The sequence below is a fragment of the Anabas testudineus genome, chromosome 21 (genome assembly GCF_900324465.2).
Source record: "Anabas testudineus chromosome 21, fAnaTes1.2, whole genome shotgun sequence".
Classification (NCBI taxonomy): Eukaryota; Metazoa; Chordata; class Actinopteri; order Anabantiformes; family Anabantidae; genus Anabas; species Anabas testudineus.
The window spans coordinates 14,845,545-14,989,723 of record NC_046629.1 but is presented as its reverse complement, the minus strand read 5'-3'; the positions used below and the strand labels follow the sequence as shown (position 1 = coordinate 14,989,723).

General features: G+C 39.3%; 3 protein-coding genes across 4 annotated transcripts; 1 reads left to right on the top strand and 2 right to left on the bottom strand.

Moving 5' to 3' along the window:
* The first annotated feature begins 46,043 nt into the window (after positions 1-46,043).
* On the top strand, positions 46,044-65,648 carry vwc2l (von Willebrand factor C domain containing 2 like). Its single transcript, XM_026376908.1, has 4 exons — positions 46,044-46,256; positions 47,109-47,615; positions 58,467-58,596; positions 63,298-65,648. The coding sequence occupies exons 2-4, from the start codon at positions 47,202-47,204 to the stop codon at positions 63,447-63,449; spliced, it is 696 nt and encodes a 231-aa protein (XP_026232693.1). The 5' UTR covers positions 46,044-46,256; positions 47,109-47,201; the 3' UTR covers positions 63,450-65,648.
* A 5,007-nt stretch (positions 65,649-70,655) lies between these two features.
* On the bottom strand, positions 70,656-87,759 carry bard1 (BRCA1 associated RING domain 1). Its single transcript, XM_026377431.2, has 11 exons — positions 87,585-87,759; positions 86,725-86,781; positions 86,142-86,290; positions 84,903-85,981; positions 84,199-84,279; positions 82,620-82,792; positions 78,503-78,629; positions 78,224-78,356; positions 76,769-76,861; positions 72,952-73,049; positions 70,656-71,184 (listed from the first exon to the last, which is right to left on the bottom strand). Exons 1-11 carry the CDS (start codon positions 87,674-87,676, stop codon positions 70,837-70,839), a joined length of 2,430 nt encoding a protein of 809 aa, XP_026233216.1. The 5' UTR covers positions 87,677-87,759; the 3' UTR covers positions 70,656-70,836.
* Positions 87,760-88,171: 412 nt separating this feature from the next.
* abca12 (ATP-binding cassette, sub-family A (ABC1), member 12) lies at positions 88,172-143,500 on the bottom strand. 2 transcript variants are annotated; one of them, XM_026377055.1, is made up of 71 exons: positions 143,276-143,500; positions 143,085-143,162; positions 142,901-142,994; positions 140,587-140,725; positions 139,616-139,746; positions 139,202-139,272; positions 138,375-138,545; positions 138,011-138,201; positions 137,540-137,658; positions 137,134-137,234; positions 136,430-136,576; positions 135,493-135,659; positions 134,695-134,828; positions 133,840-133,970; positions 133,537-133,701; positions 133,011-133,219; positions 132,572-132,705; positions 132,356-132,467; positions 129,635-132,181; positions 128,755-128,867; positions 128,490-128,557; positions 128,049-128,200; positions 127,748-127,878; positions 127,336-127,460; positions 126,129-126,296; positions 125,720-125,937; positions 123,795-124,970; positions 123,239-123,345; positions 121,979-122,085; positions 121,269-121,468; positions 120,734-120,813; positions 120,409-120,539; positions 119,934-120,104; positions 118,687-118,851; positions 118,277-118,469; positions 117,502-117,641; positions 116,930-117,049; positions 116,681-116,771; positions 116,206-116,385; positions 115,524-115,857; positions 114,662-114,776; positions 114,046-114,375; positions 113,454-113,523; positions 113,233-113,367; positions 112,496-112,657; positions 112,109-112,292; positions 111,295-111,513; positions 110,439-110,635; positions 108,808-108,965; positions 108,273-108,509; positions 107,910-108,051; positions 107,334-107,580; positions 105,592-105,681; positions 104,515-104,602; positions 104,260-104,387; positions 103,734-103,821; positions 103,228-103,336; positions 101,397-101,451; positions 98,706-98,883; positions 98,467-98,582; positions 96,761-96,923; positions 96,225-96,478; positions 95,581-95,785; positions 95,003-95,112; positions 94,616-94,766; positions 92,170-92,304; positions 91,470-91,573; positions 91,036-91,128; positions 90,732-90,837; positions 89,479-89,616; positions 88,172-89,015 (listed from the first exon to the last, which is right to left on the bottom strand). In XM_026377055.1, the coding sequence occupies exons 2-71, from the start codon at positions 143,148-143,150 to the stop codon at positions 88,911-88,913; spliced, it is 13,611 nt and encodes a 4,536-aa protein (XP_026232840.1). In that variant the 5' UTR covers positions 143,151-143,162; positions 143,276-143,500; the 3' UTR covers positions 88,172-88,910. The 2 variants fall into 2 exon arrangements, with proteins under 2 accessions (XP_026232840.1, XP_026232841.1); XM_026377056.1 differs by having other exon boundaries at positions 143,085-143,152.
* Positions 143,501-144,179: the final 679 nt, after the last annotated feature.

Below are 144,179 nucleotides of genomic sequence, written 5' to 3'. Positions count from 1 at the left end.
TAAGTGATGCAAAACATTTTTACAATATAGATTCCATTAATACAAAAAGCATCACTGAAGCATAAAATACAGTAACACATAAAACCCACATTTTTTTTTTTTTTTTTTGGATATCAGTCACATATTCAGAATCGCTCATATCCTGCTCTTTGAGGAAGTGAAAATTATTTCCTATAGTGTTTTTCAGATTTTGTCTTTTTGAGTTCATCGTGTGTAACAGTTGTAATTCTTAGTTGTTTGAATAATGGTTTATTTCTGCAGTTAATGTGCTGGGAGATGCTTAAAAACATAATTTATTTACCTTTACCACGGGAGAAAAACACAGTATATCAGAACCCTAACATATTAAACTTAAAGAAAACATGCAGGGCTGACTTTCATAAAAGACAATATGACCACAGACACTAAAGTGCTAACTAGCCTAGCAACATTAAAGGTACAAGCCATTTAACATATATTATCTGCTGTCACCACATAATTATCTTTTTCTCAAATATAACACAAAACCCATTTTCCCTACATATAAATTCCAGAAGTAGATCTAGAAATTCACAGCATGCCAGGTGCAAATTGGAAAGAGAGAGGTTCCACGAGGCCAGGAAGAGCAGGTTGAATTAAGATTAGTCTTTGACATTTCATGACACAGTGACTGTCTTCTCTCTCCACCCTATGTCACAGAAATATATTGCTCCTCAAAATTTGATATTCTATCAGTCAATCAAATACAGGGACGAAGGAAGCGCTTCCCCCGTGTTGTAATGCTAAATGTGTCTTTAGTGTCATAATCGGTGGGTGAACGACAGTCACCTTGCTACGGCAGAGACTAGTGAACCAGCACTCAGAATGAGAATGTCTATCAAGGGCCTAATTAGCAAAGGGCAGATGAAAACTCTGAAGGAGAGGTCACATTGGTTGATAAACGTACTGAATACGTGGTTATACAGGAAGGACAAAGATCAGATTCCTTTCCATTATTCAAAGACATTTCTGTACTGACCTTTGACCTACTATGTGCAGTGATTTCAGAAACTATTAGGACCCCATCCATTTTGTGCAAGGTGTTTTTACACCATTTCACTTTCATTCAGAGACAAAAACTGAAATCTCTCATTTTCAAAAGTATACATTACACCTGCTTTTGTGCAACCCCTCTCAAACTTCAACACACTATTTGGGAAGCTACCCTGAGAAGCACTGACACAGCACATAGTTGCCATCGCCGTGCTTCATCGTATCTGACGCAGTTCCTGGTGCCAGACACTGTGCTTGGAGTTCTGCCCAAAACGTTCCCATTTGTCTCATTCGACATGAGAAACTTTTTGTCTCACAGTTCTTTATCTGGTGTTTGGCAAATCCAAGCAGGTCCTCCCATGTCTGCAGAGGACTTGTAAAGATTTATTAGAGTAACAATTTGGTTCTTAACCAAGCTTCTTTTTGCCAAGTTAATAAGGTCCTGTTGGTTCAGACTTCTTCTATTCCAATATTACTGGGATCAAGTTTTACAATTTTGTGCAAAATGATCTGTTCCTGATCACAAAATTTAAAACAGGAAACATGAAAATACTTAGCTACGGGTCTCAAATACGTTGGTATTTCACTTTCACTTTTGATTTGTGAATGGGTCCAAATATTTTCTGAAGCCTTTGTATATCTAAATCTTCCAATTGCCAATAAAATAATATGACACAGCATTAAAAACATCTTTTGACTATTGCATGAATCTGACATAACAACACTTTATTAGTGTTATGTTGTGAAAGAACATATTCTTCGGAGAATAACATCATAAAACATTTGAAGTCAAAGCACTTATACCATGCAAAAACAGTCAGACAACACCTTCATCATTATCATTTTTGTATGCACCTTTATCAACATTAAAATAAATATCGGAGACACGTCTTCGTCAACTAAATTTCCATTTGGAGTCTCTTACTGCTTATTCTCTGCACAGGTACGACCCTTTGAGATCTCAGAAAAGATGAGTGGAGACTCTCACTCTAAAGAAACATCAGCATCAGCACAGCAGGTAGGGACTGCCACGGGGCAGAGTCTGACAAGAGAAACAAGCCCCAGAGCTTGAGGGATGAAAGAGAATAGCAGTTAATGAGAAGATAGCTGGCTTTCCTGCAAATACTAAGCTCACACAAATTGAGTGTTTTGTTTGTGCACCCCAAACCTCACTAACTTATGAAAAGAAGTTTGAGAATGACCGAGAAGGTTCACAGGTTTACTTGTAACATCATACCTAGGGTTTTAACATTGGATATTAGAAATGTACATCATTGTTTATGATTAACAACACCGTATCACTATATTTCTCTTACAGTAAGTGCAGCCTTGAATGCCAAACCTTTGCTCTTTCCACATGACTCTGCATAGCCTCTCTGTGTTTTTCCAAAAATGAAATGATGTTCAAATCCAGCTATATGTCACCCTATCTTTTGGAAAACAAGGGGGCTATAAATGACTGGAAACAGTGGCAGAAGGAAAAATGAAGGGGCTTTGTAATTATGCCTGGAGATTCCAGTACGCTTGAAGATAATTACATAATTAATCCTCCATCGCTGTCAAGTGAGCGCCACTCGCCTCTCTCTGTCACTGCCTCACACTTCCAGGGAAGTTTTCAGAAAGACATTAGCACTGCATGAAAAAGAAATGCAGACACTCCGTTCATTTTTTACCGAGGGCTGATGGAGGCAAACAATTAATAAAAAAATAAAGTTGCAAGGCTAGTGTGAGAAAAAGGTTAAGCATCTAAAGGGGGGGGGGGGGGGGGGGGGTGATGCAGCAGGCAGTAAGTGATGTACTGTCCAGTTCCATGCAAATGCAAGCACACGTGTCCAGTAGATTCATTTTTAAATGAATAATGCTCTACGCTTTCCCTGTGATGACAGATCTTATCCATGCTGTCTTGGCATCTTAAGTCTTTACACACAGGCAGCTCCTCAAACCAATGTTCAAACCACAATCATATTTCATCATCTGATCGGTACTGACAACAATTCAGAGGCATCAGTCACTAAAACTACTGCGTATTTCTAATGCAGAATGTGTTACATATAAACATAGACTCAGCTGTAAGAGAAGAAGACAAATTGCACCACTTAATGTATTATCCTGCCAAGGTTTAAACCATAATTTAAGTTCCCTACTGACATTTTGCGAGAAAGAATAGCAGCAGATAGTGTTCCAATATAAGTTGCTAGTAGAAAGCCTGGAGGAAGTGTGCAGAGGAAATTCGTGTGTATTGTAATAGACAATAAAATCTATAACAAGAGTCTCTGAGAAGCAACAGTTAAAGACAGCTTTGTTTGCTCAAATGACTGGAATAGGTTTTAATGACAGTGTGACGTATGTTAGACTGGATACAGCAGCTACATTTTTACAGTGAAGGGTTGTGTACACAATTACTAGCTTCTAAATCTAAATGTAACATAAAAATAAGAAATGCTCAGTTCAACTAAATCACTGCATGAAAGTTATGATAAGTTAGTGATAGATTTAATTATATGCTGGATAACGCTGGATTCTGATTTCTGGTTACCCTGTTTAACCTGTCGTCAGCTTGATGTTTAGTTTCTTTCTGGTTGTGACTTCTCACTCTGGATCAGACACCACAAACTTAAATGTGACGACTGACTGTGTGGCTGGTCCCCTACTGATGGTTACTGTAAGAAGGCACTGCAGGGAGGACCAGGGCCAATTTAAAAAATTTAATGGAACTACAGTTTAATTAGCCTGTTTCACATGGGAACAATGAACAAACAGGTATTCAGCAAGGCCATCAATTGGGTTAGGTTGTCAGGCCATAAACAATATGCCTCTCTGAGATGAACTCAGAGAGGTTCATTGTGGACCTTTGCAACAGATATTACGAAATAAAAAAATGGAATATGCATCATGTTGCATCAGTAAAATACCATTTAGTTTGGCTCTTTAGTTGCTAACTTCCCCACTTTAATGCTTGATTGGCAAAGGTTACCGTTTACAAAGAGGCTATGACAAGAAAACTGGCCCTGGGGATAAAATGTTAAACTGACATCAGCCAAAACAGATTCACTGATACCATCTGTGATAGAGAAAACTGTGAGCCATAACTTTATTTTGGTCACACTAACAGATACAACATGTGAAGAACATAATGTATCACATAATGATTTTAATAAACATGTAAAATCATTCATCTGGGCTTGTAGACAAATTAAGAGTCAACTGTTACATGTGGATGCTACGGGGCGTTGATGTGTGTGTGTGGCCATGAAAAAAAGAAAAAAGAAAAATTATAAAACAAAGTTATATTTATTTATCAGCATAGGTGAGGTAAAGTTCAGTGTGACTCATTTGTGGCTTATGATAAACTAGCCGTGTTGCACATCAGTTTAAGGACTTTGTCATATGAATGTGTTCTTATATGGTAATAGCCACATTGGTCTTGAAGTTCTTGTTATTATTAATGTACATGTGATAAATCACATATACATGAGGAAAAACATTGAGACTGGTGTTTGAATCATGTCAAAAAAGAAACACACAAGAGAACTCCAGTGATTTTACTCAGATATATCGCAATGGGTATTCATCAGGCTTTATCTCAGCTTGGGCTGGAATCCATATTTTTATCACACAAACCATTGTAGAAAATGGAACTGTGAATTTTAGAAAAGAAATGCAGTTACAGCTATGGAGAGTCATACACAAAGCAAAGCAGGAGCCAGTGGTTCTTGAGTACAACCTATACAAGAGATTGAAATTCAGCTCTTCTCTTATGGCTGGTTTAACAGTTCTAAACCTGGATTTGGCAGTTTAACCATGTACCTTACACGTGCAGATTAAATTAATGCACTCTTTGGTGGTGCCTGCTGTTTCTTAGTGAACTTAAACAAACCATATTCTGATCCCAGCAGACAGTTATTCAGGTCAAGGAGCAGTGAACGGTTTTAAGGTGTAGATTTTGGATGTTAGACATGATGTAGAGTACTAGTTATCCTTCTTATTCTTCCAATTGAGCTCTTAAGAAGATAATACCATGTAGACATTATATAATACTTAACTTCGAGCTAGTGGTCAGTTTTCATTGTTCCAATTAAGCTGAATCGAAAATCACAATTTAGAATATTTCCTTCCTTAAATTAACAAAAAAAAAAAAAAAAAAATGTTTTTTTGTTGGCTCGTTAGCTGCCTAGTTATTATAAGCTACCATAAACCCACTGGCATGTACATAGGTTCCAGTGGGTGCCAGCCACAAGTAGCTGGCTGACAACTGTTGCTCTTTAGCCAACTGTTTTGTCTTTTTCTTTGTAAGTAACATAATAACAAATTTCTTTCTTTTTTTATTTTTTTATTTCTTAAACAAAAAAGATGAAGCGGCCAGGTTTTATTTGGATGAGTCGATAACAACTTCTCTAAACACTTAAACCTAAAACAGCAAAAGAAATAAATAAGAAATTCAGAAAGCAATGTTTTCTGTCACTAAACGTGTTGTACATGCTTCTAAAATACGTCTGAGATGGAGAAGAAATCAGGTTGCATTCAGAAATGGTTTCTCTTGAAGTATTGTGATGCAATTTTGAGACTACATCGATCACCTCTAGGTATGGCTAATTAGAGAGAAACTTCAGGCATAAAATCGGAGTCAAACTTTGTGTACAGGTATGAAATTCCTGCTGTCTACATGTCCACCACTCCACCCAAATCACTTAGTTAGTTCTCCCTTCTCATTCATTTTATTGTGCAATGTAAGATATCCAACAGTCACCTATGGTTTTTACAAAATGTGTTTGCAATTGCAGTTGCACAGTTGGATAGGAACATAACTGGGGGGCACAGGCTGCAATAGTTGTAATACATACTCACACTCAAGTACATGCAGAGATAATTAATTTTTCCAGTATGGTGTAAGCACAATCCTGATGCAACAGTACAGTACGTAGAAAAGAGCAGAAACAATGCACAATGTGTGGGAGGATTACAATATCAGCAGGCTCTCTGGGTGACTCCAATAATGTCAGATTATATCTGCTGCTAGTATCTGTTTTAAACAGCTTAATGACAGTTTAATGGATTCAGGAATATATAAGCTTACATAGATTAATGCACAGCATCATGCATACAGTATGCATTATGTACAAACTGATGACATTTCAGGAGCCACAGAGTGTGTCAAAAGCCTTTTTTAAACAGAGGTCCCAGAATACCACTGCTAAGTTGACCTTTCTTTATGATAGTTTTGCCTAAACTTTTTACACAGATGCATGTATTAGGGGTGATGTTCAATGTGACATTTGGCAAAATGTCTCACATAGAGAATCATAATGTTTAATAGTGTTGCTTTCAAAACAATAATGTCAGATAAACAGAGTATGGATGTGCAGTTATAGTCTTGCACAACGTACGGCATGATTTAGATTTAAGCAAACTAATAATTATGACCATGGGTTTGATTACCTGTGAGCAAGGCGTGTGTGGAATAGGACATTTGTTGAAGCAGAAACTCTCAGCTTAAAAGTAGGCAATAGTAACTTTTATGCACTAGTCAGAGATAGCGCAGGAAAGGTTGAGGAGAATCCACAACAGTTAAAGGAGCTTCACACATCTAAGAACTAGAACTAGACAATGTAAAATATTGCAGTGACTAAAAGCTCATGTCCCATTATAGGTCATTTCATAACCAAATAATACATGCACAATAGCACATTGTCTAGAAATTTATTTGGGGTGTAACAAATCACAAAAGTCATGGTTCAGCTCGTATTATAGATACAACACCATTTATAAATGGAAACATTTTCCACAATGTTGTAGGAGGCTTCATTTATATTTTAAAATAATATTATTTGTAAACAAGAATAACTGAAAACTATTATACTGTATTTTTATGTCACAAATAAACTCGGTTGATTATTTGATGCTCCTACTGATCTACTCATGTCATTCACTACTGAGCAGGTAGCTCCTACTTTCACGAGTACTGTAGCAACTCAGGTATAACAAACTAAAGTATCAGCTCACCTGGACTCCTTCTGTTGTCCTGCTGGCTGTCTGCTCTGTGTGGAGGAGCGGAGCCCTGCCCCCAATCAAAGAGACATAGACACAGCCAACCAGTGATAACTATAACATTACATGCTAAATATTTCCCCATTGTGGGATAAATAAAGTCTTTATTCATCTTCTCAAGTTTAAATGACAGTTTAAAACTATAGTTTGGTTCGCAGGGTTTGATTCAAATGTGGATTTCTGACATCAGGACAGGCTCAAAAATACACATACAGCACTCCTACAATTTGGTTTGGTTCTTAGCAATTAACTCCTTGGCATCCAAACGGTTACAGCACATGCTACATAACTGCAGCGTCCCTGGGAAAATCCAGCTGGGGACCTTTACTACATGTTATTCCCCCATCTGTTGAAAATGTCTGTGCTCATGTTTACTGTCTGGCCCCTTACTATCAAATAAAGGCAAAAATCCCAAGAGACAAATAAAACATCCCTTTGGAAGTTCACCTTTTTACGCTTTTGGCAGCCATCAATAAGTTTCTGGCAGAGACCTCTTCTTGGCACAATGGATAAAATACATGGAAATGTGTTGTTTCTCTGGCACAGACCTGACTTCTGAGCAGGGCTCACATATTGGTTGATTCGGGTTCAGATCAGGACTTTTTAAAGGCCATTCCAAGAGCTTGTTTTATCCACTCCACATCCAGCTCTGATGTGTGCTTGGGGTCACTGTCCTCTTGGCGCATGCAACGTTTCAACCATCTAGCTGATGATTTGAGATTATGAAGAATTCTACGTGTAACCCAGTTTGAACATGCACGGTTAAAACAGAAATCAATTTCATGTCAGTGTAACTTGTTTTGCCGTAGAGTTGATGTAAGCAGTCAAATTATTTTGTTAAAAAAAGGCCTGAGAGAGGTTTTACAGTGTAGCAGCAGAGGTTTTACAGCGCAGCGGGGGGTGCGTTTAGCAGTCCCAGAGGAGAGAATGAGGGAGAGGACGAGCACTGCTGTGTGTTCCCATGTGGAGCATGAGAAGCACAGATAAAATTGTTGTCAGAGCTACACCGGAGCAGGGAAAACCAACAAAAAGTAAGAGAAAGCTCCACACAGAACACGAGGAGTGCTAAATGTCAGTCGGATGAGATTGTGCCAGTCACCCCAGCAGTGCATCTGAGATCAGACTTGATTAGTTGGTGCAGCACTCCACCTCTTTTACTGTACCATTCAATGCACAGCCCTGATCCAGAAGGATTATCCAGGTTTTGCAGAATTCGGTACATGTCAGATGGACTCTCGTGCCAAGATGTATATCACAATTGCACCAAAGCATCTCATCTTTATAAACTAACAACTGCTGCATCATGTTTTTCTCTCTGCTGCTATAATAAAGCAAACAAGGCTCATGACAGATATCTTAACACCCACAATTCTGTACTGTTAGCAAAGACTTTGCCTTGGCCTCCATTAAATAATACATGACTGAATGAATGATTTGGCCATTAGAGTCTATGTCAGACTCTACTACTCCTGTTTTACTTAATTTATTAGGCTACCAAAATAATGTTCATGTGACCATTTTATCAGCACAAGTCAGGGCATTAAAAGGTATAGCTAAAAACACTATGTGTGAAAGAAATATTATCATTCCCCAAGCATGGAACGGGCATCACAAACACAGGTATCCAGTTAGTAGTAGGTGTTACAGGTAAAAAAAAAAAGTACAAAGAAGTTACACACTTTCAGTACAACTACTGCTATCTATGTTTCCTGAGTTGTATTGTGCTTACGATGTGGATATTCTTGCCTTGAATTTGTTTTCAAATCAAAACAAATTACTACTGTTGCAAAGTGAGCTTTTTTAATGCATTACACAAGCAGTCATTGGTTTTTGGAGCCCACTGGCAAATATTATTTGTAAGTCTTGCTCCATTATACACTCACCGATCTGGACAATTCTACTGTTGGTCACCTTATAAACCCTGGATAAATGATGGAGGGAAAACATTAAAATAAAGCACTAGAAGTGTTTCCGCTGGCGACATAAATCTTGGCTGCCATGACAAAAGGTCTGTGTGTGGGCTTTACTGACCAGACCAATCAATCTTCTTATCAAACATGTTACCTGCCGGGGAACAACAAGAACAGCTCTGTTAATACACAGTCTAACTGAAGACGTTCCCCTCTGAAGATAACAAGACGCAGCTTGAACACTGTTTCCACTTTTACAGTGGAACCACAGTGGCTAATGTGCAACATGTGGACGTGAGGAGCAAATTTAGGCAAAGAGAGGTCACACAACAGCTGGTGTTACACTGTTGTCCTTCACAGCTGGGTCCTACAGTGCGGCATTTAATTTGGGCACAATAAGTGATCAAGTTCTGAAACTGATATTGGCACAATACAATAAACTCAGACACTATTATGTTTAGTGAATGCAGTGTGGACTACTGACCATCCAGCAAGAAGTTTCTGATTTTACTTATTGTTAACGTTGTTGTGATGTAGCCAATACTGTACTCAACCAAAGAGAGAGGGAAGACGCTCCACTCTGTACACAACATATACAATATACAGTATCATAATATTAATGGCAAGATCGCCCAGCACTAAACACAGGTATTTTGTTTGACAGTTAACTTTTTTTTTTTTTGTGCACTAAGGAAGATTCCCACCCCCCACACCAGAGCTCTTGAGCCACATGATACACTGCATATCAACTCCACTATGCACTTAATCATGGTAAAAACAAAAAGTGAGAAATTATGGCTCTGTAAAAGCAGAATGCAGTTCATACATAATAAAGTGGCAAGTGACTGTAAGTTTACCAATGACTTTTAACAAAAAAAAAAGTTTTTGGCACAGTGGCAAACAAGCTACAAATACTTAATGTATTTGTTATTTTACTTAATGTATTATGTGCTTATGTGCATCATTGATCCAGTGATCAATGCCATGTACCATCTGTGGCCATGCACATGCACTCAACGAATTGTTGAGTGCATGTGTGACTGTTTTGATGATTGATTTTCTGTCCAAAATGCCCTGTGCATTCCTTTAGTGAGCACAAAACGATAGATCCTCCTGTGGATCCAAATTGCAAATTTTTCCAACTCGGTGGTGTTAGAGTAGATATGTTTTTTTCTTCTTGCCTTTGACCCTTCTACATAATGCTCTGTGCTAACTGAGTGTAATGCAGCGTATCAACTAATCATTTGCATGCATCTATGATTTCTAGAATAGCTACTGCCTGAGCTTCTGCTCATGGCCAGCTACACAAATGGATGTCCAGGGGGCATACTGATACTGTTCATTTATGTATTTGTGTCAAAGTCATTTAGACCTTCTAATAACGAATAGATAAAACTTTTCCACTTAGTCGAAGTTGCCAACAGAGATGAGAAGAATAGTAAAAGTGCATGAGTGAATATTTTAAAAGAATTAACTTTTAAAAAATAATGCTGTGACCTCAAAGCTGGACACATGATGAGTGAGTTTCATGTGAGTAAAACAGATTTCTACATAATTTATAATGTAGTGTATTATTTAGTTATAATTGTCTAGTCAGTACATGTTTTTTTTATTATCCATTGGTTCACCATCTCAAGATTAGTTTTCTGTTTGTACTGTACTATTTATGCTGTATGCCCTCTAATATTTGCACTTTGCGGTGTTTTCAGTGTGTAAAACAAACCAGCAACTTGCAACGGCATGGATATAAACAAATTAACCACAGTGCACGATGTATATGCCAAAAACACATTGTGCTATTATTTATAATTAATTAATTATAAATAATAGAAGCAATAAAAATGAAAGTATGACTGTAACGTCGCAATCACTGGCCTTTAAATGCAACGTGCCATGACTGATTTAAAGGCTCTACCACTAGCAACTAGAATTCTTCCCCCCAACCCCATCTTTTTTTATTTTATTTTATTTTCTGCATACACAGCAGAAGCATCCCCAAGGCGCTTGTTCTTAACTCCGCAATGAGGGCAATCCCAAAGTGACTACTTTTTTAAGCACTTTGTGACAGTCCCTAAAGGCTTTAGTCCAGTTTCCAATGAGCATTTTCGAGCACAGAGCAGAGTTAAGTTCAACCAAAGCTGCTGACCTCAGCTCTCTAACCTTCCCCATTAGCAGTCCAGATATCTCTTTGCATTTACAATGCAGCGGCTAGCTCTAGGGTAGGTGCATAAATTTAGTGATGGTGAATGTTTGTTCTAATTAGATTTATGGGTAGGAAATGTTTGGAGAAGCAAGACAGCGCTATTTTATTATTAAGCTCGAAATCAGGTCAGATGAAATGAGCAGCAATGAAGTACACTTTGATATTAATGAGATCTAAAAGCGACACATGGTACCCAGCTGTTAAAAGTTGGACGCACAGTCATTTTTCAGGGTGAATTTAAAAGAATTGTTTATAAAATTCCCAGGACAAAACATACAGAACTGATTCATAACCACATCACAATCGCATATTCACATTACTCAAACTAAACAAATAGAAAAATATCCCGGACACACACTTCCAACCCTAGATTTATTTATGTATACTTTAAAAAAGGGTTGTTTTTGTATGTGTGTGTGTGTCTTCGTTGGAATTCTTCAAATCACTGTTGTACTCATGTTTGTCATGAATCTTATGCTAATGAAGCTTCCCGACATCAACATGTCTTTTTCTTAGCTACTGTAGATTAGAAATTCTTAGATTAGAAAACAATCACACCTAGCCACTAGAAATAGATAGCCTGTCATGCTTTGTTGCTTTGTATTATAAATAAAAAAGAAACTATAGGAAACAATTATTTTAAGTAGTCATCACATTGTTATCTTTCACAATCCTACAGAATTGTCTGCATATAAAATCTAAGTTTAATTGGCCTCATGACCTTTTATTTAAGCTGTACTTCTACATTGCCATGAACGCCTCACACATTACAATATTCACGGCTACTGTAGTCATCAAAAGACTGAACTGCATTAAATAATACAAATGATGTAATCATTACTGCTTTCGAATAACACATGGGCATTTTTGCTATTGTAATGAAATTGCCTGAAGTATGGTTTGTCATAGTAGACAACAAGAGAATTACAAGAGTCTCACCTGGTTGTTGTGAGACTCGGAGGAGTCACATAATTGAATGAGCCAAACACTCCACTCGAGTCTTTCAGTGTGACCTTGTACAGTCCATGGCACATCCATTTAAATTCCATCTGCTCTGAATTAAGGATGTGCACAGTCTCATTTCTGTACCAGCTGCTCCAAGCAAAACAACTACTGTTGATCAGATTCACATAAGCACTGCCAACTGCCTGCATGAGCTGAGAACAGCTGCCAGGGAGTTGCAGGTGGAATCAGACTTACATTCATGAAGTTTCAGATATCAGTGAAATTTTAACAGTGATCTTTAACATCTGCCTTTTCCGAGAGTACAATGCCTTATTTATTAAGAGTTTGTTTATATAAAATCGAGCTATTAGCTGAATTAAGCAAGCATCAAAAGAAAATCATTATAATAATAAGATAAATTCATTTAGGAAGTGGATTGGGCAGCAGAGCCTCAAATTATATCACAATATTTCAAGAAAACCTGAGAAAAAAAATACTGAACATTGTTTTATCAATGTGACGGTGCCAGACCCGTGACATTGGTATTAGGATTTAGTTTCTTCCAATTTTAGCACAAGGTCTCGTGAATTATGAATGATCACAGAGCTCCATATAAAGGCTTAAGTTATCTGTGTACTGTATTATTAAACAAGAAGAGTGTACTGCATGACAGCAAGTGGGTTGCTGATTGTTTAAGGTCTCACCACTGTCGTGGAAACCATGTCCTACACTGTATAGTGTATATAACAACACGGAGGTACCTGAATTTATTTTGGAGTCCTGCATATGCAAAGAGGGGAACTGACATCCATATCATTTGGCTCATAAAACATTTCGCCATTTTGTTATTAATTCTGGCTAAGCATAAAAAAAAAAAAAGCTTAAAAACACAATTTTTGTTTTGTGCACTGTGTTCTTATTTCACATATATTCTTTCTGGTTCCTATATGGAAAACACACACGTTTGTATGATGCAGCGTTGTTTTTAGACAGTGTGCGTGTGCTACCCTTGAGTAAACTGTTATCCCTGCAGGCCAGCACATGAACAAGTTTCAGACACAGCAGTTTAGTTTATTAGTTGTGTCCTGCCGAGCACACTTAAGGCTGCTAGCCCAATTAGGCACATTTGCTACCCTTCCAGCCTCACTGCAAGATCATTTGTGTAATTTTTCATGCCCCTCCAAATAAAAAGGACATTTTCATGCTTAAGCTGTACTTATAGTTAACAAATTACTTAACATTTAATTAACAGCACAAGGTCTCTCCCAAGGATATCTGAAAGCAACATTCGCAGAGCCCAGTATCACTTTAAGAAACCGAGCAAGCCGAGCTAGAGATATATTTTCAGCTCTATTTGTTTAGATTTAGTAAAAAGTAAGAAAGAGTCTGATATGAACAGTCTCTCTGAATAGCTTGTCGAAGTAATTATGCTGAAAGTCACTTGGGAATTTTCTAAGCTGCTGCACGCCTTGACCTTTTTTTTAGGTTGGTTTTCACTTTATCAGACTCTTTAAATATATCTATGGACTTCTGGAAAAGCCCTTATGATGTGCAGAGAGTCTGCACAACAAATAAAGGCATCAGAAAGATAGTGGAGACATAAAGTAGGCTGGAGTTGTCGGACCGCGCAGAATGCAGTTCTACGCCACAGAAACCATTAACCCATCCACTTTCCTATTTTATAATTGGCAGCAGAGGGGGTGAGAACTGCAGGCCTGATGTTCAGAGACCCTAAGTTCTGTGGACCAATAGGCATAGACGAGGGGCCCCAGGTGTGAGGCATGTCGCTTCTTTTTCATGACACAAATATAAAAGCAAATATACGCCACTACTACGAATGCGGCCACTATGTTGATGTTTAATTTTAGTTCTTTATAGGAGAGGGTAACTATGTTGTGAAAATGTCACAGTTCAAATATCTGGACTAAGAGCAGACTAGAGAGGACTGAATGCTGCAGATGGTTTCAGGCAGCACATATTACAGCACTGAACTAACGACTTTATGACAGAGCACTGGTGAGTTTAATGTATGTGGATGAAGCTATGTTACAGCATTAAGCTCCCACTCTGTCGCTCTCAGCAGCTCCACCAGACACATCCCACCGGTGTTCACAGCAGAGAGTACTGCTAATTTTTTCATGATTTAAATTTCTCATGATCTAATTTTAAACTTGCACATTCATTTAATCATTTAAATTTGTCTGGGTGGTTAATAATATATATTTCCCTGTGATGTAACAAATATTATTATATGTAATATATTACATATATTTATATTTATTACTGCTTTCCTCGGATCAATGAACGCAAAGTGACATTTGCCGAGCACAGCTGTAAAGTGCGATGTAAAAATTTTGAGGACAGCCAGTTTGTGCTTTCCAGTATTGTGCACTGACAAGTATCTGCTAATAGCTGCATGAGCAGAGGTGCTGATTTTACATGAAAGCACCTCATGGATCCTAGGAACCAACTGAATTTTATGCATTTGTTGTTTTATTCTTCACCTGTGGTTGATGCCGCACAAAAACAAAGTCCTGCTTGTTGTATGCAGGGGTGTGGAGAGCGGCACCTCTGAGCCTCGTGGCCACCCAGTTGCCTGCTTTACACCTGAGCCTCCTGTCGTATGTGCCACGATGCTCCCCGTGTACAGGGGACAGGTTTCCCCTTTGTCCACTTTAGTTTTGTGGAAACTATGACATTAAAATAACATTAGATATTTCTCGTGCATCACTAATGATGATTTTCTGTCGTGTCATATTCTGCAAATGTCACAGGGTCAGGAAGGTGGCAGTCACACCAAGGTCTGCACACTATGATGTAACATATTGTAATAGTGCTTCATTTTTGAGGAAGGCAGGTTCAGATGACAGTGCAGCCTGAGAAATAAGTAGTGCATTCAGGATTAGTGAGTGTGGCCACATGTTAGAAATAGTAATAATGAAAGAGGATAAATGAGGAAGCATTGATGAGCGACTTCACAGACTTATCAACAGTGTATCTTGTTCATAGTTGCATTTGCATTTATTTTGCAACTATTTATTACTATTATTGCACAAATGCTTTTCACTTATCTCTAAAGAGACAATTGAGATCTGTACACTGCTCCGCAAGTTGGGAAGAATGACACTGACATTTGGATTTAAACTTTTGGCTCACACTAGAGCTCTTCAGGTGACAGTTCTCGTGGGCTTTGTAAGAAATTCATTTTTGATCTTGTCTTCACTGTCTTTCCTCTACATCCATCACAGTGTACCAATGTTCTTGTGTTCACAGAGTCCATCATTTCAAGCACTGACATAGCTAAACCTAAGGAATCTTATTTTGTAATGTTAAATGCCTGGTAAATATATATTTGTTGATATGATATAGACAAGAATAGCATTTTTTTAAGCTCAATGTAATTGTAGCAACACAGTTGCGTGCACACAGCGGTCCAACCCCCTTCGCTTGAGCTGAGTGAATGTGTATTTATCCAAAGCTCTTTTCTATTTAGTGACAATTCTGTGTCATTTCACCATTTGCTCCCATGTATTCAGTCTTTATAGTTGCGATCAGTAGACTTCAATTCAGACACTTCTTTGGTGTCTGCAGACATCTCAGAGCCTCAAAACAAGTAGAACAAACAGCAGAATCAGATGGCTGGTGTTTCTGTAGATCTTAAAGGCTGATAAGGAAATGTCAGTGCCGTTTAAAATACGCATGAACTGATAAATAGAGCTGCTTTGTTGACATTTCTGCCTTCTCTTTTATTGATTTTTTTTCCCTCCCTAACTAAAATGCCAACTCGTTTTTGGAGACGTATGCCGGCCACAGCCATAACAATGTATTTCAAGGTTGCAGGATTTTGAAAGCAATCTTGCTAACCGCTATTGGCAACCAGCTGGAATGCATCACTGATTAACTAACTCCCACAGTACATCTCCTTTAGTTACAACAGCCTATGAAAGACAAAAGCAACATTAAAACAGTGGGAGTTTTTCATTTTTACTTCACTTAAAAATGAACAACAACGGCTGTTCTTCACACACTGGCTGTTGATTAACATGATTTACTAAGTCTAACATTAACACACTACCACCCTCGTGAAGACCACCAGCATCATCATAGTCCATTAAACCATAACACACTGACTGAGCATAAGAAAACACAGCACACGAGAGGAATATGTGTGTTTTTAAAGCACATCAACACATTCAGTGCAACCATACAAGTATCCATTCTTCTAACCCAGATTCCCTGTTCATGGTGGAGCCATTGCAGCTGTCATTGGACAAGAGGCCAGGTGCGTCCCACCAGCCGCAATCTCCTGTTTCAAACACATAAATAACAAGATCATAAAACAGATTCACGTACTGCAGTCCTAACTGCAACAGTATACAAGCGAATGCAACTCAGCACGTGTGCAGTACATTTACACACAAAAGTAGTCATGTCATGTCATCTTTGGCTTTGTCTGTTGTCTTCTTCTTCTTCAGCCCTCCTGTGTCACTGTCCACAACAAAGAACAGAGGCGCTCACACACACAGGAACACACTGATTGTTTGGAACAGTGTGCACTCACCAGCACAGTAGTGCGAAATCCTATGAAGGAAACATGGTCGCCTCTTACTTCATGCCAACAAATTTATTCTTCTCGGACAAACAAATCACCAACAGCTTTTTTTTACGTTCCCATTGTACTGTGTGTGTGTACATGGAAAGAAGAGACTGTACGATTTAGGGTAAAATGTAAATAAAAGGTTTTTCACCAACTTGAGATGATGATTTTTTCTCACAATTCTAGAAATAAGTAGTTGTCTTTATGAAGATTAAACAGATAATATGGTCATTGTTGAAATGGGACTAACATAACAAACCTACAGTATCAGTACTATGGCTCTAGCAGCACAGCTGATGTCATCAACCTGTGTTCAACACAGAGACAAGAGACTAAAACATAAAATAGACCCAAAGTGGAATCAAGAGACTCAGTGCTCCAGCTAAAATCAAGCAGTAGTATGGGGGGCGGATTGCAAAGCACATTTGTCTGATGGAAAGGACACTCCAAACAGGTTGCTTAAAATGAAGAAGTAAAGTAACCTGGCTGATTAACCACGATCAGAGGCACAATCACTGTCTTCAACCACTCAAGCTGATCGCCAATCTGTACAAGCCTTGTCTGGCACCTCAGCACAGCTGATCAAGGTGTGAGTCAATGTTTCAGGAAGATTTCTAAAATGATTGGCACAGACACCTGTAGAAATGTTCTCTTTAAGATAATAGAATTCAGGAAGAAAACAGGTCAGACGACAATGACAGTTTTTTTTAAGTTTACTGCATTTACTGGTTCAAATGAAAGCAAATGTTAATTCTTTGAGTAACTTGGTTTAGTTAAAATGGGCTTTGAAGCTGGTGAATGTACTCAGTCGAAGACTGTTTGTGATGCTTCATTTTGTAACTGTACACTTGTACAACTGGAAGAGGACTACATAGTAACACAGTAAAACATTCATAAGCTTATAAAACTGTCATTCACTTATGACAGGTGGTAAAGTCTTCTCCAGAACCCTGCAAAGGAGTCCCGACTAATAATGAGAATAATTATTTGTTTTATTCTGATTTCCATAGGAAGCACTGGCAAATGATGATGATGATGACGACAACAACAACTGTGATCATGATTGTAAGAATAATGATGATGGTGATGAGTTTGTGGTTTCAGCTGTAACTCCCAGTAATCCTAAATGCAATTTGAAAGTGATTACATGATGTACAGTTGGGATATGGCGCACAGTGGTTTTCCTGCTCTGCTGAGTTGTATTTGACTTAATGCGGCTGCTACCCAGCAGAGATTCTTCAGACCAAACAGCATGTGCTTAATAGCATATTTACGAAAAAGGAAATTAATAGATAAACAAAACACTGTGCTTTCATAAAAAAACGGAATTTTTACTGAACTACACAAAATCCATTAATACAAGATGAACTACTGTTTGTCAAAGACAGTTCCTGATGTCTTTATACTAAAGGTTTATAACTAAGGTGCATCTGATACTGCTATTTTAGAGAACATGCCATATGAAACAAAACACCTTAGAACCTAGACCCATCCCAGAAACAGTATATCTGAAGAATGACATTCCGTGTTTAAAGGAGGGTCAGCGGTCCATGGCATCTCCTTGTAAGTAGGTTGTCGGCGGCCTTGAGCATAATGGAGACGATTTAGCTAGTTTGACAAGTCATTTTTGAGGGGTATTTCCTTTAAAACATACTTTAACTCATGTTTTTGACAGCTTATGATCACGACAGAATTTCCCTAAGGACCCTGAAGGTTTTCATGACATTCTGAAGAGTTTTGTCCTTTTTTTTGTCAGGAAATGCTTTTCACTGCACCAAGAAAGCTGTATTCTGCACCATTAAGCCTACAAACAACTAGAGAACTATTACAGCGAAGCAAAAATGAAATACAATCATTTATAGAATTCTAATCTTAATACTTATTATTACATTGTTATAAAATATTATAAAGTTTATATGTACTATGTATATTTGCTTCCCTGGTTTTCTGCATATATTGGTCATGAAATCTGATCTAATCTTCACCAAGGTCACAAATATCACAAAACACAATATTTCTAAGCTGATAAGACACAAACATTCACAATATTCACAGCCGCTCGTGAATAGCACATTGACACCGTTGTTGTTGTTCTGATGTTGTATGCTATTCTCGTTTTATTACTTGGACTCTAGATTTGCAAACACCTGATTCCAGTTGGAGTTTAGTGACATCGGAAGCCTAGTGCTACACTTTCTTTTTCCACACAAAGAACATCACAGTTTGGGTTTTATCAGCTTCAAAGTATTTGGTTTGTTGATATTTATGACTTTGGTGAAGGTCAGATCACATTTCATCACCAACTTATGCAGGATTGCCAGACTTTTCATTGTTACAGTGCTCTTCCTTTTCCAAGGAGTGTGCGTCATTTAGTTTTACATTGCATTCACCAACGTTACTATTGAAACACAGAGGATCACCTTTAGTATGATTATGGTACGTGTAATGGACCTCAGGGAAAAAAAAAAAACAGGTTTCCCTGGTCTGCGTAATGTCAAAACTTCAATAATGAGAGAAAATAAATACAGCTGGCCACTGCTGTGCTGGGGTGAACACTGACGTGACCAGAACAGACTGTGCCGACGGCTTGTGTCTGTGAGATAAAACTCCTGCCAGAGAAGAATGGGAGCATTTACAAATCCCTCACATTTGAGCACACACACACACACACACCCATAAAAGAGGGGTAATGGACAGAGTCTGCCCTCTTGTTGCTGCAGAAACTGAGGCACTGAGGACAGCAGGGGGTGACAGCTACTTGATGGGAGACATAACCTCAACTCCTGAAATATAATGGAAGAATACAAATGCAACACATCCACGGATCTACAGTACACAGGCGTTAGGAGGATTCTACTCATATTAGCCTCTGCATATTTTACAGGAACGATTTCCCCAAACAGGGGAAACATGTTGGATACACATTTTGACAACATCGAAACATAATAACAAAAATGTAATGTAGACACTAGAGATGTAAGCTTTGGAACAAACTTAATGTTGTTTGGTTTTGGTTTTGTTGTTGTTGTTTTGGGTTTTATTTATTTATTTATTTGTCTGTCTATGCCCTTCGAACACATAAAGGTCTTTTAATCTGATGAAAAGATTCTGATGAAAAAACAATGTCTGACATTGTTCGTCAGTGCCTTTCCTAAAAATAAAAACAATAATGTGACTAAGGTTAATTAAAATGTAGGCACAAAAACAACTTAGTTTAGTCAAAGAAAATGTCATGTTTTGTGTTTAAAGAAAGATTTTGTTAAAGATGCAGTATGTGATTCTTTTGTAAACGTATGTATTATTTACAAGGAGTAAAGCTGACAAACACCACACATCAGACCCACTCGTAAATGAGCTGTCACTGTTGGTTTTACTAATGTTGATTAAAAAAAATATTTGGTTCAGTTTTTAACCAGTGAGCTTCTCAAACCAGAATGTATTCCTTAATACACAGTATAATCATATTTTTGTAAACAGAAAAGTCATATAGGTCAATATGGAAAGCTAAGAAACTACTAATGAATAAAACACTTTGGGTTTTATATTGTCAATACATTTAAAAGCTCACAAAAACTTTAAAGACCTTATTTATTAAGGACTGTTCCATAAAAAAGTCTCTCTCTCTCTCTCTCTCTCTCTCTCTCTCTATATATATATATATATATATATATATATATATATATATACATATATTTCTCTCACTTCACTGAAGAGAAACTACAAATCTCTCTGTAATAATTAATTTAACATAGTATAAAAAATAACAACGTCATCCGACACACAGCACGATTCCAGTGCAGCACCTGTGACAATGAAAGTGAAGAAGATGCATGTAACAAACTGCAGGTAATTGATTGATGAGAACAGCGCTGTGTTTCTTTGATGTTTATCACTGCTGGCGTGTTGTACAAGATTCACACGTTCAGAATCTGCACAGCCTTCGAATCGCCCCACTTGAGTTCAAACCTTTTTCTCCCACTCATTATATTTTTTTCAGTATTTCACAGGAACTGAAGGATGAAAGAGAGCTCCAACATGGAAATAGCTAAAGAAACTCCATCGCTGATGGATCGTCTACTGAGTAACATTTGTTTTGTGGATGTGGAATGGGACGGAAGCAGCAAAAGGTGTTGTGTTTGGATCCTGCAATAGGACAAACTAGACAGTTTTGCTTTATTAGACAGGTACAATGCAGTGAGACAGGACACATTTGGAAACAATCGGAAAAAAGTGATTCAAGAAAAGGCAAAGTCAGAGTGTTCATACTGGTTTTAATATGACAGCAGACTCCAACTAAATTAAGCAATTAAAAGAAAAACATCCAAAGACTTTTTTTTCACATTATATTGTTTTAGTTGACCAGTCAATGACAGGCCTCCATGCCGACACTAGAGGTCTGTCAGTTGAGTCAATTAGCTGCGACTGATCAATCAAAAGTTGCTTTATGCAAACCTGATGATGCTTTAAGCTCACATTAAATTTAAAAAAAAATGTTTGTTGTTTTTCTAAATCATCTCCATGCACATATTTCATATCCTACTTTTAATCACACGGGCTCCTGTTTAAAATGAACAGAGCTTTTCCTCATTAATAACACAGGGGAAGCAATTTGCACAGCACCTGTCTCAAGCAGGAGGCTATTAAGATCCTCAGCGAGGAGAAAAACATAGACTAAATTGTTTGAGGAGTAAAGCTCGTTTACAAAATATTGCTTTCTTCGGACTGTTTGACGAGCGAGCTCAGCTGCAGAGCAGTTTTCTTCCGGGAGTCCACACCCAGTCAGCCAGTCCTCGAGAAACGCTGTTCTCAGGCGAATGTTTGCTTAGTCGAGGCACACTCGTTGTAATTAATGTTTGTTTCACTTCTTTTCCATTGCCTCAAAGTCTTCATTGGTACAAGACAGGATTCCACTTCTGTTTGACTAAATCGGGGTCTAATATTAGCAAATCCATGTTTTCATTAAGTTAAGTATTTCAGTCCACCAAACCTTCAGCTTTGCACATCAGACAAGTCTCAGTATAGCATCTTTACATTCCCAGCCACATCGCTGCAGTCTCAACAACGACTGCCAAGTTTGAGGATCAAAGTAATGCATTCAGGATTATGACGCTGTGAAAAACTGTCCAAAGTGTGTTTTCACTGGTCGGAGTACATAAGCACTGTACTCGCTATGGTCCCTCTGGGCTATTCCCTGTCTGTCCTTCACTGTTTGAGCTGTGAGCCTTTGAGTAGTAATCATAATGGCAAGAACTGTAGCAGCACCAAGGCATCCTCCAGACATCCAGTCATTGTAGTCAGTAGATCATAAAATAGGACTCGACTCCCAAGAGACCACTGCACTGACATGGTCAAGGCACAATCAGTGGAGGGGATGTGTCACATGTACAGTACACATGTTGTATTATATTGTATTACAAACAAAGAAAATAGAAGAAAAAAAACATTTACTTCTGATCATTAGTTCAAATCTGATCACTTTTCAACCAGGACATGTGTTTTAGACAACGGGCTTCATGATCAGCATTCTGATTTGAATTGTCTGGGACATGTTCTATATCATACAGTCATTTGAATTTGTAAAAAATGAATTCTTGTATTAAGGACATAATTGACTGTGACTTGTCTGTGACTGATGTGTCTGAAGTCAATGTAGTTTTTGACATTGACTTCCAGAACCTGATTATTCTCGCACAGTAAAGGGCAAGAAGAAAACCATTTAGGAGTTATTATTCCACACAATTTCAGGCTTTACAGCAACAAGAGATGTTCTGAGTACAGTTATCAGACATGGTTACTGGACAATAAATATGGACAAAGACTTCAAAAGACTGAGTAGCCCATGAAAGGATTCTGTACGGCTCCATATTATCTATCTATCTATCTATCTATCTATCTATCTATCTATCTATCTATCTATCTATCTATCTATCTATCTATCTATCTATCTATAATATTACTCACACAAATAAAAAACTAATTTGACAAGGCATGTCATGACAAGACCAATTAAACACAGTTTTGTTGATATTTAGGAATAATGTCACTAATACCTTTTGCTTGGTGTCACATTTTCAGGGATGTCCCTGTCTGCAGAGTTGGAACTATCATCTCTGTGGCAGACAGGAGCCGGACAGAGCCCAGAGGAAAGGGAATACTAATTCACCAGCAAATGCTCTGCCAAGCTGTCATTAATCTCCAAGTAGCTTAAATGCTTTAGCATAAAACTTTTACAGTATTCCATTTGCATACAAATAAGAATCCCAGAGAAATCTAACGTCAACACCAAAGATTCCTCTAAAAAAAAAAAATCCTCCATGACAATATCCATGTAGGACTGATGTGTGGCTCATCACTGAGCTCAGGCAGTGGCTGGGAATGAGGTCAGTGCCTTCTCTTCTTTTCAGCAGTCAACAGATAATGGCTCAAACCTATTAACACACTTTACATTTGGTGTTGTGTTTTATAAATGGGCTTCATGGTGTACTGGAGATTTAGATAAATATTAATATGGCTTTTGTGCTTAATTAATATTAGTATTACAGTAAATGACACGTGAAGCAGTCATGGCAGTATGGCTGTGGCTTCAGGGTCCCTGCAACCTCCACAGGTCTCTTAGGTGTGTTCACAGTTCAGGTCAAATGTAGGCTTCCCTAGAGGGCAGACTGTACGCAGTGGCCTGACCAAAGGAGATAAGGGCGACAAACACAGAGGACAAAATGGGAGGAAAATTGCACAAACACAGCAGGCCAAACAGAGGGCAAAAAGGCTGTGATATTCCTGTTCTGTCCTGAAATGCAAGGGCAGTGACCCTTATGAATTGGATATGCTGCTCTCCAAGGCTTTAAGAAAAAAAGTTCTTTTGGCTGGGTGAGCAGGTAAAACGCTGAAAAGTATTTGTTTGCCTCAAGCCCCTTAGCAACGTTGCAGTTACCATTTAAACAAATTAATAGTAATAATTAGTAGGTTTAAACCAGCATGCCAAACAAATAATAATAATAATAATAATAATAATAATAATATTTTAAATTTAAACATATAATATTTGGTTCTAAAAGACAAATTAGACATTAGGAACACATAAATGATCAAAATAACACAGACACCCAGAAGAAATTAAAATAAGGTATATATTTTCTTTTGACACTCCCTAATCCAATCTCTCGCAAGCAAAATGCAGCTGTGTCTATGAGGAATAAGAAGAAATAAAAATCTATATACATCTAACCCTACAGCTGTTATCACCAATCTTTAGCACACACCACACATCCACTCTAACACACACAAAGGGGGAAAGGTTACAATACTTGTTACTGATTGGCTAACACACAACACAGTTAACACAGTTATAGCTTAATTGTGCAATGGCTGGATACATTTTATGTCTATAAGCTTCACTTTATTCACAATTAAAGTACAATCAGTGTAACATATTTGCCAAGTCTAGGCTTGATTTAGATGAAATATTTTATTAGACAACATAAAAATACCCCCAAAAAAACATACTGATTTTCAATTGATCCACTTCAGAATATCTCTTTATCATATTTATGGTGAGATGCAGATGACACACTGTAGTACATTGTTCTCAAGGCTTCAACAAAAACAGACCCAAAGCACTAAATGGTGCATACAGTATGTCAACATGACCCCAAAATAGAAAAAAAGAAATCCTACTTAAAAATAAAATACACTTCTCATCACTTACACCACAAATAAGCTGAACTGAAATAGAGCAGCAATACAGACCCAGTGTAGATGATTGACTCTCATAGGCGTAATTTTCTTTAAAAATAACATAACAAATAATAATCGCTTTTTGTTTACTTACCTTTCACTTGAAAAGCAATCCATTTAAAAAGTGAATGCTAAAATCACATGCTTCTTTAAGTAGTTTTTAACTATTTGCATCAATGTCTACTGGTTAGGCTTTATTCTTTATATAAAGAATGAGTCAGATAATAATATTAGAATTTTTAGAGCTATAAAAAACAGAAATGAATAGGAGCTCATCCTTAGCTTTCTCTCATTAGTGTTTTAATCCAGACGTAATAACGAACGGAGTAGAAGACATCTAAAGGTTATAGGCTTGGAAGGGGCTTGGGTGATCACATTTGTGAAATAACACATTTAGAAAATCCATTCAGCAAATAAAAGTCTTTTTTTTTTACTAAAAAAAGGACAATACTATAAGTTGTTGTATATATGTGGCATCATAACAGTGAATTTCACTTTTTTCAGGTGTTGCAGATCTTTTGGTTCTTTCTTGGTGGTTTAGCAAATCAATCTTGAAGAAAACAGCTTTGGAGAATGACCTAGGACTTTGTGAATTTTATATAATTTGAACTAGTTTAATTCTCAGTTGTACAGACGACGCCATATGGCAATACATGAAAATGTTAGTATTTGTTGATCCTTTTTAACTTTGCTATTATAAATGCACCTGGCTTTATGAATTCATAAATCTGAAGCACTCTTCTTGATGATAAATTATAAAATTATAAGACAGACTAGAGCATTTTGAATAATCTCATGCTGAGAATATTATTAATTCAAATATGCATTCCTGCAATGCGTGTTTGCATGATGTTCTCTGGCAGGACCAAAATACAAAATATTGGAATACTTGAAACACAAGGATCTTCAGTGAAGCAGGATGAAGCAGTTGAAGACACACAGTAATGAGACTTCTAATAATAAGGGCTGAAGTCAGCTGCTCACTCTGCTGAGATGTTGCACGATAAGACAAAGTGGCTTTGAAACTAAGTAAATAGGCTAAATTTCTCCATTTTTGTGTTTATATAATTTATCTTTAAATTGGGTCTGAATTGTGGTCTTGAGTAAACGTGCTCTACATCATTCAGTTGAAGCTGCACTTAACAGAGTTGGGCTTTTCAGTAAACTGGGTAAAGAGCTCCCTCCTCACAGCCAGCAGAGATTGTAGCTGATTGGAGCTGGGCCCTGCTACTCTTTCCACTTGGCTATCACAGTCTAGAAGCATTATGATAATCCAATTGCTTCACAAAGTGCAACATACGCCTGTTAGACATGGAGGCAGCAGCCATTGGTTTCACTGTTGCTCCTGCTCACAAGGAGGCTTTAGAACATTTAAAGCGAGAGCGGGTAACTTCCCAAACGTATCTTACTGTAAAGAGGAGCCGTCAACGCCTCCTGTGAAGTCCAGTTCCCAGAACAGCACGGTCAGTGGTGCAGAGAGTCACTACCAGTGTGACAACTTCAACAACTTCTGCTTAATTAATACATTTTGCAGCTTTTTATGTATTGTAACTTGACAATGACTAATTAGGGCAGTGTTGAATTGGATGGAAGATGGAAGTCAGAAAAGCACACGTATTTACATCAAGTTGAAAAACTTAGTGGTAGGAATGTTTGCAGTGAATATTTTACACTGCAACTAGAAGAATAACATAATAAAATATGTGTAAGCAGCCCTGTATTTCGCAAAAAGCATTATGCCGGCAGCCAAACCAATGGGTCAGAGAACATAAGTGGAGCTCTGAATGATTTTGTTTTCAATGCACTAGAAAAGAAAAATGATTTGATACATTTTAAACATTCACATTATACATTATTCCTGTATTATATTACACACTACACCACACTCATATGGTCTGCATATGGTGCAATGACATCCCATGTACTATATAATTATAACTTAGGCTTGGTATAAAGAGGGCTTTGTGCACCATCTATTCATAGCTGGGCAGTCCTGCTGACAGAATTGCAGGACTGTGATTGGCATCTATTCATTTCCTCTGAACAGGGAACAGGCTAAATCAGAGTCAATCATTGACCCTTTCAGACGGACACCAAGGACTGAATGATGCAGGGGATTAGCTGTCTCTGCTATTCCCTTGTTTACTTCCTGTATTTGTAAGACTGAAAATGGCTGCATAAATTGCACAAAACTATTAATCACAGCATACAATTTTCTCTTCCACTGTAACCTATTCCCATACAAAAGCTTTCATTTCCTGTTCATTCTCTTGACAGAAATCCAATCAACAGTGGATCATAATTTATTCACACTTAGAGAGAGAATCCACTCCACAAGTAAATGAAGACATCTCATTATTTTAACATAATTACACGCACATACACACACACACACACACACACACACAGTAAAGTAGGCTTTGTCTCTGTGTGTGTGTGTGTGTGTGTGTTTGTCTACAAATTCCCCTCTCTCCCCTGTGGGTGGTAAGTGTGGGACTGTGAGGGTTCTGTGCAGTATCTTAGCTGTACCTACTGTGCTCATCTGGACAGAGAGTTCCAATGTTGCTCCTGGGATCTGTTGGAGACACCCTTCCAGCTCATAAAATAGAATAAGGTGACTTTATTTACACCCGTAGGTAAACTTGTTTTACAATAGGGAGAAGGCATCCACATTGCACACGGATATTTAAGATACCAAAGAAATACAAAAGACAAAGCAGGAAACAAAGTCCTTTCAGAAAGTATTCACACACACATTTTGTTATGTTACAGTTCCCATTTACACATGATGGAGGCCACTGTGCTCAATGGGACCTTCAATGCTGCAGAAATATTTCTGTCCCCTTCGCCAGATCTCTACCTCGACACAATCCAGTCTCTGTGGTCTACAGACTATTCCTTTGACTTCATACCTTGGTTTGCGCTCTGACATACACTGGTAACTGTGGGACCGTATATAGATAGATGTCTGCCTTTCCAGATCATATTCAATCTAATGGATTTCCCACAGTTGGACTCCAGTCAAGTTGTAGAAACATCTCAAGGACGATCAGTGAAAACAGGATGCACCAGAGCTCAATTTGCAGGCAAAGGCTGTGAATACATATGATACATACAAGTTTAATCCGTTTTGGAATAAGGCTGTAACCTTTTTCTTAAAAAGAAAAGGCGAAAACTTTCTGGATGCGATGTACAGGTACTAGCATGGCTTACTGATTATGTGAGATTAAATACAAGCAGAAGATAGAGGATGAAGTCTACTGGAGGCCAAAAAAGTGCAAATTTTCTGCTAAGACTTAAAAGAGCAATAACAGCTGGAACAACATTGTTCTTTAAGCGCTTAGTCTTAGACCTCAGGGCTACAAGTTTAAGTACATTTATAGTTTACTGGCTAAAGGATGGGAGTTATCATTACAGATGGGGCTGGATATCAGCTACACCTGTCTCTCATACAACGAATCTAAACTCAGACTGATCCAGTGAGTACTCTCCTCCTTCTTGATGTTGCTGCCACTTGGAACTACTGTCTATCACCACTGCCTCCCGTTGTCTACTCCCACCATATCTTGGTTAGCCAGAACCTTCCTGTCCATTTGGATCTAAAGTCCTCTAGAGTAGTGGGTATTTAGCAGCAACAGCCTCAAGCAAAGCAGTGAAGAAATGATTTGCAAGGTAGCCTGCCAGGCAGCCAATTATAATTCATGTTCCTTCACTGTTTAACAATGCCAGCTGTCTGATAAAAGCAAAATATGCTAGGGTTAATCAGCTTGCAAATCTGTTGTCACATTATCATTTTTAAACAAGAAATGCATAAACTTGATTTAATAAACTGCTTTTTTTTAAAAACACGTGTATTTTCAGTTACTACAGATGATTGATATGATGTATTCAGTGTTTTTTGTTTGCTTTTTTGTTTTTGTCTTTTTTGTCTTTTTAAGAAAGTAGTAATAAAGCGCTACTGCTCCTTTTCATATCACTGGCTCACAAGCACCGAGAGATTTATTTGTGGCTTTGCTTCAGGGGTGAAGGTTAGCTATGAGTTATATTTGGAGACCAGAGGTATAGGCTAGAGACAAAACCCCAGGAATAACACTGTATGTTTCCATTCCACTTGACTTTCTCACACCTAGAAAGATTTTTCAACTTTTTTAAAAACTTTTTTTTAGCATAATTACAACAATAACAATCAAACAAACAATTATACATTTGCAAACATATAATGGATATATACGTATATATATCTTTCTCTCCCTTCACTGAAGAGAAACTACAAATCTCTCTGTAATAATTCATTAAACATAGTATAAAAAATAACGTCATCCGACACACAGCACGATTTCAGTGCAGCACCTGTGACAATGAAAATGAAGAAGTTGCATGTAACAAACTGCAGGTAATTGATTGATTTGAACAGCGCTGTGTTTCTTTGATGTTTATCATTGCTGGCCTGTTGTACAAGATTCCCACAAATGTAGTACACAATTGAAATTAACTCTTTTTTCTTATTATTTTGACTTTTGTTTTATTACCCAGTCCTAGTATGTACTAAGAAAAAGTATCTTAATTAAAAAAAGATGTGAAGTACAAAAAAAAAAAAAAGTTCATAATAAGGCTAAACATTAAAAAGGCTTGAAGGGATTAACCAAAGGTAATTGAAATATTCAAGCATTGACAAGATTGTGCGACAATTAAAGGTGGTATTGTGGAACTTACTTTGATCAAAGTGAAAGTTTTGTGCTGAAAGAGCTGAAAGCTAGATGGATACCTTATGTGTCCAACATCATGATTCCAAGAGTGTGAGCTAAGAAAGTCGTTTTCTTTTTCTTTTTTTATTTCTTTCTACCCTCTGGCTGCAGTCTGGGTTGTTTATCAGCATGAGTAAGTGTATTTACGGCACCTTTGGAATTAAAAAATCAACCGATGCATGAAATAAACAAAAGACAGACTATGATGTGGCTTCTCTTTTCTAGCAATTACCAGGCAATTAAATGCAGCATTAATAATCACACAGATGCGAACACACATTTTTAATTTTCCCTGGTTTAAACTCCCTGCAACTTGTCGGGGGGTTCTAGATGATTAAGGAGTGAGGACTTTGATCAAGTGTGTTAGATAGACACCAATGATTTTCGGTTCAGCTTTATTTACTGTGGTAAATACTATAAATATTTCTCAAGTACATCAAAACTACATTACTCTAAATCTGTATTTTTATCAGTTTGAAAAATATGCATCATGACCATTTTAGCATTTACTCATTTTTATTCAAGGAGGTAGTCTTATTGAGACTGAGACCTTTCCCAAAAAGACCTGAGAACAAGAAACATTCATAGGCAGAGAACCACTTACCACCACAGAAAAGCAACACAAATAAAGCCAGACAACAATATGAATCTCTAATGTGAGTTGTCTGTCAAGTCACATTCCATTATCTGCATGACTCCATTTACCATTTAAAAATTTTAACAGTATGATAGTCGGAGCCAGTGGAGTAGATAGGAAAGAGCACACAATTGGCTTTATCTGCATTTAAATACAGATAAATTCTATGAATTTGAATTGATAATTGGAAAGCATCAGAGATAGATTCTGAAGTGAGAAAGCGTCCAGGACTTATAATATTTTTAGATCTGCATAAAAATTGACGTCCAGACACTGATTTGGGAGAATAAGGATATTTATGCACAACATAATACGTGTAATATAATAATGGATCAAGAATAGAACCCTGTGGTACTCCATGTCTGGCAGGAGAGCTTGACTCAACACTTTTCCCACAACAGTTTTTCTGGTAACATGGGCATGGAGCCAGTTGAGTGCAACCTCATCTAGTTCACAAGACTGCAGTTTGTTAAGTAGGATTTGGTGTCTGATTGTATCAAATACTTTTCAAAGATCAATAAAGGCAGTGGTGCAGTTTGGATAATGTAATTCATTATAGAAATGGCAACTGTTATGTGATCTGGGTCAAAACCAGACTACAGTGACTGTTGCTGTAATAAATTTGGTGAGTCAGTAAAAGTCAGTGATTGTAAATTAACCACAAATTCTGGAATTCGTCCCAGAAAGGAAGTTTAAATATTGGACAGTAGTTGTTAAAATCATAGACATTACCACTACAGTCTGTAACGGTGCAATTACTGCACTTTTCCATGAAAATAGAACTGAAATATGCTTATTAGCAATTAATTGTACACTAAGATAATAATAAGCATAAATGAAGCGTAATGCTCATCAGCGTAATGCTCTGCCTTTTCTTAACAGGAGAAATATGCATGCGAGTCTCACTGTTTGCAATATATGTCAGTGAATTGTGATCCACTTAATTTAATAATTAACGCCTTCCCAATCACCTCAGAAATGTGAACTTTTTATGCTGCCATTTTATGCACAAGGAGGATATACAGTACTGCATCTCATCGCACTGCAAACAATATAGGTTTATTGTACGATGTGCAGCAGTGCCTCCACAATTGAATTGTGTCTCTCCTTTGAGCTATGACACAAAGAGAAAGGAGAGTGAAAACAGTTTAAACTCACACCTCTATTGATTTATCCTTTATTGCTTGAGATTTATGAATTATTGTAAATCTGATGGTGTCTCTCATAATACTGCCACAGGCTTTTTAAATCAAGCTGACAGGCTTATTATTGAGCTCCGGCAAAGGAGGCAGCACAGCATGGAGCAATGTACCATCCCTGATCCTGGAGCAGAAAACATGGCCACATATTCCCTAGTGGTAAAAAGATGTTGCATCCGAACTACGTCCCCAAACAATTGCCAGGACAATCTCCATCACTTATACAAATGAAATAGCATCAGCCTAACAATAATAGAATCTAGAGCCACTCACACCGTAGATCAGCCCCACCAGTTTAGTTGATTTAACATGACTCTTGAACACATAAATATTATAACAGCACTGTCACACTTTCCAGAAGGTCATGAATGCTTGGGAATGTGCCTGATGATGATCTATATGGATAAGTACTGCATTAACAGTGGATGCAAGCTATAGGGGAAACAAAGTTAAAGGCAGTGTGCAGGCTGTGTCACTTTTCAGTCTGCTAAAATAACAAACTGAAATTGCCTCCTAAACAGTAGCGTCATAAAATAGAAAACTGTGCTGGCTGGGATAGTTCAAATGAGCATCTGGAATTGAACTGTTATCACACAAAACAAAAACCCCTGGAATGAGAGGGATGCGAATAGGAATGAACGCTGTAAGAAATGAACAAGGAGAGAATCTGAAAAGTGACTCTTACATAGCCCATTGCATTACACTTGAAAAAGCCCTATGCAATCTAAGTGCTCCTCTTAACTCAGAGGAACAGCATAAGCTGCACGCCTCATGAATAAAACGTCAGTCTCTAAAATGTCCTTCTATCACCATGCTCTGTCCTTCCACTCTGTATTTTATGAAGTAGTTTTAAAACTGCCACTACACTGATGCAGATAGAGTATGGCTTGGTTTCTAATGCACCAAGTCTACCTGATACACAGTGTGGCTCTGTTTTATATCTGTCACCGCAAAAGAAAAATGAAAATGTATCGGCATTATTGTGAGCTGTCATTCAGCTTTATCAGAACCACTCATGCTGACCTGACAACACTTCACGCCGTCCATGCTGTGTGGCAATAAAATCCTTTTTTTCTTTTTATCAATTCTAATTTATGAGCTCAGACTGAGATTAAACAGATTCAAATTACCCAAGAGTCATATTCCAATTTGGGAAACACGGCAGATAAGGTACAGCAGTAGAGAATAACATTTAACTATTTGGACAGCGTTGAGAATCTTTATTTCCTTTTTTCCCCGTGAGTTGGTACTGCCCAACATTGCCGGTGATTTTTCAATCTACTCCTAACAAAATAAAATAAACATCAATAGTCGAAACTGTGACAGAAAAATGACAAGTTCTTGCTGTTGGAAGTATTTATCTGCTATGAGATAGAGGTAAGTGTGGCAGTTTGATTAATGCTGAGGTGCATTCGCTTCTGTGGTGTCGGTGCTTTGTACTGCGGCTTGAACTATTAGTAGATTAGGTTACAACTGTATATCTGCAAAGGGTCACTGTTGCACCACCTACATGACAGGCCACAAAACTGTCAGACAGAGGAACTCGGAAGGCCGCTGTGGTTTCCAGTAAACAAACAGGCATCCAAATCAATCATCTCACGCTGATAATATCACTGATGAGATTTCTGTCCTGCCTTTGTCATTTAATTTTACTGGAACAAACACATGGTCTAGTAACTATTTCAGCTGGGTGAGTTGCAAAAATATCCCTTTTCATTGCAGTGTCTCTATTAGCTGTTTTTGACCGATGCCGGGTTCACCCTTTAGCACTTTTTGCCACATTTTGCCTCCAAGGACGACAACGTCAGACTGTCAGCTGATCTACTACTCGGCTTCAGCCTGAATATCTCAACAACTACGGGATGGGGTGCCATGAAATTTAGCACAGACATTCCCGGTCCTCGTAAGAGCTCTACAGATTTTGGAGATGCCGTGGCTTTACCTGTAGAGTCACCTCTAGAGCAATTCCTTAACACTGTAGGATGGATCGCTACTTGCAGTGCACACATTCATGTCCCCCTGAGGATTAATTATAATCCCTTTGGTGATTATCCAGCATCACCAAGTTTTAATTTATCTCATGGTCCTTGGTTAATGACCCACCAGCCTCAGCAACACTTTAGCTAAGATGATTAGCAAAAGCAAGCTGGTTGGATGGTGAACATTATAAACATTAAACCTACAGCATTTTTGTACTTGTCATTATATGCATTTAACAGCCGAGTTCAGCCTCAAAGGGCTGTAGACTCTTGGTCTTGTTTTCTTTACTGGCAGGTTAAGTAACACTTCACAGTGATCACAATAATTCAACATGCCATATGTGTGCTTACTGCAGAACTATTTTAAACAGCATAAATTATTCCCTGTGGTAACTATAGCTGCGCTGATTTATATACACAGTGACAGAGGTACAGTGATAGAGCAGGTTCTTATTTAACTCATGATGATAAATACATTTACCCAGAAAACTCAGTGAGTCACACGCTATACTAAAGCGCAACAAATGTACGAGTGCATTTTTAATGGGATGTAACTGTGTTGACATTTAGAAAAAGGCTGTGGTGAAATATTCAGATGGGTTGATTGTGCTGCCTTCCTCCTTTCTCACAGAGGAAAATTACATAAGGAACACATACAGTCTCTGCTTGTGGTGATCGTTCCTTTGTCTTCCTAGATCGGCCACGTTGTTGGGGCTTTAGAGGCTAAATGCTGATGGGACCAAAACTCCGTCCACAATCCCGTCTGAGTAGTCACCAGTACTTTTCCTTAAATGCTCTGCTGGAGATCACATCAGGCAGCTCCTTCTTATCGACCCATCTAAAGAGTTTATGTCTTCATCTAATTAAGGGCCGCGCTTCCTTAATAGCTCAATGCTTAGGTTGAGTTGTTTCACACGTATAACGCTATGTGCTTCTCCTCTTTCAGCACAACGTGATATTTTAATATGTTATTTTAATATTACCCAGATCTGTCTCGTGCCACATCTATGATAAAAAAAAGATAATTACCATTATTATGATTTTGGTCGTTATTTGATTTTTCACAGGGTATTTTTAACAATTGCATCCATGTGAGTTTTCAGTAATTCCATCCTGGACTCTCTCCATATGCACTGTTGACTTACAGCAGGGAGTGTCAGCTTCTTGATATATTATATCCCCTGCCCGAGAGACTTAGTGAAGTTGACAGGATCACAGTTCAGGCAGATGTGAGACGGGACCAAGGTGTCTACTGCCAAGGCCTGCCAGCGCCGCCTGTTTCCATGCTGCTCTGTGTGTCATGAGGGCAGGCCTCCTATTTAGACAAGGGAATGAAAGATGAGGCTAAGATGTATTATGCATGTGAATGCAGGGGAGCCAGGCATCTGCTCAAACAAGGCAAGTCACTTTCACCGGGCAATACACCGACCTGTCTTCCCTCTTCGCAAATATAGACTGAACTACTGTGGGCAACAAATTTGATAGCCACAACACTGCGAGGAACCCTTCCTAATATGTTGAGAAATGCTGTAGATATTATAATATTACCTGTATTTAATTCATTATATGCTAATTTCCTTACATCATGATGTTTTTCTGTTACTTTTGCTTATTCAATTTGACTAATCACTTGAAGTTGAACTGCATTTACTTGTTTTTATTGCTCCAAATGAATGATTAAGCTAAAGGTCTATAGAGAGAAGCTAAGAACTGAAGGCCAATGCTCATAATCCTGAAAAAAGCTTTATGTAGAATACTAGATGTTTCACTGGTGGCTGGTTGGCAGGGTTTTCAGTTAACGAGTGATTATCTCATCTAAAGGACATTAAAGAGATCTGTCATCCGTGTATACTGTCCTTGCAGCAGTTCCTTCTTTTACTGCCCTATTGACACCGAGGTTGAAGTGCTTGCAACTTTAACATTAAAACTGATTTGACGAGATCATTTCCGCCAAGTATCTCACATATTAATACGAGAAATCAACGTCATTCTCACTGTCACTCGTACCTGCTCTTGGTCGGCTTCCATCAATAAACAACTTCTGAAATCTTTCCAATTGGACTCTTTTGTAATGTCGAGGGCAGAAAGCGTACGCTCAGCAGTTTTCCCTCAAATGAATTAGAGGAGCGTCTGCAGTCAGCCAGTCAGTCCACTGCTGTGACTGTTCTGCATGAGGACTTGGTTGGTCATCACATTTATATAATAAATAGTCTTTCATTCACTTGCACAATGGGCCACGTCCCAAAGAGGGTTGTCGAGAATAAAAGCAGCCAAAATTCAGCCAGTCTGTCATTAAGGGAACGTTCTGAAGAGGAGCCAATCGTCTCTTTTTCTGTTTGTTGTTTTCAGAAGCCTGTTGCGTGTGTTTTGGGCCCACTCCGCGGCTGCGACTGCAGATGAGCTTCAGTCGAGCCACGCTCTCATTTTTGCTTATCTTACTCCTGTTTCATCTATATGTTTTATCTGTGTCAGTAAAAACAGCAGAAAGCTGCTCCGCTGGGATGTGAGACGATGTTTCTAAAATCCACCTCAAATAACGAGGCATTCTCGTCGGGAAAGAAAGCAAATCATCTTTAATCTTCCAGTTGTCATTCATCCAGAGGTCCCTGATATTACTGAACTTTCGGAAAACATTGTTTTTCCCACATTATTTATAGCTGACTGCTGTGCCGCCTCACTGCATCCTTTGGTGTTCAAATTCTCATAAACAAATATTAAAGAGAAAGAACAAAGCGTTTATTATCAACTATTCACATACATTTTTACCAAACGTTGCACATTACTGGCTGTGATACGAATATGATGAATCAACTTTAAATAAGAAAGAAAAGACAGTATTTAATCCCATGACACCACTTTGTAGGCACATACGTGTGAGCATCATGCGTTTCTCTAGGAGCAGCTCATTTTAAGGGCCTGCACATTAAACTGTTTAATCATTATTTATTGCATTTAATTTAATACCTGCTCCTGTACATGCATTAACATACAATATTTTTACTTATGTTTTTGACTTAGACAGTTTTTTCTGTTGATAGTACTCCTAAAATGTTTCTAAAGAGAAAAATGTATTGATTTCATTTCATTACCACTGTAATGAAGGGGCACTGAGCCCTTTATTTCATTAGGGTGATAAATTTGTGAATAATTAAGCAGCCAGTCTGGCCTTTACAACATTCAGGCTCATTTCAATTGACTTCAAAACATTAGACTGGCCCTATTCACAGGCAGACCTCATATTAGAACCCTGTTAATGTTCTGCATCAAATTATTCAGAACAAACACAGGAGCTGTGGAATGCCAAAATAGGAATTAAGAATTAATTTGTAGAGTAATTGTGATGCAAATTAAGGCCGATGTCTACCCCAAAACGAAATTCACATTTGCTATTCTTGTGATCTTCGGGCACTATCCCAATTGCCAAGAGTGTTATAGTTTTGAACTGATAGCAACATAATAGGCTCTCTGGCTGTACCAGTGGTGATTATTAGGGGTATTTGTGAGCATTTTGTGGAATGGATTGGATCCAGACTAGGGGATGTAGCTCTGCACAGTACACTGTATATAAGCAGCCTTGGAGATTCCTTAGAGATGTGATAACTACAAAAAAAAGATAAAATATAGGTGGGCTCAATTGATATTCTTGATTTGAAAGAAGGTTTTTCTAACATGGTGTTAGTATTCATGTCACGCGTAAAAAAAATACACCACAGGAGACTGCATTAGGAGCACCACGTACAGCTAAGTGAAAAATGTAATTCAACGTCCACTCTATGAGCTGTTACACTGTATTAATGGGTGCACACACACATTTGCCGAACAAACAACATCCATCGTGTTTTTGTGTTGCGTGGTAAGATTTTGTAAACTCTATATGGATCATTAGGAGTGGCTGCTGCTTAGCAGCCACATTGGGAACCAGCAAGAAGACGTCTTGCAGAAATTATATTGATTTTAAATGTGAAAATCAATCTCCTAATCTCCTAAGGTGCCTATGTGCGGCACGTGGAATCAAAACTGTCAAGAGTAGAAGGAGAACACAGCTGTAATACTGTATCTAGTAATATTTACACAGTGTGTAGTGTCTTCATCATATGATAATATGTGGGGATTAGTTTACTCGAAAGATAGCTTAGCATTAAGCTCTGGTTAGTACTGCATATTTTAATAGCTGTTTTCATTTAATTCAATTTTATTCTAATATATTTCAGCGTTAACACAAATGTAAACTGTTTGATTTTGATTTGGTCTTAGACTTGTCTAACAAAACTGTTCTTTATAGAACAGTGGCAAAAAATGAAAAGCTTAAAAAAAGGCATTGAAAGTATATTACATTTCACACAGTAGTGAAAGAAAATGTACTGAGTTCGTCATGACAGCGATACAACAACAAAAAGGTTGCAATCAGTATAAAGATGAAGACATTCCAGCCTGTAAGAAACCTCTGGTAGGATTTTGATATTTCTGGACACAATAGATTGATCTAAATGTGAATATACCTGGAAATGAAGAGGGCTGTGTAGTAGAAGGAATCAGTGTGACCTCCTAGAGGTAATGTCAATTCTCATTTTTCAGCTGGAGGGACACAGATAGATAAAAGTACATTGTCACAGGGTACACTGAAGAGTATTTTTAGTCAAGGTTGTGTGATGAGTCAAGGCCACGTCAACATCCTTTGTGTAATAGTAGGATTAGAAATTATTCACTGCTCTTAGCTGATAGTACATTCAGAAATACATATTTTTTAGTTAATGACCATTGTAAGGTTTACATGCTTCATCATAATTCACTTAAAAATGCTTTCCAGTACCTTCAGTTCCATGCTACAGGTAAGTGGTTGTAGTAGTATTATCAATTATTCGTTTTCTAGCAGGTTAAAGTGGTAGGTAATAATGGGAAGATTTGTCTGACATTTAAAATAAAAAATAAAAAAATTAAAAGCTGTGGACTGTGGAGACATCCATTACCGGGCAGAACACAGACTCGTGTCGTGGAGCGGAGTTCAGTGCAGAAAGCAAAAAAAAAAAAAAGCTGAACATGGGCTTACTGTTGGGTTAAATGTGCAAAAACAACCCTGACGCCGCACTGATGGATGACGTACTGTATGTTGACACGGTGGCACAGTGACAGCAGCAGGTTGTTCTGTTTGTATTATGTGATAATGTACAGCAGTGAAAACCAGTCCACCATTAACTCTCCTTATAAATCAGGATGACTGTTGCCCTTATTCATTATGTAGATAGAGTGTGCTGCCTCTGGGGAAAATGTATTTGTCACAGTTTGCTCTCTAGTTCTTGTCATTGCTCTACTCGCTGACCAATTAGTCAACAAGTCAGCAGGCAGTGGGAGTGTATGTTTGGAAAATACATTCATAAATGCATAAATGTGTGAATATTACAAATATCCGAGATGCTGGGCTTGCTGCCTACCTTATGTGCACTTTACGGTTAAATGCATTTGCATTTCATTTGCAGGCCTATTTAAAATGCAATGTCTCTCGTGGTGGAACACCTGGTCTTATTAGTATAGTGCATAAATCCACATTCTTCCATTTGCAACAGTGATGTCAGCACCTCGGTGGGTAACTATTCCCACATCTACATCTCTCAGAATCAGTGATGTTATATGGAAGAAAAAGAGCTGATGAAGAAGCGGAATGAGGAATGGAGCTGATGAAAATCCCTGCAGCGAGAGGGGTTGGAGTCTGCTGGAAGCCAGAGCTCCCACGAGAAACAGTCTGTAGAGCAGCAGAAATGGAGACTATGCAGAGGGGCCATGTGCAGCAACTCTTCTTTACGCTACCGGCTAATTATCAACCCAACAAGGAACAACCAGCTGTTCATGTCCACGACACACCATTAGACTAAAATCACGCTTTAGCATGAGGATTATTTGGCAAACAGAAGAATAAATAACACAGGATGGGTAAATTTATTCTACACACCGACATGAGCCTGTGGTGAGATACTTTTACTTATCAAAATAAATGAAAGTACCATGCTGGACATACAGTACTTATCTGTGATCCCCATATGCTGGACAGTACACCTGTCGTCATACCTTGCAGGTACTTTGCAAATGCATCAAATAATAAATATTTGCTCATACTAATCCTGTATTTTATATTCCACAAACATGAGCCTTAATTAAACTTGTTGTGGGTGACGCTTTAATAATCGCTGTGAATTGCAAATGTTATTTTGCATCTCTGGCAACATGAAGTTAGAACTTGTGTTATTTACAAACCAAAGGGACCATTTTTCAGAACTGCTGGTAGGATGGCTGTCTAGTTTTGGAAAGACCAGCCCCCCTGCACCTGTCCAATATATGTAGGGCTGAAAGAACTGGCTCCCTTATCCCCATGTATAAACAATATCACATCTCTTCTCTGTTTATTTACAGCCTGGTTTACATTCTGCATTCGAATGTCATGAGCTACTGTATAAAATATGTTCATTCTGTTCATTCCCTGTCAGCTCAGGTTCACGCCTGGAATTTCCAAACACACATACATTAAATCAAGGAGAGAGGCTTCTTTACATGATGGCTACAGCTCCATAGGTATAGAAAGAAAACTGAATACCAGTGGAATTGATGGTCTTTGACTGAACTCATCGGAGGACAAATTTAATGCAACATTCATCAGATACTCTAAATGTTTTTATATTGCTTGATTATGTCTGTGTGCAGCTTATTTCACTAAAGAACATGTGCACATCCATAGACAAGTCATATGGAATTGGAAATTGATCAGATGTCAGTTTACTGGCAGGTTCACACCAAACTAACCAAACATTAAACTGGGCACGACTTTTTCTTATTGTAGTCACACCATTCAAACAAAACAGATTAGAAGAGGATGACTGATAATTGGCAATTAACTAAGATAATAAATTCTTCAAGGTCTTCATTGAAATTCAGGCTAAATTAAGTCAAAATTCATTCGACAACAAGATAGAAACTTCACAATTCATTTTTGCACTTATTACATTCTGTTTATGTGTAAAGTTAGTTTTTTGTTGGTTTTTTTTTTTTTCATTTCTACTCTGTTTTCACCATAGCGACAGCTTTAAATAAAATAAAACAATTCAATTTATAATTTTATATCTTTGCATATTTACTGTGAAATAAAATCCAGCTGTGAGCATTTTGAGTATTGTCAAATTTGAAAAAGTTTGTGCTATAGCACAGAATATCATGTCACATCTCTGTAAGGATGTCTAAAACTCTAACTACTCAGTAGTGGTTTTTATTACGACTTATTTCTAAGCAACGGGGGTGCTAAACTGAGGATAGGGATGTCATCTGTGCAAATTAATTTAAACCACAAATATTCTGAATGGCGCTACACTCACACTGATAATTAAAATATTTTGATGAAAGCTGCACAAAGTGAAGCGGTGCTGTGAGGTTTTGTCACCTCAGCTGTGCAAATTCAAAAATAGACAAATATTTCACAATAAAATCCCTCCATTGAAGTAATGGTAGAAATTTTTATAATGATTGGAGTTCCTTTAAATTATAACCACTTGTTCCACGTGCTGTTAAACTATTTAGCATGCACATGGATTGTTTTTGTTGTTTTATTATTTAGCTAAAGGATCACATTAAAAGAGACCCCTATCCAATGGACTGTTTACACGGGGCATTGATAAATGGTTTTCACACTAAAAACGCAGGCTAGTGTTCGTTCCACTATGGTGTCAAACTGTTGTAATATACTGCATTGGGTTTAGCTTGCACCAATAAACTGCAAACTACAGTGCACATTTTAGCATTTCCCATTATCCTTAAAAGACTTCAACATGTTAGTGAAAGTTTTTTTGCATTCCAGGGAAGAAAAAGATGAAAATGTTGTTACATCTCTTTCATGTACGTGCTTTGAGTATGAAGCAAAAATTGGAGGCTTTAGCATAGCATAAATAATTGAACATACAGCATGGACATATTATGAGTTAATGTGTGAGCTTTAGAGGTGGTGGTAGACATTTTATTTCACTTTGGACAGAGCCAGCCTTGCTGCTTCCTCTGCTTTCAATCATCATGCTAAGTTAAGCTAAAGCTCAGCTCCGCTCAGGCTCGAGCCTCAAATTTACTAGACAGATATGACACGGGTATCAATCTAATCATCTCACTCCTGCCAAAATAAGCAAAAAGTCCATGTGCCAACTAAAGTGTATTAAGTCTTGATTTAGTAGGGTCCATTTTTAATTAATCTTTTGGCTTGGGAATGTAAGAAAATTTGCAGTAACAAACAAATTTAGAATTTTGTGGCCAAGAAAACTGGTGTTGTTGGGCATTCAGTTCATTCATTCATACAACTTAGTGACATATTACACAGTAAAATCCAGTATACTGCATTTGATTCATATGCCAAATTGTCCCTCCAGGCTTTCTCTCCACTTCAGCTCCATTTGCATGTCTAAAGCAGCCGAGTCATTAAGAGGCAACCAACCACAGCGACGCAGTCTCAGTGCTCAGTACCTCACCGGAGCTGCTGAAGCATCATCAGCCTTTGGAGAAAGCGAATCAGAGAGTTTCTACAGGTCCCCTATGGGAGGGGAAGAGAGCTCTTATTCTAACTTGGTGGAAAATGCCAGCACCCACAGGGCCAACGTTACACACAGCTGGGATAATAAGTATCACAGGGAGACCCATGATCCACCAGCAAACTGAGAGCGGTGCATGGATTTCTTTCCCATTCACTGTTGCCACCAAGCTGACGCATTCCCAAAAGTCAATGGATCTCCTTCCTCTTGCTTTAGAAGGTCTATTTCTGAATCAGTGTGCCATGTAATACAGGATGTGGTTTATAGGACAATAGGGGAAAGTGGATGAGGTGAAACACTGCGAGGCTATAAGATGCACTCTCTGGAAGGCAGGCTTGGAGCACTTAGACACACAATTCGCACAGTGCACAGACTGCAAAATGCTTCCAGTTGGAAGTTAATACACTGTTTCATACTTTTCTTAACAATTTAACACACCCAGTTTCCCCCTCTCTTTCCTATTATGTAGTTTTAGGATTATGTAGCAAAGAAACCCTATGTCCTGTTCATCAGTTCATATATATATATATACTTTCTACAAATTCTGACTCACCGAAAAGTGAAGTCAAAGAAAACAAATAGCTGTAAATATCACATTTTTAATCATGCAGTGCTGTACAGGCAATACTTCATGTACCACGTGTAAAAGAGTGTGGGAAGTTAAAATATTTATAAAAATCAAGATGATTTAAGTGCTGATACATTCATCATGATAAGAGGACTAAATTACTTTACTGGCTCAAAGCAGAATCCGCAAGAAATTCTTTAAAGTAGTGTGTGGATCAGCCGGAGAGACACGAATTCACATTGTTACGCAGTTAAATCAGGAGGGGATTGCAGAAGCTCAAGCCAAGGATTAAATTTGTCACAGTAAAATTGTACTAGTACTCTAGTGTTAATTTAAAGGCATGAACAGAATACTTAGCAAGTGCTGCGTCGTTAAAACGGGAAATTCCCTGCTAAACACGAGGCCTTCACTTTATGAAGCATAACCTCTGTTTCCATGCGAGAGGGAAAATCTATGCTTCGCTTATACAAAATTCCTTTTTTTAACATGAGCCCCCACCCCTCACCCCCCAACTCTCTCTTTCTCTCTCCCTCCCACATGCACACACCAGCGCACTCTGCTTTATCTGTCCCTGGTTTGGTCTAGTTAGCATGAATAGCTGTGACCAAACATAATGCCTCAGACCTGCTAGCAGGCTATAAATGTAGCCCTAATGGCTAAACCATTATAACGTTTGGTACATGCTCTGCTTTAGTGAATGTATTGTTGCAGGAAAACGGAGGTGGTTGAAGGCAGGAGTAGGCGGAGGGGAAGGTGGGGTGGGGTGGGGTGAAAAGCTCCCTTTCCATTAGCTGATTGAATTGGAACCCAGTCATGTGGGCTGGGAATATTTCGCCTCACATCAAACACAACTGAAATGGAAACATCTCTGTTAGCGGGCTCAGGGAAATGTCATGCGAGAGCACCGTGCCACCAACCAGCGATAAGACACGGGTAGTCCGTTAATAGAAGTGGTTGCTCTAGTGCATTTCTCAGCACCGCTGTTGTTTCGTATCTTCCACTCCATGTTTTTCATGACCCAGAGTGAAGGCCTAATGGACCATAGCACGCTGAAGTAGCTGGCCGGCCGTCTTAGACAACACACCTCACATTAGGATCCAGCATTTACTCAAGTGCGATGTCAGATTTAATAAATGATGTACTTGTTCTGGCTCTATTGTGGAAGGCGGTGTTAGAAACGGGAGGAAGATGACAGGCTTTAAAAAAAAACCACACGAGTGCACCTTTTCTTTGGAAATCAGGTCAACGGCCGAGATGTTTTCCTATAAGGAGAGTGGAGGACGGGGGCAGTGCGATGATGAGTTTGTGGGAAACAAAGTCAGAAAGAGAAGAGAGGTTTTGTTGGAGTGACGTGGGAAATGCTGCCCACGCGCGCAACTTGATTAAGTCAAACGTAGATTTGAAACTAACAGAGAAAGGCAGTCAGCGTTGAGGTGATTAGGAGAAACGCAAAGACAGTATGACAACCTTATGAAAATATGCCTTCTGTAATTTCGCATTCAGCCAAGAAGATAAGTTAACAATGTCACCCCGGTTTGCCCCCGTGTCTTTGCCTCTTAAATGTTCCAGCTGACACGGTAATTAGGCAGTTTGCGCTTGCTACCAGGAGTTTGACAAACCCCCCCGTTTGCCACAGGTTTTGTTGTGATTGCAGCTTTGCCAGCATCTGCATTTCAAACACCTGCCATCTTTTAGAGATAACTAACCCCCGCGTGATCCCTGTCAGTGGCACTGGCTGCACTGTCTCGCAGCCTGAATGACTTAGCAGTGCACTGAGATGCTGCATTATTTACTCTAATAATACACATCATATACACATCATAGATCTGATTTTGGAACTTTTACATTTTCTGGGATTAGAAATATAATTAGCGGAGAGCAGCTGACAGGAGCTAGCTGCTTTTTTAGAGTGTGTTGTGGAGGTTGAATGTCATCAAGCCTGGGTGGAATCCTGAATTTAGTTGACATTTTTTTAACCAGGGAGCAGATTTGCTATTTGCAGCTTGGAATCATATTCGGAGGAGGAGAGTCCCAAGATGTTTGCATGCATTAATGGGCACACACACTTTTTTTAATGTTAAGCTGCAGCCATTCTTATACAGTCCACATCTCATCTGTCTCAAACCTTCAAAGCCCTTCACGTTCTCTTTATAGTCATTTTAAGGGTTGGGACCATCGGTTTTATATCAGTTCGCCTCATCAGTGCATGGAAAGCCTCTCCAGTGTTTTACCCCGTGTGTACATACACAGATTGACATGAGGTTGATAGCCCTGTTCACGCCTGAAGCTCTACCTGCATTGCAAAAAAAATGTTCTGAATACTGATTTGCCTGTACTTTCTATGACACTGTAATTGGGCATCTTCATAAATCTTTTATAGGTTATTTTTCATTCAGGTGGAAAATGTGCAGGAAAGTCCCAGGAGGCTCTGGTCTTCCATAAAATGTCAACAATGGCATGTACTCACAGTAAATATATACTTTAATTAAATGAATAGGGGCGAGGGCTGAGTCACCCTGAGGACTGACAGGTGTTTTAAGCAAAAGTGTTTCTATAAAATAGCAGCTTTTAATCATTCCTCAGATTGAGGCCATGGACACGTTGCTGTATTTGAACCAGAGGGTCGACGCTGATAAGATGTGTGTGATTCCTCATGGGAATAATTAGTTAAATGAAGGTCTTTTGGGTCTCAGTCATCTGTGCTCGGGCTGAATGTAGTCAGGCAGTGGCCCCTACGGGCTACCATCTGTAAAACAAATGTGATGCTGCTCTGCAAAAGCCGTCCTGTGTTTTTCCTGTTGGCGTAGAGGGCTGAGAAGTCAGACTCCCCTCTTGCGATGCTCTATAGCATACAAATGGCTCCTCCGTAAGCCGTGCTGCAAAATAAATAAATAAATAAATAAATAACGAGTGACTCAGGGAAACGGGGCTGCAGGTCATGTGTGAAGACACTCCGGCACGCACAGGCACGCGTGTGCACGCAGGCAGACACACGCACGGCACGGGGGAGAGGGTGTGTGTGTGTGGGGGGGGGGGGGGGGGTTTGCGATGACACAAATGTGCACACAGGCGAAGCCGCTGACAAACAGCAGAAAGCACTCCCACACATCCGACAGATCCGACCCACCTCCTCAATTCACCCGCCGCTCCCGCGGGGACCTCTCCGACCACTCACCGCCGGACTTGATTTGAGCTTGGAACTCTTGAAGGAGCCGCTTCTGAAACGCAGCCGGAGCTGTGTGTTGTCTGTGGGTGACAGAGGTGGTGGTGGTGGTGGTGGGGGGGGGGGGGGGTGGGCTCTGCTCTGCTCTACTGTGATCTGCTCTGCTCTACTCTGCTCTGCTCTGCTCTACTCTACTGTGCTCTGCTCTCCTCAGTGCAGGACGCAGGAGACAGTCGCTCTCCAAGGTGCTGAAAGTCGGAGCGCTCCCTCTTCAGTCTCGCCTTCAGACGACAAACGCGACTGATCTGATTTTAAAAATAACAAATAAATAAGGAAAATCAAATAATGACTCGCTTCAATCTGTAGCGGCTGAATTTTTCCACGCTGCTTAACTTCTACCCTCCTGGATTTCCATCCTTCGTGCAGCCTCTGGATGTAAAGCAGCCCGTGTTGTGCAACAAGACTGGCTGCTCGTGAGATTCACCTGCATCGTTGGGAAATACTGAATTGAATTCTCAGGGAATACTGTGCACGATTTCTTTTTTTGGAGCTGTTTGTTTTTCTCGGTCTGTGTTTCTTTCTCTCTCTCTCTCTCTCTCTCTTTCTCTGCATTGCACGCCTGGACGTGAACTGTCATATTGTCTCCAAAAAAAAAAAAAAAAAGGTGAGTCTGACGAGCAGGATCATGAAGCAGACCTACTTTTACGTGGATATCACTTCACTTGCTCTGGAAACGGGGGACCGTGTCTCCAAAAGGCTGCTGCTAAATTGTTTTTGATCCCGTCGTCGCGACTGGAGAGGGTGGAGGGAAGGATTTATTCCATCTCGTGTGTGGAGCCTGGTGAATTTACCCTGTGGATAAAGTGAAGTTTCCCAAAAGGCTAAGCGACTATCTGCGATCTGCCCTAGCCCCCTCGATGTGTTGTGGCTCTCTGGCTTCCACTGAGTAGACATCAAGCCATTTCGATGCGGTGAGTTTGTCCTATCCTCTTCATTCTCGGCATGTCAATGAATCCGTCAGGACACGCAGCACTTTGAAACCAAACCGAGCCAAGACGAAATGATCCGTCTCCAGCTGTGTGATGTCTACTTGCCTGGGTTTGTGCTCGGCTGTTTTCCTCTCCGAGTGGCTCAATCGTTGCGCACTTAACCACTCCGGGCATTTGCATGTTGCATGTGTGATTTAGTAAGAACGTGCTCCTGTAAATCCAGCGTTTCAGGTCGTGATTTTGCATGATTATTGGCTTCAAGGGAACGTGACACACACCACAGCTACCTGTTGTCTCTGCTCGCTCTGCTAGAGTTTGACATTGCAGCCGCAAAAATTGCAAACCCCCCCCCCCCCCCCCCAAAAAAAAAAAATTGTGTCACCAAATCTGTCGGTGTGTTTGATTCAACAGAGATAAATGGTGCGATGAGCTCAGTCCAACCACTTCACATAATGAAGGCTTTAACCTTTTCCTCCTGTTGGTGGACGTTTAGCTGTTGCTGTGATTTTCAACACCCCCTGCAGAACAACCACACACACACACACACACACACACACATATATATGTATATAACCTAACATCCACATTGTTTGGCTTCAGCAATAATGGGACCAGCCTGTTAAGTCAGCTAAATGAGAGAATCCTAAATTCTCTTGAGATAAAACAGTAAGAAAGGATTGGAGGAGACAGATGGATGCACCAGTGATTGAACACAGGCCGTATTGGGGAGGTGATGTTGACAGGTTTATGATAATGTGCCAAACAACACAACACTACAATTATCATCCAACATGTCGCCTCTCATTTTTTATTTATTTTTTTTTCCCACTGCAGCCCGTTCCCTTAAGTGGTGAGTACGATGAAGTGGAGGACGGATCCGGAGAGGACACCAGGAGCTTAGGGATGACATCCACACAATCTTGTTGAATGTGGATTTGGATATCGCGGCGAAGGATGGGCCCTCTCCTCTCGCTCGCCCTCATCTTCTTCTTGGCCCTGAGCACCGCGGCTCCGGCCTCGGTGGGCAACCCCGAGGATTACGCAGCAGACGAGTCGGAGCGAACCGCCGGGGAGAACATCGTCTTCGACGACTACCGGGGGAAAGGATGCGTGGATGACAGTGGCTTCGTCTACAAACTCGGGGAGCGCTTCTACCCGGGACACTCGAACTGCCCGTGCGTGTGCACGGAGGACGGGCCTGTGTGCGACCAACCCGAGTGCCCGAAACTTCATCCCAAGTGCACCAAAGTGGAACACAATGGATGCTGCCCCGAGTGCAAGGAGGTTAAAAATTTTTGCGAGTACCGGGGCAAAACCTATAAAATCCTGGAAGAATTCAAGGTAGGAGCCACTTTTTTGAGATGAGATCTCGAACAGACCTGTGCTTTATTTGAACATGATTCAGGTTATTTTATAAAAAAATCAGCTGGTTGAGATGCGCACGGCAAAGCTCCAGCATTTCCTACAATGTGCCATCAACTTTTCAGCACCTTACTCAAGGCACTTATGATACAGTGTTCAGTCTAATTGCTGGTACATTTAGTCACTGTCTATATGTGATGAAACACATTTGCACTTGGCCCAACTGTTGCTCATGGGTTGGTTTTTACCTCCAAAGGTAGATTCGGTGAATTACAACCAATGAGTCATCATATGGACACTCCTAATTGGGCAAACACAATAACAAATCTAATGTGATGATGGTCTCATTTTAGTTGCAGCCATTATGTTGCACAGAAACCAAGACCAGAAACATTTAAGTAACCCAAAACACCTGCACACAGCTTCAGGTGATGGAACCTGCTCATAGTAATTACCTTTGTGGTATTTATTGTTTAAAAAACAAGCCAAATACAATAGCACAGTAGCAGTGATCTGGGTTGGGATGCTGTTAAGGTTTGGCTCAGGGAGGCCAGTGTGCTGTCCTTGGTTTACTGTAAAAGTTTCATGAAGATGTGTTTATTGGCTAGGGATAAAAAAGATGGCTGATTTACACTGTGACCATCAACTGAACATTCACCCAGTGTTACCAAACTGACACATGCTATGACATGATATTAACGCTCTGATTTGTGGACACTGAGTAAACGCTGGCAGATCTGGGTTCCCCATGCCTCTTGCGAAGGGAGCACTGCTCCTACCCGTCAGACCAGCGTCTCCACGGTTGTTATAGAGCACGACAGTACTGCCTGATTAGAAATGACACTATGAGCATGACAACTACAGTCTGTGTTTAAACTGTTGCTGCCCATGAGGAAACCTCCTCATTCAAATTCCTCACAAGTGGATTGGGGCTGTAAGTGATTGAAATATAACACGACACAATGCAGCCAAAACAACAGCATGGTTCTACTGCTCACCATGGCATTTGTCCGTGTCTGTGTAGATATCCAGTTTCACTAAGCAGCTAAGATGAGTGCATCTATAGTTGTGTTAGCCAAATGCTGCAAACCTATGATGGGAAAGTGAATTATGTTTTGAATCCACAAGTTTAGATTGTTTTTCACAGACACTGAACTTGCATCTTGCTTTACATTTAACAAGCACATGCAACACATAAGGTCAGATGTAGCAAACCTTCATCCATTGTGCTCATTATTTGCAAGGAGAAATAAGCCAGCCAACCGTTTATGTGATTGCACGGCCAATTTCCCCTGCAGTTTCCAATTTGAAAACTCTGTTGCACATACAAAACAAAGACTTCCTCGCAATCTTGCTGTCTTCTTCTTTGTATAGGCGGCTTGTCACAAACAACCACAAATTGTTTTCAGATTATAGAGAAAATACATGTTAAGTAGCATCTTTGCTACGTTGTTGCTGCAGTGATGGAAGCCGAAATTGATAGCAATTTCTTTTTAACTAGTACCGTCAGCAACAGCTATATAGAAACTGGAGATTTAACATGTTGCATTTGTTCAGGAAACCTCTTTCCCATACAAACCAATATTCAAATATTCAAGCATTGCATTAAAACACAGCACCAAACTAGTTTGTGCTATAAAAAGTATTAGACTAACTGACCCACTGTTGTTAAGCTGCTCTGTCTGCTGTTTGGTTTTGCACAGGTAGTACACAGCTGGTAAACAGAGGATCTTTGCTAAATAGTGTTGGTTGGTGCAGTTTGAGATGATGCTGATGGAATCTTGGACAGCAAACTTAAACAATAAAGTTGCCTACTGTAAATTCAAAAACAACTCGCTGAAAGATGCTAAAATGAGCAGCGAAGCTGAGGATAGCATCAGTAGTAATCCTCTCAGTATGTCATTGCAAGACACACATATTGTAGTTATTTAACCCATTATGCAAAGTAAATATTGATCAGTATCATAATTATGGCTAAGAGGATCATGAACTTCGGTCGTGTGATTGTGGACAGTAAGTGCTGATAATGCTCATTTACGAACTAGTGCAGAGTAGCTCATTTGAACATATTTTGCAGTAAAAGCCATGGACTGAACCTTAAATTGGAAACCTCATTATAGTTTTGACTTTAGATTCGTATTGTCATCGGTCCTGTCAGTTTGTATTGGCAGGTTGTCGTGTATAAGGCTGCGTAAGAATGGCAAGAATCTGGCAATACGATACATATCCTCATTAGGGGTTACGATTCAGTATACTGTGATGTATTGCAGTACTGATTTTTTAGAACTGTCATAGTATTGCATAAGGAAACATTAGCGTTTTTACATTGGAGTGTAAGAGTCAAGTTGTTGACCATAGATACCAACACTAATATGTGATGTTAAGGGGTCTAACACAAAATGAACCACTGTCTGCCCCAAATCTTTACATGCAAACAAGTGATTAAACATTTTATTTTTTTAAATTGATACAGTATCACAAAACAATGATGTACTCAAGTGTAGTGACTTTTTTTTTTTTTTTTTACACCTCTTGTCATGTAATTTATTTACAAGGCAAAGAAACATCTGCTGGGAGATGTTTGAACATGTCGCAGCTGTGAATATTAGCATGTCATGTCACTTAAGCAAATTGGAGTAGGCAGGGGGCAACACAGTGCGTTGACTGCGATGTAGACAAGTATCACTACAAAACATTCTGCTACAGTTCATCTGTGGAAGTAGATTATTTGAAATAAAATGGCAAACACGACAAAGACAATGTTAGTGTAAAACATTTGAACTAATGCTCATTTTCACTTGCATATTTCTGCCTCTGTTACATTTAGCTACATGAAGGAAGCCATGCTCTAACTTTCTGCTTTCTCAAGGTTAGAGATTCATAGAAAATAATTGTTTAGTTAAAGCCCTGCATTTTGCATATGCACATCAGTATTACCACAAAGGTAATAAGGGGCGCTTGGGATCAGCCCATATAAAACCTATGTACGTAATCTGTACTGATTGGTGTACTTGCATGTCAGACAGCATCAAGCTCAGTCCTGCATTGAGATACAAGACCACAGATTTTGTAAGGGCCAGCGTGTGTGCAAAATCCTCACAGTTTGATGTGAGATCAAGTTCATCAATAGCGTAACTCAATGTCATGCTAAACTTGAAAAGAGGCCGTGCATGGGGGAGGACATTTCTTCATAAGTAGGAACGAAACACCCATTCCTTCCTTTTTGATGATCTGGGAAAAGACTATGTGACAGAAATAAGAGGGAGGAAGTGTTTTGTACAATATGATCAGCCTTTGCCACCAAGTAACTTTCAGTGAGGCCACGACCGCCTCAGAGCCCCGCAGTGTTCACGGAAATTAAAGGCCATCAGCATCTGGGCAGATGACCCCCGTTTAGAGATGCCGACAGGTAACCTTTGGTGTGGGCCTCACTGGCATTTCCTCTGCAGTAATCATGCTACAATGGGAAAATGTTTGCATTTTTTTTTTTTTTTTGCAGTGGCAGATGATGGAACAAGAACAAGAAAGATGCAGTTTATTTGAAGCTTCTGGCAAGCTGGAGTGTTGGAGTTTGAATGGTGAATTGATGCAGGTGTCCATAGTTATGTGGAGCACTAGGCTAATTTTTACACATTCATTACCCCAAAGTGCAACAGTTCCCATCATGCAACAGGCAAATCATTAAGTCCTGTGTAACCAGAGTTTACAGCCTGTCATTTGTTGGAACCAGTGCCTGTATAACTTGTGCAACAGCAGCCAGAAAGAGTCAAAAGGGCATTTCCCAGTAGCAACCTGTCAACTTGGGTATTTACTATTAGCAACATAGTATTTAATACTGGCATGGGTTTTGCAGTGTATTTTTTCACTAATTTGTTTTGTTGCCGTGTAAGAGAGTCCTGCCACTCAACCTCAGTAGGTGTTTCACCTACAGGGTTCCCCGTCAGATGAGGAAGGGACCAGTCCCCCCAGCACGGCTGCCGGCGTGCCTCTGGCCTCAGCTCAGCTGCAATCAAGAACCAGGACATATAGGGTGAGTTCAGATCCCAGATCGTCAGGCCAGGGCTGGGATGTGAACTCAAATGTGAACAATCCCGTCCGTGCTTCCTGCGATCCGCTTAAGCAAAGGGATGCAGAGTTGACACAGGGGGCAAGGCTCCAACGACATTCAGTGCTAAATGTGCACACAATAAATGCCAACCGTCACTGAATCAACTCGAATAATTCACTATTTGAAAGCAAATCATGCGTATTGATCAATTTGCAATTAATATGGCTGCTAAAACATCATGAGGCTATTTCATTTTCCTCAAATAGATGCAACTGATAGAAGTTTTTTGTGTGATTTATCTGTGTTTTTGCAACAGTTTGAGAACAGTGGTAAAAGTATTCGCACGGACACATAATGTTTCATATGAGAAACATGCTGTGTGTGCAGACATTAATAACAACGACTTAAAAACATTACACACAGACACACACACAGAGCTGCCTACACATCACACATAACAGTAATTAGTGACTCAACATTTCAGTACTGACACCTATGAGACAAAACAGCCATAAAAGCTATAAAAATGATTGCTCAAATTGATTTTCCTATCCAATTTGCCAGAAGCAACAAGGGTCCTAGTTAGAATAAATTAGCAAGTGCTAACAATTAGGCCACTAAGAAAATTGTAAGTTCAAGTTATTTTCTGCTTTAAATTTGCACCTAAAGTACCCCAGTATAAATATCAACAGTGTTTTTAGCCTCCTGCTCCTCTCATCCTCTGTCTCTGTACTCCCTGACCACCAGTAAAATATTACTTTGACTCAGACGACAGCAACATGCAGTTTTCCTGTCAACCCATTTCGTCACTTCTATTATCCGCATGGGTGAGTTTCCAGTGACCCTGTTGTCCAGCCTCAAAGTATTTTACATTACCATTTGCCCCTGAGGGTCATTTGACTGTTCTTTGCTTCCGTGCCCCATCTCCACTCGGTCTCAAAGTCAGACTGAAAAGCATGATAACCAATTCCCTTTAATACTTCTCCTATGAGATAGAAACAACAGAAAAAAGTTTTCTTTGCCGAAACATGTGTTCGCACGTCTAAAATTGGATGCCGGTGCACCATTCTGTTTTGTTAGTCTGTGCTAGAGCATGTGTGATCTTTGTCATTGTAGACCTTGTACTTAAAGATGCACATTAAGTACAAGAAGCTGCTGAATAAGTTCCAGGAAATACCTAATGTGCTGTAGGTAGACAGAGAAGTTATTTCTGTAAAGACATTTTTAAGGTCTATAAAGCATCTGCGGTGACAGGCTCCTATTTAAACAGCTTCACAGGTCAGTTTGTGAGATTAACCTAGAAAGAGACTTGACTTCAGCTTTGAAATGATTTATTCTTTAATGACATATTTTGACACCACTGTCTCTCACAGCCACAGTCCATGTGCCTGTACCATCGCTGCCACATGAATCCATTGGTACCTGTGAAATCAAGAAACGTGTCCAGATAAGAAAGCTCTCAGCGCCGCTTCCCACTTTTACAAAATGAATGGGAGCCAGAAACAACAAAAACTAACTCTCACTTTTGTTGTTTCTGGCGTACAGTAGGGTCTGCATCGCTTCGAACCAAATGAATAATACATGTTAAGTCTTGCGTTTGTGTTCCTGCAATTTATCAGCAGCCACTTCTGGAGACTGAGCGTTTGAAAAGAAAAATAAAGGAAAGATTTAGCAGATTTATCCGTGTATTGCCACTGTGGCACCTTAAGGACCACTACATAGTGTCTATCTGTGTCCTTATTTATCCTCTAAAGATAGTAATATGCCTTATGGGGGGAAAGGGAAACTGTATCTGTGCCAGATGGAGACTCTGGTGAGACTGTGTGTAATTGTTCCCATTGTTGTGTTTTATAGTAATTTCCTTGCTGTATGTTTGGCAGCTGATCAAATATTAATCAAAACTGGCGTAAGCTGGATCCTTACCATCCACTCAACTAATTCTCCTGCTCCTGCAGTAAATTTGTGTTTGTGCTGTGCTTTTACCCATAATTAGATACTTCTAACTGGTATTTAATCAACCATCTACTGCTAAGTGAAGGACCTGGAGAAGAAAAAGGAGCACTGTGTTAGCCTGTTGCTCTCGCTACCAGAAGAAGCAATAGTAACGCTGCACTCAATAAATGTTGGATGCACGATGCGGATTGATTCTGTTCTCAGCTCCTTCTCCAGCCTCGTGAGAGGTTTTTTTATGCCACTGAGCTTCCGCAGCGTTGAAGCCAGTTTTGTTTCTGGTTGCTAGGACTCTGCTACACCCTGGTTTAAGTCTCTCAAAGACAAGAGCAACAATACAGCTCACCTTCTGCACTCATGAAACATTCATGAAACGTGAGGCAGTTTGCAGACGTTCTGACAGGGGTTGCACTCCTTGTGTATTTAAAATCTGAACTCATAACTTTTTCAGTGTGGAGTATGTGCACAGTTAATGCAGTTAACGTGTAAGTGCTTTTCAACTACCAGCACAAAAAAAAAAAAAAAAGATCCAGGATAAATGCTGCATAAGAAACATTTTCACTATTCTTCTTCTTCCTTTTTAAAATGATTACTGAAGTATATTTAATACACTGAGAAATCTGCGTGTTGAAATACAGAAGTAGAACGTCACCTGTTTTTACATAAAATGAAAATTTTTTTTAATATCACTTGAAATATATACACTTTATACAGAATGGAGCCTGTGATAGAGAAATTCAGCAAACCTACTCTAATAGATGTGTTTGCCTCTACTTGTGTAAAAGTCTGTGCTCTTTAGCCAGCACACTGCCAAAACTTTTCATCCTTTTTTTTGTTTTTTGTTTTTGTATTTTTACATACCTTTGGAATTTCATGATTTTCTGCATTAATTTGTCAGATAACATGATCTGATCTTCATCTCAGTCAAGACTATTATACAATTTAATGTGCCTAAAACAATAACACATAAACAATTCAGATCTTTCGTGTCTTTATTGACGTCCAAGATTTAATTCACATACTTTTACCACTAGCACTATGAGGTTTTTATGGTTGTTCTCAATAAAGATGAGAATTTCTTATTTTGTGTTGTTATGTTAAGCACATTATATTTGTCAATACTCTTGATTTAGATAAAGATCAGATCACATTTTATGACGAATACATGCAGAAAGCCATGAAATTCCAAAGGGTTCATATACTTTTTCTTGTATTTATATACACTGCCCGTCCAAAATTAAAGTCACACACTACTATTTTGATGGACCGCCTTTAGCTTTGATTCAAGTACACATTCACAGTGGCATCATTTCATCAAGATTCTGTGAGCGTTACAATTATTCCCGTCCAGAGTTGCATTCATTTTTTTGTCAAAATCTTGTATTGATGATGATAATGATGATTGGAGAGTCGGACCACTGCACAAAGTCTTCTCCAGCACATCCCAAAGATTCTCAATGGGGTTAAGGTCTGGACTCTATGGAGGCCAATCCATGTGTGAAAATGATGTGTCATGCTCCCTGAACTACTCTGTTACAATTTGAGCCCAATTAATCCTGACATTGTCATCTTGGAACATGCCCGTATAATCAGGGAAGAAAAAATCCATTGATGGAATAACCTGGTCATTCAGTATATTCAGGTAGTCAGCTGACCTTCTTAGGACACATTCTTAGGACACATAACGTTACTGAACCTTGACCTTACAAACTGCAGCAACCCCAGATCATATCACTGCCCCCACACGCATGGTCTTCTTCCATTGGACACTTCCTAACCCTGTTTAGTAGTTTCATCAATCTCCTTAGATGTTTTCTTTGCGTGACGCATGTCAATAATTTGACAGCAGCGATAGGCTCCAGCACTCCGGTCACCTTTGAGTGGACAAGCGGTTAAGAAAACAGATGGATGGATGAAACTGATTTTTTTCCACAACCATAGGATGTGTCTTCCTGTGTTTAAGAAATGACTAAATATATCTGTGTATATATATATATATATATATATATATATGTGTGTGTGTGTGTGTATACAAGTGTGCTCTGTACTTTCGTCTTCATCTGATTTGATTCCAAGTCATGAACAAGCAGATCTTGATGCAGGCTCGAGTGTGATCTCATTAGCTCGTTGGCTTTGTAGAACGTCTTCACTCTGATCCAGTTATCATTTTATTCAGACGCACAGGCTTTTTGCAATAAGTGCAAGTGTTTTTTCCTTTGCCACCTTTATGAAATAGCCTTCAGGATGCTAATGGGCATATAAACACACAGACTTAGTTTGGACCTCCTTTCAAACACTGTGATAAACACAGTATGCAGCTCATTATTGCCAATTACCGTTGCATGAGCTTCCTGATGAGACTTATTTATTACCACAAAACATAATCTTGACTTAACTGAGTTTCTGCTGCTGGTACTGTCATGTTAAGGCAAGGTAAACCCCATTTTCATAATAAAAGCTACTGTACAGTATATTTACTGTTCTCAAGACCAGCTCTCACCGTGAAATGCAGCAAATACATCCCAAATCCTCCTTGTATTGTATGCGAAAGACAAAGCCCCACTGCTGGCCCTGAATCCCACTTTATCAGCCCCCACAGATTAAGCCTCTCATGCTGACAAAACGTATATTTGTATGTATGAGATAATATTTTGCTATTTATTTGGTACATTTGTGTGCGAGAGCGCCATTTGACAGATGGGTGGATAATTGTAACTCTGTGAAAGAAAAATATTTTGTGGTTTCAGTGGTTTGTCTGTGTTGGAGGAGTGATGTCGGCTACTTGTGTGGGTGACACATGAGAGGAATTTCTGACAGGAGTGTCTAATGAGAGGAGGATGCAGTTATGGAGGTTGGGGTAGAATTGATGTGGGTCTTTCTTAAAGGTGTTATTCAATAAGTGTAGTGAAAGGCTTTCAGATGCACTCTTTTTTGGAAGCTAAACTAAAATATGCAACAGACACAACGAGCGAGCTGAAGGAATCAATCATAATTAACTTGACTGAGAGTTGATGTCTTTTAAAGTGCTGATACAGAGCACAGATTTGTTTTTCTACCAGATTACATACATTTCCAAAATAGAGAGAGATAAAGGTAGCTGCTGTTCCTGCACTTATTTATTTCGTAGCAACATAATATTTGATCTTTAACAAAATACAATGATAGTTTTATAGATGTCAGGTCTGATAACCCTCCTCACATTTGAATCGACTACTGTTCCTTTTTTTTTTTCTATGTAAAGATTGTTTTACAATCATGCATTTCTACTTTCCTCTATGCTGTTTACCCATTCTCCTCTCTAATGTTGCTCATATTCAATTTGCTACTGCAGTGCATCCAGGCAGCCAGAAATTTCGAATAAAGATACAAGCCTGTCCAATTCCAATTTTGTGTCACTGAAAGCATCCTGGCAAAACTGGCTGATCAAAGTCATGTCGAGGCATCGAACATTACCACAGCCTTTTTTCACTTACCTCCACACAAAACTGCCTTATGAATCATGCAATTGTTGTTGAATAATCTTGCTGGAACTAATACAGAGGGAATAGCTGGAGAACAAATAAATCATTAAATCTAGTACAGTACAGTGTTCAGCGTTTGACGTTTTGAGAAATAGAATTAGTTGCTTAGCTTAGCATAAAAAAACTAGAAACAGGGGGAAACAGCTAGATAAGTGCATACAAGCACCAGGACATCTCAGTTCCACAGAAAAAACTAAGTGTAAAAACAGCAATTTGCTCTTTTATGTTGTGTGCTGGACTGTTTTGTTTTTTTGTTTTTTGTTTTTTTGTCTATTTCTTTTTTTTAACTCCATTGAGAGTCGGGCGCATTACATAGCAACTAAACAAACAAGATATATGTTAATAATTGAACGTTAGTGTTGCTGGCAAAGTCAGGCCAGCTGTTTCTCCCTCGTTTCCACCCTTTATGATAAGCTCAGGTATGAGATGCATTTACATTAAAATACCAGCTGTTCCAATTTGACAATGTTTTGGATGTCAGATATTTCAAATTGATGTCTCAATTTATTATGACTCATCTGAACAATTGTGTTGCGGTTGCTGCTTGCCACAATACATTGACCCCTCTACCAAAAAATAAAAACAGTCTCTATTTTATTAAATGGAAACTGCAAGGAAGTTATCAGACATGGAACATTTGTATTCTTTAAGGTTAGCACAGATTACTGAGCTGCAAAAAAGAGCATCTCCAGTGCAGAGAGGCTCTCAAAAGACAGTTTACTGTGATGAACATGAAGAAAATCTAATGTGATGAACAGCTGACCTTTTTGTAATTTGGAAACAGTTTGTATTTTTCCACTCTATGTAATTGCATTACAGTTCATTTTCCGGTCAAGAGACTTTGAAAAGATAGAGTCAAGTAAGAGGCAGCAGCAAAGAGAGCTGCATAGCACTGATTTACATGTTGCAGAGGTGGTAAGATAAGCCTCGCAACTGTTTCCTGAGGCAGGCCGCAGCAGAATGCAGCAAAATGTAAAATATCACAAACACCACAGTATAGACACTCTTATTAGTTATTTCTAGTAACTTTATTCAAATTCAGCTACATGCCTGGTTTGTTAAGCATGAAAGTAGCCTAATAAAACAGGGTTTGTGAATAATTTATGAAGTTTTCTTTGTTTATAAAGACGGCCTGAGATGCATGTAATGGGAACATTTCCTAATTAGAAAATATCAGTGAATAGGCGTAGAGAAACAAGCTGTTTCTTCAGCTGACCCGCATGAGTCACGGAGAGCACACACTCATAAACGTGAAGCCTGCTGAATGTTCTAACCCATCCCCTGTTTCTCTTCGTTCCTTTCTGTCCACAGCCGTCACCCTGTGAATGGTGCCGCTGCGAACCAAATAACGAGGTGCACTGTGTGGTGTCCGACTGCGCCGTCCCCGAGTGCGTGAACCCAGTGTACGAGCCGGAGCAGTGCTGCCCCATCTGTAAAAACGGTAAACTCCTCTGGAATTCAACACACACTCCTCAGAAGTCATTAAATTTTCATTAAACCGATGACGGCAAGTTTATCTGTGGCATCACCATTTGATGGCTGCGTCTTTAGAGGATGAGGATGTAATTGATGTTTTATGAATTAAAATTATTACCTTGGGCCCGTTGGACACTAATGAGCAGTACTAGTTTTAATTATAAATGACACACTAAGCAGAGTAAACATTAGCCCATTGATTAAAGGCATGGTATGAGGGACTAATGGGTCCTCGGAGAGCCTTTTATCTCCCACTGCCCTGATGCCCTTGTCACAAGCAGCCAATCCCTAAATTAGAATTATAGGATTTCAGTGGTTCATTGGCTATTTACAGGGCGAGGTGGGAGATTTCCCTTTGCCAGCACCAGCCCGGAGGGACAGATGGAGCTTTATGAGTGAAATACAGTTACTGCTCATCTGCATTGTGATCCTGGCTGGAATGATCCACACCAAGGGTGCCGGTGGGATAATATTAAGAGTACAAACAAAAGAGAAAGTTGCATTGTCTGGCTTTTAATTCGGTTGTTTTTAATACACACCGCTAAGCTTCAGATAATTAGAGAGCTCAAAGAGCTGGCAAAGAAAGTTTTCCTGAACCCAAATGAGAACCTGATAAACAATAGGATTGTACTCTCATGATTAAACGTCTTGTTATTGCATGCAGTCTTCTCATTATGTAGAGTCCCACACCAAAAACTATTTATGACTATTTCCATTGGAAGGAAACTAAATACATTTCTTAAAAAATCTTTCTTTTTCTGTCAAGCAGCAGTTGACCTATAAATATATAGAGAGGGGTTTAATTAGACGCAGATACTTCCCACATTTGCTTTTCTCTCTCTCTCTCTCTCTCTCTCTCTCTCTCTCTCTCTCTCACTAATTTTCTTCCCCATCCCCTTTGCTTTCTTTATTTGATTTCAACACATGCACATGGAACACACCCACACTAACAAGGCTGCAGAAGCTGCTAGGAGAGCACTAATCCAGGCTGACAGGACATGGTGACACCCTTGGCATTTCAGGGTAGGCCTGCTGTTTCTGGGATCCCCAAGGGCGCCTGGTCAAGATTTGGCAGCCAGATACAGTAAATCTCTATGGGAGTGGATGGCTGAGGGCTGTGGGGGGAGGACAATGAAGGAATGTTGTTAGCTCTCATTTTTAGCTAAAGGACACAGGGCTGTGAATTCATAAGTGGCTCACTTAGACATGCAATCAATGCGAGACAGACATTTTGTTTTGTTTTTTTACATGCTGCTGCATTTGGCTTCAAATAATTGTGTCAAATGAGCACTTTTAAAATATTCTGTTGGTAAATGTGAACATCAGCAAGGTTAGAATTCTCACAGTAACACATGCTGGCATTTTGCAGGTGTAACATTTGCAGTGTTCACCATCTTTGTTTATTGTAGTAGTAGTAGTAGTAGTAGTAATGTTTGCTCATCATCACCCAACACAAAGGAACTCTGCTGCAAACTGGATGAAGAGAACGTCTTTTTAATTGTCCAGATAGCAAAATAATTGTAACGTAGACCACGTGCACTACTGTCTATGAAGATCATCAGCAGTAGGACTCACACACTGATTTTTCACTATTCCAGCCACAGACACTGTGGTTCCAGCACGTGCATTCATTCTGAGGCCGTTTAAGAAAAGCATTTGAGCTTTTTACATTTTGAAATCAATGACAACAATCAAAGGCAGGCCTGATTTGCTGAGAGCTGAAACATTACTTAGGAATGTTTTGCACGTGGCTAATTAGCACAGATTAATTGTTGATTTTTGTGATTTGGAGGTTAAAGTATGCCTGGAAAAAAAATAAGGTTGAACGTGATTGGGGATTATTTATTATAAATGACTGTATTTCAATAAAGCACAAAAAAAAAAAAAGCCTGGTTGGAATGTTGATGTGTCTTTTAACCTTCAGATCACCAAATCAATGCGTGTTGCTGCCAACCTTTTGTCACAGCTGTCAATTATAATGACGTAGCTTTCTAGCTCATCTGGTTCTTGGTGCTTCTCCCCTGAAAACAGAAACACAGAGCAGAAGGCAGCACAATGGCATAGTCAGCCAGTGGGAGCGCTTATCTCTGAGCTCCACATTCACTGAGTCCGACTGATTCAGCTGTAATCGTTATCATGAATTATATACTGTAAATGCATCAGGGGATGTATGTAATTATATAATTATCATGAAGAAAACGATAATAAGATGTGGTCGGAAAGTGGGTAGTGTCTTCTCTTCACAATAGGATTAAACCATTTATAGATCTGCCACGTCTTATCGGTCTGAAGGCTGTCACTGTGATTTTTTGACAGACGTATCATCGAGTAGCAGTGCCATCGAGCTGACTACAGTCGGGTAACATATCCAGATTGACATGTTCTGTGGATAAGTCGTACTTTTTGAATAACAGGTTTTTGGCAGGTGAATTTGTATGAAAGCATTTCTTACCTTCAGGCAAAACTCGTACTTGAGCCAAATAGACTGTAATGAATCCTAATTTGCATTCGCTCCTTAATCTGAAGACACCGAGAGTGTGATGTGCTGAGACAGTCTGACAGAGGACAAACATTTTCTGCCTTCTCGAAATGTTATTGGCTATATATTGATCACGGACAGGTAACCGCGTGTCCTTAGAGTGCTGATAGGTAGCTGAAACTGTGTCCTTCTGGCAACATATCTATCTGGCTATAAACAATTACACTTGGCAGCAGCGCTGGTCACACTCTTCCCTCATCAACCTTTACTGAGTTTGTCCTGTAACCTGTGCCAGCTGTCCAGAGGCAGATCAATGAGAGTTAAGACTTGGCAAGCGCTCTCAATGTCTCCTCTAAGCTCAGATCAAAGGGCTTTTATCAGGTCCGAATAAAGCCTGGGACTCATCTATGCTGAGGCAATGGGGATAGTAGGTAGCCAACAGCTCCCTTTGTCACTGTCACATGGATATTTATGGCCACAGGCATCTAATATTCACTTATTAGCACTGCAGAGAATTGAACCAAATCACTTAGGTATGATGCAAAGCCTGTGAAACGTTGGACATATTGACAACCATATTTACCTGTCTGTGAAAACACGTGGTTAAGGTTAGGTAAGAGTCATACTGATACACGCTGAAACATCTGCATGTTGGTATGCCTTTCAATTTTTAACAACTGCTTTAAGAATAACATAAAACACATTAACAGGCCTGTTACACAACAGACATTTAGATATGTATTAACAGAAAAAAGCATTTACACATTAACAATAGCTCTGTTCTATTCAGGTATTTCATGAAGCCGTGACAATGTGAGCCAGCATGCACTGACACTAAGCTGCTAAGTGAAATTCAGCCATCTTTAATTTGATTACTTACACCTGAGCTTTTTCTACTGTGATATGTCAAAATGTGTTGCAGTGGAAAAGGCCTGCGCTGTGCTCAAGTTGAGTCATTTAGCCGATTTGCATGCAGCCCGCCCGTGTTCCCAATATATCCTGGGCAACTGACCTCTCTGTCGACGTACCGTGCTGTTTCACATTTACACTACTACCTGTAATAAATCAAATTCACTGGGCCACTAAGATATCAATGCATATTAGCCATGAAAGCTACTGTGTCTTCAAGAGTTACGAGACATATGAGTTTTTTATGACTACTCATAGGCGAGTCTTCAATCTGGCAGGTTTTACAGAGTCGAATGTTGAGAGCAATCCAAAGTCACCGTCACACCAATTGAGCTGCTGATTGCTTCATTTAAATGATTAAAACTGGTGAGAAAAGCCTGGCACCTTCCGGCTCTTCTGTCTAAAGAAGCAGAGGACAAGATATACAGCCTCAAATCACCCCGAGCTAGGCAGAAACAAATGAGATGCAATTATTTCAGGTGGTGTTTACCAATAGTGAATGCATTGCATTTTTACAAAGGTAACAGCATTTTTGGCTTCCTCGAGCCCAGATCCTAAAATGCTCCCAGGCAGGCTCTCTCTTTCTATCTGCTGAGATCAAATACATGTGTATGAGATGTTCCAGTGGTACACAATCAAACATTATTTTAGAATAAAAGCAATCTTATCAACAAAAGGGAATCCATAGAAGTAAATCCTACACTGTTTTAAGGATAAACCAGACATCAGAATTAATCCAAGTTCTTTATTGTTTTGAAAGTCAGTATGGAGCGTGTGTGTGTGTGTGTGTGTATCACAGGGAGAGAGAAACTGTGTAAGGAATTGCTAAGGAGTTCTCTGGCCTTTTCATACAGACTGAAGTGATTAACACCATCCTCCCTGCTGCCTCTCAAAGCAGCTTTCTCTCTCTCTCTCTCTCTCTCTCTCTCTCTCTCTCTCTCTCTCTCTCTCTCTCTCTCTCTCTGTGTACTTCAGCCTCTCTGTACTGCCAAGCCAGCGCCTGGCAGGCTTCTCTGCTCACGGCGCATTAGGATGCAAAGCGCTCCATGTCGAGGGAGAAGGGGAGACTAACTAAAGCGCTTTAGTGTTGCAAAAACAAGCCCATCGGTGCATGCCCGTGAAAAGATCTGTACGTCTGCTCTGACTCCCCTAACTCCCCGCAGCTCTCTGCATCACTCTACCACCCCTCAGAAAAGAGAGGCTCTCAGGAGAGTCACATCCATTTCTTGTTGTTCTCATTCCTTGTTTCCTGTCTTTCTCTCCCTTCCCATGCGGCAGGTCCAAATTGCTTTGCTGGAACAACGATCATCCCAGCCGGAATTGAAGTAAAGGTGGACGACTGCACCATCTGCCGCTGCCACAATGGAGACTGGTGGAAGCCGGCGCAGTGCTTGCGGCGGGAGTGCCTCAATGGCCAGTCGTTGTCATAGAGAGACTCCACCGGGGATGGTGGAAAAGCTCAGGCAAGGCCCTGCCTACTGCACCATTTTGTATGATTGACAGGGCAGGAGCACAATTCCTAAGCAACCTGAGACAGCATAGTATGAAGGAGATGCTCTCACAAGCTTCACACAAATACAAATTGAGCCAGTGAGGAGAAGACAGAACTGGTCTCGCGGCTGTTTCCACCCTCCAGTTTTAATCGTCTATCTATTTTCTGAAGTTGACTGGCTTGACTTGCTGCTCTCACATGAAAAGTTTCTAAGCTCCTTGAACTCTTTCCTAACCATTGGCACTGTTGAATTGATCATGTTGATTTCTGTCTGTACAGTGGCATAAAAAAAATACGTAAACTCTTTGGAATTCCTTATTTTCTGTATAAATCTGACATCAAATGTGATCTGATCTTCATCTAAGTTTACGTTTTTCTGAACCTGCCCACATTAAACATTCACAGTGATGGTGGAGTAAATAAAGTGAGCCCTTGGATCTAATAACTGGTCAAACTTTCTTTGGCAGCAATAAACTCAAACTATCACTCTCTGTAGCTGCATTTTAAGAAATTCAAGAGGAATTTTGGACTATTCTTCAATACAGAAGTATTTAATTTCATCCGTATTATAAGGATGCCTGGTGAGAGGTCGTCTCACAGAATCTCTGTTGGGAAACAGTGTATTTTCTTTGTTTCATTCTGTAGTAGATGTCCTCTACTTCTGCATTTAGGGTCCCGCTGCTTCACCCAACTTCAGCTGAGGTTCAGCTGGCCGACAGCGTTGTTCAAGTGATCGGCCAAAGGGGTTAACATGCTTTTTTTATTCCCCAACACACACTGTGAATGATCAAATTATGTATTAAACATAAACACAAACAATACACTGATTTGTGTCTCGTAAACTGCATTTGATCATGATTGTAACTTAGATTCAGATCAGACTATATTTAATGGTCAAATTTAAACATAAATGCAGATCGTTTCAACACGTTTCCATTTTTTTTTTTCTTCTTTTTTTGGATCCCGTTAGCTGCTCTTCCTGGGGTCCGCTTACTTTTTCGTGCCACTGTATGTCATCTGCTTGTTGTACATGTCTGTCACAATCCTGCAGGTGTTGTAAAGTTCCAACAGCAGGAAAACAAAGTAAGCACACTAACCTGCGCTTTGGTTTGTCATACGAGGATTGCCACCGGTGAACGCACCGTGTTCGAGTTTCACAGTTTCACTCTAAGAGCTTGTTTACAAAATGCACATCACACATAAATGTTTGTGTCTTAAAGACGTCTTATTGCTATGGCAGGAACTCACCATTAACACTTAGATGATGCTACTCTCCGTTTTATAATCCACTATAAAACCCTCAAATGCTGATTTAATTAACTATCACACCACTGATTTGAGTTATGTCTCGATATAGTAACAGCACAGGCAGGTAGAAGTGTAAAATTAACTGAAAGAGAGGAAAAGCGGCAGCCGGAAACTATGAGAAGTAGTTTTTACATCCAGAATAAGAGGTGTAGAAATAAAATTCTGCAGTACTGCATAAAAACAACAACTTTGGAGAGCCCCTTCCAGCCTAATTGTCATTATTGTTTTCTCTCAGAGGTCCGTATCCTCCGAAATATTCCCACTAACTAACTGCTTGAACTTGTTATCAAAGCAATTAGCAAGCCAAGAGCAGCCTGCTTTAATTTTCCTTAATCAAGAAGTATTTTATGATAAATCATCCAGCTGGGTGCTTGGCGCTGCTGCAGCCTGCATGCTGGGCACATTAAACAAGAACCAGCAGACAAAGGAGGAAGAATCCGCATATGTGTGAATGCTTTTAGGCAGCGATCACATGTACGCTGTCTGTGTGAGCCTACACAAGGACACCATTTGTCCACAGTCTCACAGTCGCAGTAGGTTGATCTGCACACAGTGAAGCACCTAAACCTGTAAGGGTTGTTAAAAGACGTTATCCCACCGCTCCCACTAGATTTCCAGTTCCACCCCTTCCACAGTGTTTGAATAGCTTATCCAGTGTGGTGTGGCTACAGCCAGAGCCATAATACAGAGACAGGCTAATGTATTGCCTTGATATTTTCCCAGACCAGAGTGGTCTTCCAGAAGCCCAATCTGAGAGAAAAAGTACCAAATAAGGGCCCAAAACATGATGTTTGTGAAATGATAAATACTAGTCATTAATTCAAAGGTGAATTCCAGTAAGCCAATGCCATTTATCACTAGAATTTTTTCCATTTCCACAAAATCACTTCCTGTTAACCTTTTATACCCTATTCCTGGGTGATGATGGATGGGCTGCTTAATAGCAGCTTCCAGCACTCTGTAATGAGACAGAAATGAACATAGGATAAAGACCAATGACTAAAGAGGTATGTTACCTTAAAAGGCACTAAAACAAATTTTTGGAAGAGTCCCATCGTCTGCTGCATAGTATCAAGCTGCAGCAAATGGTAGCGGAGGAACTGAAAGAAATCTGGGTGGAGTTGAATTTTAGGGGCAACAATGGAGCTGGGATCCATTTCATCATTAAATACTACAGTGATTTAGGGTCTTTCAGTGCGAAACGACATACCTCATCTATCTGAAGTCTGCAGACTCATAAAACAAAGCTGACACCTACGGTTTATCAATCACAGCCTCAGCGCTCCAGACATTTTAGGATTAATAAAGAGGCTGCATTCATCTTAACTACTCTAAATGTCATACAATTATTCAACCTCTACATGTATTCCCAAAAAATATGTTGGAATTATTTCAGTGGGTAGTAACAGAGAAAAAGTGGAGAGAGTGTTGCCAGTTGACAGGGCTCAGAGGCATTGCTGCCACCACTGATGCCTTATTGGTACCGTTCCAGAGAAGATTCACAAAGCATGGCCTTTAGCTTTATGCTGTATAAATGGCCCAGACTGCTTTAAGTGGTATTTTGTTTGCACTCCTCTGTGCAATGGTTTACTGTTATGCATTGCTCAGAACTAGTTATAGTTGTACCCTGACATTCCAGTAACAGCCCGCAGAGAAGGAGAGTTCATAGCTACCAGTGCAGATTTGAATTCACAGATGGTTGGAAAGGTACTGTTGTTTTTTATTTGGTTGTTTTGTTTTGTTTTGTTTTTTGATAGCAAAAAAAAGGAAGCATATACAGGCAACTTTTAATGACTTTACTGGATAGGATTGTGGGGGCAATGTCCCTCCACAAGAATTGTAAGTCAGCCTGCTAGTGGGAAGAAATAATGAAATAAGAAAACAAACGGTAAGAATTACTTTTTTTAAAAAAAATGCTTTTACTGTTTCTGATGAGAAGTAAACTGGATGGGTTTGGATCTATGTGGATTAAGATTTACTTGAGAAAACGGGCTGTATTTTAGAAGCAGGAGGCATTTATGCGGCACACTTCCACTACACGCATCTCAGCGAGAGTCCCTGCCCGGACAAACCAGGGGCAATTACTTTTCTCCTTGCAAGTACGTGAAGCTGCACGGTTTCAAGGACAAATACAGCAGCACAGTCTGTCTTTGTTCATTTTCTGCCAAGAAACTTGAGTCTTCATGTCTGTCTGTGAATGTCGATTCAAATGACCCCATCTGTCCTCCCATCATTCAAACTGCAGGCTTGTACATGGGCATTTTGTAAAGGTAAACCATTCGTCCTTTCCACGAGACACCGACTTACTGTAGCTGGAAACTATGAAAGATTGTTTTTTTTTTCCCTTTATGGTTTTTTTTTCTTTTCCTTTCAGCAACAAAACTGTTACATAAAGTGTGCCTGAAAACCAACACAGAGTACTATCTGGAATAGGGACAGAGAAACACTTATTCTACGACAAATTGTATTAGTTTTTGGGGCACCAAGGGTCTGTTCATGCAGCACTGAAAATAGTTTGCAGCCTGCAACTTAATGTGTAATTAAACAGAATTTACAAGGTACATGTTGTGTAACAATGATGTAACTGTAGAGTGCATATAAATGCATGCTGTAGGTATATGGCAACAAGATATAACAAGCTGAGTAACTACAAAGTATCTAGTTTAACAGTATGTATACTATATACTCCATGCTAAGAAACACTAATGAATTTTGATGGAACATAGAGAGAACCTGCAGTGTAGGTATATTTTAATTGAATTTAAAGGGGTATGTACTCTTGGTACGTGTATGACACATGCTGAGCACCAATTGTGCCAGAATTTGAACTGTAGATATTTTGAATAGAAAAGGTCCCTATTCTATTTTTACAAGAAGTGGAAATCTGTGGAAGATACTTTAATGAGTTTCTGTGATGATTTTATTTTTAAAATCTACTTACGAACATGGTCATCCTCAAACCTGGTGATGCAGGTTGGAAGGGGCTTTGCAGAGTGCCGTGAATCATGCTGAGCCACAGAGACCTCACATAGTCTTAATTAACTTAATCAATCATTTATCAATAAAATAATCATTAACTTCCGCCCACTTTAACTCAGCTAAAACAAACTGCCCAACCACCTTTTGTCAATTTTGAGGGTCCATCACGGACAACATGCTGCAGGGCCTTTACTCTAGCATTTTGTTAAGAAACAGAAGAAGCATTCATGACCATTTACACAACTGCCTCTTCAGCTAACATTAGCAACCACAGCTAAAGGTCAGTAACTACGTGCATAAGGTAGGTAAGGACATACATCGCTTTTAATAGACAGATGAACTTTATTTTATAAATATTGTTTCAAGCCGTCTTCTTTTTAGTATTCTGCAATGCTGCATTGAATGGCATCGCAGATCATGAGGGTGGACTGCAGTGGAAAACAAGGTTACCTTTTCACCTCTGTCCAGGTGACATGCGGATGTGACAAAGTGCAGTTGATTTTGGTTTTCCATATTTGAAGGAAAGATAAAACTATATTAAAAAATACTGCTACATTTGCTTCTGTAACTGCTGTGTAAGTATACTGCCTCGTTCCATGTAATTACAGACCAAATACAACAAATGCAGGCAGTAATCTCAAGTGGTACTTGTTACACCCTATTAGAATAGATACCCTGTTATTAGAAAAGCGTGTTGATGTTTTTTAATTTTAGTTCCCAGCTTGTTATCCCCTCATTTCACCACATACAGAGGTATGTATTGGTTGGTACTTACTGTACATGTCCACAGTTGTTACAAAAAAGGTACCCTGCTAATTCTGTTTGATTACACGTTAAGTCGCGGGCTGTAGAGCATCCACAATTTCTGTAACAAATTTGAAATTTCAGTTTGAAACGTAGAGCATCTTTGATTGTATATGAACACACGCTCACGCGGGTTCACCCCAAGCTGTAGAACAAAGTGTCCACATTTTAACAAGTTAAACAACCCCTGGTGCTCCCCATGTTGTTCATATGTAAATATCTTCAAACCTATAATGTGTATTCTGAAATCTGAGGTGGAGTAAAAAAAAAAAAAATAAGAAAAGAAAAAAAAAGAAGACAAGAAATAAGAAAATGTGTATTATTCATCCAGACAAACACTATTTTGTTAAACAGACTTGAAAAGAAGTGTGATTCTGCAAAAAGTGACTGTGGATTGGTTTTTTTCATACATACTACTACTGAAAAACCACGGTGCAGCTCTTTGCACCTGACTGTATGGAAATTTAACAGGAACTACAGGATGCTGTTGGACAAATCTCAAAGTGAGCTACTGGATGTTCTCTATGTAATAATACTGCACAAGAAAGCGCAAAAGAAAAACACATATATATACACACACACACACACACACACACACACACACACAGAACACAGGACACAGCACAAGTCCAGGTCAATTGGACTCTAAGTAAGCCATTTTGGAATAAATAAAACTACAGTATTTTCGCGGCTTATGACTCTCCGAGAGAGAAAATTAGAATATACTAATGCTTAATGGTTTTGTAATGCTCAGTGAGTTCAAGGGCATTATTCACAGGTTCATTCCTCCATTCTATTTCATTACAAGTCAGTCCGGGCTTCTATCTCGTCCACACCGCTAATTGCCTTCTCCCACCTCCCACAGTGGACAAGGAAAGGGAAGCAATTTTATGCAGCACATAGCAATCAATAGCAATTAGGTGCATCCCTGACTAATCCCATTGAATCCCATCTTGGGAGATGGCCAGTAGAAGACCTCACGAAGCACGCACACACCTGCAATCCAGCATTGTGTGTAAAGAAATGTACACACAGACACACACACACAGAGGCACAAACACATTGTAGACACAAGAGAAAAGTTTTTCTTCACAGTAAGAGCCGCAGCTATGACGGGAACAATTAATTGGTTTGTTTTTCCTATTCTGCACTTTATATTGAACGTCCATTGATCTTTTTTTGAGGACACACTCCCTCCAAATGTATCAAATAGGCCTTTTCAATTAGGTAATAAGATCATTATCTGTTCCTGGTAAACCCACAAAGATTACGGAATGCAATTCTCATCAAAAACTACCTCTTGCATATTGCAGCAGGCCACAAATTGATTCCAATGTGACGCACACACCAAATAAACAAAATCCAAATCCTTATACAGTATGTGCCGATGATTGACAGCCTGTTGCTGCATTGGCGGTGATGTGGATGTTTTACTGGCACGTTGTGCAGGAGACGGGCACGACAGTCAAATTTCAAACAACCAGCTATGGTCATGAGTTTCTATCGCATGGTGGCTGGACTCACACGTAGAGATAGAGATAGGTTTGGGGTAGAACCACTGCTATTTCAAATTAAAATTAATTAGTTAAGGTGGTTCAATATGATTGTGATCATTCCTGGACCAGTCCAACTGGAGTAATCCCCCAATGCAGACCCAGAACATGTTGGAGGGATTATATAAAATATCCCATCTGTCCTAGAAACGCTTTGAGATTCTACAGGAACAGTTGGCGGGCATTGCTGAGGCGAGAGATAACTGGGTTACCTTACTTAGCCCGCTGCTGCTGTGAGCGGAGGGAAAAAACCTTGGTATGACTCAGCAGAATGAAGCTATCAGACGTGTCATCTAACCTAGTTACCTTGTCATTGCCATGTTACACAATATTACACGTGTCGCTGATCCCGAACAGCTTCATTTTGATAATTATAGTGTGAGCTCCAGACCTTTATAGCCTGGAGCCCCTCAGTTTTTTGTTTTTTTTTACCTACCTCTATTTTACCTACCCATACTATATACAGTATGTAGGACACAGTCTTTAAAAACAACAAACTCAGCAGTTTACTACTTTAATTTTAGGTTTTAAGCACAGTATTACAGTTTGAGTTACATTATTGTTTTGTTTGTATGATTCACTGCAACTTAATCACATATTTTAGAAACAAAAACAAGTTATTACAAAGCTGAAGGAAAATCTTTTTCTCAGTATAAAACAACTGAGAATGTAAAAGATGATTTAGACCGATATCTGTGGCTCAGGCACAGGGAGAAGTCGGAAGGCTGCGATACAGTCGATGAGCCAGGTGGAGGGAGCTGACCATACCTTGCCTCGTCTAACCACTGCTGGCTTGTGTGGGCCCTGAGGGTCAAAGATGATGTACTGGGTGCACAGAGCCTGGTCGGAGCCTGGCAGAGCATGGTAAGCAGCAGAGGTTAGGGTTTGTGTCACATCACTGTCGGGCTTGGGCTGCCGGCTCAAAAGCTGACCTCCTCCCGCGCGGAGCAGCATGGTGAGCTCATCTTTGTTAGGTGCCTTAAAGGAGCCCAGGAGGAAGAAGAAACATCCATCGAAGAGTGGTGGGAGCTACAAAATATGAATCATCATCAAAAAAAAAAGAAAAAGAAAAGATAAGCGACAACTTTGGTCTAAACTAATAATTAGTTGTGCATCGAAATTTGGATTGAGGAGAAAAATACATGTTACCAATTATCCTGATCCTCAGTTAAAGTATAGAACTCACTCAGTATCCGCACCATGATAAACCCACAGTCCTAGTGAGAACAGTGGCAGAAGGATTTACGTCTGGCTGTTTGTTTATAGTGAAGTTAAATGCTGAATAATTTCTCTGCCACTAAATCCAGACTCTCATTTTACCAAGGGTCTGTGTGGATGCTTTGTATTACCATCTTTGCTGGAGAGCTAGCAGACTTCTTTTATCAGCACTGTTCTCCTTACAAACTTTGAACCACTGAGTTTTGCCATTTAAAGGCAACAGTGAATTGGGCCACTGGAGACTATTCACAGCATCTGTGAACTGGGCTCTCTCAACATTTTCTTGTAAGAAGGATCTTTGCCTACATTGTGGCGCATTTATGTGCGTGATGATGGTTGATGCTATTGTTTTTATAGACTGAGCATTTTATGCAGCTTATAATGGAAGAGAACTGAGGAAGTCAACAGTAGGGACAACTGAAATCCACTGAAGAACGAGTGTTTATTATAATATCTGCCTGTTCAGGTATGGCACCGCCTGCTAGAAAATGTTCTTCCCTTATTTAAATTGGGAACAAAATGCGTCAAAAACTTATTGACATCATAGGTATTTACTCTTAATTTGGTCTGTTCAGCCATCTATACTGTATATTGCAGTCTGCTAACTCATCTTGGCAGAAAGGCAAAAAATCTGCCTAATTTAATTGCAACTGGTGAGTGAGCTGAAATTTTCAATCCCTACCACAATAACAGACATTGTGTAGCACAAAGTTGCTGTTCTGAAGCCATGCCTGTGTTGCTTTGGCTTTGCTGTCCTGTTGGAAAATAAATCTTCTCCTGAGTCGCTGTTCTCCTACAGACTGCAGCGAGGTTTATCCTCTAGGATATTGCGGCATCCATTTTACACCCTACCCCCACAAACCTTACAGGAAATGCTGCAGATAATCATCCAAACAACATGATCCAGTTAACACCAGGCTTGGTGTTATGGGTGGTATGTTTCTGCTGATGCATGGTGTTTGGATAACACCAAACTTGCCAAAAACCCTTCCTTCTCTAATTGGTACTATTCTGTTTGTTTTTCCATCTCTCTTTGTGTTTTTAAAATTTAGTTCTGAAGAAAAAAACAAAACAAAAAGGACACCCGATCTGAGTGAGACCCACAAACAGCCAGACGAGACCCAAGTAGACCTAAAAAACAATTAGCCCTCAGCGAATTTGTTGTCAACCTGAACTGAGCCAATCAGAGAAAGAACACAAACACCAGCAGCATGATGTCAGTTGATTAGATCAATTACCAAGCAGCTGCAGAGGGATATCAGCAATATAATAACAATAATGACCTCAAAACAAGGAAATTTAAATAATTAATTTATATGCATCAAAGACTAGTTATTTAAATTGAAATCCCCTCATTCTCATACACCAATAAGAAAACATTGTGCAGCCAACTGGGTGGGAAGAAAACCTATTCAATAACCAAGAGTAATTTTAAAGTATAAACAATGACAATTTTCTTAAAATAATAACAAATCTGGTGAACACAGCTGCTGCTGGTCTTGAAAAACAGGACAGAGAGTCTGGACAATCCAATAATATCTTTAGATTTTTGTGTTTGTTAGTTTGTGTCTCATTTACCAAGCTGCATCTGTTGATGCGGCTGCGTTGGGGGCCTTCTCCTGCTTCATGCTCAGTCTCAGACACCCGCTTGCCTGCCTGCAGACATGCTTCCACCCCTGGCATCAAAGAGAAACAGACAGAGAGAGAGAGAAAAAAAAAAAGCTATAACTAATTAAGTTGACTTGAAAGAGTGTGACAAGGCAAATGCGAACAGAGGATGACAAAGCCCATGTCTGTTTTATCATGAGTTGGAAGATTTTAACTATTGGCAAAGCAGCAGTTGTTGACACAGAAAGATGCCCACAGCATGATCGAGTTAATGATGCAACCGTCGTTTTAAGTATCTCGAGCTTAAGCAGAATTTGAGCATCATCGCTTTCTTTCCGTCTCTTGAGGTTTAACAGAGTCAAGTGAGAACTGTGTGACAGCCCACATCCTCACATTTTCGTGAAATATAAAACCTTTACTTCTAAATCCTTAAGAAAAGCATCTCTAAAGACAGAAAAGTTTTTCAAAAAAAGTATAGACGGATATGGAGGGGGGGAGAAAAAAAAATCCCACACATTTTAATGCCCCCTCTCACTGCGACAGATAAAAAAAAAAAAAAAAATCTTTCTAACATAACACAGACCACAGTGGTGCTGTTCACAGTAAGCATCCAATTGCTCATACTGTATGTTGGGCTGTATGAGTCTTACAAGTTGGGGTAGATTTAAAAATACACACAGCTCCCAATTTGAAAGTCTGAACATTACAAAAATACTGTAGTTTGCTTATGAAAAGAAGTAGTACTGACCATTACTATTGACCTGATTAGCAACTAGCTGTGCTGTTGGTATTTCAACACGTGTTCACGTGTACACCTTGTCACAATACAGCCTGTGTGTTGAAACAATGAATTGCGCACGCACACTTCATAGGCACAAACGCACACACTCGTCTTCGCAAGATGGGTTGGAGTGTAATTACATTTCTTCATCCCCCTTAATTACCGCTTTTATTTGTGGGCACCGAGCCAGGCACTCGGGCAGAGAAGAGGCGAGATACTGGGGTTAATCGCTCCGGACGATGGCGCTTAGTGCTGAGGAGTCATTAGCATATTTAATGTTCGCATAGACTGAATTCAGGAAACATCTTAAACCCCTTCCTTCTGAGTCAGTGAACGAGTGAGCTAGATGAACCCACTTCCTTGATTAACCATGACACCAAATGGAACTCTGATCTAATTAAGAGCACAGCCACTGGAGACTAAGGCTGACTGATACATATTCTGAAGGCCAGCGCAACACTTCAGGATCACGACAGAGTACAATAGCTCATCCTTTATTGATAGTCACTATACAGAAAACCAACCACTGTCATGCTACTAATAAGAAAACAAGTATTAAGTGGTGCTTAACGGTAAATCACTGTTATCATGGCTGAGTCGTAGGTTCATGAGTAGTAAAATCTTCAATAAAGCAGGTGTCCAACTGAAGCTTTTTGTTGGCAGCTCGAAAGAAGCAGCTAGAAGTCATGTATCAGGGGGAAACACATTAGTGCACACACCCTGCCCGGACAGACAGTGGGAGTGCAACTGCAACAAGAACAAAAGTGCAGGGAAATTAGCCATTACAAATGGTGTGAAAGGAAGAGAGAAGAGGGAGAAAAGCTGTATTAAAAGAAGTGAGATATTAGAGAGAGGAGAATATCCATCTCACACTTCGTGTCTGTGCATCGAGTGTACTCGAGACGTCCTGAATAAAACATGTCTGAAAACCTCTCTAAAGCCACCTTATCTACACAGCGTGTCTTATTTGTTTAAGGTGGGGAGCACAAATGTGTGTTTCTGCATAGGAACAAGCTTAGTGCCAACCCCGGCAACGTCACTCTGACAAGACAAAGTCTTGCGACTAGATGTTGCGATGCTGTGCGACTAGAAATACACAACTCCTAGAAGACTTCAAAGGCTACTTTTTACATTTTTATTTAGAGATTAAAAACATTTCCACCTGCCTCCAGGCCTTATGCTAAGCTAAGCTGAGCTGAAATATTCGGACCATAGTTTGGATATACATATCAAACAAGTGCATTTCCTACAATGTTGCATAATGGACAAAAGGACTCAATCTGATGTTTAATAAAAGCTTAGTTAAAGTTTTCGACTGGAATGGGGCCCCATTAGCCAGGACGACATGTTTCTCATAACGGGTTTCAATTATAACACTGAAGCCTGAAGCTTTCCCAAGTAAAGTGTGTTGCAATGAAATGCAAGGCCGATAAGCAGGTAAGTCAGGGCTTGGCCTAGCTGACAGATATGGCGCACAAAGACAGGTGACAGCGAGAGGTTGCTGCTCGTGTGTACTCATACACATACACAAGGACAGAGACAGATAGGATGGCACGGTGATTGCCATGAGGGAGACAGGCTGTGTCAAGTGCTCAGCCTGCGTGGAGAGAAGGGAACGGGAGGGGCAAAATACAATCCAAATACACAGGATTTTATCCAGTGACAGAGCCACACATCTAAACACACATTTAAAGTTGAAATGGCATACTGGCAGCGACAGAGACAAGTGTGCATGGCGTATTAGTGTACACGCACACACACGCAGTGGAGAGATGCTACTGACGGATACACCAGTCAAGGACACACCAAGGTAGCAGAAAACTCTTTGACAGCAAGTCTCTTTTTTACTTTCCCTGAAGCAGACTTGCTCTGAATATGTGCTTGTTTGACTTAGTTCAAGGATGCCAGGGAGACTGGCTGAGAATAGCTACATTTTTGCTAAGTATTCATCTTGGCATAAATAAAACAGGAAAAGAGAGTTAAGTATCTTTTCATCGCCGGTGATATTAAATTCTAGCGGTGCAAGATTCCTCACTCCAGTCACCCAACCATGCAACCTAGCTGTCAGACGGAGTACGAGCAGGTGTGTGCACACACACAGCAGCAAACAAACACATTTTACCTGTTGCTGAATGTTTTTATTGTTTCCCAAGGCATTTCATGTGGTGCAGACAAAATAACAAAAAAAAAAAAAAACACGAGTGTATTTTAAAATTCCTATTCCAAACAGAGTTCAACTGAAAGAGGCACAAGATTGAAGATGCACACCTCAGCCTGGTTTGTTTCTTAGAGGGAACAGAAAAGGAAGCCTCAGTAGGACTTTACTGTAAGACCGCAGCAAGTAGACAGTTGTTCCATATCCCTGATTGCAGCCATAGAGAAACATTACACAGCTAAGATGTCCTCTGTGTTTCTAATAAATCGTGGTTATCAAACAAACTCAATATTAACGCAACAGCCCACAGTGGCAAATATTCTTTGGGATTCAGAGAAAAACCATAAAAAATAATGCAAAAATTTGTTCACTACGATGGTTTCATGGATCCAATATTTGCCTATGGATTTTCCATACTTGTTCTCATATATTATGCCGACAGTCACCCAACTGCAGCAAATACTACTTCAAATACAAAAGATGGAGCAATTCTACTGCAAGTGTACCCTTGAATGACATTGAAATACAGGCAATGTAGGTAGTTATTGATGGTAACAATAATGACACATTCAAAAAATGTAAGAGAACAACATCCAGTTCTTTCCCTTTTTGTGGTTTTTATGTTAATGCACAATAAACGTTCAAACAGAACTGTCATTCATCGTCAAGGTGGGCTCTAATCTCTGTTACAGGCCCTGAAAATCTGGGACAGAACACATTTAACATTCGGGATATTTTGGATAAAGTCTGCCTCAATGTCACTGCAGTACAACTTACACTGGTTCCAACAGAAACACTGTCTAACATCCAAGAACAGAACTGCTCCAGCCAACAGCTCACACCATACTTACAGCTGTATCTGACAATCCAGCAGCCAGCAAGAAGACCCAGGAGGGTGGAGTAGGTGGTGGGCATGTGTCCTTCTGGCACTACAACATGGCTCACTAGAGGGGGAAGACAGACACAGACACAAAAGCCAAACTGAAAAGGTACAAACGAGTTGGGCTACACAGGCACAAATAGCTGCTGTCTGCTGAGGTCTTCTTAGTGTGTCTGACTGTCAGACCACACAGCTACACCACTCAGACAGCTAGATAGTCAGAGCACTACAGCTTAACACAGTTGCTTGCATTAAATGCATAAATGCCATTGCTCTGTTGTCTTTTAATTGTTCTTTCTGAACAATTAATGTTAATTAATGGCCATATGAAATGTAGGTAAACTATATATGATCAATTCACGGCAACATGTTATACATTATATTAGAGTATATAACGCTCCACAGATGTAAAACATTAGCGCCTTATTTGCAATGAAATTATTACTTTTGGAATAAAATACTTGGTACTATATAATTCTTCTTAAAAGTAGACAGTGATGATGGTTGTTTATCAGCCTTAAGCCAACTGCAAAAGACGACCAACACATCATGACTTCCTGTCCTGGTTTCTCTCTCTTTAATAATATTTAATAACTACTAACTCCACTTACCTCAGTGGATAAACAGGTAACCTTACTGCAAGACTGTCAAACAGCTCAAAAAAAAAAAAAAAAAAAAAAACGCAACCAAGCAACAGCATATTTCATAAAGAGCTTTAGACAAGGATACATAATTATAGCTTAATTAAAATTTAAATGTGAGCCTATTGCCTCTTCATTCAACAAGTGAGCACAGTTGACAAGTGCAAAATGAACATAATTATATCTCCAGGGCAAAACCTTCTTACATTGTGCATTGACAGTGGATTTGTGGCTTTGAATTCCAAACGTTAAAAAAAAAAAAAAAGACCAATGCCTGAAAGCACCAACTTTCACCCCTCCAGTCAGAGGAGGTAGAGTTGTGAGAAACACTTCTGTTTTTCATTACAGCTTATTCATCATCCTAACAGTACCTCCAAACATTTTATGAGGAATGATTTCAATTACTTTGGCTTTCTGGTGTTCTCGCAGTCATTACTATGCAACAGTGGAGGAGCTGCTGTATCACAATGATGTACACAGCTCTAAAAGCACTTTTTAGTCACTGTTTGAACGTTCGTGAGTGATAATGCTCATACACCTACTGTTGGCTCTTACAATGCGAAAGAGCCAACAGTAGGAGACTTGTGTTAGGAAGGCTTGGCTATGTATGATACTCGGATGAAAGTATACAAGTATATAATCTTCACAACAAAACCTTTTATTTGACCCATGTGTCAAAAATAACAATTAAATAGGAATTAAATATGCAACCAGTCATCTAAGAGGCATCACTTGGACATTTAAGGCCCTTTAAGGAAACTGTATTTGAATCACGCAAACACTACCTGAGGCAGAGAAGCTGTCAGCCAACCTCCCTGCCAGCAGCTCTCCCAGTTTGGCCAGTTGAAGCTGTTCTGGTTGAGACAGCTTGCTTGCCAGAAACACCCCCACTTCATCCCTCCTCACACAGTCACTCACCTTAGAAAGGACATAAGAACACAGTTTAGAAATGTCTACAGCAGTATGATATGATACAAGAATTAGCACTCCAGCGTAAAAGTGTTCAAGGAGGGAAAAAAAGATTTAAAAAAATAAATGGTATTCTCATCCTCATGTAGACGTACCGCAGAGAGACTGGCTGAAGGGCTAAAAGATGTATTAGCATATTGGGTTCCTTCTGAGGCTTCCTGGAAAATCTCCAGCATCTCCAGACTGGCTGCGTAGTCTGCAGGACGCTTTCCATACAGATTTCTGTGAAGGAGCATATTTAAAATATAAAGCGTGTCAGTGAATGTCTCACAGTATGCATACGCTTTATTTATGTATCTGTGGCAACGACCAGACCATCTGGTGACCACAGGGGCAGCCAGCTATGTTTAAACCACTGAGAAATAAATATAAACAAATACTGACAAACAGTTGTGCTTATTTAGATTTGTTTATAAAAAAAGAAAAGTCATATTTCTAGAATATTTCTGGCACCGTGTTACTCTGGCACGATACCAAACTGCACACTGAGTGCTACTATTCTAGACAAACATCTTCTTGCAAAATAAGTACACTTATTTATCACCAGCACTTTTGCTCAGGCCATATTAGAATATTTTCGCAGTATAAGCATGAATTCAGCAGTTTGCAAAGCTTCCTTGTTTTATTCTACAGCAAAATAAGGGCATGCAGGAATATCTGACATTCAATGAGGTGAGAGGGTGAAAAAAACTTGCATTTCAGCATTCTGGTCATTCAGCACTTAAACAATTTTTATAATAAAGATCTTTATATGACATCCTCTTGTTTTAGTCTCTTAGCAACTAGGAAAACTAAATCTAATAGTTTTGTATCCAAAACATTTTTCTTAGTTTTCTTGTGAGTATGTTTCTTTGAGAAAGAGTTGTGTGCAAACCAGACTGAGTTCACCTTGAGGAAAAGTGGGAGAAGAGAAAAGACTGAAGAAAAGTGCAGGAGGAAGAGAGGAGACAGAGAGAAGAAGTGAAACCAGCAGGTTGTCTCAAAAAGATTAGGCGTCAGCAAAGATAACACCTGGGGGACAATTAATAGGTCCACTGGTCCATAAAATATTTCATTTGGATTCACACTCCCAGCCCACACACAAATACAAACAAACATAAAATGTCCCTGACACTTATACATATGCGCGCGCACAAGCTGGTGTATGCAGCGGCACATGAGAAGAATATCTAAACATTAACAATAAAGTGTGGAAAATTGTGCAGGAGGTAAAAATAATAAATAAATAAATTCCGAAATAAATAAATGAAAATAAAAGAAATAAAAAAACGCTCTCCTACAAGCTTGTGCTGAAGTACACAAGTGGGAGGAAGGCGGTGGTGGTTCTAGTGGATGCCCACTGTAACCATGACTCGTACTCCAACTGCAGGGAGGAGAGTCAAATATTCATTTCAAGCTGCACACAAATGCAGAGGAAATGTTGCATGCCACCATCAGCTCGCATCCACCAAACGCCATCGCCTCTCCACCGATAAACAACGTAATAACAATGCATAGTCACGATAACCATGTTTGCACCTGCGTTTGAGGTCATTTCAAAATTCTCTCCAAGCTCATGAACACCCAACTGCCGACAGAGCCTTTGAACTACAGAGTTAGAGCAGCAGCGAGTCTTAAAAAGGGAGTCATGAGTCTAATGATAGAAACACGTGGCAGGCAACTGATGAGGCAGAGGGTGAAGCCTGGATGCATTTTTAATCAAAAGGTTCATTAGTCGCATGTCCTTCTTAAACAATCCACTGTGAATGTGTCCTGATGGTTGGATCATTTGGGTGTCACAGCTTATCCTGATGATACAGTAAATGAATCACCCAAAGCCTCTGTTTGACTCTGTGAAAGTGTTGAGCATTGCACTGCCGTTGCTATGCAGGTAGGTGCCCTTCTCTGATGCCAAACTGCAGAACTCGCAAATAACAACTTTGCATGGTGCTCCTAAAAATAGTCTTATTCAAGGCAGTGACTGTGCTTCACATGCTCCATGATTAGAAAAAAAAAAATGACACACATTCCCTGGAAGGTCAAAGCTTTGTCAAACATTCATTTCTTTCTCCATAAAACAACATTTCCAAAGCTGTTTTTTTGTTTCGTTTTTTTTTTTTTTTTTTTTACATTTTCAAAACCATCCATGTTAATTAATGTGTATCGATTCAGTGCTTCAGGCTGACAGCGGCCATTAGGACTGAGCCAACAGCCAATTAAAATATACTGGGTACTTGTTATCCACATCTCATAAACACAAATTTATTTTCATACTGCACTGACATGAGCATAAATACTGACATCTAACAGCCTTTTTTTACGATCAAGACAACTGTGGTCAATAAAGTTTTCAGTAGGATTCAAGGTACACATATATCACGAGTCTGTGAAGGCAGCATGTGCCACCAACCAGCACCTTGCAGGCCTCATCTTGACAGTACAAATATGCTGCATTGGTAGATATTTATGCTTACATGTCTGAAACGTATATTCAGTAAATTCTCAGAAACTGCTTTAACCAAAGGGGCGGTGGACTAAACAGTGCAACACATACTAGTGTTAAATTTGTGACTTTGAGTCACAGATTTGTGGGGAAAAAAAAAAACAAAACAAGAATTTTATTCATCTTGCACATTTCGCAAAGGAAATGCAAAGAAGACAAAGGCCGAGTCTAAAAAGATGTGGACCCTGATCGGCAACTCTATTGATCACACTGATTAACCAGAATGCTCTCCTTCATTATGGACATTGTGCTATGCATCTCCCCGCCTCCACAGCCCAGAAACGCAGCATCAACTGATTGGCCAACAACTAATCAGCATCGTCGATTTTCTTCTCTCCACCTACTTACTGCACTAATGCACACCCTGTTATAAATTATAAAAAGGGCTGAGTGCCTGGTACAATAACTGGTAAACACGCACTTGATGATTTATTGATGAAGTGGAAAATAAGCACTGGTCTGGAATAACAGAACCACCTCTATGATGTAACACCACGAAATACAATAGCCATGAAATAAATATTAACTTGCTTGGAGGGTTCAGTTTGTGTTTAGAATTCTACTTTTTGTTGTCAAAATCAGCTGAAACAAGTTGGTAATATTTTATCAATCAATCAATAATAGAATTCATTTATTCTTGGAAACATTCAGTCATATTATATCCATCACATAAAGAGGAGGATATTTGTTTGGTCATTCCTCTATGTGGGGTACACCTGTCAAAATGTACACTGCAGGCTATATGACAAACGTAATGCTTCTGTTAATACTCTGCTCACTGTATCATCACCATCATGGTTTTTTGCAATTTATTGACGGATATAGGTGATTTTATTGGCAGATTTCAGCACAGCAGCTACATTTCTGATGTTAACTAAAGTGTTGCCTCTTGTTGCCTCTGGGTTTTAAAGTAGGTCTCTATCCATTATCGGGCTGTTTTTAACACCTGACAGTGTAACATCGCCTACTGCAGCTGGAATATTCTCCACTCTAATATCTCAGTGATCGTCAGCCTGTTGACCGCATCGCATATTCACAATGGGCATCTGTGCTGTAGTGTCTAACTTCATGCAGCCTGAATCATTACCTTTTTTTGTCACTGTACAGCGTCGATCTGTTAACATTTCTGTGTTTTACTGACTGTGTGAAGTTAGTGGCATTTTAGTTTGCCGATTTCTGACAGCAGACTCAAAGCTCTGCTGTGTGAAACTCTACTGCAGGTCCTTATGAACAGGTGCCACAAGTCGGCCTGAAACAAATGATTTACAACAGTTAAACTGCAGTTAGACTCACACACACAGGTGTGGCATAAGGTGATGACAGCAAAAAGTGTGAGGTCCTTCAAAAATGTATTTAGCTCTACAATAACTCAAGATTTACTGTGGCCGGGACCAGAATCTTTTAAGCACCAGATTAAAACTTCAATTTTTCGTGACAACTGATGGAAAATCGCATTTTCAGGTCAGTGCTTGACTGTGAAAGTCAAGTACTGCAAACAGTTTGCAGTTAATCAAGTGTCCTGCACCAAAGAGTGACCCACAAGGAATACAAGGACAGGCTGGACCCTGATCCTGTGACACATCACTTTGTGATTAATTTACCATGGAGCAACTTGTTATAAAAGCAACACTCTGCAAGTACAGTAAACAGTACAATACACAATATACACTTATATGCAAAACAAACTGCATGATGACAGCATTTCCCTGTAAAACCAATAAGCTACTTACAGCACATTCTGTGAGGCTCCATGCTGCAGCAGCAGTTTGGCGACGGCCACGTGTCCGTTCCTCACAGCATCATGGAGTGGAGAATCGTTTTCATAGCCAGGTGTGTTCAGTAGGGCGCCCTTGGAGAGCAACAGCTCCACAACCTCCAGGTGACCCAGGTTACATGCTTCATGCTGCAACAAAAAAGCAGTGACCTGACCTTCACACGTTCTCCCCCAGGTGCATTCACCTAGTTTTTTTCTGTTTTAACCTTAAAAGAAACACTGTAGTTCTTAGCAAAGCTCTAAACTCACTTACTGGATGTTTTCCTAGGATCTTTTGTAACTTCTTGAATAAGTCATCGTCACTCTCTTTGACTCATTTTGGACGGTCTGATCACTTAGTTCAAAGACTCACTATTGTTCCAAGTCTTTGCCGTTGCTAGATTCTATCTTACCAGACTGACTCGTATTACATAACCATTTTGTTTTATAAAATAAGAATTACCTACTTGTCTTAGTATGAGATACACATATAAAAGACAAGAATCAGGATAGGTTCATTATTTTTTAACAGCACTGTACAGCTGTGATCTTTACTAAGTTTGGCATATGGAAATTTTTAATGGGAAAGCAGGTTTTGTTCTATTTCAACTTTATTTGGCTCAGGCAGACTAAACAGCACATGGCGTGCTATTAAGACAAGGGCAATGCAGTTACTGTATTCCCTCATAACAACTGCAAATATTAAGAAGGGGGTTTGTGACAACCGTTTCATATAATCCTGGGATTCTCCCACTGTTCTTTAGTGCCGACTATCTGGAGCAGAGAAATGTTTATTTTTGTTTCTCACAGTTGGAAGCTAAAATCCATGGATTTATACAGTACACATTATCATCATCATCAGGTCTTATACTATAATCTGGCTTTTGATTTAATTTATTATAACTAAACAAATGTCAAAAGTTCCATATAGTTTGTAATGCTAATATTTGCTAGGCAACAAATCAAAACAGGATAGGAACATACAGCATCAGATGATAGTAACATATCCAGTAACAGCTATGCTTTCTGATAGCAGTTTGAAAGATCAGTTGCTAACTGTCCTAAATTGAAGGTTTGAGTTGAGCATCTTGACAGTAAGTAGCCACAAGTGCTGCAACAAGAGAAGTCTCCTATGTTCATGCTTTAAGAAAAAAAAAAAAAAACTGACAGCTGTTAAGGATTTTACAGCTTGTCATGTCAAGGCAACACTAGGCTTAACTGTTTCAAGAGCACAGACCTACAATATATATTTTGAGGAATAGATAGAAAACAGCACAAATTATAGTAAGTTGCATGCAAGACATCAACAGTAAATGGCCAGAAAAGAAAAAACTATCTGAGCATGAAAGTGTCTGTGTGACAAACAAGTAAACAGTGTGTGTAAAATTACACTAGAATGTGTTATTGTCAGCAGAAGATAGGAAAAAAGACAACGATGTAGAAATGCTATTGTAATTTCACAACTGCCAATTTACTGATGTCACCATTTATCACAGGGTTTTTCCACACAACACAAAGAACGCTTTCAGATGTGCCACTTGGTGCATTACTCTTACCAGAGGTGTCCACCCAGCATTGTCCTTCAGGTTAGGGTCAGCCCCTTGGTCCAGCAGTTCCTTGACAGCCTCTACATCTCCCTGCAGGACCCAGAGAGAACAACAAACCTGAGGTCACAATAGCAGACCTGTAAACGCAACCCTTCAAACACAGCAGCTGATCCCAGTGTACCAAAGCCCCACTGTTTATCAATCACACTCCACAGTGGGCCATTGATTACCTTGTCTCGGATCCAGAGGGGGATTACGGCTGTGTTTACAAGGATTACTGCAAGACTGTTTATTCTCAGCAGACCAGAACATAGCTGTCTGATCATCTGAAGACAAATACTTGGATGTTCAACTGGGGGAAGATTTGTGCCTTGAAACAAACTAAAGAAAAATAAGCACCATCAATGGTTTCAGGTCAGCACTTTACTATTTCATCATTTTAAGGGCTAAGAAGCATCCAGAATAAGGCACATGCATTTTAGATGATTTTAATCTAAATTAGTATGACTCAATTTTATTTAATTTTGATCTGTTTCTAATTTAAATATCTTATTCCTTTAGGATGTAGTTAAAAATACTTCACCTCATGTTAAGTTTTGAGTGTTAAATTAAGGAAAAATATGCATTTTATTTTTCAGCCTGCACAAATGTACATATTTAAAACAGAAAACAAATTGAAGCACTGTAGTTGATATATTCAAAATCCTCTCGACCTTTATAGCAGCTAGATGCAGCGGGGTCTCTCCCTTGTGGTTCCTCTTCATAACTGCAGGGCTTCCTGGGCTGGGCCATCCGACAGATGCACCTCGAGCACATGGGGATTTTCTACCACGATTGGCTACGACAGAGGGGCTGTCTCCTTGCTTATCTCTGGAGCTTTTGGGGCTTTTGGGACTACGGGGGCTAGTCACCGATGCAGGGTTAAGGACAGCTGGAGACATCTGACCCAGGGATTTTCTTCTGCGGCCTGGAGAAGTCCTTGGTCTTTTTGGCGTGGTCTCCAAGTCGCCAACTTTCTCCTCCACTCTGGATCTTTTTGAGGAAGGTTTTGTGGGCGAAGCGTTGACCTGTTTTTCAGGTTTGTCAGTTGGATTGAGGTCATTTGCAGGTGGCGTGTTTTTCTGGATGACTCTGACCAACATACTGTGACTGGGTGAGACTTTGTGATTCGTTTCAGTGGTGCTGCCTCCTGAGAGGCTCTCCCTCATGGTGCTCCTGACAGTGCTGAGTTCATTATTATTCCCCTGTGGCACTTCAGGCTGAGGTTTGTCAGAATTGACAGCTGGGCTCACAAACGAAACCCTTTTACTGGATCTCTTTGCCCCTTCAGCACAGGGCTGATCCTTCTGCATAGACACATCTACCTCCTCGATGATCCCCCATTGTTGATTTATAGCCTCCAGTCTCTTCTTCTTCATGTTCTGATTTGTCTGTTTCCTTGTGGTTGTAGTTGCACCTTGCACAAACTTTTTCCTGCTGGCAGTATTTTTCTTAGCTGACCTGTTCTTCCTGCTTCTATTTTCACCGTTTCTTTGAGGAGAAGAAGAGCCAGAGTCTTGGGAGGACGAGGTGAAATTAAAAACTGACAGGTCCTGCTGCCGAGTAGTAATGGCGTCTGGGTGTGTTGCAGCTGTTTCTCCAGTAGACGTACTGACAGTCCCAGTGATTTCTGAAGGCTTCTCCACCATGCAGCGTACCTTGCGGCTGCGTGGGCTAAACCAGATCTTAAAGTTCTTCTTTTGTTTAAAAACAGGGCTCTCGGGCTGTGTTTGCAATTCAGTGACAAAGGAGTCTGCAATAAAAAAAATGCAGGTTTAACAAAGCATCATTTTAATTCTGGGACTAAACTACTGCAACAACCACATAGATTTAAATTTTTATATCAGATTACAATAATTATTTTAGAGGATAACTTAAAGCTTTCAAGCTGCTACAAATTCATGAACATCTACCTGGTTCTTCTACAGGATTCAGCACAGACTCCAGACCACGGAAGATTTGTATGATGCTGCTAAGCTGCCTGTTGATTTGAATGTCTTTCACCCATGCAGGGCTGTGACACACCACGCAGCCGTCTCCTGCACAGGGACCAGCACAGGACCTGAGCCATAAACATATCTTGAATTAGGAGGACATTTCACAGATCAGTGAGAAGAAATAAGAAATGAGCTTGTTAATTCATCCTTTAAAAACGCGTCCGTCATGAAGGCAAAAAATAAGAAATAAACTGAGAGCTATAGTTTATTATATAGACATTCAATGTTTTTATAGTAAACTAAGATCTGCTAAAATATCAATACATGTAATTGCCATTGGTGTGCATAATTGATTAAAGACGAAATTAGCCTCATAATGTAAGGCAAATTACTGATTTGTTTAACTGTATATGAATTTGCTTTTTGATAATTTTGTACTGTAACCAGTCAATTTGAATAAACCTATAAATATAAATATATAAACAAATGTCCACTATGATGCATGTCTGTGGCTAATGAGCATGTGCAAACAGAAAACATGTATTTGATGCTACATTACCTGCACAGCATATGCTCACACACTCCTAAACACACAGGTTCCTCCATTAAATTTGAGCTAGAAAATAAATAAATAAATGTCATTAAGTAAAACAGTGCACTTGTCCATTTACAGCATCCTGGGAAGCAGCTTTACAGTCATGTACTACAACAGTCACCACCACCCCTCACACATTTCACTATTCACAGGAGCATCCCAGCAGCATCAGCAGCATCTTATTCTGTTAGATGTGTGGAAGTCAGTCAGCTCAGCATCCCGCTTCAGCCCAAACACTCACCAGAGCTAAATCAACCCTGTAATTCTGCACATTTAGCCCCGGAAATATTTACATATTTAAAACAATCAGATTTAAACAGCCCAGTTTCTGTCAGGCTTTTGCAAAACATGCCAGCTTGTCCGTCCTCAGGCTGCTCCAGCTGCTGTGTGAACTAGTCCCAACCGTACCTCGTATCTGTTGCTTTACTTTACTGTACAATGATGCACTAAGGGACCTGCACATGCACTGTAGCGCTGTACAGGTTTACAAACCATCGTGTGGACATGCTGTCAGTGAAGATCCACTAACCTTAACGTTACGTCTTGAAGGATCAGACATGTTTTGTAAAGTGTAATTAAACCAATCATTAAACTACATGCAGCTGCTGCTGCTGCTGCTGCTGCTGCTGACATTAGCGTTACTGTGCTAACGTTAGCGCTAACCTGAGCGACCCAAATCAACGTCAAACAGAGCTAGAGTCAGGAGGATAACTTGTGAAAGTCACTGGCTCTGGAGGTTATTTTATATTTTAGTATGAAACATACCCAAACAAAGCATGTCTACCGAGCGCATCACTTCTACAGTCTCTGCGACGTTTACTTACCATTTGGAGCAAAGCAGCAGTCGCCGAAAGTTCGCAAGTGCCGCTTTGGTGTTTGTCCAACCCTCAGTCTGCTCGGAGGCATCTTGATCCATTATTTAAAGAAATGTTGCTTCTGTTGTTATATTTATCAACCACGATTAGAAAACAAGACCAACTTACTTCCTGATTACTTACATATCCCGCCAAGGATTTACGGCTGTGACGTATGAGCGTTGGCATAACAACGTTGATGACGTACGTTTCGGCCCTCCCCCAAACGATCAGGCAGAATTAGAAATTGTATTATTTATTTATTTTAATGATTGTGCACTGTTTTTAATGCGGTTCTAATGTTTTTCTATGCCTGTGTAAGAAATGTGCTACAAATAAAGCTGCCCCCTGATCTATAGCTACACTAAATCCATTTGAAGTCTCTGTGGTTAGCATAGAATTTAGACAGTGATAATAAAAGACAATATGAAGCACATGTTTCTATACTCCAACAATGTAAATGTGAGACGACTGAAATCAGATGGATTGTTAATCTTGAATGTGATCTGATGCTCAAACATAAGACACGCACAGTCAACACACAAAGGAACAGTAGCAGCATTTGAAAAATTGCTTTATTAGGATTATAAAAATAGGCTTGATACATTTGGTCCATAAGAAGGAAAGAGTTCATAAAAAATTTAGTACATTCATTCTAAAAGTTAGATTTGCCCTTACAGGAATGGTTAATAAGTATGAGGAGTGCTGAGGATTGTTATTGTGAGAGTGCATATTTTCTTTTTTCCACTTTCATCCACTAGGCACAATTCCATGCACTTCATCCTTCTTTAGAAATATTCATATATGGCATATATAGTGTGTTATTCTTTAAGATAAAACAACCATGTTTTGCCAAAAAAAGTTCAAATAAGCAACAACAAATTAAATATACTATGGTATAATCCCCTAATAATGAGTCCCAAAGAGTGAAATTAATAATCTCCACCGCCCTTCATAAATAAACTGATCAGAAGAACTAAAGGTAAACATAGTGCAGTCAGTACAGTACAGGATGGGAAAAACATAAACAGAAAAAGATTTCTACTGATCACCTTTCTTCATCTGTGCATGTATGCAAATGTGCAAATATTCTTATGCTTTTCATATATAACCTATTTAGGCAAGAACAGTGATGTAAATGACCCTTCATATCATCAGTCAGGAGACTGTAAAGAAAAAAAAATCACACATTCATGGTTTAAATTAATTTGGCTTAGTTTTCACATCTACATACATTAAAGTCAGATTTACTATGCAAAGACTTAGAAGATGGCAAAGAGAACACGTCAGTCAGCTTTATGTTTCCACTGCCTTAACGGAGCCCAGGTTGTCCAATTCGTCTTCACTGTGGATTGGTATGGTTTCCATGCCAGTATTTTCCATGGCAAAGTTGATAAAGACCTGTGACGATTCGCAATAATGTAAGTGTCATGCCAATATAAAAGACAAGTATTTTTCTCTGGATTTTAGCTGACATGGTGGTCAGTTCCTCTCCCCGACTCCCTTTCTTTACCCAGCCTGTGGTATCTTCCAATCCCAGAGCCCCAGAAGGGCAGAGCGGTTGAAGAATATCAGTACTGGCTGCATATAAAGCTCATGGATTCTCTCCCAAACTCATATTCCATTTATTTTCCCTCAGGCATACCCTCTGTCAGTTTCCCTCTGCCTCTTTTAAACTTTCTCTACTCAGTCTTTCACTCCCACTCAGGTTTTTTCTGTCCCTGCCTCTCCTCCCACCTTCGCTCTTCTTCTCTCATCTCTTGTCCCTTTTTTCAGTCCCTCGCAGCCATCTGCCCACCCCTACAAAACCTCACGCTAGTCCTCCCTCTCTCTCTGTTTATGTCCTGTCTCTTTTTTTGCTCACCTCATCCAGTGTGGTCTGGCTCACAGAAAAGTGTTTGATCTGCAGAGCATTCTTGTTGGACTCCAGCTGGTCAAAGATGTCAGCCACCCCTCCTGGAGCAATTGGTATGTGGTACTCCACCATGTTGGAGTGCTGGTCCTGTGTGTTGGTAAAAAATGCACAATGAGGGGGGGTAAATATTTTGAATATGCTCTCTGACTACCCAAAATAATGTGAAATACAGTGAAAAGCTGTTTGGATCTAAATGATAAACATCATACACATCAAAATAAAACTCTTAGCTTGCTCAATCTTACAGTAAAACAATTCTTTTTTCTTGCCAAGGGGGGAATCTGCATCTCTTTGTAAATCTATCTACTATATATACAGTTTACTGTATATGCTGAATTTCTGGGATGTGTCAGACTAACAGTTGAAACACAGCAGGTCCTTATATTGCGAGTTACATCAAATTATTATTATTATTATTAGTAAAAAAAAATAATTATTATTATTATTATTAGTAAAAATAATAATAATAATTGATACATTATTGATCCCCTTGGGGAAATTCTTTGTGGACAGGCTGCTAACTTGAGGCCCAAAGGGTTCGCCAAGTAGACCAAGTCAGATAGTGTTGATGAAGTCTATATGGGTACTTTTGATTTCTATATAGTCTTTAAATATTTATTAATATATTATAATATTAACACTGAATCAATTGACAATTGAATATGCACAATTGAATGAATACAATCCTGCATTTCCTCTCAGTTCTACATAGCTTTTATTTTTTAGCACACCTTCACTGTTTTGATTCACTCTGACCACTCTCATAAACCTTGTTTCCTGCTGCAGCAGGCAGCTATTTTCAGACCCACTGTGCACAACCTGCCCAAAATCAAACTCAGGAGCTGATAAGGATAAAAACAGAGCTGAAAGACTACTGAATATTGGACTTCTATTCAGTGGGTGGACAGAGACAAAATGACAAATCAATGTCATGTCTGCTGCATAGTTAAATGGTAGTAGTGGCTGATAGGATGTTCACCTTAACAACTTATTAAGATAATAATACTTGTACAATTTGTTTCACTGCCTTCAATTGGCTAAACAATCAGGTTTGATGTCACAGTGTGGCAAGGTTTGTTGATTTTTTATACACATATTAGTCAGGATCATTGTAAGTGAGAAAGGAATAATGCCAAAAAAAGATTATTTTTAAAGCAAAGACCAAATACTCTCAACTACTTTAGATAGCTAGCAAAGCTCACCTTGAGGTAAGTGCTGGGGAATCGGCGCTGCATGAAGCCAGTGATTGCCTCTGCGTCACAGGAACCCTTGGCCAAGTACATCTTCACAGTGAACCCACTGCCAAACCTGCAAAAAGAAGATTTTATGAACAAAGGACACTGTTATTACATGTCTGCAGGGTGTGGGTGAGGGTACACTGTTCTTACAAGTAAAATTGAGCAGTCAGTTGCACAAAGGACCAGAGGAGGGAAGAATAGGAGAGACAGGAGGCAGGGTGGGGAGAGGAGTAATGGCTGGATTGGAGGATGAACAGAGGTCACTAACCTGTTCTTAATGTGCTGCAGGGAGCCCAGGCATTGGAACTGACCTTTCACCATGATGGCAAGACGGCTGCACAGTGCCTCACACTCCTCCATGCTGAGGAACAGAAACAAAGAGAGAAAGATAAGAGGTCACTCTAGGACCCTTGAGCATATAGCAATTAGCAAAGCCTGCTGTCGCACAGAAAGAGAAAATACATGTAATAATAATTTTCTGTGTAGTTATCAATTGTATATTGTGTTAAAAAGCACAAAAGGTGCTAGAATCATGAATGCAATTTTACTTTTTCACCTATATACATAAAATCTTGTAGCACAACAACCTGTGTTATAATGGATATTTATTATTGTCTACTCTACATGTTTCCCTTTTATTGATGGGCAACCAGCTAGTATGATGAGTGTTTAGCAGATGCATGTATGAGATACTTTTCTAACCTGTGGGAGGTGAGGATCACAGCACATTTTCCTTTCACTTCCTCAGAGATGATTTTCCATAGGTGACGCTTCGTGCAAGGGTCCATACCAGAGCTCGGCTCATCCTGTGGCGAGAGGAGGAATGAGAAGAGGCAATGTGTGGAAGAAAGAGAGGAGTGCTGTAATCAAGATAGAGAGATGAAGGGAAAGCAGGGAGCTAACTGAGGAAGGCAGTGTGCACTTCATATGGTAGGAAAAGAGAACAGAAAACAGTGGCTTGGTAAAAGAGAGAGAGCAAATACTAATGCATAATGGCAAAATAGGAAAAAGGAAATGCCTAAAAGCAGAGTTTAAGAAAAGAAACAAAGACAAGCAGCAGAGTTAAAGTTCAAGAGCAGTTGGAGTAATTACGAAGACATACAGAGTATAAGGACAGTAGGTAAGTAAGAGTGTTGAACGCAGGAGAAAAGAGAGAAAAGAAGGAAGGAGATGATTTGATAGAGACATAAAGTAGAAACAAAGTTGAAAGCTAAGGGGAAGGTCACCCTTGGGTAAGCCTGTCAAAGAAGATTAATTAACTATATGAAATCTGTCAGGTCTTGGGGATCAATATTTACTCTTTTCAGGGGGAACAGTGGTGTGCAGTTTAATATCTGTTGACTGTTAGCTAGTCAGGAAATGAAACAGGCAGCTGCAGCGATGTGAACAGGTGTGTCCTCACCAGGAGCAGGATTTGTGGATGCCCAATGAGAGCCAGCGCTGTTGAGAGCTTCCTGCGGGTTCCACAACTGTAACTATCAGTAATGATTTTTCTGTGGTAGTTCAGCTCCAATCTCTTCAGGAGGTAGTTCACCACCTTCAAAGGAAACGTTGAATGGATTATACAGAGGATAAACAAAATGGAATAACACCATCATGTCAGAAATTACTAGAGGGTCAACCTGGCCACAACAATCAAAAGAACACTATTAGTCATAACAAGTCAGCTGACAAATAACCAGAAATCGGCTTTATCTGTGCAACAGAAACACAAGAAACGTCAAACCTGCAGCTTCCAGATAAAGCTGTCGTGTAAAACCACTTCTATGCAAAGCTAAAATGCAAACACATTGTCTGGTGTAAGAAGGGTAATGGTTTCTGCTGCAAACTGCTAATCAATTTAGTAGTTGTTCAGTGGATTAACAGCCATCTACTGCAGTAGGTTTAATGACTGCTCTCAGAGCATCTGGCTGTATGAGCATTAACAGCCATGAGACAAAATACAGACCAGTGTGCTGCTGTGTAGTCTTGTCAACATGAGGATGGAGTGAAACCTTCACTTGATAAGATCTAAACTACAAGAGACCTTTACAGTAAGTTCATCATCCACGTCTTTAATTCATCAAGAGAAGGGCCTCTCTCTGGAGGAACAGTCCAATATCCCACTACACACACAGTTCAATACCTAATCACAGCTGGGATGGATTTGCGAAAAGCTTCTTCTTTTTTTTGGAGGACAAAGGGTCACCCTCTTCCTTGTTTTCTACTTGATATTCATGTTCATTTCTGTATCTAGCTGCTTCACTGCCATGCATATATAATTTTGTTTGTTTAACCAACATGACTTTACTCTGTAACTTTATATAAACTCCACGTTGTCCTGGGGCTGCAACTTTGCAGTGCAGGAACTGACACAGCATAATCTATTTGTTGACTATATGTTTATCCTGTATGTTAAACCACATTGAAAGCAGGGCTGAGTAACTCTTAATGATCCTTAACCATCTCAGTGATTTCAAAATCTCTATGCTTGCCTATTAATCACATGAATTAATATGCTTTACATGCCAAATAGCTAGAGGTGATTTCCCATCAGTAAGCTTAAATACTTTCCACTCTCCATCAAACTGGCAAGTTTGGTAACCAGATCAATTAGGCAAGTCATTGCACTGGACAGCCTCTATGAGATGATTTGCTTTTTGGATTTGCCTTTGGTGTAGATTCTTCTGTGTGACTCTGAGTTCACTGATTCAGATTATCAGAACGCTGTGTAGAGCATTAAATGACCAGAATAGGCTAACTGGCATCATAGCATATTCATGACCAGTTTAGATCAAAATGTGTTTTTTTTTTAAGTTCTCTCATAAAAGCCCTTTTCTATCACCTTTGATGTAACAGCTCATTATGCCTGACAAAACCGTGTCAATGCGAAATGACCCCATTAAAGCTTTTCTCATTATCCTCTGCTGGGGGACTGTCAGAGGGAGACAACATAAGACAAAGACTATATACAGTATAAACTCATCGTTGTGCATTAGTCCACCATTTATGCTATGGCCATTATAGCCATTGATGTCACTCTCCTGACCAGAGATGAGCAAGTGTAACAATAGCAATGGTGACAATTAGAGCCAGACAAATCTATTTCTGTGCCTCACTCTCTGCGTAAGCACTTGTGTGTCTATGTGCATAATTGCTAATGTACTGTATGTGTGCAGTTCTGTTGGAAACATGGTCGAGGTTGTCAGAGAAAAAATCAATGTTTTTGTGCTTTTGTTTCCTGAGGTTGGAAACGATGCGGGGAGAGAAGCACAGACAGATGTTTTACTGCACACAGTTTAGATTTGTCATAATGTTTTCTGCAAAAACACACACCTCTGAGCTGTTTATACTGTGTTTCTTTTTGTATAAAAAAATCAAGATGGAAACTCTGAAATCAGATCACTTGTTGACTGGTTGCTCTGCAGATTTCTCTCAAGTCAGCAGCAGCAACAGCAGCGTAAGACAGGCATACTCCGTAATCACTACAGAAGCAAGATTGATTAGTTCTCAGAAAGATAAATGGGAAGAATGGGGCTAAAGTGACATGTCAAATGAGATTCTCTCATCATCAAAGTATCGTTTAAATGTAAATTGGGCTGCAGCGAAGCACAAAGCATCAGCTTAATTTTGAATGTTGGAATGCACAAACTGACAACAAAAGCTTCTCCATTTTACACCAGCTAGTAAAGCTTTCACCACACCTCACTCAGCACTTCACACCCTCTGGTTCCGTGTGCATGGAAGCATCAACAGTTACTAGTCCTACAGTGGCATCTTTGAATATATATCAGATCCTGAGTCACTTTATGGTGCTGTTGCTACCCAAAGCCTGGAAAAGAAGCACATAGTCTGCAGCTCCTCCTTACCCCCTTTATCTCACTCTTGGAGATGCCTCGAATACGAGCATAGAAGTACATGTGCTCTTCCCCTGTCAGCAGATCGTCCAGTGCATCCACCTGGGGACAGTAGCCAATGTTTATTCCCTTGTCACGGCACTCCATGATGTCTACCAACCGCCTGGGAAAAATAAAAAACACAAAAAGTCAGAACTACCACTGCGGTGTAGGACAGATAAACACGTAGAGTGTTGCAGAGGACCTGCTGTCTGTGTTGTTCTGTGTGGGAAATACCCACCATATAACAACAAAGCATAGTTTGGTGCTTCATATTTTTTATAGAAGAGCGGGAATAACACAGAGCCTGACAAAAAGCATGTCTGCTCATTTGAACAAATAAATTAATGTACATCTTACCCCTCCAAGTCCTTAATCTGAGCTGTGCCATCAGTGGGGCTAACATCTCCAGTTAGCATCTTGAAAGTGGTTGTTTTTCCTGCTCCGTTCACTCCCAGCAGACCAAAGCACTGTAAACAATCACTCATTTCTTAGAAACCCTGAACATTGTACAGCTTTCTCAAAGATTAGGCATATGTACATGTCAATAGCCAGCAATCACACAGAGGTATTTGATTTTAAGTGATATTAGATCTCAATCTTGTTCTCACACAATATATTTTTATTCCTGGCATAACAGTTGTGTGTGTGTGTGTGTGTGTGTGTGTGTGTGTGTGTGTGCAGCCAGTGCTGCAGTGGCAAAGCAGAGCTGAGCACAATTTCCCAGTAGAAGCAGAGAGATTCGAAAATGTATCCGTTACACACTTTGTTATAGCAGCCTGTGGTGCCTTCAAAATTTTAAACCGTAAACTGAGTTCACTATTTCTTCACTAATAGCCATACCAATGTCGGTGATTACATTAGTCATTAACTACATGAATACCCTTTCACTATCCTACTGGCTTAGACTGATTTCATTTGTAAGTGTTAAGAGTTACCTCTCCTGCAGGGATGCCCACAGAGATGCTCCTGACAGCATGGACCTTCTTTTTGAGGTGTTGATAGACCTTAGTGAGCTTGTTGACCTGTAGTATGTCTGAGCTGGCTGCTCCACTGGAGATCCGCAGACGTTCAGTTGCTACATCCTCATCCTCATACTCATTAGGCACCTGGGGTACTGCCTTTCTCCTCCAGAACAGATGCCTTCAAAATAAAAAGTATTTTTTTAATTATATATATTAGGTGCTGAAGTTAATGTGATTAGCTATTATGCCATTCTGCAAATTAGACTGAAACTTTGCAACAGTCTTTCAACTTAATTGGTTTTGGATTCTAACATCTTTAGGGCTTAATATATTTGGCTTTTATTTTTCAAATAAAATCAATGTTATTTCAATTTTAATTGTTTTTACTTTTGCATCAACCACTCATTTGCATCTCTGCTTTTTTTCATATTCTGGGTTGCAAGAAGAAGTCTTCTTGAATCAGAAAAGACTATTTTTAGAAATGCCAGGGCAATACAATTTACATGAAAACCAACTGCAAAGTATTTTATTATGACAGTCTGAGCCTACAGTATATTCCCAATAAATTACAGTTATAAGTGTTTATGATCATTATTGTTGCATCCCTGGCATCTCACCTGATTTTGCGCATGAAAGACTTATTGAGCAGGAGGCGCAGGGTGAACAAGACCAGGCCTTCAATGAAGGAGGAGAGGAACATCCAGCCCAGGGCGTCCATGGAGAATGGATTCTTATAGGCATCAATGCCGTACCCACTGAGGATCTGGACCTCTATGTTTACCCTAGCCAGGTAGTTCAGCCCATTACCAAAGTTGAACTGGGGAAAGATTAGGAAGGCTTGACTCAGCTTGTCGAAGATGCCCTTGATGACCTACAGGAGGAGAAAAACAGAACAGCAGACTTTGTGAAAGGGGAACTGAGGAAGGAGCAACAATATAAAACTGAGTTTAAAGTGAGACATTATCCTGAATTGTAATCTACACTTTCCTGTCACTGAATATGTGAGGTATGTTTGCCCTTCTCACTTCTCTGCAACTCAAAGTTCCCAACAGAGACTGAAAAGGTGTCCATCAACACATAGTGCGTGCATTTAAATACTTCACAACTATTTAGCTGCTAACAAAAGACATCTTGACAGGCAGTTCATACTGACCTCAGTGCTGCCTACTGACAGTTGACTCAGAAAGTAGAGGATTGAGGTGGATAGGATTGTGTTGACACTGACGAATAGATTGATGCACACATATGTGATGAAGGCCATTTCGGCATCCTTGAAGGTGCCTGACAGCAGATACATCCATGGGAAGGTAGCAAACCTAAAGAATTGACAAAGACCAAACACTCTGAATACAGGACCAAGTAAAAAAAAAAAAAAAAACACCTAAAAATAGCTGTTATGTGATATGGCTGGGTTGGTTTCAACAATGAAGTGCACAAAGACAAACACACAAAGTGAAATAAAGGTGCATTTCTCCATTTCTCTTCTAACAAATGCACCATCTAAAACCAAACTGAAGCTAAAAATGGATCTGACTGAAGGTTCAGGCCTTTAATAGACTAAACAGAGCAGCCATGAGTCTGATGAAAATAGGCACCAGAGAATACTGAAAAGGGAAGGAGGAAAAATACCACACCATGAGAAGGGTAAACATTCAGTCATGACGCCAAAAGAGAGGAAGATAAATTACTTCTCCCTTTATTCCCCTGGTGGCAGAACATCCTTTTTCTTTTCGTTTTTTGTTCTCTCTCTTCTCTCACATAATCTGCTTGTTCATTTGATTGGGGTGTTTGGGTCAGCAAGACAGAGAGGAAGGGAAAGAGAAGAGAAAAAAAGTGCAGTGGGAAAAGATAGAGACAGACACAAGCAGATAGAGCCAGACAGAGACAAAGCATCTGTGTGCCATGCCCAAAAAAAAGGTGCTTGGTAGGCAGACTGTGGGTGCCAAGCCATGACAAGGAACAGAAGCAAGAAGGCTGCAGACCAGACCAGGTGGGTGCAGCCTGACAGATGGAGCTCTATGATTACTCATTGCTTGGGAGGGAGGCATCTGTCTGATAAATGAGAAACAGAGTGCTGACTCGGCCTCCTAAGATCTAGGGCTCAGGACGAGAGCTTGCGACAGCAATGGCAAACACAGGGTCCGACACCTCAGCCGCAGCTGGGGGTGGGTGTAAATAATCCCAGTAATCCAAATGCGTGAAAGTTGGCACATCATTGGTTTGACACTGTCAGATTGATTTTAATACTTTGAAAGGTTCAGATGATAGCTAGCCCCTATCTCACATCAAGTCGTATTGTTGTTGTCGTAAGCCCTGTAGATTCCTGATCCCTCCTTCCTGCCTCTCGCTAGCATCTTTGACTTGAATGGAATAAACATGCTGGCAGTGATTTTTCTATCAGCCTTTCAGTCCTACCACCATCTGTCTTCACCAGAAATTCTGAAAAATTAGTTTTGCTTGAACAAAAAGGGCCTCCTTATGCTTTGTGCTGTAAATCCAACCTGGTGGCACACAAAGTAACATTCTGTAGATGTTAGAAAACACAGTGCATTTGTGAGACCAAGCTTTTGAAACTTTAGAAATCACTCATAAATCAAGTGAGTTTGGCAAATCCCGCACAACATGTTGGCTATTACTTCTTCTTGCCACCATTCGCGCCATTCTATGTTTTTTCCCTGAACTACAGCCATTGCCATGGCTGTAGCAGTGTTTTTTAGCTTGAGCAAACTGTTACTACAACCAGAATGGCGGCTGAATATCTGAATGATTTATTGAGATTTTTCAAGCCTCACGACATCTTGACTCATCATCAAACTACTTCTTAATTTAAATAAATTAACCTCTTCCCAGTTCACTGACCCAAAAAGCACCAGAAGCAGAGCAATGGCAGCCAGATTTTGTCGACTTGTGAATGCTTGAATCTGGAAGGCTGCGATCACACCGACGGTCAAAGTCACAGGGATCATATAGATGACCTGTGGAAAAAGACAAAAAGGAGTTACTGAATGATTATTAATCAATCTGCTATACAACAACTCATCTACATTTAACCAACTTAACTAGATGTTCATTATTGTTGACCAATTAGAAGATGTTACCATGTCATAGAAGAAGTTCACAGCCCAGTAGAAAGGCTCGCTGATGCCAGCGATGTGCTGGAGCCTCTTGGAGCCGCTGTGGTGCTCCTTGACTTCATAGATGGCAAAACTGGATGTTGTGATTGAGAACCCTGTCAGCACACACATGGCCACAAGGATCTGGAGCAGTCCCTGAATGCTGTGAGGGGAAAAATTGGATAATTCAAATGACAATGACAAAATTGGCATGATTAATTGTCAGTCACTGTAATTAGTGAATTTTCTTTCTCTCTCTCTCTCTCTCTCTCTCTCTCTATCTATCTATCTATCTATCTATCTATCTATACATATATCTATAGATCTATAGGTCTATCTTTCCATCTATAGATATATCTATAGAAATATCTATAGAAATATCTATCTATCAGATTTATGCTGCTTTAGTTTGAACTTTTCTTTGTCCTTACTATACAAGGCTATAGTGCTACAGTGCTACAGGTTTAGATGCATGGACACCAAAGTGTGCAAACCAATCAATATACTCTGCTGTGCTGAGTCACTCTGAATGAGGCAACCTGGTGTAATTCTCTTCAGAAAACAATGGCCCATTTGGAAGTCCTCCTACAAACTATCATATTATTGCCTGCTGGGACCTGATGCATTTGAACTACTGAAGTGATTCACAATAAAATGAATTCCATTAATAACAAACAGCTTTGTTAAAAGAGATGCTCATGCTTCGCCTCTAACAATATACTGTAAAAGAAACTGATGGCTTCATGTAGAGACCAACTTCATACTGGTTTTGCTGTACAGTAAGTATGAACAGTGGTGCTGCTGTGAGGCTGCAGAGCCTATTGTCCAGACCAGACTCTAGACAACCAATCCAGGCTTTGATCCTCAGGTACTCTTAAAACCAGTGCACTCATTCAAACTTTCTTGATGCCACTATCTCTCCCATGCTCTCTTGTCTGGCCTGCATGCTCCTTTAGCTGGGGCACAAAACCACCAACCAAACAGAATAAGCTGCATAAGGCTGAAAAGGAGGACGGGAAAGAAGCTGGCTGAGTGACCGAGTGGGAGGGGGAGAGAGAATAGCAAATAGGGACATGTGGTGGGTGTTTTAGGGCAGCACTAACTAAGAGGATAGCCAGCAGTGGCAGCCACCGAACAGGCTTGTTATCAGTATGGCTAAGACAGCCTTCAAATTCTTCCCATGAGCAAAGCTATCACAGTGTGAGAATCAAGACATTTGGAGTAATAAGCCTGCTGTATCTTTAACATGGCTCAGGCCAAATCAATACATCAAGTGAGAAAACAGGACATCAACCTAGATGGAGGGGTAATTGTGCACTAGCAGCTGCAGCGGTACCTTGCAGGCTGACAGCCAATAAATTCTATGCAGAAAAATAAATGTGGAGAACGTGGAGAAAGTGGAGGCCAGTAAACACTGGAATGGCCGGTGAGACGGTCGGTGTTAATAAGGCTCTGGAGTGGATGGACCTTCACCAGGCTACGGCTTTTGGCTCAATTCGTTTTAGGTATGATTTCTTTGATGTGATCTGCTGGAGTAAGTATTTATGTTTGTGTTGCACTTCCCTCCTCCAGCCAGTTGAGGCGGTGTCCCCGGAGGTCTCTGTCTCTGTTTCCCTGACTTCCGGGGATAGGCCTTGGCTGATTGGAGTGGCAACAGGTGTGGGTTTTAGCAGGTGTTGTTGTTAATCATTAGTTTGTCTTGTATTTAAGTCCATGTCTGTGTGTTTGTTATTTGCTAGTGTGTCAACCGTCTACCTCGTTTGTTTCCTGCCTCTTCCATTTACCTTTTCCCCGACCTCTAGCTTTGTTCTCCACGGTTTGTAAGTTTTGTTAGTCTAGTCAGTTTGTTTGCTCTGTAGTTTGTTCCAGCATTTTGCTGCGTTTTTTGTTTCTTCTAGGTCCAGCTTTGTATGTGTAGTATTAGGTTTTGTCCCAGCATTTGCTGTGGTTTTGTTTTCGTTTGTTAGTTCCAGCTTCTGCTGTGATTTTGATTTCTTTAGGATCGTGTTTAGCTGTGAGAGTTTTTGTTTATTATATATCCTAGTGAGTTCCTTATTTGCCTGCCTTTTGCAGTGTTCTTTAGTTTGATTCTCCTTTTGAGATTTTGGTTTGTTCTATTGATTTTGTACATCCGCTCTGTTCTGCATTTTTGTTATTATTTCTGTTAATAAATCTTGTGTGGGAAATCACTCTCTGTTGTTTTGCTGTCATTCTGCAACTGGGTCCGCTAGTTAGCTCGTTTGTAACATGTTTGCATGAATCCATGTAAGCACAAACACAAACACTCATTCTGGGACTCCGAAGCAAAATTTTTAGTATTTTAAATAAACTCATTTTGGGAAGTGGGGTAGAATCAATCTGTACCACCTTCAAGGTAAACAATGATTATATTCGGACTCTGATCAACAGTGCAAGCTCAGGCAAATCCATTTAGAAAATCAAATATGGGTAAATACAGCTGTCATGTACCTCCTTGCCCTGGGTCTACACTGACTTTAATGTCCTGAATTGAAAAAGAGAGGATGCATCTATAATTTATGACGGCCTCAGCCAAGCAACAGCCAGTAACATTCATTTTCACTCATTCTGAAATAGTGTGAATTCTAGAGGAGATTATTTCACAAAAACAAATATCAATATCATCAGTTCAGCAGAAGGACGAATTATGCCACTTACACTATATCGTCATCATCCGCCCGACCAAAATAGGGGTGACTGGAAACTGAAATGGCTGTAATAGAAAGGAGCAAAGTATTATGTTAGCAATAGAAAAACAACAGCAAACAGACTATTTTTCATCACAGGACATCAATGAGCAATGATATTCTCTAAGGCTGGGATACAGTCAATTGAAAAATATAGTGCTAGATGATTTCATTTGCCAGCGAACACAAAAGAAATTGAGTTTTCTTGATCATTTTTCAGGGTCTTCCAGATGCTCACAGACATGAATCGCTACATGTTTCTGCTTATATTTGCTGAGATAGGAGAGTTCATTCATAGCACAGTAGCCCAGGAACAGATTGGAGATTCAGTCTTGTCTTGCTCAAGAGCATGCTGGTGGAACTGATGTAATTCTAGCAACTAATCCATCTGTAATCAGTGGCACTAGATCCCTACTGCTCTGAGGTCAAATGTTCCCAGATCAGGGTTGTATCTTTTCCAATGATAATCAGTTATAGCAGCAACTGTCGTTTATTCATTAACAATTCATCTGTGCATTGCTTAACTAATTCATATCACAGACCACAAGGAAATACACTAACTTATATTTGAGAGTTTAGTACTGTTGCATTTCTGTAATTTCTGTAAATTGCTAAAAAAGACAAACAAATAATTGATTATTGTTCTTTTTTCTGATGATATAGATTAAATTATTAAATAAGAATGGACGATGGTTGTTTCCCATTATTTGAACATGTAGTTCCTTTGAGTTATTTTCCTTTATTTTTAACAGCATCAAATAAGGATTTGCTCCAGTTCACATATTCTAAAAGTGTGTGTATGGTATGGGGGTGTGTGGCAGACAGACCCCAATAATGCACATTGTTATAGATGAGTCTGATGGCAATCTCTAGCATGGACAATAGATGGGAGTGTGATGGCACATTCGTAGGCAGCTATGTTCAGAAATCCTGCACAAGTGTCATGACAAAACAGTTTGACGAAGACCTCTGAAGGCTCTCAACCCAGAGCTGACACTGTGAGACACAATCTGACTAATAAAAGATCACCTTGAAACGTAATCTCCCTAGATCTTTACCCCAGACGCTCCCTTCACAGCTGTGAGCTTGCAAGTAACATTTAAACGGTTAAACTCTACCCTCGAGCACTTTGATCACCTCCTCTGTAAGATGTGTGTGTGCTATAGTATGTGCTTATGTGTGCTCCCTATATGTGTGTTTGTGTGTGCGCATGTATGTTTGCGCACTCCTGCCCGCAGGCAGATGGTCAGGGTGATCCTCCTAGCCAAAATTGTGCTCAAAATGTGGGCCTGACTCGTTCTCTTTAGCATTTCTCCCCAGTGTGAGACATTCATCAGTATTCACTGTGCATAGTGATGTGAGTCTGAGGAAACACAGCACCCCCTGGCTTTAATCCAGTGAAATGAATTATAAGTAAACACTGTTCACACATTGCTTCATGTTTACTATTTTCAATCATTGTTCAGTCAGTACCACCTTCATATTACATATTACTGATGTGTGTCATTTTTGCACAATCCCAGCTATGTCTTTTTCAACTCTTTTCCTCAGTTTATCTTTGACAAAAAAACAGCGAGTGTACTGCGGCTGAATGAAAAAAAGGATAAACCCACAAAAAATAAAAAGTAATGCCCTTTTCTATATACGCTAAAATAACAGAAAACAAGATCAATCAAAAAATATCTATATGAATGTCAATATATTTACCTTCACTCTTACTGACTGTGGTCTGTTATCAAACATTTCACATTCTACATTCTACTTTTTACTTGAAACATGTTTCTGCACTGACTCTAGCTTACCATATTTACGTGGATCCTTGTCTGTTGGAAGATTAGAGCGTAGGATTAAGTTGTTGAGGCTGTTCAAGTATGCCGGCATTGTGTGGTAGCCCTCAGGGTTGAACCAGACCTACACCCGTTGAAGCACAAACACAGATAGGTACAAACATGTAGAAACGATCAGTCATACTGCTACAGACCAGGGTAAGCAAGTTTAATACAAATAAACTGTCAAATACTTTCAAACCATGTCAGTAAAAATAAAATAAATGCAGATGATCATCATGATAGTGTGATAGCTTTGTTCATCATCCAGAATTTAAACACTAAAACAGCGGCACAATTGCCGCAGTAAAGCATATTTATGATGACACTGATGGTGTAACAGTGCAAATCCATCTGCAAGCCTTGATCTTGTAGCCAAACAGCTTTTGTTAGGATGTCATGTTTTAACTTTGAACAACACATTGGTTCGGCAATTACAGTGCTAATGAGACAGGCTGCAGAGATGCAGAACTTTTTTTTACCTTGGACAGAGTACGATTTTTGGGCACTCCTCGTAGGTCCAATTGTAAGTCAGAAGGGAGTGGCATCCCAAAATCAAACCCCCCGTACCTGGAAAAACAAATTGACACATATTAGTGAAAACAGCTCTGGGTCTTGCTGAGATGACACACTGTGTTTTTAGTTTGTGTGTGTTTCTTTTAACACAAGTGAATCTGCACCAGCACCTGAGCCCACAATAAAAGTATGACTAACATAATTGACAAGTTATCAGTAGCCGTTCCTTATCAAGCTGGGTAACCAGGAAAACTAGGCTTTTAGGGCTCAATGGAAATTAGCTGTTAGATTTCTGCACACGCTTCCACAGCAAAAACAAGTACTTAAACATCCCCAATTTACTGACATATATTATATCAAAGACTAAAAGGGGAAAAGCGTTTAAAGTGACACTGCATTTTTGTTTGGGTTAGAGAAGTAATTATCTCTCAGTGCAAAGATAAAGAGTAGACTGAATTCCTAACGTAGCAAGAATAGGATGGTTAAATTCACCTGTTCCTGATGAAATCATTGGCTGTGGCTATCAGGTAGGTCTCCACATTGATTCCAGAGATGTTATAAACAATTTGAGATGAAGGAATCTGCTTATGAGGTATCGGTACGTCGCCACTATCACAAACCTGCATAAGCAGAAAGAGACAAAGGATTCACACTAGCCTTTTTTTTAAAATCAGTCATGTGCAAGAAAACAAAAACCACAACCCACTCATCTGCCCACACACACACGCGCACACACAAACACATTACCTGTTCCTGACGTGTACATCTACAGATTTTAAATGGTTTGGAGCTGTTGCCACTTGAGCTCCAGTAGTCACTGCTTCTTTTGCAGACCCTTAAAAAGAAACGTTCACAATGTGAAAGGTGGAAGTCTAAAGCTTGTGATAATGCCACAAGCTTATCTTGAGACTCAAACAACATCTTGTAACTGAGTTGATGTCATGACTGGCACCAATGCTAAAACCAGTATACATAACAATAGCAAAAAAAGAAAGCAATCATTTATGGAGCAGCTGCAAGCTTATGGGATTTTTGTGAGGACAGGACCTAAATATTTCTCCGATATCAGTTCAAAACTATTGAACTATAAAGTAAAGCTGCTTAATATGTGCTGTAATATCATATTATTTATCATTTTTTTCTTTGCCAAATGCTTTCAAGGGCACTTTGTGCAGACCAAAAAGAGATTGTAGCAATAGATGTCTCTGCATGCCCTAATACACACCTGTTACTACAGAAACAAATTAGTCAACAAGAATGACCCAGAAAGGAAAGTCACAGGAGCCTACATCATATTCCACTAAACTACATGTGTGTAACTGTAGCGTTGTCATGTCACGATGATAGGAAATCATGACCAAAACATGAAGCCTCTTTAGAGACATTTTTTGGCAGAATTTTGAAATGCCTCTGAGGTCTGGTTCATGAGTGCCAACATTGATTTGAGTGCCTCTGAGGGGAAAATCTCCCCTATAAACACAGGGTGTTTATGGAATACAAATGATGCTCTCGCATTGCATTGAGTCCTGCTGCAGGCTTTCAGTCACATACATTGAGCTGAGTGGCAGAAAAATAGAGAGAAGGGACATAAGAGAGAGAGAAAGAGTAAGGGGGGGGGCAGAGAGAGAGAGTGTGTGGCAGGAGCTGCACGGACACAGACTAGTAAAATGAAACAAGGTTAAAAAGGAGGCATGAAAAGAATGACAATGAGTGATGTATGAAAAGAGTGGCATGTGGAAAAGTGTGAAATACACAGAGAAAATTAGGACAAACACACATTGCTTTTTTTACCCACAGCTGGCATTTTAAGGTGCAATTACATACGGATTATCAGAGTTGTCAAGGCAGGAGTTATCGATCCCAGGGATTGATGTCATGGTGTCCACAAGCTTGCTAGAGTTGGGATTTAGGTTTCTGTGGAACCAGAAAACAATAAGTCAGCCTTGACTCAAAGGTAATACAGATATATTACAGTAACAACATGAGGTAACTCCAGTAAAAAGTTTGTTTTACAAGGCTCTGACACGTCATCAACTGCCATTTATTCAGACTTTTATTAGTAGAAATCTGACTTAAGAGCAATTTTCTACCTCACATCATTGTCAATAAAGTGTCCATGGGGATGTTATTTGTAACTCTAATATAACATCCTTACTCTGAGGGCCTGCACAGATCAAATAAGAGGATTTGCCACTTTAAAGTGGATTGCTTTTATTCCAACCATCCCATCTTTGAATTCAAACAGGAGTAAACTCATAAATAAACATTCAGATGTAAATTAAAGTCAGAAAGTACAGAGCTTTGACAAACTTCATAAAATGCAATACTCCAGTGACACAATCTATAGTGTAAAACAGAAGAGTGAGGCTTACTTGATTCTCAGGTATCCACTGTATAACCTACCTCAGGACTTGACCCAACACTGTTCTGACTGACTAGAATAAATCACATCATACAATACTACTTTATGGTCCGCTTCCATCCAAGAAGTAGACACAGTTTAAATATATGGTTCCAACACTTATGACACCACACTGATTAAAAGCAACAGTTCAGACATGTATAAAATAATTCTGTAGGTTTAAATTTAGGGACTCTAAATTCGCCTCTCTAAAATCGCCTCTCAAAGAGCAAAGCTGGTATTCTCCATTTAAGATGTGTGAGGAGTCTGAAAATATACTGTTGGCAAGTCTAAGCAAGTTTTTTGCTGTGAGGTTCATAAAGAGGTTTCCAGAGTTCATAGTTTATAATTTATTTTTAACTTTTCCAACCAGACTGCTAAACCAGGCTGTATTACAATGCAGCACAACACACTGAATAACTGACTCAGAAAAACCCAAAAGGAGGTTTGCAGTCAAGCACTGCAGTGCAAAACCAATCGTCAGAGACCTTTCAATCTCCAATCTCTTTCAACCGCTAACGTATATGAAGCTAAAGAGAAGTGGGTGAGACATCAATATAGTATTTTCTCACTTATTACATATCTACTTGATCAAACAACAGCACTTCTCAAGAATGAAGACATCACACAACTTCATGACACACTTAATCTAATCATCGCTTTCCTTCATGTTCTCCACTTGAGGTCCGTCTGCCCTTCAACAAACTACGGGTTCAAATTAATTTTCTAACAAGTGAGATATGGTCCCCCAACCTCCCACCTCCCACCCTCCGTAAATGATTTAGCAACCCAGTTCAAATGATCGACTTGAGATACACCACCCTTTATCAATGTTGGATCAAAATCAGACACAGTTGTTGCAGGCAGTAGTAATGTAATGTCTTGAATGCCAAAACACGACAACACAAATCACCATACGCCCTCAACTGATATGTCTTGCTCATAAGTTCTTCTCAGCTGTAAAACACTTTGATCTACATTTCCATGTACAAAATAAAGTTAGCTTCATTGATTGACTAATTGATCCTGTCAGTTGTGAACAAGACATCACCTGACATACACCTTCTGAATTTATCACATCTACACATTACAGAATGACTTTTTTTTTTATACCTGGCATTGCTTTAACAACTATATATAACATGTTTGCACAATGAGGACTGACCTGAAGAAGGAATAGCTTGGTCCAATGTTGTAGAGAGCAGGACTCAGTTCCATCTCAGGATAGTTATGCAGGTCATTCTTCAGCGAGCCCAGACCCATTGCAAATACGACAAAAAAAACAGGAAGCAGAATCTGCGAGATCAGACCCTTCCAGTCTCTGCGGGAATGGTGGAACCTCTTGATCAGTATGGCTGTCATCTGCTGCCAGGCCAGGGCCATGCCGCGCACCTTTGTAGACCCAGTAAGCTCTAAACGCATGAGGGGAGAAAAATGAAGACTTGGTGTTAAAAGTTAAAAGGGGTAGATAGTATCACAAAAGATGTCAACCCATCTCAAGTGCCGTCTATCAAGGTATAGGTCCCAGTTGCAGAAGCTGTAGAACTATGTCAGCTCAGTCAATTTTGATCAAATGTAAAATAACGAACTGGGTTCTGATCAGCATAGTGATACATGGTAATGGACATGATGTGCGCAGGAGTTAGAGAAGATGCTGTTAGCAAGTCTGACAGAAATAAAAGTCCGAACCAGTGTTGGACCAAGAAAAGGAGACAAAAGGGAAAAGATGAGGAGAACTCACTGATCCTGTCACTGAAGTTGGAGATGCTGTCACTCAGCTCTGATGAGAAGCTGTCGATAGATCCAGTGTCAGAAACGGTTTGTGAGATAGATAGGGCGCCACCCTCAGCTTCTGCATTTTCACGAGTCAACTGGAGGAAAACCTGCAGAGAAAAAATCAAAGTGTCTGAGAAAGAAACATGTCAGAAAGCCTATCACTATAATTTTATTGCTTATGATATGCTTAGATGTCTGTATCATACAGTTTAGAGGCACAGGAACATTTCCACAGGGAGTATTTGAGTAACACAGCAGCTGTACTATTTTTCCCCCTCTACAGCAGTTTAAACCTGTGTGTTTTGTGTGTCGCCCTGTATGAACATACTTCCTCTAGGGTGGTGTCAGAGATGCCATAGCCGCTCAGCTGCAGGGTGTCCAGATTGGAGTCCAGTGCGGTCAAGAGGGAGCGGTATGAGGAGGCGTTAGATGAGGTGAAGGGGGGCAGTGAGTAGATCAAGTCACCCCCCTGTGACTCCTTTAGTCGCGCTTCAGGTACATGGGATTGGACAAATGCTTTTAGTTCCGAACTATCAATCTGCTCATGTTCTGTCTGCATCTGAAGCTAAAAAAAAGCAAAGCAGACATTGAATGAGTTTCTCTGTTAGGAAAACAGCTGAACAAAAAGTACAAGTTAGTTTGTAGCAGTCAGCAGAGCATCATATACGTAACATTTGCTCTCGCTAGAGGATTAATGTGGAGTACTGGAACCGCTTCTCTGCACAGAAACATGGATTATTTTACCAGGTAAAACCTTTAAAAACGCCTCTTTTTTAGAATTTTGTGTTGCTGTGACAAAGACAAATATCATGCAGTTGTTTAAAGTATGAACATGGTGACTAGATGCCTGCAAGGATGAATACCTTCTTGGTCAGTGTGAGTTTGTAGCCTTGACCCAGTTTGTCTTTCAGGTAGAAGGGAGATCCACAGCATTTTAATCCTCCTCTCTCCAGGAAGGCGATGCGGTCACTCAGCACTTCAGCCTCATCCAGATGGTGGGTGGACATGATGATAGTGCGGTCTGAGAGGACAAACACATACACATATCTGGTTAATTTATGTGTGCATAATTTTACTACTGTCTTAGCTATGACTCAAATTGTGGAAATAACAAGACATGTATTATGTGAATGCCGTGTGATTTTGTCAGTGAAATACAAAAAGTAACATTATTATCACCAGCCCAGCCAATCTGTAAAGCTCTGAGTAAGTCTCATTAAGTCAGGAAGAATGGAATAACAACACAGGAGCATTATTTAGATGTATTCTTTTGTCAAGATTATTTTTGATTCTTCCTGATTTTATATGGGTACATAAAAGTGTAACGGCCAGCACATGCACACACACAAATCCAGACATCACAGAGACATGGCCACACACCATTTGTGTGTGTCATACACACAAATCATCAGAGAAACAAGTACACGAACAACAGGCGATGCAGAAAGTTTATTTTGAAAGAGATTCCCCTGGCACCAAACTCTCACTAACATGTGAAACAGGGCCAATTTCAGAGGACAGAAGTCTGCCTGACATTATATCTGCTGCCTTAAGTAAGCCTAAAGAAAAAATACTTTTAGATTTATTTTAGATTAATTATAGCCTAAATGTGAAGTTAGAAGCCTGATCAGAGGAAACCTCTGCAGGCTTGGCTCCAGGTTCACTGTTCTTTCTTTACTTGTAATCACTATTTTCAAAAAAGGAAGAATTGGCAGTGTGTGTATATTATACATATACATGTATAAATACCATATATAATTTTATTTGTGCACATGGTCTGAACTGTATTTACACTATATGCACATAGGACATAACAGAAAAACAGAATATATCCAGAAAATACAGACAAAGAAATAAAAATAAATAAATAAATAAAATTAAAATATATATATATATATAAATATGAATATATGGGTCCCAGCTCAAGCTCCCATGACTCTGGTAGAGGACCCAAGCTTGAAGGAATAAGACCGTTCCAAGGAAGGAGCGAGTGGGGATTTTTTTATTTATATAAAACAACTTAAGTCATAAAACTGCCAGTCACTACATGTAGATATTTAAGAGAGAGATGCTGCTGCAATCTACATCATCTGCAAACATGTAAGTGCTGATTAGGCAAGTAAAAAATGAACTACAGTAGACAAGGAAATGAGAGCAGTGCCTTTTAGTTGGAGTTGCAAATATAGTTGCAATATATATAAATATATATTTATATCTCTGCTCTCCTTCATTTCTCTTAAAGTTTTAAGTTAGGTCTCAGTTCTCCAAAATGTGCAGGGACAACATTAAAAGTATGATCAGGACTTTCATATTCTTCTTCTAACTAGTATCATCATCATTATTATTGATGGCAGCAGTAATTACAGTATTTGTGGCAATAGTAATAGTAGCTGTAGCATGTGGCTCAATGGAAAGTTTGTAAAATTCACATGAATATAAGTGTGTGTGTGTGTGTGTGTGTGAGTGTGTGAGAGAGAGAGAGAGAAACACTCACTTTTCTTATGCTGGATAACAATGTCCCATATGCTACGCCTGGAGCACGGATCGACTCCTGTTGTGGGTTCATCCAGGACCACCAAGCGAGAGCCCCCTATAAAAGCGATGGAGATGGACAGTTTTCGCTTCATGCCGCCCGACAGGGTGCCCACCAGCTTGTGTCTGTGAGCATGCATGCCAGTCTCCTCTAGGATCCTGGAAGAAGAGTGAGAGGAAAGCTCTAAACATAGAGGTCATGCTAACATACATTTCTATGCATTACAATCCACTTGAGTGGATTCAGTTATGCAGTGGTGGTGTCTGAACTACAGGAGGTCCAGTTTCTTGGCTTTAGGTTCAGTCTACTCTTCTGGTTATGCAGAAATAATCAAAACATCTGATGCAACTGGGCATTCAACCCAGAGCTTAATATTAAGATAGAATGAAACATTGCTTGTTCACATGACTTTTAGCTACAAAAGAACAAAATGACATTAAATAAATTATGAAATGTTTATAAAAAAATGTGAGTAAAACATTTTCTAGAATGCTCAGAGAACAGTGTGCTCAAACTGCATTCAATAGCTGCACAAATAGCTGATAAATGTTACACTTCTTAAGGCATAAAGGGATCGCCTCATTAATAAAACAAATATAACAGATCATTTGTCCCTACCACACATCTTGAAGTTAGAAGTTACAGCAACTATAGTTATACAAACAGTTTAACTACAAACAAAGCTGAACAGTACTTTTTCTGTCCATATTATTCAGCGATAGATATAAGTGAACACTTGCACAACCTGATATAATCTTAGAGACAGAGTGATTTGTTTATGTTTACATGGCCTCTACATGAGGGGTTTAGCACTTACGTTCGGACTTGCTCACGCAGTTCAGCGGGTGACCAGTGTGGGGCCTTGATCTGGCCGTACAGCAGCAGGTGCTCCTTGGTGGTCAAGTGGTCAAAGAGGACGTCATATTGCATACAGACACCCAGATCTTTGCGAACATCCTCAATGTTCGTCTGCATATCTCTGCCATACACCTCTATTGTGCCGGATGATGGGGGGAATAGGCCAGTCAGGAGAGACCTAAGCATAAAGCATGATTCTTTAGTAACAGTACTGGAATAACAATATCTCCACACTTATAAAATGTTAATAATTGGGAAAATGTTGACTATTAATCCAAATATACTGTCAATGACTTTACTTGTGAATACATGTTCTACCTAGAACATAAAAAGTTGGAAATTCTTTTTATCCCATTTGCTATTTTTTAGTCATTACACCAGCACTTTCCACCTAAATTACAATTTGTTGGTTCCAGGATTAATACTGTGAGAGAAATTCCTTCTTGGTTTTAGCTGTTCTCAACATTGTTAAATCTTATTCTGCTGCTGCACTTATTGTGTATTGCCCTGAATAAGAGCATCAGCAAAATGAGTCCCATTTAAAATGTAAATGTAAGTACTTCATTTGATAGAGACCCTACAGGCTAATCTGTGCTACGGCGCATTTGCTGTTCCAGATTTGGACAAAACAATCTCCCTGTCAGCAGCAGACCCTTGAGATGATTAAAGGTATGCACAGATTTAAATGAAAAGGCACCATGTGCAGTATTTGAATGGCCAAGAGACATCTGTTTTCATCTTAGAGCATGCTGATACAGTGAAAACACACTTACATTGTGGTGGTCTTGCCAGCTCCATTGTGACCAAGCAAAGAGGTGACATGGCCCTCATAGAAAGAAACATTAAGGTTCTCAATGCCTGCACGGTTGCCATAAAGCTTGCTGAGACCAAGGAGGCTAACACCCACTGGGAGCTCTGAGAAATTCTCACCAGCCTGGGAGGAAAGAGTGCTCTGTCCTGGAAAAAAAAAACAAATCATGGGGCATGAATTAAATGAAGAATGAGAGAGAAATATAAATGTAGTGAGGTGCCAGGATTAGAAAGAATGACAGACCATAAAAAAGAAGACATCATGTTCTTGCTTCAAAACACAACACCAGCCAGAAACAGCATTGCTTATTATCTGCTGCAGCATAGTACAATGTCATTTTTCCCCATACCTTTACCCTTGCCGTCAGAGAAGACAGGCTGGTTATTCTGCATGATGTTGCTGAAGAGGAGTCCTTTTTCGACCCCCCTCTTTGACTTATTGCAGCAGCACAGGTCGGCCCAGAAGGAGGCTTTGAAAGGGAAGTACCATGGAGCTGGGATGCCATATTTTCCTAATAGGTAAAAAAAAAAAGTCCAGACTTTCTCTTAACACGACAAATTTAAATTAAATTCAGATTCATAAACTGTGGCAGTTGATACAGCTAGGGCTTGAGCAATATGCACTTCACCTGACATTTTAAGCAAATGTTACCATGTCAACTGTATAAATTAATACTAGAAAAGCAATGTAAATTAACATTAAGACTTCTGCCAATATGTACACATGCATTCAGCTAAATGAACGCATTGAGCTAATATTCAATTCAATTCAATTTTATTTGTATAGCCCCAAATCACAACAAAAGTCATCTTAAGGCACTTTACAGTGTTTAAGGTTTAAAACATTACAAAATATAAATGCATACAGAATTATATAGAAAACCCAACAACCCCACTTGAGCAACCACTAGGCGACAGTGGTGAGAGATATATAACAAAAACTGCTAATACAACACATAATACTAAGTGCAATCCAACAAAGAAGTTAGGAGATATATTCTTACTTAGCACTTGTTACACTAAACTATTTGACTTATCATCACTTGACTTGTATATGTTCTTAAAGATTTTTAGTGCTATGGTTTACCTGGGAAGACCGTGCGGATGTAAGCGCCAATGATGAAGTAGAGGATGGAGTCAATCAACATCAGCCAGCACAGCCAGCCGAACGAGGCTGTGTCTCCAGCTATGGGAGAGCTGTATGAGTTGCTCCACTGTATTCCTAAAAACGTCAAAAGCAGAATATTTTTTGTCACCTTTCACTTGTTGAGTTGACTTGATGGTGTGAAAGCAGCCAGCTGCTCATACCTTCTCCTTGGGTTTCGTAGCGAGAGACATATTGGCTGGCGTAACTGAAACAGGTCGGGGCAAACAAACTCTGTATGGAAAAAAAAAATAGAGAGACAAATTAGACAGGATACAGAAACAGCATCAAAGCAGGAAAATAATAAAAATTCTAACTGCATCTTATTTTTCCACTGTGCCGTTTCTGTTATCCTGCTTGCTCTTGACAAGTCTGTGTAGTATAGAGGATGTATTTTAAAAGCCATCTCAACATCATATAGGGGATTTTGTTCAAAGAATGAGGATCATAATGTTATGCTGAATGGAAAATAACATAAAACCTCACAATGGAAAACAACTGAAGTCCACAGTTTACCAGACATCCCCATAATAAAGAAATATTTTGTATTATAACATTACTAAATATTTGTTTAAAAGATGGATAGAGCAAATAATTCAGTAAAATTACACTGAATATTTTTCTGTCCTTCTTATTTCTCCATTCAACTCTCAGAATCTTCCATAGCAAATTGCATTATTTCAGTGTGTAAGTCCTTGCACATATTACAGTAATACACATGACTAATGAAAAAGGAGGTTCAAAAAAATTCTTCACCAGGACACTCTTCTGGGAAAAGGTGAGGTTCGTCTCTAGGGCAAGGACCATGATGAAAGGGAAGAAGCACAGGACGTAGATGAGGCTGCCACTCAAGCCGGCGATGTAGGTCTTGTCAAAAAAGGAGCTGACCAGGTAACTGAAGGCTAGGACGCTGAAACCATAGTCGCAGAGGTACAAAAAGAGGAGGAAGCCATCGCTGTTGGGCAGGATTTTGCCATACTTCAGCAACAGGGTGAGGACGAAAATAGTGGAGAGAAGATAGGCGGCGCATTCCAGGAACCAGGCAAAAAAGTGGCTGAGCGGGTTGACGCCCATCATCTTCATGTACTGTGGAAAAACAGACAAAGACAGTTTATGTGCATTTTTCAGTAGAGTCTGTGAATGTTTACAGCTGTGAAGATGTCTGGATATTTGAGGGAGAAGAAAACATATTTTAACATCATCTGTGTTTAAATTTTAAGGAGCTAGTGATTAACACAACCAACACCCGAATGTGACTACTTTTTAGAAACACAAATTAAAACACGTGGCCACTACAATAACAGGAGTCTATGGAAACACACAAGCCCGTGTTCATCACAGAGTGGCAGATTTGCCCATTTTTTGGCCTTACCTCATGCAGCCTCAGCTCTCTCTCATGCACTAGTTTCCTCACAAAATCAGATATAAACAGCACCCAGGCTATCATCAACATGACTGGAAAGACATAAGAGATGGCCTGCAGGAACCTGGGGAATACAGAGACACCAACTGTCAGTCATGTTTCTAGAAAACCTAACATCCAATCACTGTCAACAACAGCAGATGGAAAGGCATATCATTCTGTCACTGGTTTCACAGAGACAGAAATGCAGAGTGGAAGAATAATACTGATCAAGGGTTTGGGAATGGATTTTTGACAGACATCCTCTGAACATGTCTTTAATATATTTTTATTTTTTGCTAATCACCAAGCCTGATTCATAGGAATGTAGTACTTTATATTCAATACCCCAAATTCATATATCATAGCAATTACTTTAGAAATTGTGTTGTGCGCAATAAATCAGAATGACAGAGAGGCGAGGATCATCGTATCTTATAGTTGGTCGGAAGGCAGTGGGCTGGGTGGTGTCTTTTAGAGATATCAGCACTGTCCTAAGTCACACACTAGGACAAGCACGAACATGCTCACTACATTCAAGCATGATTTATTGGATACAATGTGGTGTATTGATGCGAACGTTAATGCAAAACCCATGCTGGATTAGATACACAGTACAGAGATGAATGGATCAGTTCCAAATGGCAAATGAATAATGAAAGAGCATGCATTATTACACATCAATGCCTGCACATCCCCCCCGGGGACACTGTATCTTTTCACGTTTCTATGCACACTTTTATAATGAAAGCATGTTCATGCTGTGTGCATGTGTGTGTGCATGTTCACATATATATATGCCACTCTGCATCCATGTATTAGGGGCACTCACTCATCGCGCTGAAAGCATGGATAGGGGAAGGGCTGCAGCTGGACGGCCGGCTCTGTAACTTTCTGTCCAATTTGGGCCTCAATGATAGCCCGATCGATGGTCTCCTGGAGGTAGATAAAGCCCCGGTTGTAGCGCATTGTCTGCCTAGCCAAGATGTGGGTGTCCTTCACAAAATAGGAGTCTCGTACTCTGTCAGTGCGCATGACATTGTCCATGTGCATGCGGATGGTGTAGCTGACTTTGGGCGGCAGAGAAGATGTGGATGATGTAGAGAGGGACCTGGCCGGTCGATTATTGGATGAGTTTTGATCTTTGGGAAGCTTAAAGATGACACCTTAAAGACAGATTGCACCATATTACTTCATAGTGTTTGTACTGAAGAGCAGAGCTCTGGCTTTTTTTAAAGTCTGTTATTTTTATGGTTACTGTTACAAACTTCTCATCAACTCTTTATCAAAAGAGAATACCTGTTTAAAAAAACCACCATTGACTGGAACCTGCACTAAATTGGTATATATTTGATTGACTGAATGCTTCATACACCTTTAGAGCTGCCACTAGGTCACAGGGAGACTAATAAAACCTTGGTCTTATTTGAATCATTAGTCCAGAACGATTCTGGACTAATGATTCCAACCTTTATTCACACAGCTTCTCCAGTATAGCTAACATATTTACTCACTTGCATAGAGATCGCGATTTTTGGCAAGTTCCTGAGCAACAGTGTTGAGCTCGTCGGCAGAATCAAAGCCACGGTAACGGTCAAACTTGATACAGGAGGAGAGGTCTACCATCAAGGTGGACAAGGTGGTGATCTGATTCAGTATGTGTTTGTTCTTCTCCAACATCGCTGTCAAATTGGCTTTAAAACAGAAAAAATACTTATTAAGGAACAATATCAAAGCAACTATAAGCTTTATACTATTGTAAATACAGTAAAGACAAATGGACAAATATGGCTAACATGCATAATCTCATCAAATAGACACACCTTAATAAATGCATGTTGAAATGAGTGTAATGTTTGCATAAACGTATAGAGCAGTCCCATTTTCTGATAGAATGGATATTTTATAGGCAAATAAGTGAGAGAGGAATATAAAGGTAAGCCTGGTGTCTGCAGCGTACAAAAGTAAGACCTTCAAATGCTCACTCACAGAAGTTGCCGAGCGTCTCCTTCATTTTGTCGACATCGATGTCTGTCTGCATCTCAATGAAATTCTTCACAAAGGAATTGCTGAGGGAATTCTGACAGGAGGGGAGAGAGTGAAGGAGATGGTGTACAACATCAAGATTCAGCTGCTGAAACTCGTCGAAGACCACTGCAAAGTTTACCTCCAGACTTTCTGAATACAGCAAACTGGCTACAATATTCAGATACAGAGAATAAAGTTCTGTCTTCATACCTGCAGCATTGGCAATGTGTTGCCAAGTATTTTAGAAGACTCTACGATGTAGTTGGAGGTTTCAATCCATTCTTCGGAGTTCTTCCTCAGGTCTGCAAACTCCTGTAAAGTGGCATTGGCCTGGGCAAGGACAGGACAAGGACGAGAACATGTGAAAAAGCTGGGTATCAGGAAGATTTCGCAACCTGCCGTGTTTGTTTTTGTGTGTCTGGTTGAATTTGTGAAGGAAGCAGTGTACGAAAAACAAAGTCAAACTTGCTCAAAATAGAATCACTGTAGTAGATGGTGGTGCATACAAATATATGCATCTTCTGTGGGACTTTGTATTTCATACTTACTAGATGCCAGTGGTGGGAGCATATACAGCATTTTTTTTTTTTTTTTCAAAAGTAAAAAGTAACAAGCTTAAAGTCTAGCAGGGACTGAAAATGCAAACTGAACGATTTGGATTTATGTGGTATATTAAAAATATTTGCTTTAAAGATATTGTAACTTTGTCATTCAGTATGAGCTCATATGTGAATGGACGTATACCATATACTGTAACTACCATATAGCATATGACTAAGTACCTTCTCCATTATGGCCCTGGTGACTGGCGTGTCAGGGGTGAACAGGATTTGTCCCATTAGCATTGGCTTAAGGAACGCCCAGGCAATGGCTCCCCCTGTGGTACTGACCATGTCCAGGTACATGTTTGTACAGAAGGGAGCTGCAGAGGGGACAAAAAAGGAGAGGAGGTGTTTTGTTTCAAAATAGTTTGGAGATCACTTTTAAAATAAATAAAGTTGTTATTATTTAACATTTATATTTAACACATTTAACATAGTGTTAACACATACAGCAGATCCGCCTCATTTCCCAACCTGCTGTCTTTGTATGAGTAACCTATTCACTTCTCAAACTACTAATGCATATGCAGTTTTACCAATACCTAATAGCAGTAGGATCAACTGGTTGGTTAGTTGGACTTCTTTTTTATTATTGATGACAGTAGAAAATAGCTTTAATCTTTAATGTTTGTTGTCTTGTGAATAATAAAGTAAGAAAACAGAACCTCTTCATAGACTGTTGTAGAGTCATCATTGTTTACTCCATCACTATTAGATAACTAGAGCAGTGGACAGAGAGGTGTCCACACATACTATACTCTTATTTTGTTCCTGCCAACCTTAGGCTTAGAATATCAATAGAAACCCTAAATAATAAAAGAATATATTATATGTTATGTAATAGAAAATCTCTCTTTGATGTGTATTCGGTACTAGATGTGTTAAGAATAGTGACTGTACTAACAATAAAATTCAGTTTACAAAAGAACCCACATCCCTCCTCTTCCCTACGTACTGGCATTTTGTGGAATCTTGAACCTATCAATCAAATCCTCCCTCTGTTTGACGTTGTACAGGGAGGGGTCTGACTCCGACGACATGGGGAGTTTGGTAATTCCAAACAGAGCCTTGATACCATTACTGCACAATGCTCGAGAGAGGGTGACAAATGTTGCTTGAGTAGAAATGGACCTCTTTCCTCTTGTCATCTGGGGATATAAGAGATCGAAAGTTTTCATATGTTATAATTTCTCTATGCTCAAAATTTGTTAATTGTCAGAAACAATGAGAATTTAAACTGAATGCTCTGAAAAGGCTTTTAAATTAAGCCTTAGCTGGCATATTTTAAAGCACCAAACCACGTAGTATTACTCTCACATAAAAAGACCAGTGAATGCAGTGTGGATAGTGGGTAAGTTTACATACTTGTTTAAATTCATTGTTGGCCACCAGGTTGAGCTCTTGGATGTTTATCATGAAGTTCTGCAGTTGACCAACGGCAGGAAGAATCCAGTCCATCATGTCTGTTATAGCTTTAGCCGTGTAAAGCATAGCTTGCAACATGAGCTCCATTTCTTCAGACAACACCACCTGAAAGAAAGAAACTATCGTTCAAGCAAGTTTCTGTAGTTTGCTTTTCTGTAGTCTTCACATTCAACAACACAACTTTGCAATGTATTGCTTTATCTTGCAGATGTTTTTATAACGTTACGTATGTTACATATAAATAAATAACAGTTTTTTGCGGCCACTACATGGACATATTGTGACCGTGTAGCTGATAATAACACAAACCTGTCAGACCTTCTTCCTAATAAACGCCTGATTGATCTGCAAACCATCCTCATAGGAGTGTTGACATGAACTAAACAGTAAAATTGCAAACCATAAAACCTAAAAAGCTCAACAGAGATGAAGGCAGCTCATGTTTTTCTCTGGGTTTATCATTATGAGTGGTGCCTTTTAAATCTCAATTGTTTGAGCCATTGTTTTCATAAAAAATATTTAACAAGACAGGTTTACATTAGAACCAATCAGTTTCAACACTGGTTGGCAGAGAATTTTAAGTTTTAAATGCAGCACGCCCGCTACGTATAATAGGAGTTTCAGCATGTGTTTTCTTACCAAACAACACTCCCTGTTACATAAAAATATTCACATTCACTCAGTAAGTGATGGGGTGGCATTTTGATTAAAATCAAAAAGCTTGTCTAAACAACAAATTCTGGCAACATATCAACCAGGATGAAAATAATTTTCTTAAAAAGCACTGCGCTTAGATGAGTAGAACTATACTTTAATAAGTGTCATATTCAAATGTGGATGATCTCTGTTTGTTTTCATAGATCAAATGAAAAGAAAATCTGTTACGAACTTTTTTTTTTTTTTATGTGTGACAGCGAGAGCTTTGTTTAGTGAACAAACATTTTCTGGAACAAAAGCTTTTTATCCAGCTGACTTGTTTCTCAAACAAACATACTGTAGCATGTTTTGTGGCTGCCCAACAGAAACAATTTCTTTATCTATTCAGCCGTTACAGCAGAATGTGCAATCATCAAATTCAGACATTCCCTGGTATTTTTACAAAATGATGAAAAACACATTAACTGGTGAAGAAAGTGAACCATGCTATTTTTCTTTTGACAAAAGACTCAATCTAAATTCAAGCTCACTCTGAAGATGACTTTTTCCATGTTGACATGGCGAGCCATCAGCATTGAGAAGGTGTACCACTGTTCACCAGACATGGAGCAGAACGTCTTTAAAATCACTGCATCTGAGATTTCATTGTCCACAAATGTTGCTTGATCACATTGACGCAGGTTGGCCAACCAGGACAGGATCTGTTTTCAAAGAGAGTTATAGAAACAGTTAATGCTGGCAACAGCAGCTAAGCAAATGCGTAACTACAAATGGGTAAAAGATGATGATTCATAGTTCTAATAGTGGATTCACACTACTAAGACCAGTTTCCTAGTAGTATCTTTGGGGAGCAGTAACTTTCCTTTTTAGTATCTTAGTGAACAGATACTACATGACCTTTCTGGACACAAGAATACTGGACAATCACAAAATGGCTATTATATGCCTTTTCAGTAAAACAATGATTAATGGTTTGCTTGCACATTTACAGTTGTGGTGGCTCACCTCCAAATTGTTGTTTGGTAGAGGGGTTTCCATCAGCAGGTTGAGAACAGCTGGATCAAAACTCATTCTTTGCTGAACCTCCAGAACAAAGGCTGTTTCATTCCACAGCAACTCACCGAGCGTCACCAATCCTGAAAAATAATGCAATTATAATATAGTGATATATATACCCTAAGTGATATAGGGTATATATACTATATATAAACACATTATGTAAACATGCAATCATAGACCAAATGCTGTGAGAAGATGAATCTATGTGGCACTGCTCTACATTGTCATATGTGACCTACAGTAACTAGTGTGTTAAAGAGAAATGTCTTACCTGGAGAGGTGATGTTCATGTTGAGAGCCTCTGACAGGCTGCTAATGTTGAAGTCTAAATGTTGGCTCAACACAGATGTCCTGTAATCACACACACACACACAGATACACACAGATACACACAGATACAAAAAGATAAATGCACTTATATCAAGAACTAAAATAATATTTTATAATAATAATAATAATAATAATAATAATTATAATAATTATTATTATTATTATTATTATTATTATTATTATTATTATTATTAAGGCTGCCAGGCCTCCTGTAAGCTAAATGTGCTGATGTGAATATTCATTCAAACCAACACAAGAAACCTTTGCCTATTGTTCCCAAATCACAGAAAGTGGTGGTGGTCTTATTATGCAGACTTAAAATCCTATAAATTGAGATTTATAACAGCTGAGACCACTCTCAAGCAAATTATAGCAAAGAATAAGAGAGGGAAAGATCTAGATGATGCCTTCTCTCTTGCACTGCTGTGAAAGTCTCTGATAGAAGAAAAAACATGTAAGAAGGAGGAAGACAGTACCAAGGTCTCTCCACAGTGTAGGTACTTGGATCTCCAATGACAGCCTGGAAGAGGGCATCGGTCAGAGAGGTTATGTTCATAAAAAGACTCTCAACCAGGCTCTGCACAATGGGCAGATAAGTGTTGCACAGCTGACCAGGCTCCATGAAGACCGACAACATCAGCAGACGCACAGACTCTGTATTCTCCAGGGCACACACCTGCAACAAAGAAGTCACCTCCAGTAAGCACTGTGAAGAGTTTGTTTGAGCTTCAGGGTCAAATGTATACAGAAAAAAAAGTTCGGTTAGTCATGCATTGCCACCCACTGTGGGGTGGGAATATTTTACCTTATTGTTCATTTTGTAATTTGAAAGGTTTTGATTAAAATGCTTTAAAAACATTCACAGACATTCACCACAAAGAATCTCTAAAGAATTTGATTAAGCTGAGTCGTCCTGAAACATTTCACTGTCAAAGATTTTGTCTGTCAAGCTTTTCCTACAGTTCTGACCACTGAATACTTTGCACTTGCACTAAGTAATGGCTTTTGGCATTAATTCAAAAGACACATCAGCATCACCATATGGATGCTGGAGCTATATTTTATTAGAATTGAAGTATTTTAGTACCTTCGATTAAAAATCAGCTTATTAACACTACCTCTTAATGATGTTTTCAGACATTGTTAAACAGTATTTTAATGAATATGGCAGGGTTAATGCACAGACCTGGGATCTCAGCTGGTCAAGTTGCCCTGTAAGCTGTGGGTGTGTCAGGTTGATCTGGAAGAGCTCAGTGACTGTTTGGATGATCTGCTGCATACGGTTCAAGTTATCTGTGAAAGGAGGGAGAGAAGAACAAGGAAAGAATTAGGTTTATTAGAGTCAGACAGGAAAATGGGATGGTAAAGGGAAACAAGGGCAGTGAGGTCTGTAAGGTGACAGAATAACATGACATCCCACCGGGCTTCATTACAACTCGCACCATTACAGTGCAGCGTCATCAGGCAGCAAGCAGCAAATGATGTGCTTAAAGTGAAGCCCTGTGCGGGAGTGATGGGGCCAGAAGGGCCAGCAGTACTAGATGCTGCCGTGCATTAAAACACATCTGACAAGCCATAAGAAAGGCACCACCTCAGGCAGCAAGTTGTGATGACAGAATATTTAATTAAACCAAAATTAGACAATGGTAATGTTTAATCTCACGGTGCTCAGCACCTAGAGGCCTTTGCAATTACAACAGTTCGCTCTGTGTGAGCAGAGTTGTGGAGAAGTGAAGCTACTGCTGCTTACAAAGTAGTTCCATGCACTAAAAACATTATCACACAAGCACAGACGCCAATTAAAAGGAGGTCATAGATGTCCACTTGTGTGAGTGTGAGGGGAGACGTTTAGCGAGGGCGGACAGGATAAGTGATTGAATTCTACTTTGCTAATGAGATTTAAAAAGGTGCTGAGTGGCTTTCTGCTGGAGAAGGGCCATATGGCCCTGGGCTCTTTGGGAGCTCAAGCTAAGCTGGCGTGAGGTCTTATTCTTCATATATCAAGAATAAATTATACTGCACTATAATCATGTATACAATAACAACAGTATTATGCTTTATGGTGTTTCTGTGGTCTTGCAATAGCTTTGAAAGTCAGAAAAAAAGCATGGCACTTTTTCAAGCTGGGTGAATGTTTAATAGCACAGGCTGGCAGACTGTGCTTCTACATACTGTCACACCAGGTATCTAAACACAAGCTGCAGCATCAGCGTGACCTCTACTTTAAAGCAACAATTAAACTAAGCATGAGTGGAAATGAATTCACCATGGAGTCAGTAGATAAAGTTAATTTGAAGAAACTGAAAGGATAAAGCATAATTCATTTGGGGATTCTCCATTTAACTAATGAGTGCACACTTTTCATCATAAAGCTGCCCTTTGCCCAAGAAGCTACTAAATGTCCAGGGTAAGTCACAGTGATGGTATATTTGAACTGTAAAGTTACCTTGAGACTCATTGACCATTGCTCTTGTGATATTTTTAAGCACTGAAGAGAATGGAAAGTCATCAGGAAGCATATCAACAGAATTTGTCAGGAGACCCATTGGTGGCCTGGAGAAGATAAAACAAGGACTGTGAAACAGTGAAACAGGAACAGGAGGGGAAAATATGGGCATAGCCAAAAGGAAAAATATTTATTTCTAGATTCTATGCAAATATACAGTGGCAAGAAAAAGTATGTGAACCTTACAAAATTGTATGTTTTTTGCATTAATTTATCTTCACATAAGTTGAGTAAACAAATATAATGTGCCTAAAATAAGAACAAAAAAATATATATTCCTTTATTTGTTAATACTGTTGACTGTCTTAGATGAAGATCAAATCACATTTCATGACAAATTAATGCAGAAAACCATGAAATTCACATACTTTTTCTTGCCACTGTAGATCAAATGTCTTATTTACAGGCACAAAAGTGCAAAAACATTTTATTTCTATCTTCTTTTTCTTTCTAAGATACTTAAAATAATATATGATCCAATGCAAATAACACTTACATCTGAAATGCACTGGTTAGAGTGAGGGAGGAGAGCACTCCCAGGGCAGCATCAATAGTTTCTTCTCGAGAGACATTCAAGGCCCATGGAATGCCACTCGAAGCTCCCTTCAACACAACACTCAGATCGGGATTATCAAAAAACATATGCACTGTCTCCATGATTTCTTTTGTGGTAGGAGGAACAGAGATGGCTTCGAACATGGCAGGGTAGTTGATGTAAAACAGGTCTATGAAGTCATCCATGGGGTCTCTTATCGCCATCAGAGGAGCCTCGCGCCTTTGCCTGACCATAGTATAGTTACTGCCCAACATTTCCTGCTGAAACATACCCAGAGGTTGGACCACAGGGGGAAAAAGATCACTACTGCCCCCTAACTCCCTCAGCATTGCAATTATGTTTCCAGCTAGCTCTTCAAACACATCCACAGCTTCCAGCATATTCATATTCATCTGGGTGAGAACAGAAAAGAAAGGCCTGAGAATGTTGAATATTTTCGGCAGAGCCTGAGTCAGCAGATCTAGTCCCGATGCATCAGTGGAGGCCAACCATGCAGACATCTCAGTCATGTTTTGCACAAGAAAGCTTGTGTCATTGGATGCCAGGTATTGTTCCAACACTTGGTAAATCACATGGTCATCCCCAAATACCTGATGGTCAGTCAGCAGTTTGACAACTTCCCTCATAATGTTATTAAAAGCCATCTCATTGAATCCTGAAATATTTCCCCATGACATGGAGAAGATGTTGTCTGAGGTGATGTTCTGTTGAGAGGCCAACCATGCAGTTATCTCTGTTATCTTCGGCACAATCAAGTTTGTGTCTTTGGATGCCAGCAATTGTTCCAAGGCTTGGTAAACCACAGGAGCTTCCTTGAATATCTGCCCGTCACTCAGCAGTTTGACTGCTTCCCTCATCATGTCAGTAAAAGTTGACTCGTTAAGTCCAGACACATTTCCCCACACCATGGAGAATATGTTGTCTGAGGTGGTGTTCATTGAGGTCAGGAAGCTCATTGCTGCTCCTCCAAAGAAATCCTGGGACAAGCTGCTGTTTTGAACAAGATCGTAGTTGTTGAGGATATACTGCAGTGTGTTCTCCATAGCTTTAATGTAAGGCGAGAGGAATGGTGCCACGCTAACCAGCTCGTCTGACAGAAATTTGTTGGAAAACAAGCTGTATAGGAAAGAATTTCAGATTTAGTTTCACTGAGTCTCACATAGAAAATATTACCATGCATTAGAAACATGAAATAATTAATACAATTCACATATTTTTTTATAATATCCTCTATAGAGCTTGTCAGATTTTGAAAAATATCCAAACCAATATTTCTTTATCATCGTGCTTTACACTTTCTTACTTAACATAATAGACCCTAGTGTCTTTCCACTGTGACCAATGATCTATACAGTAGCTCGGTCAAATCTGATTGATTCCTTGTGATACGGAGAATGTGGTTTTTATGATCATGCCTGACTCATTATGCAGCTGGCATATAAAGGGAAATCAGTTTTAGAAAGAGATATCTCGGTCTAAGGCAAATGTGATCACCTCAGTTTCTTGTGCAGTTATATATGAATACAACTGGCTTGACTGGTGCATTGTAGATAATGTTCTAGCAGCAAATGAGGCACTGAGTCTGTGTCATTACTAACTCCAGACAGAATGAATGAAAATGAAAAGAAATCTTCAATAATAAAAACACTGTTAAATATGATCCGACATTCAGTGGGTTTTGTTTGTGGCTGCACTACATTTTGATATGATTGTATTACACTCTTCTCGTATTCTATGCAGTAGTCTGTCTGATCTATTAAAGCTTCTGTTGGTAAAAGAAAAGAAGAACAAAAGTGTGTTATCATGGGGTTCTTATGTTGCAACCTTTACAGTGACATATTCTGATTGTAGCTGTAAATTGTCACCTGTTTTGCCACTGCATGTCCTGGAGCTGGTTGTTCCAGTAAAGCTGTGCCTCAGGGCTCAGAGGCTCACTTGCCAGCATTGAGAGGTGGTTGGAGAAAGCCCAGATAAGCTGCTCTGTCACAAGTGTTCGGTTAACATTGACTTGGTAGAGACACTGTACACTGCTGACAATCCTGGCAGCTGCATCGCTCACAGTCATTGGCCCCACACCCATGTGCTGTACAGACAAAACAGCAGAGATGGACTTTCAGCAACTCACAGCTTTCCCTGTGTGTCAACACTTCCCCCAAGTGGTGAAACTGTTAATTGTCCTTGAATGTTATAATGTATTTTGTGAACACATTTTGACATCTTAGCCTTCTGTCTTTCTTTGCAATTTTGTCTTTAACTTAGCATGCAGCTACTTACACTCGTGTTCAGGTGGGAGAAGACAATCTGAGCTTCAGTATAGGCCTCCGATACAGGCTCCAGGCTGATGTTGCACCACAGAGCCATAGCATCATTACTTAACCCTGCTGCCTCTCTCACTGGCTCCCATACTTTGAGAACTTCACCGCAATCCAATGAGCTATTAGCCTAGAGGTAAAAAGTTCAACAAAATCATGTTTATTGTGTTTGATACACAGTGTTCAGAAACAACAAAAAAGAAAACCAGTTCAGGTAGCAGGACTGTAGCAGAATGAAACGTATGGGAAAAAAGAAGCAAGAGAAACGCAATAATCTCTCTGTTCCAGCAGATTACAAAAGGACAAAGAAAAGGGCACCCTCATCACACAGGTATCACCACATTTCACTGAACTGAAATTCCAGGTACACAGCCACAAATACTCTTCAGTGTTTGCACATACAACCTACAGTATAGGTCACCGTGGTATGTCTTTATGTTAAATTTGCTTTTGATTCTTTAGCTTCACATTTACTGTACAAGTATGAGAATGGTATCAATGTTCTTAACTATGTGCAAAAAGTATAAAGTACACTTTTAATGTCTTTATCTTAAAGCTAGTTAATCAAATAAAACAAAGTTAGAAGTTGACTAGATACAACACTAAACTGCAATAAATTATAAAATTTGTTGATGCTGTATCAAAAGTCAAAGTGTAATATTTGTGTGGGGCCGAACAAAACATTAGAAATTGTACATGGTGATACTTGTATATCAGATGGCCCTTTATCAGTGTCACCACACGCAACACCTCCTAACACTGCCTGAGACACATTCTTACCCATGGATGAGGCATAAAAATATGTTAAGACATCCCAGCCAACTTCTACATCTTGATAACGTAACTAAAAGTGGTTTCCAGCCAGGTTCATGCACGTGTACTGATATGAATGTGCTGTCTTTCAGAACTCCTTTTAAGAATAAATAAACATGAAAATGCATATGCAGGCAGGTGGAACAGAGATTCTACATAAATAGAATGGCAGCAAGATGAGATGTTAAATGCAGCAATGCTTAAAGATTTGTGTGATAACATAGCAACTTTCATCTCCACCTCAATCTTCTCACACACATTCACACGCCACCATGTTGAGGGTGTATGTGCATGCCAGCTAAATGACAGTGAAGACACTCAAACACAGGAGTACAAAATGTACAAATATACAGTACCATGCTTTCAACGGCAAGCTGGATTCTTTCTGAGATGTCAGACAAGTTAAAATGACTGGTGTTGACAGACTGCACAATTTCTTTCATCAAGGTCATTATGGGCAATTGAAGGCTCAGTACCATTGCTGTGTGAAAGGAGGAGTAGATAAGCAACTTTAATTTATTGATTAAATAAAACAAGTTTAAATTAGAAAATTGTTTCAGATATTTTAAGTGTGAAAGTTGTGTTAAGCAAGGCACTACCAATACTGTGCATGTTTCTTATTTGACTTGTATCTTATGTACAGTTGTTGTACATGTTCTTTCTTACTATGTGATTATTTGGGATAATTGAACAATTCCTTATCCTGTTATCCTTGTTCTTTTCACACAAGTGTAAGAAAACAGCCTTGCAGTCTAGTAGTGCTCTCACCATTCTCTGCTTGCTCAATGTTCACCATAGCTCCTACAATGCTTTCAAACTGATAGATAACTGACGAGGCATTATCCCACAGCTCTGTTCCTTCGAAGGTTGAAAGAAGAGTTTCTAGCATCTTTTCAAGGCTATGACAAAACACAGGGCATTTAATTTAGGACTTCACAGAGGCATCTGAACATGACGTTATTATGAAATAAATTAATACAGAATTAATAGAATACAACTCGTGCAATTTCAACATTAATTATGTTACTACTTCTAGTTTTCTTCCACTTTAAGTGCAAATTAAACTTACATGTCCCATGTGTCTCGGTCTGCCGTCCCAGTCATCACCTGCTCCAGGACAGGAGCAAGATTAGCAAAGCTTTCCAGAGATGGCAAAGTCATTGAAGGTGAGCCTGGAATTCCCACGACAAGTTGCCAAAGCAAACTCAAGGATTTGTCCATCTGACAGTAAAAAAAGAGAATAATTTTCACAGTCATTTTACACAATTAAATACAAATCTTGTTTAATTTACCCTTTGGCCTATCCAAACTATAATAATAACAACAACCACCTTCTACATGTGTGATCTGATTGTTGGCCAACAGAGATGACACTGAAATCTTTTATTAGCATTTTTTCAGGGTAATGTAATGTTTGACATGTAGACTTTTAACAGTTTTAATTATATAACTTAATTAAAGGTTGATATAATTAACAAAAATAATTTACTTTTCATACAAGTTCTTATACCTGGTTAAGGATTAGGGATATATTTTCTACTGTTGCATTCTCAAAATTTGACCAGAGACTCATGTTGCCTGAAATCACAAGAAACATTATTCACACACTGGGCTTCAAGTTCAGTGTCAAACACAAACAAAATATTTAATGTAAAACACACAGCTCTCTCTCACACACTTGAATAATAGAGTGCACAATGCAACCTCCACTCCATTACATTTCATCCACATTCAACAATTTTTCCACCTACAGTGACAATGGGAAGATGACTTGCCTTGGTCAGAGGCCAGAAAAAAGTCAGTGATGTTAATGAGCACAGAAATAAATGCTTGGGCTGTGGTGTTTGGTGGCAGGAAGTCCTGGACCGTCTTCATTTCATTCAAAACTCTTCAGAAACAAAGCACAACAATATTTCACATGTTATATGAATGTGTCTCACCAAAAGGTTATTATGTCTCTTGAAAGGACTGCAGACAGTTCAAATACATCCATTCCATCTTTGTGTTTGGTAGAAATTATCCATCTGAACCAATGGCTGTTATATTATTAGAGTTATATTCATCATCTTCTATTTTCCAAGCTTTATTAATCTTGCTTCTACATGCAAGATGAATTAAATATTTTTTTTATTAACTAGCTAATGGGACAGTACAAGCAAAAGCCCCCTGAATAGAAGTTTGACTTCTTTAAGACAAATAAAAAAAATGCGATTGATAATACATTAAAATTGTTCTCTAGATACCATATGCATAATTAAACTTCATAACATAATCAGTGACTTTGTTGTCTTCCAGTTTTTACTAGGCAGCAGTGAATTTTCACTTGCCTGCTGAAAACTAGGATAATGAGACTAGTAAAAGTTAATATAGAAGAGCATAAAGTTTGAATATTATTTTACTTAGTAGTATTAGTAGTAACCTGTAGATTTATTCTTCAGCACCATGACATTATCATTTTAGGCCCTTTCCAATATCCCTTAATTACTACATAACAATTTCCAAAGATTCAGTGTTGTATTGAGAATAAAAGGGTAATGGTAACATATATTAAATGATTTGTCTAATTAACATGACTATGCTATTTATTTGTTTCTCTGTCAAAGCCTTTTACAACTGTTAATGTTCTTTGCAACATACTGTAGAAGCATTACTCACATCTGATTCCAGTCGTTTGGTCCTTGAGCTGTGGACATGCTCTCCGCATATGTGGTTGCTACTTTGAGTCCATAAATGATGTATTCACTGAACAGGTCTGGTACCGTGTTTTGGATGACACTCTGAACTGTATTGAGGATGATGACGTAGGTGTTACGTGACGAGGTAAAACTCATGCCTGGTTGGACAATAAGTTTTAACAAATCCCGAACAATTTTGAGGATGTTTCCCTGGGTAGAGACTGGCAGGGCATTTGTGTCTCCAGTAAAGATCTGCATTGCATTTACAACTGCTTCCAAGACGGCATCTAAGAAGTCCTCGCTCTGTAGGCCACCTGACTGCTCTGCCAACATTAGAGCATTGGTAAGGGTTTGGGTGATATTGTCAATGACAGAAAGATAGGCCAGCTGATCATGACTGAGAAAAGTATCCAGTGTCTCCAACAACTGCTGGATGTCTGTCACATGGGTGGAGACATTCGTGGAGGAGTTTCCCCAGTAAAGCAAACTAGTGAGAGCCGAGGAGACATTGGGTTGTTGCATCCACTTTTCTATCAGGTCAAGGTATAGCTTAATGTGGAGCTCTGTGGCATTCAGGATGGTTGTGTTGAACAGCTCTGAACTTGTGGCGGTACTCTCCACCTCTAGACCGAAATGTATTAAGTCAAACAGACGTTGGAAAATCTCAACAGCTGTCTCACCAATTTTGCTCACACCTGCATCATCTATTGGATACTGTAGGCTGTGTATCAGTAACATAACCTGGTTACTAACAAATGATGAGAAATTTGCTTGTGCCAGCTGTAATGTCAATTGCATTTCTGTGAGGTAGAAAAATGGATGGAGGAGCTCTGAGAGCGAGCTGCTGCTGGTAATATTTTCCAACCTTTTTAAGTACCAATCCACAATCTCCAGATAAACTTTTTGAACATACATGGGGTCCATCATCAAGGTGTTAACATCAAATGTCTCCATATTGGCAATCAGTTGTATCAGATCTTCCACCACTTTTATTTCATTCATGATCTCTGGTGTGTTCAACTGGATCAGCTGGAGGTTCATCTTGACATTGGCCAGGGTGCTGTACAAGGTTTGTATGAGAGCCACGTTTGGATTGGAGCTGAAGTTGACTTGGAAGATGTCACTTATAGTTCTATTGATGGCTAATGGGATGAGGGAGAGGATGGTTGTCTCATTATGGAAATTAGGCAGTTGAATCAGGAAACTGCTGATCTCATCAATCAGTCCTATAACACACTTAGCTGTCACCACTGAGTCCTGCTGTGGCTTAAGACACTGACTAGCAATAATAATCTCCATTATATTATCCAACAGGCCATATATATCGACAGCTTGAGTTAGTGCAACCAGGTTATGCAGCTCCTCGAGGGTTAGGTTTGACTGCTCCAGAGCATTCTGGATTCCAGACACAGAAATATTTTGTGTAGCCATGATCAACCTAATGAAATGAAGAGTCTGATTGAATGTTGCTACATTAGCATCATCATTTGGAGACAGGAAGAGTGAAAAGAACATTAATGCAATTTCCTCACACTCTGATCCCTCCAGAACAGAGTTGTTTGCAGCTATTTTGATGGTGACATTACCACTGGCTGAGAGCATAACATCTAATGTTTGATTCAGGAATGTGAAGATTTCTAAGATGGCAGCTGACCAGTTCTGGCCTGTTGTATATTCAGATATCTGGTACTCTAGTGCTCTGACATTCTGGAGAAAGAGAGCAGCTTCCTGTTGGATTCCAGGTGGTAGGAATGTGACACATTTCTGCATGACAATATTCTGGGCAGCATCTGGTCCAACCCAAGTAAGGTTCTGAAGGCTCTCATGGGTGAGGAAGTTGATGATATCCTCGGAAAGCATATTGATTTGTGCTGGGCTCAGTTGTCCATTTGGTAACGTGACATTATCAATTTTATGAAGTCTGAGCACAGACATCACCAATTCTCGAAGCTGGCGTATATACCCAAAAGTGATGGTAACTGGGTCACCATTTGGGGACTCTATAGCTGTCTTCAGAAGTTCTATGGCACTGAGGATAGCATCTATGAGGCCTGCTGAGGTCTTGTTCATGAAAGGCTGGATAGCTTCTCTGAGATCAGTCACATCATCAAGGTTGAAGTACTCAAAATAGTTAAGCAGACTGTACCCCATGACATGGGATATAGGCAGGGTGAGGTTACCCTCCAAAGAGAGGAACTGCATTATCAGCTGTTCAAGTTCCAGCATTGTTGGGTCTGTCTCATTGGAGGTTAAATTGGACTGGTGGAGACTGCCAAGCTTTGAGGCAATATCAGTAATAGTGGAAACATTAAGGGGTGCATCACTGAGGAAGAGAGGCAGCAGTGATGACAGGCATTTAGGCTTCAACAGGTTAAAAAGGAGAGGAAGCACGCTGTTAGGGTTGGACATGTTGCTTTGAGTAAGGATGGAGACATTCTGGAAAAAGCTGTCCAAGTTACGTGTCAGGTTACTGTTTAAGAGGTCACCGTACGCATACTGAAGCAGATTCAATGTTCCTTCGATACAGCTACAGAGAAAAGAGTGACAGAGAAAGGAGGGTGTTTCATCATATTACAAAACACTGTAAATAGCAGTTCAGTTCCTTTTAACAAGTTAACTGAAGTAACAAGTGAATAGTTAAAAGCTTTAATAAAATAGTAAGTTTAAATTACATTCATTGTTAACAGGTTTTGTCACTTACTTCACCAGGGCTTCGCTTGGTGACATCAGAGCCTGGTTCACTGCTTGAACGAACAGTGGCCAGGTAAAACCAGTATCGCAATGAATGGCCAAGGTGTTGTTGTTTACAGAACCTGAACATATGGCATGGCATACGTAAACAAATAAAGTATTAATATTTAGAAAGAATAGAAGAAAAGAAAAGAAAAGAGAAGAGAAAAGAAGAGAAGAGACTCACAGTTTGCTGGCTGAGTTGTGACACCAGGCCTGTAGTTCAAAATCCAGTAAGCCATGTGGAAATAGCTCTTTACTTCAGACCACTGTTCACTTGTCTCAATATTTTCTCCCAAAGTCACCCCGAACAAGGAAACACTACAGTGCAAACAGTGAAATGACAAACAACAGCATGATATGAGACACTGTGCACATCTAAAACACGTCATGGTGGAAAAGGAAAGTCCCTATTATGTAATTTTCTTTTTCCTTCCACTAAATTCACTTAAATGGGGACTTTGTCAAATGTAAGTCAAATTTATATCTGTCCATCCATTCTTTATTAACTGCTTTCCCTCTTTACAAGTCTTAAGAGCATTTATGAGTTTTACTTAAATAGCATAAATGGAGAGTACAGCAGCTTAGTGAAATAAAAAATATATTTAAAAAAATACTCTCAAGACCTTTGTAGAAGACTCTCATTAGCATTAAGAGTGCTGTTGTCTGGCATCCAGTTCATCCAATATTCTCCATCCAGTTCTGTGGTCACTCTTTCCAAAAGCTCTTTAAATTGCAGACTGCTATTGACCAACTTCTGCCACTCAGCAAGAATCATGGGAAGTGTTACATTGAAGTCTGTTTGGCCTGTGAGGATGCTGTACACCTCTAGTATCTGTGCAAATAAGATGAAAGACAACCTGACACCTAAGTTATGTTGAATATTATGAAGTGAAGTGAAAATAAGCACAAACATATTTTTGTGTCAATTATTTAACACTCAACTTGTGTCATCGGAACTGTGGGTAGGTTTTTGAATACTTACAACCCAGAAAACAATACAGAAAAAAGAGCAGTTTAGCTTTCACTCCTGAAAATATTAATTATATTATAATTCACATAGTAATAACAATTAATTTGAAGCAGCCTTTTTCTATGTAAATTGAATATATCATTTTAGAATCAAATCAGATGGATTTTAACAGCTTTTACCTCCTGTCCCAATGGTTGCCAGTCCACCAGTAGCTGTTGCTGTAGAGAAAAGTTGTTCTGGCAGATTAGTGAACTCCACACCTCAGTCTTTATGCTCTCAGTGTTCAAAAGCCACTCAAAGGGACCCAGGAGATCTTCACATGTTAAAGAATCAGATGCCAGCATCTAGAATAATATAGGTATTATATGTTTTTATACTGTCATAAAAAACTTCATGGTATTATATATGACTGTCAACAGATAGTAGTGAAATACAAAACAAATTGTGAAAACAACATAAAAATAAAGAACTAATACACATACCTTCATAACCGTTTCCATCCCACTGTACAGAACACGATCAATCCAAATGCTTGCCTCAGTCTGGTTTGTCAACAATGTTAGATAGGTCAGCTGGAGCTGATCGGCATCTTTCAGAACATCGGCCATCATTTCTGCAACCAAATGAGAGTGTTAACATTAGCTGCTCTGACATTAGCTGCTCTGACTTACCAAGTCTTTTAACTTATAATTATGAGTTAAATAAATGTATTTGTTAGAGTTCACTCAATTCGTTAAATAAATGGAAAGAATTTAAAGCTAATTAGCATATTATTAGACTTCCCAGCATGCATTTGTTGAGTTACTGCTCTTAAAATATTGTTCTTTTTAGTACTTTACCAAAAATAGTAATGATGGAAACTTACATACATACATTAGATTACAGTTGTTTATTTTCACACCAGTATAAACAATGTGAACTATGATAAAGGTTGGTGTTGAATTCAGTGCATACCCCAGTACATCTACAATGATTATAAAGCCACTGGGTGCAGATGGCTTGTTTAAAGTACCACAACCATTTTACTTAATTTGAAAAGTTTGCTCAACAGATTTTTCAGATGAAGATTAGTTCAGAGACTAGATTTTTATGTCCAAACAACTACGTAACTAGTTCAATAAACTAATAAATCTAAATCAACCAAACCAAAGACATAAGTCCGCACACCATACAATTTTTAGTCAAGATAACATTTTGTTGTGTTAGAAGAAAAAATTGCATTTGTTGACTTGACTTGTGTTTTTAGGTTAAAATACCAAGTTAAATTTTACAGTGAATCTTTAAAATAAAAGATGTTGTGTAGAGAAACTATCACCATTACGACAGGGCAAACTTACCTGCTGCAGTGTCAAGGGTCAATGTCGCTGACTTCATGGACTGAAAACCCGTTCTGAGGATACGCTGGACAATCGTATCCAAACTAGGGGCAATTTGTAATAGCTCCAGCACCACTTCACCGAAGCTCAAAAATCTGCCAAAGCAGAAGTCCAGACTCAAGTTAAGGTTTGTGGACACTACACTTCTGATGTTAGTGTTCATGTCTCTTAGATTTATCTTCAGATTTGCAAAGAGATGGTAAAAACTTTAAAAAGCCTGGTTAAGTTCAGAGGTGGAGAAAGAAGATGGTGAGAAAGACAGAGACATAACAGATGGTATATGATGGTGTGAAAGAACAAGGAATTCAATAAAAAGAGAGGGGAAAAACATCTCATCATTTTCAATGTCCTTCATGTAGCTTTGGTTGTTACACTAAAATAATACAAAAAAATTTTTACAGCCTTTTTCTGATACTGGACAAATATATACAACTACCCCCTAACATAAATTTATTAATAGCTCATTCCACTTTTCTGAACCTTCCGAGAACCGAGATATTTAGGAACCCTGTTTATTTCTTTCAATCTTATTAGCTTTTAGTTTAACTTCTAAGAGATCTGGTTCACCGATGTTTGGCAATATACAGAAACACTTTTTTGATAGCACTTTGCGTTGATGTTTTTTCTGCTTGACTTAGATTTTGTTTGCTTGCCTTGTGTCTCACTTGTAAGTCGCTTTGGATAAAAGCGTCTGCTAAATGACTAAATGTAAATGTAAATGTAAATATACTGTATGTTGTGAACATTCAGTACACTTACAGCTCCTCCTCAATGCTTTGTGGTTGTGTGTCGATGCTACGGCGGTTCCTTGCGGTGTTGGAGCTTCCCTGTCCCCCTGCGGATGACCCTCCAGTGATACCGTTCACCATCCCTTTGATGAAGGACACGTCATGTGGAGCAACATCCTTACTCCATGCCAGGACGACCTGGAAAAAATAAGGATGAAAGAGAGATGATTTCCAAAATTAATCCTTTACCATCCTCACTATTAAAAAAAGCAATGGAAATTCTTTATTTTTTTTGCATTGTTCTTTTACTTCTTTGGAACTTCTTTGGTTTTCAAAGTATGTGACTGTTCTCTCACCAAATTTGTTTTGACCTCATATAACAGATCATAACTGGTTAAAGCAATACACTTCAACTACTTTAAGTTGTTAGTCCATATGCACTGAATCCTCAGGTGACATGTCCAAGCATGTCACTGCTGTATATGCCAGTATTACTATAGAATATAGTAATATATTAATTAATTCATGTGTGATTTATTTTTTGAGCAATATTTAATATTTAACATAGTAAAAACAGCCCCTAGCTACCCTACTGATGTTAGTTAGAAGCTTCTTATTGGAAATTATCTCATCAAAACATGTCTATTGTAGCAGCAAACCTAATTAGGTATCTGTTCGCCAGGTGCAACCTGGGACTTGCAATTGCTTTCTGCAATACCCCACAGCTTTCTTGTGGCTGCAGAATAATTATTTAGTACACTCGAAATCTAACTGTTTGTGTAGGTGGCATTGTAAATGCAAAACATGAGCAAATCTGGAAACAAAAACAGACAAGCTACAAGAGACAGACTAGCACAAACAATACAAAAGTAAACCTAAAAATGCTACACAAACACAAATCAAGTAAATGAGCATCTTCTGATGGCTGTGATTTATTATATTAATAATAAAATATTATTCTAGCCTACCTGCTTTGCAACCATGTCAGGGCTGATCCAATCCAAAAGCATGCTCGTGGTGCCTGTGGTGCATGCTGCTGTTAGCAAAATTGAATTACTGCTGTTGTCACACAAGTAGGAATGCACAATGTCCTTGTTCAATAGCAGGCCGACAGCCTATGGAAGAGAGAAAATTACAGTAGTTATAGTGAAATTGTCCTAATGGCTTTAAAATTTGAAAATCCACCAGCCAACACCACTTTAAGTCATCAAGTTACATGTTATCGCTTCTTTGTTTCCTCCCAAAGGTCAAAATGTTGTGGTCAACCTCCTCTAACATAAAACAGCAGTTTGGTGTTTTAACAAACAAGATATAAGATGTTAATTAGTCAGCTTTACATGTGCTAGTAGGTGGGTTTTGCCAGGCTTCCTTCTTCATCCAATGTATGCTTATAATAATTATTATTATTATTTATTTTATTATTACTTGATAGAAGGTCAATTTGGATGGATAAGTTTGGCAACTGAGCAGCTTTTAATGTTTTTATTTTAACCTTGAAATTATCAAAATGAGAAATTGCAAAAATTTCTACTGGGACTGAAACATAAACATGAGGAAATCCATCCAGATGGTAATTACCTGTACTGCTTATTGCTTTTTAATTTCACATAAATAGGAACCATAGACTGTGTTATGAAATAAGGTATTTATGGGGATATTAAATTATACATACCTTATCCAGTGGTATCTGTACTTCCTGTAAAACTTGTTTTACCATTCCATTCAGTGAGTCATTCTGCAACGTGACAATCTCTCCAAGGGGAATCGACACATCTAAGCAGATTCAAATGACTGCTTATTAACACAGTACCTGACTGACAACATTCCTCAGATCTTCTGAACCAAGGAGAGTTTTGTTTGTAATGCACTTTTCCTAAAACAACAGGGCCTCATTCCTTCATTGTGACTCATTATCATAAGAAATTTTAAGTAATGAACATTTTTATTAAAAAAACCCAACACATTATATAAATTTTTATAATCAATACACCTAATAAACAATAAATAATTTATATAAATGTAATTAGAAGCATTTGTGCATAACCACAGAGTATGTAGAATACAGCTGATGGCGTTACCTTTGCCAGGCCAGTTTTGAACATAGTGGATTGTGTTGACGCTTCCAACAAGCAGTGGATGTACACTAGAAAGTGAGGCATCCGCTCCAGGGAAACTGTTCTGGATGACATTCATAGCTCTACAGAAAACACAAGAGGAAAACACTGAATTCTCAGAAGAAGACACAACCCGCAGAAAACACCTGACAGAACTAATAATGAATGTAAAAGCACACACTTTACCCATCTGCTGGTCTAAACACTTAAGGCACAGATATCGTGTTCTGCACAGAGTGTTTGAAACCCAATACCAACACATTATTTTTAAATTATGTGGCCAGGTGTACATTTTATTTTAGCTCAGCTCAGTATGTTTATCCAGAACCCTATACAGCATACAGCAAACAGTCAGTAGCATTGGTGTTGCCATAAGGTCAAAAAAAGGCTCTTTAGAGTAGGGTTATTCACATTGCTTCACTGAAAGTACATTACCCCTGTAAGTTGGTGATTACGGCTTTTGTGCTGTCCAGTACTTGGTCAGAACTAGATGAGAAGAGCTGAGGAACTGCTAAAAGACTTTCCCACAGAGTGGTCTGATTTTGTAGCTGATCAAATACCGACAGCATCGCCTCAGCTGCTCTCATCGTCTCATTTGGTTTTGTCAGCACCATCTCCGTCAGCATCTGACAACCAGAGTAAAATTGTGAGGGGACACGTTTCTGTAACTGTAGGTTTACAAAAATACTTCGCATAAAACAGAATTATTACATTGTGCTGATAATCACAGGCTGAAACATGAAGGCATAACCCTAAAGTATATGCGTACACAAGCACACAGAAATACACACACACGCACCTGGTTAAGCGTGAGGAGCGAGACTTCGAATAAAGTGTCGTTAGACTTGCAGAAAGTGACCGCAGCATAGGCGAGGGGGCTGGGTGACACTGTGTCCACCATGGGCAAAGTCATGGTGCACATGGCCTTCTTCACCAGGTTCACTGATTCAAGCATTTTGTTCAAGGTTTCCTGCAAAGAGCATGATTTATATAAATTCAGGTTATTTTAGTTAACATTCAACTGAAGATACTGTATTAATTTAAAAGGTAAATCCATAACAATATTTTTGAGATATTTTAATTTGATGCGTCAGTGTACATGTAAATTTCTTAACTATTATTATATTATGTGAAGCTTTAACTTTTAACAATATTAATAGTTAGTTCTAGACTCCAGTGGGCTAACTATAAATTAACTACCTCTACTATCAAAATTAGCTGCTGCTACAATAGCCTCCTTTCTACTGAAACATAATTGCTGTACTAACTGGAAGGTGAGTCATGGGAACTGGAGTTTCTTGTTGCCAGTCCAGTTACCATGACTCACCTACCAGATTACTTCACCTGCATGACTGAGAATCTTCACAGGCGTAATGTCCTACTGCTTGTGTGTATGTGACTTACATACAGCAAAGAGGAATAATAAGAATAAAAAGACATTTTTTGTTTATTCTACAGCAAATAAACCTTGGAATCCTTTCTACAAGCCCTTTCTCTTTCAGAGAATAAGGGTTCATCTTCTTTTAACAATGATCTATACACACAAGAAAAAAGACAGTTTCAAAGGAAACAGCTTCCATTTTACTGTCAGCATTACTTCTCCCATTACACTTTAACAAAACTCACCTGATCTCCTGGGAAAGTAGTATTGGGTATTCCGAGAGAGACATTGTTAATCCTGTCTTGGAAAGATGAACCTTAAAAACACAACAAGACATTGTTGAGAAACGGCAGGACTGTACTGTAGGTCTTACAATACCCACAATCACATTTACTTTGTAATATAAACATGAGATGGACAAATCCTAATTTTTTTGGACAACACGGTCCAAAGGGTCAATCTGGTGTTAGATTTTTGCTTAATTCTAAACAAAAAGTTGAAAAGATTATGAACTTTCTTTACATGTGAGAAGGTTTAGCTTAGTATACATACTGGTAGTTGCTTTGCTTTGTTTCCATATCAACAATAAACTCCAGTGAAGTGAAGATGTTTTTTTTCATTAAACACTGCAAAGAGGGTCTATGAGGGGAATAACGTACCAAACATTTTTTTCAAGACGGAAGTCGCTTGTGCATGATTAATGCTGGAGTCTTTATTTAAAGAAACATTGAAGAAACCTCTCCCTTGAAGCAGGTTGGCCAGTGGGGAACTCTGCTGCCGGAAACCCGACCTGTCACACAGAGTCAAAAGGTTTAAATGAAGTAAAGACGTTGTACCTACTGTATGAAATTTTAAAATAAAAGAAGCTAGTCTTTCTGACAAAATGGTTCATTCTTCTCTCTTTAAACTTAAAACAGCTTCGAAGGCGGTTGGTTTTTATTCTTAGCACAATTTTTCTTGTTTTCTTCATCCTGTGTTCTTCTCGGTAAAAATACCAGATGTTGATGTTTTGCTCTACATATTCAGCTTAGACTGCAGACAAAATGGCCAAACATTTTCTTCAGCAAAGCTAATGAAAACAACACCCTAAAAGAAAACCTGTCAAGCTAAAAGCCAGTTGGACAAAGGCCATTCTTTAGCCTTCTGCGTAGGCTGGAAGTTTTTGCAAATCTTACATCAGCAGGTTCAAGATCAGACAAACAGGTTTTTATCATCCACCTTCATTCCTGCTTTTGGAATTCAGCTGAACAGTAGGTAGCAAAAGCAGAATAAAAAGAACCCTATGCCATAACTAATGCTGGTACATGTGAACTACAACAAAGAATACAGGTTGGCACGAATGAAGGGGTTTGTTTCTTTAAAGTTATGTAACCTGCAGGTGTTGACAGATATCATAGTACAAGACAATAGAGTGAACCTTCAACCACAGCATTACAGTTGTTGGTATATTTCATTGAACACACTAATTAATCATGTCATGAGACTGCTGAAATGTGTCTCTCTTCAATGACTCAGGGGTCTTTTGCACAGCTTTTATTTTTGTCATACAACATTGGATACATACAGTGTTGCTATTTTGGATACAGGTCCAATACAATTTAATACAGTTTCTACTGATGAATGAGGTTACCTTGTATTTTCTGAAGATTTTGATTCAGTTGGGTCCACGATACGTGATGTGTTGTGACAGGTGCTGTCTGTGTTGCACATGAGGGTCTGCAGGAAAGGGAAGAACCCTGCGCTGGGGAGGTTGCGGGGTGCCACGTAACCTGGAGGAGACATGACAAAGTGTTTAATGTCATCAGGATGTTTTAAAAAGTCCACCTACATTAAGAACACTTTCTAACAAACCATGCCCTTTATTGCTGTTATGTATGTACATTTAGGAAATCATTTTCATTTCAGTGAACTCGTTTCTGTGAGTTACACAGAAAAACATTAAAAAGGTTGTTTTTGGTTCATAATGTTTCTATAAATTGGTCTAATTTCTGTTTGACAATTTGTTGACTATATAGAGATATCTCTGGCCACAGGATCATGGTGAGTGAGAAGCATGTTAGGCTCCCAAGGCTATGCATTTCCACATTTTAACAGCACAATTACAGTTAAATGATTACTGACATATTACATTTATAAACAAAATTATATAACATTTATATAACAAGATATTTGAATATCAATAGCTAACAAATAAATATCATGATATCCAGACATCTGGGTCCAGCTATATATAAATCATACCATCATTCTGTCTGAAAACTCTTTTAGTCATTGCTTAAACTCAAAACAAAAGAAAAAGGTTGCACTCATTTTTCTGAAAAAGACTTATTCTTGCTAATGTAACTCTTTTTTCGAAAAGATGATAATATTCCGACAAAGCCTAGTACACAAATATTAGACATTGTATTCATTGATATAATTTTTGAGCATAGGATACGTCACAGTTAACATGTACACTCAGAAATCCAATTACCTAGAATTACTATATTTAACACTACAGTGACGTCCATACACTCAAATGGCAGTCAATTCAATCACATTGAAAATAAGGCAGGCACTAAAACCAAGCCGGGTACAAACATATATTTCAGCACTGCTGAGCCTTACTACTGTACAGCATGAACAAAAAACAAACGAAAAACAATATCTCCTTTAGCACACAGATATATTTATAGGAAATTATACTGAAATTAAATAATTAGTGCAACAACAACTAAAAACCCTATGTTACTATAAGTAATAAGTAAAACTGAGTCTGTTCTCGAGCTGCTTTGTTATCATCATTTTGGAGCCCTTTAAATGCATTTGCAAAGCGGGAACTGCATACAACATTCAAGGCTAATGTTGACCATTAAATTAAATATGATACAGAAGAAGGTTTTGTTGCCTCTTTTAGGTGTGGTCTAATGCTGTGCCAGTGTCCAGCACTTATAAAAACAAATTACCAGAGGTCACATAACAGGGTTGGGAAGGTCCTGTTGTTCTGATTCACTGGGCAGTTTCTATAGGAGGTTATAGTGGGGTTATTAAATACCACAGAAATATCTACGCACTGAATCGGATCCACCAAAAAACACTAAACGAGAAAAAGTGAATTGTATTAAAGTGAGTAAAGTACATAGATTTAAAAAAATTGTCCTATACTTACCAGCAGGTGCAACTCTTTTTTTAAAGAATTGCGCTTACTGGCAACTGAGACGCAAAGGCTTGTTGTATTGTGTTCGTTTTTTTTACAAAGCAACTGGTTGCAAATGCTCCTCCTCCCTCTATTAACGCTCTCTCCCTAAGAACCCCCTGCCAGCACTTGCTACAGATGAAATATGTGCTTTAAATCCATGGGGTTAAAAAAATAATAGAGAACAAAGACCATGAAGGGAGAGGTGCAGAACTGAGCGATTCACGTTTAAGTTGAACTTTACTTTTATTGACTTTGACTTTGACATTGGAATGTCACTAAGAGCTATTCATCAAAATGCAAAACCAACAATAAAACAACATCGTGTTAAGGCAAACTATTGTCAACCCTACAGAGGCACTAGAGTACTTGGGTTCACACTCCTTATGTGCCTATTTCCAGCAGAAATGCAATAGCTTTCATTTAAAATCTGTAAGATACATAACTGTAATGTTATTATTATCTTTACAGCATAAATTAAGGTTTATTTGTCCTTTTGAGGTTTATTTGTCCTGATGAAGAGTCTTCTATCTGGCAGCTAATAGGCTAGATATAGGTTCCTAGATTACTCTGTTTGCTTGTGGTTTATTTTGTTATACATTGCACGACACCATACCATCTGTGACTCATTGTATATCAAAGAGAGAATAGCAAAGCTCGCCCTTGTATGGAAATGTTTTATGGATTTACAATGAAGGGCTTTTGAAATGCATTTTACCAACTCGGCACGGATGTGAATCAAGGCACTTGTGTGTAGCTTTGCACTTACATGTTTGTTTTAATATTGGTGGAAACTGGTGGCGGGTCACAGCGATGATGATGAAGATGATGAGAGGCCAGGCGATCAGAGTCAGGGACCATAGCTACAACAGAATTTATCATAAAACAGTAATGAGTGTACAGGTCCAGGACTGCGGGACATCCTGTGTGTGAATACACCGAGAGCCACTCACCGGCTGTCTGATGGCTGCCAACCCATTCTTCCACAGCAGGAGTTGTAGTTGTTTGAAGAAGGCCATCACTAGAGCAGGCTAAAGTTATGATATGAGACAAAAAAATAATAATAATATTAATCAGTCCGATGACAAAGAGTGATCAGAGAAGTGGAAACTGAGGAAGTCCATCAGTTGACCACTGGACCCACCTGGCTGCGTTTATCCTCTTAGCGGTTCAGATGCAGCTCGCGGGCTTGTGATGCAGGTCATGTCGCTGGGTCCGTGCCAGCAGGGTGCCCCTCTCCGTCCGTCGCTTGTGGCAGGTAAAACAACCAAACAAGTTCAAGCACCCAAAAAGAGAAGAAATCCTCCTTCAAAGATGTAAAGTCAAAAGAGCAACAGCCTCCACCTGCGCTGGGTGTCGTGCGGGATGTGCGAACTAACTCCACCTAATGTGTCCTTCGTGAACGCTCGTTCAATTTGAACTAATCTTTTAGATGACTCCGGAGTAATGAGTCCTCATGTTCAGTTCATTTTTCAGTACCTTCTCTCGCCACATGGCAGCAGCTGCATAAGCTCAGTCGGCAGGACAGGAAACAGAAGTGATCAGTTCATGACTCACTCAACTGTGAGTCCGTCCTCGGGTCCTCTTCTTTTGTCATGTGACAGCCAGGTCGCTCAGGCTCTGTGTCAGGGAGCACTACAGTTCTCTCACGAGTTGTTCATATGGATCGTTCTTGCCTTCATTTGTCACGTGACAGCTGTAGCTCAGCTACTGGGCTGTGGACTGAAAAACAAGGAAATGAATAATGTCTGATATCTGACGTTCATTTATTTGTCACCTGACACCCGACACACTTTATTTATTCATGAAATCAGAATAAATTAGTGGTCTTTGATTCTCGTTGATGTGTGTAGTGTTGTGTATATAATGTAAATTAACGTAACATTAAAATAACAATAATAATAATAATAATAATGACACAAGTCACTTTATTGTGGTGTGGTATTTGCCTTCCTAGGTTTTCACATGGTTTGAATTGCTTGTGGCATTTTGTGTATTATAATTTGTCAGCCGAAGCAAACCATGTTGTCTTCAGTATATAGTGTTTG

Excerpts from the sequence above, each read along its gene's own strand:
- vwc2l (XM_026376908.1), top strand. The coding sequence starts at position 47,202 with ATGTGGATTTGGATATCGCGGCGAAGGATGGGCCCTCTCCTCTCGCTC. Across the intron at positions 47,616-58,466 it reads AAATCCTGGAAGAATTCAAG|CCGTCACCCTGTGAATGGTG; the intron begins GTAGGAGCCACT and ends TTCTGTCCACAG. Across the intron at positions 58,597-63,297 it reads CTGCCCCATCTGTAAAAACG|GTCCAAATTGCTTTGCTGGA; the intron begins GTAAACTCCTCT and ends CCCATGCGGCAG.
- bard1 (XM_026377431.2), bottom strand. The coding sequence starts at position 87,676 with ATGGATCAAGATGCCTCCGAGCAGACTGAGGGTTGGACAAACACCAAA. Across the intron at positions 85,982-86,141 it reads GAATCCTGTAGAAGAACCAG|ACTCCTTTGTCACTGAATTG; the intron begins GTAGATGTTCAT and ends TTTTTATTGCAG. Across the intron at positions 78,357-78,502 it reads CTTCAGCCAGTCTCTCTGCG|GTGAGTGACTGTGTGAGGAG; the intron begins GTACGTCTACAT and ends GTCCTTTCTAAG.
- abca12 (XM_026377055.1), bottom strand. The coding sequence starts at position 143,150 with ATGGCCTTCTTCAAACAACTACAACTCCTGCTGTGGAAGAATGGGTTG. Across the intron at positions 139,273-139,615 it reads CGTCTTGAAAAAAATGTTTG|GTTCATCTTTCCAAGACAGG; the intron begins GTACGTTATTCC and ends TGTGTTTTTAAG. Across the intron at positions 135,660-136,429 it reads CTGACATGGTTGCAAAGCAG|GTCGTCCTGGCATGGAGTAA; the intron begins GTAGGCTAGAAT and ends TATTTTTTCCAG.